Source organism: Oncorhynchus mykiss, chromosome 5, assembly GCF_013265735.2.
Source record: "Oncorhynchus mykiss isolate Arlee chromosome 5, USDA_OmykA_1.1, whole genome shotgun sequence".
Taxonomy (NCBI): domain Eukaryota; kingdom Metazoa; phylum Chordata; class Actinopteri; order Salmoniformes; family Salmonidae; genus Oncorhynchus; species Oncorhynchus mykiss.
In genome coordinates, this window is record NC_048569.1 from 91975546 (window position 1) to 92119724 (window position 144179).

The 144179-nt window shown below is 43.2% G+C and overlaps 5 protein-coding genes and 1 non-coding gene across 12 annotated transcripts; 4 read left to right on the forward strand and 2 right to left on the reverse strand.

Annotated features, from left to right (window-relative positions):
• Window positions 1-2665: 2665 nt before the first annotated feature.
• Window positions 2666-5051, reverse strand: LOC110524808 (phospholipase A and acyltransferase 4). Of its 4 annotated transcripts, none has more exons than XM_036978790.1 (5): window positions 4745-5051; window positions 4362-4410; window positions 4040-4136; window positions 2963-3240; window positions 2666-2861 (listed from the first exon to the last, which is right to left on the reverse strand). In XM_036978790.1, the coding sequence occupies exons 3-5, from the start codon at window positions 4134-4136 to the stop codon at window positions 2754-2756; spliced, it is 483 nt and encodes a 160-aa protein (XP_036834685.1). In that variant the 5' UTR covers window positions 4362-4410; window positions 4745-5051; the 3' UTR covers window positions 2666-2753. The 4 variants fall into 4 exon arrangements, 3 of the variants coding, with proteins under 3 accessions (XP_036834685.1, XP_036834684.1, XP_036834683.1); XM_036978789.1 differs by having other exon boundaries at window positions 2667-2861; window positions 4362-4523; window positions 4745-4991; XR_005051896.1 differs by lacking the exon at window positions 2963-3240 and having other exon boundaries at window positions 2667-2861; window positions 4745-5018.
• Window positions 5052-12321: 7270 nt separating this feature from the next.
• Window positions 12322-25314, forward strand: LOC118964689 (phospholipase A and acyltransferase 4-like). 3 transcript variants are annotated; one of them, XM_036978791.1, is made up of 5 exons: window positions 12323-12465; window positions 22104-22152; window positions 22365-22461; window positions 24737-25014; window positions 25116-25314. In XM_036978791.1, the coding sequence occupies exons 3-5, from the start codon at window positions 22365-22367 to the stop codon at window positions 25218-25220; spliced, it is 480 nt and encodes a 159-aa protein (XP_036834686.1). In that variant the 5' UTR covers window positions 12323-12465; window positions 22104-22152; the 3' UTR covers window positions 25221-25314. The 3 variants fall into 3 exon arrangements, 2 of the variants coding, with proteins under 2 accessions (XP_036834687.1, XP_036834686.1); XM_036978792.1 differs by lacking the exon at window positions 22104-22152 and having other exon boundaries at window positions 12322-12465; XR_005051897.1 differs by lacking the exons at window positions 12323-12465; window positions 22104-22152; window positions 22365-22461; window positions 24737-25014 and adding an exon at window positions 18942-19024 and having other exon boundaries at window positions 25116-25220.
• A 4416-nt stretch (window positions 25315-29730) lies between these two features.
• Window positions 29731-69477, reverse strand: si:ch73-61d6.3 (occludin). Its single transcript, XM_021604721.2, has 8 exons — window positions 69187-69477; window positions 63727-64529; window positions 63275-63445; window positions 49324-49481; window positions 37245-37457; window positions 33335-33506; window positions 32697-32738; window positions 29731-32581 (listed from the first exon to the last, which is right to left on the reverse strand). Exons 2-8 carry the CDS (start codon window positions 64507-64509, stop codon window positions 32480-32482), a joined length of 1641 nt encoding a protein of 546 aa, XP_021460396.2. The 5' UTR covers window positions 64510-64529; window positions 69187-69477; the 3' UTR covers window positions 29731-32479.
• Window positions 69478-80956: 11479 nt separating this feature from the next.
• On the forward strand, window positions 80957-104336 carry pde6d (phosphodiesterase 6D, cGMP-specific, rod, delta). Its single transcript, XM_021604723.2, has 5 exons — window positions 80957-81331; window positions 99811-99899; window positions 101723-101848; window positions 103293-103398; window positions 103718-104336. Exons 1-5 carry the CDS (start codon window positions 81264-81266, stop codon window positions 103797-103799), a joined length of 471 nt encoding a protein of 156 aa, XP_021460398.1. The 5' UTR covers window positions 80957-81263; the 3' UTR covers window positions 103800-104336.
• Window positions 92301-92374, forward strand: trnaa-ugc. The gene has a single exon. It is a non-coding gene; the product is annotated as a tRNA-Ala (tRNA).
• Window positions 104337-104515: 179 nt separating the features above from the next.
• On the forward strand, window positions 104516-113884 carry phb2b (prohibitin 2b). Of its 2 annotated transcripts, none has more exons than XM_036978794.1 (10): window positions 104516-104668; window positions 105605-105737; window positions 105828-105912; window positions 106041-106120; window positions 106463-106647; window positions 108008-108137; window positions 108306-108409; window positions 109762-109839; window positions 110196-110272; window positions 112692-113884. In XM_036978794.1, exons 1-10 carry the CDS (start codon window positions 104648-104650, stop codon window positions 112711-112713), a joined length of 915 nt encoding a protein of 304 aa, XP_036834689.1. In that variant the 5' UTR covers window positions 104516-104647; the 3' UTR covers window positions 112714-113884. The 2 variants fall into 2 exon arrangements, with proteins under 2 accessions (XP_036834689.1, XP_036834688.1); XM_036978793.1 differs by having other exon boundaries at window positions 113049-113884.
• Window positions 113885-144179: the final 30295 nt, after the last annotated feature.

Here is a 144179-nt window from a genome sequence, read left to right on the forward strand (position 1 = left end):
ACATACACCTTAGCCAAATAGATTTAAACTCAGTTTTTCACAATTCCTGACATTTTTAATCCTAGTAATAATTCCCTGTTTTAGCTCAGTTAGGATCACCACTTTATTTTAAGAATATAAAATGTCAGAATAAAAGCAGAGAGAATGATTTATCTCAGCTTTAATTTCTTTCATCACATTCCCAGTGGGTCAGAAGATAACATACACTCAATTAGTATTTGGTAGCATTGCCTTAATTCTTTAACTTGGGTCAAACCCCCATGCTTCACGGTTGGGATGGTGTTCTTTAGCTTGCAATCATCCCTCTTATTCCTCCAAACATAACGATGGTAATTATGGCCAAACAGTTCTAGTTTTGTTTCATCAGACCAGAGGACATTTCTCCAAAAAGTATGATCTTTGCCCCCATGTGTAGTTGCAAACTGTAGTCTGTCTTTTTTATGGTGGTTTTGGAGCAGTGGCTTCTTCCTTGCTGAGCAGCCTTTCAGGTAATGTTGATATAGGACTCGTTTTACTGTGGATATAGATACTTTTGAACATGTTTCCTCCAGCATCTTCACAGGGTCCTTTGCTGTTGCTCTGGGATTGATTTGCACTTTTCGCACCAAAGTACTTTCATCTCTAGGAGACAGAACGTGTCTCCTTCCTTAGCAGTATGACGGCTGCGTGGTCCCATGGTGTTTATACTTGCATACTATTTGTAAGATTAGTGGAATCTGTGAGTAGCTGGACAGGTAGGATGACTGACAGTGAAGGTGAACAGGTGGTCATGTGTCAGGTGACAGGAATGGATGAGACTGAGGCAGGAATTCCTTTAACCATAAAGTGGTATATTTACTGAGTAGTCTGTGGTGCATCACAAAGGAAACAAATAACATGTATCCAATCAGATTCATAATCAAAGATCAAGTCAGATCATTCATTATTAACACAAGTTAGGGAGGTCAACAGTTCAGTTCATTAAGTCAATAGTAATCATCCGCGAGTCATTTAGGCTCGTAACTATTTATCATAAATCATGAAAGAATACAAACAGTGAATGGTTATACAATCTATAATCCTCATCAAAGTCAATCAGTTAGCAAACAATGACGTTTCTCATTTCACTCTTTCAATGGTCTTCATGTGTACATATAATTCATTTCAATACACATGAACCATATCGATTGCATAATTGGCCTATGAGGATCCGTAGGGCCGTGATCATTGACAATTCACATTACACAATATGTTTGAAGCGTGCGCTCCAAGCCGCGCTCCACGGTAAAACCTATAAACAATAACTGAATGGCCCACTCTCCCGATCGCCACAGATAATTCAGATGAAAGGTAACATAGTCGGTGGACTTACGTGGATTCATGGACGCAGTGGCTTCTTCCTTGCTGAGCAGCCTTTCAGGTAATGTTGATATAGGACTCGTTTTACTGTGGATATAGATACTTTTGAACCTGTTTCCTCCAGCATCTTCACAGGGTCCTTTGCTGTTGCTCTGGGATTGATTTGCACTTTTCGCACCAAAGTACTCCTTCCTTAGCAGTATGACGGCTGTGTGGTCCCATGGTGTTTATACTTGCATACTATTGTTTGTACAGATGAACGTGGTACCTTCAGGCGTTTTAAAATTGCTCCCGAGGATGAACCAGACTTGTGGAGGTCTACAATTTTGAGGTCTTGGCGGATTTCTCTTGATTTTCCCACAATGTCAAACAAAGAGGCACTGGGTTTGAAGGTAGGCCTTGGAAAAACATCCACAGGTACACCTCCAATTCACTCAAATTATGTCAATTAGCCTATCAGAAGCTTCTAAAGCCATGACATAATTTTCAGGAATTTCCGAAGCTGTTTAAAGGCACAGTTAACTTAGTGTATGTAAACTTCTGACCCACTAGAATTGTGATACAGTGAATGATAAGTGAAATAATCTGTCTATAAACAATTGTTGGAAAAACTACTTGTGTCATGCACAAAGTATTTGTCCTCACCGACTTGCCAAAACTATAGTTTGTTAACAAGAAACATGTGGAGTGGTTGAAAAACAAGTTTTAATGACTCCAACTCAAGTGTATGTAAACTTCAGACTTCAACTGTATTTTACTGTATCCATTCAAGGAACAAGCTCAGAACATTAAAGTGCAGGTTTCACAGACCCAGATGAAGTCTAGTCCTGGATTAACAATCACTTTCAATAGAGATTATCCATTAACAATGCTTTGAAATCCAGGAGGAGGTTTAATCTGGTTCCTGCAATCTGTCCCTAAATGTAAAAACGGGGCTAATAAATTGTAATAGAAAATATAACATGAACTGTATGGGAGGATTCTCCATAGATCCTGTTCCTGCAGTCAATCGCCCTCTAGTGGCCTCATGGGTGGAATGTTAATGTTTTTCATGATGTAATAACTAATAAACATCTATTTTTTTAAACTGCAGAAAGTCCATTGTTTCCATGTCAACCGGTTTGTTATATTTCAGTTTTCTGTGATGTATATAGAAAGTCTAATATTGGGATGCAACCTCAACATGGAATACATTTCAACTGTATCTGACATTGTACAGGTGTCTTCTTTTGTTAAGCCCATAACCATTTTTTAATAATATAAAGGGTGGTATATTAATTTAATATTCTGTTTGATTTGAATGAAAAATGACCACACAACCACATTGGTCTTTGAGATGGTCCTTTATTCATTAGGCAATACACAACATTTTGCATTACTGACATTCTCCATGGACTCATGAATGACCCAAGAATTTATTTACTAAGTGTGCTTGCTGCAGCAGCTGTAGAAGCAGTAAAAGCAGTCAGTACACCAAGCAGGCCTGCAGTACCAGTTAACACATCCTTCAGGAAGTCATCTGCCTATAAGGAAAAAGACAAAGAAAAATAATAATTCAAATGGAGTGCATCTCCTCAAGCAAAGCATTAATTAGAATATTCTCTCATTATACTATCATGGCTACCTGTTTGGACTTTGATTTGCCATAACGGAGGAAAGTAACAAAATGCTCGCAGTTGTTTCCAAGGAGGTCATATTTTATTGTGCTGCCTCTCAATTTGTCCACATCCCCCATAATGACGTCAGTCGGCCTTGGTTTGTACTCGTCATCCAGGTAGTTGTTGATTTTGTAAGTATTCCCTGCTGCCACATCCTGTAATGTCTCGATTGTAACCGTGCCTTTACAGGCAACACTGCCGCTGAATGAGCTAAAACTGCAGAAAGCTACTTTTGAAGGTCCATCTACAAAATGGGAAGAAATAAAAAGGTGTGAGTGTGTGTGTGTGTGCGTGTGTGCGTGTGTGTGTGCGTGTGTGCGTGTGTGTGTGTGTACACACACATGTAAGTGTAATTGTACATGTGTGTTTTGCTGATGAGAGAACTAAAGAGACATAGACAGCACAGCAGATGCTGTAGCTGATTGAATACGTTCATAAAGAACTGACTACCGACCATGTTGATATCAGTTTTACTGTGGTGTTAGGGGCAGCAGGTAGTCTAGTGGTTAGAGCATTGGGCCAGTACTCTGCTGTTAGGGGCAGCAGGTAGTCTAGTGGTTAGAGCATTGGGCCAGTACTCTGCTGTTAGGGGCAGCAGGTAGTCTAGTGGTTAGAGCATTGGGCCAGTACTCTGCTGTTAGGGGCAGCAGGTAGTCTAGTGGTTAGAGCATTGGGCCAGTACTCTGCTGTTAGGGGCAGCAGGTAGTCTAGTGGTTGGAGCATTGGGCCAGTACTCTGCTGTTAGGGGCAGCAGGTAGCCTAGTGGTTAGAGCATTGGGCCAGTACTCTGCTGTTAGGGGCAGCAGGTAGTCTAGTGGTTAGAGCATTGGGCCAGTACTCTGCTGTTAGGGGTAGCAGGTAGCCTAGTGGTTAGAGCATTGGGCCAGTACTCTGCTGTTAGGGGTAGCAGGTAGCCTAGTGGTTAGAGCGTTGGGCCAGTACTCTGCTGTTAACATTTGACTTCAGATGATGTTTACACCCTGCCCCAATTATGGAATTCGAATATCGGCTACAACAAAAACATTTCCAGAAAAACATCATACCTGGAGTTATCAACTGGATGACCTTTCCATGTCCAATGTACAGAGCCCAGTGTTTGTATTGACCTCTGTTGATCTCAATCATGTCACCAATCTCCATCTAAGAATAAGGTGGGTAAGAAGACATGTAATTATGTAACATCCCCCCCCCCCCACCACCACACACACAGTCCTGTTTTACTAACCTATTTTCTCCAACATTAATCCTAACCCTAAACCTGGTCCCCACAAGTATAGTTAAACATGTTCACACACACAAACTCCTTTTACGGAACTGTTGATTAATAGTAATTAGTATTAGTCAAAGATCAGCAACAGTACTTACTGTGGTCGGACTCCTGGTTTATATGTGAATGTTTCACTGTGGGTTGTGTCTAATGAAAAAAAAGTTTCCCTTAGATCACAAGGTCCACAACCAACATCCTGTTATTCAAATTAATTATTTGAATCCCGAGCATTCTTGCAACTAGCTCTACCTCTGCTGAGTCTGTTGGTAAGGATATTGTGTGAAACAGAAGTATCTTCCCTCCACCATCCCCACCACACACATGAGGTGGGTAAGAAGACATGTAATGATGTCACATTTTCTCTAACCCCTAACCCTAAATCTGGTCCCCACAAGTATAGTTAAACATGTTTACAAACTCTTTTATGGTACTGTTAATTATTATAAATTAGAATTAGTCAAAGATCAGCAACAGTACTTACTGTGGTCGGACTCCTGGTTTGCATGTGAATGTCTCACTGTGGGTTGTGTCTCGCCCTTTGATTACAAGATCCAAACTAACATCCTGTTATTCAACTCAACTCTTTGAGACCCGAGCGTTCTTGCAACTAGCTCTACCTCTGGTTTAGAATGTTTGTTTCTCAATAAAATGTTTTCTACATAATCACTACTTCAGAAAGGAAACACCTCGTACAAATATGTTTAACCATTTATTAAAGAATGAATAAGGCAAGTCTTGACTCTGCTCCTTCAGGGTAGATCACAGCAGAACGGTTTGTCTAGATATGATCAAATAGACCAGCTGAAGTCATCCTACCATTACAGACTGTATACTATAGACCAGCTAAAGTCATCCTACCATTACAAGACTGTATGCTATAGACCAGCTAAAGTCATCCTACCATTACAGTCTGTATACTATAGACCAGCTAAAGTCATCCTACCATTACAGACTGTATACTATAGACCAGCTAAAGTCATCCTACCATTACAAGACTGTATACTATAGACCAGCTAAAGTCCTCCTACCATTACAAGTCTGTATACTATAGACCAGCTAAAGTCATCCTACCATTTACAAGACTGTATACTATAGACCAGCTAAAGTCATCCTACCATTACAAGACTGTATACTATAGACCAGCTAAAGTCATCCTACCATTACAAGACTGTATACTATAGACCAGCTAAAGTCATCCTACCTTTACAAGACTGTATACTCTGTTGTATGAACTTTGTAACGTACTGTATGTCTTATATTTCTCAAATGACGCTCTGCAGGATTCCCTCTCAAGATAAGCTGTTATCTTGGCATATGGGGATATTCTACTGGAGACACACCTCCGGGTTCTCTCGCTGAAATCATCTGGTGGGTCTACATTAAAATATCTCCTTATCTAGCAAGCAACCTTAAGCAATGACACAGCCAACCACCTGTAGCTACAGTGGGGGAAAAAAGTATTTAGTCAGCCTCCAATTGTGCAATTTCTCCCACTTAAAAAAATGATTTCTGATTTCTGATTTCTGGCTCTCACAGACCTGTAACTTCTTCTTTAAGAGGCTCCTCTGTCCTCCACTCGTTACCTGTATTAATGGCACCTGTTTGAACTTGTTATCAGTATAAAAGACACCTGTCCACAACCTCAAACAGTCACACTCCAAACTCCACTATGGCCAAGACCAACGAGCTGTCAAAGGACACCAGAAACAAAATTGTAGACCTGCACCAGGCTGGGAAGACTGAATCTGCAATAGGTAAGCAGCTTGGTTTGAAGAAATCAACTGTGGGAGCAATTATTAGGAAATGGAAGACATACAAGACCACTGATAATCTCCCTCGATCTGGGGCTCCATGCAAGATCTCACCCCGTGGGGTCAAAATGATCACAAGAACGGTGAGCAAAAATCCCAGAAACACACGGGGGGACCTAGTGAATGACTTGCAGAGAGCTGGGACCAAAGTAACAAAGCCTACCATCAGTAACACACTACGCCGCCAGGGACTCAAATCCTGCAGTGCCAGGCGTGTCCCCCTGCGTAAGCCAGTACATGTCCAGGCCCGTCTGAAGTTTGCTAGAGAGCATTTGGATGATCCAGAAGAAGATTGGGAGAATGTCATATGGTCAGATGAAACCAAAATATAACTTTTTGGTAAAAACTCAACTAGTTGTGTTTGGATGACAAAGAATGCTGAGTTGCATCCAAAGAACACCACTGTGAAGCATGGGGGTGGAAACATCATGCTTTGGAGCTGTTTTTCTGCAAAGGGACCAGGACGACTGATCTGTGTAAAGGAAAGAATGAATGGGGCCATGTATCCTGGGATTTTGAGTGAAAACCTCCTTCCATCAGCAAGGGCATTGAAGATGAAACGTGGCTGGGTCTTTCAGCATGACAATGATCCCAAACACACCGCCCGGGCAACGAAGGAGTGGCTGCTTCGTAAGAAGCATTTCAGGGGCCTGGAGTGGCCTAGCCAGTCTCCAGATCTCAACCCCATAGAAAATCCCAGCAACAGCCCCAAAACATCACTGCTCTAGAGGAGATCTGCACGTAGGAATGGGCCAAAATACCAGCAACAGTGTGTGAAAACCTTGTGAAGACTTACAGAAAACATTTGACCTCTGTCATTGCCAACAAAGGGTATATAACAAAGTATTGAGATAATCTTTTGTTATTGACCAAATACTTATTTTCCACCATAATTTGCAAATAAATTCATAAAAAATCCTACAATGTGATTTTCTGGATTTTATTTTCCCTCATTTTGTCCGTCATAGTTGAAGTGTACCTATGATGAAAATTACAGGCCTCTCTCATCTTTTTAAGTGGGAGAACTTGCACAACTGGTGGCTGACTAAATACTTTTTTGCCCCACTGTATATGCAATGTACTTTATATCAAGTAACCAGAAAAGACGACAACATGTAGGCTATTGACCGTGGCTGATGCCATCATAGCAAACTTAATGAGGCATGATACTGACAGGTAACCTCATCGTGTTTTGGAGTTAATAGACCAGCGAATGACATTGTAATATTACATGGTTGTCTCCCATGCCTATGTGTGAATGCTAACTATGTAGGTTCAATGTTACCTAGCTAGTTAACATTAGCTATAACTAGCAATGCAAATGGCTTTCTGTTACTACTCAGATCATACTCGTAATGTTACCCATCGAGCCAGCAAGCTAACTTTCGCTTGCTAGCTACCAGTACGCTTTAACTTGCATTGAAAATGACTTCCTGACAAAATTTGAAACATATAATATCTGAAAACGTAGATAGACTCTTACCTGTATGTATACATGGATGAAAGCTTCACAGCAGACTGTAACCCTTTAACCTGTAACTCCGTTTTGTTTGTAGCTACATCTGGTTTGGCCGAGTTGTGTCAAGTCACTCCGGTTCACACTGACAGTGCGCTAGCGAGTAGACCATCACAACTTTTTTCCCACTGATTTTTGTTGATAGCACCTGCTATATTCAGGATAGCAATGTTGTTGAGAGCAGTAGCAACACTTTTGCAGTTATTCAAGGCTAATGTTATATCTTTCAAAAAAAGCCGAAGTAGCAGAGATTATCAACACATATTGAGCAGCTCACGTTAGAGACAGAAGCATGTTACATGGCAGACCAATCCGAACTCATCTCCGAGCATGTCCAGCCCATCCATTATCTCAGCCAATCAAGTTCCTGTCTTTTTCCGTGGCTAAACCAACTGGGCTCATAATTTAACAATTTTATTCGTACTTACAGATTGGATACAAGTTTGTTATGAAGGCACATGAAAGTTCACATGTTCCAGAAGGCATTTCTGCCTAAAAACTATTTTGACCAACAACAAAAAAAACGTTCAGATGCCTCTGCTGTGAAGTAGTGATATGCGACATACACCTAGCTTCCTGAAACGGGTCACAATTGCTACATTTTTAAAAAATCCATCAGTTGTGAAATTCAGGAACGAAAAAAAGAAGTGTTACTGGTTTTCATTAACTAGTTAATTTATTGGTTGAAAAAAGTGCAAAATAACTTAACAACTTTAGGCTTTGGGGCTTTGCCTTAAGTGGTCTGCGGCCAGACCATATTGTGGGCTTGAGGAGGAAACCAAAGAGGAGCTTGAGGGTAACTGGGTTAAAGGCACACTAAATGAGCACTGGGAGTCTAGCCTGTTATGCTTTTGTCCTCTACCCAGACGAAGTGCTGAACCTCTGCTTTCAATAAAAAGTGAATTTAGATGAAGCCCTATACCCGGGTCTTAGCGAGTGTGACTCACCTGTGAGGGTGCTGTCCAGTCAATTAGAAAGGGAGGACCAGCCGCTAGCAGGAGTGTCTGAGATTATTTTGCATTTATCACAAATAGTGTAACTCCGGATGCTCTGGATCGACGTGTACGACAGCGAGTTCCAGTTCCTGCCAATATCCAGCAACTTCGCACAGCGATTTGAAGAGGAGTGGGACAACAGTCCACAGGACACAATCAACAGCCTGATTAACTCTATGTGAAGGATATGTGTCGAGCTGCATGAGGCAAATGGTGGTCACACTAGATGCTGACTGGTTTTCTGATCCACGCCTCTACCTATAAAAAAACGTTCTGTGACCAAGAGACGAATATCTATATTCCCAGTCATTTGAAATCCATAGATTAGGGTTTAATTAATTTATTTCAATTGACTGATTTCCTTATATTAACTGTAACAGTAAAATCTTTGAAATTGTTGCATGTTGCGTTTATATTTTTTGTTCAGTATATACTACCTTCTTGCATCGACGCTCTCTTCTCCTCTCACATTTTCCCTTTGCTTGTGGACTTCGGTGCACAACACATCAGATGTCTGTGACCAGGCGAAAAAACCTTTCCAAGCCAAACCTTCACACCATAACCGCTACATACAGCCTACCTGGTTTTCACCATATTAATGTCATAGTCAACATACTGTAGCTACTAAAACTAACGCGTTAGTAAGCCTGCTACAATCATGCAGTACAGTGTACAGCAAACAGTTCAGCAGTTACATCGGTGGGCTCCGGTGGCAATAAATTAATAAAATCAAAAGCTTACCTTGACATGGAAGAGTTCGTGTTTTAGATAGCCAGCTAGCTAACATAGCTAACGTCTCTGTTTGAGCCAGGTGTTTGAGTAGGCTAAAGTAGCTAGATGTATTTGTGGCGGCAGGGTAGCCTAGTGGTTAGAGCGTTGTCCTTAACTGACTTGCCTAGTTAAATAAAGGTAAAAAATTGCTAGCTAACAATCTGATGTCAATCTGATGTCATAGTCTCAGCACTGTCTGGTAACAATCTACAATCCAACAATCTGATGTCATAGTCTCAGCACTGTCTGGTAACAATCTACAATCCAACAATCTGATGTCATAGTCTCAGCACTGTCTGGTAACAATCTACAATCCAACAATCTGATGTCATAGTCTCAGCACTGTCTGGTAACAATCTACAATCCAACAATCTGATGTCATAGTCTCAGCACTGTCTGGTAACAATCTACAATCCAACAATCTGATGTCATAGTCTCAGCACTGTCTGGTAACAATCTACAATCCAACAATCTAATGTCATATATATATATATATATATATATATATATATATATATATATATATATATATATACAGTGCCTTGCGAAAGTATTCGGCCCCCTTGAACTTTGCGACCTTTTGCCACATTTCAGGCTTCAAACATAAAGATATAAAACTGTATTTTTTTGTGAAGAATCAACAACAAGTGGGACACAATCATGAAGTGGAACGACATTTATTGGATATTTCAAACCTTGTTAACAAATCAAAAACTGAAAAATTGGGCGTGCAAAATTATTCAGCCCCCTTAAGTTAATACTTTGTAGCGTCACCTTTAGCTGCGATTACAGCTGTAAGTCGCTTGGGGTATGTCTATCAGTTTTGCACATCGAGAGACTGACATTTTTTCCCATTCCTCCTTGCAAAACAGCTCGAGCTCAGTGAGGTTGTATGGAGAGCATTTGTGAACAGCAGTTTTCAGTTCTTTCCACAGATTCTCGATTGGATTCAGGTCTGGACTTTGACTTGGCCATTCTAACACCTGGATATGTTTATTTTTGAACCATTCCATTGTAGATTTTGCTTTATGTTTTGGATCATTGTCTTGTTGGAAGACAAATCTCCGTCCCAGTCTCAGGTCTTTTGCAGACTCCATCAGGTTTTCTTCCAGAATGGTCCTGTATTTGGCTCCATCCATCATGATGCTGCCACCACCATGTTTGACAGTGGGGATGGTGTGTTCAGCTGTGTTGCTTTTACGCCAAACATAACGTTTGCATTGTTGCCAAAAAGTTCAATTTTGGTTTCATCTGACCAGAGCACCTTCTTCCACATGTTTGGTGTGTCTCCCAGGTGGCTTGTGGCAAACTTTAAACAACACTTTTTATGGATATCTTTAAGAAATGGCTTTCTTCTTGCCACTCTTCCATAAAGGCCAGATTTGTGCAATATACGACTGATTGTTGTCCTATGGACAGAGTCTCCCACCTCAGCTGTAGATCTCTGCAGTGCATCCAGAGTGATCATGGGCCTCTTGGCTGCATCTCTGATCAGTCTTCTCCTTGTATGAGCTGAAAGTTTAGAGGGATGGCCAAGTCTTGGTAGATTTGCAGTGGTCTGATACTCCTTCCATTTCAATATTATCGCTTGCACAGTGCTCCTTGGGATGTTTAAAGCTTGGGAAATCTTTTTGTATCCAAATCCGGCTTTAAACTTCGGACCTGCCTGGTGTGTTCCTTGTTCTTCAGGATGCTCTCTGCGCTTTTAACGGACCTCTGAGACTATCACAGTGCAGGTGCATTTATACGGAGACTTGATTACACACAGGTGGATTGTATTTATCATCATTAGTCATTTAGGTCAACATTGGATCATTCAGAGATCCTCACTGAACTTCTGGAGAGAGTTTGCTGCACTGAAAGTAAAGGGGCTGAATAATTTTGCACGCCCAATTTTTCAGTTTTTGATTTGTTAAAAAAGTTTGAAATATCCAATAAATGTCGTTCCACTTCATGATTGTGTCCCACTTGTTGTTGATTCTTCACAAAAAAATACAGTTTTATATCTTTATGTTTGAAGCCTGAAATGTGGCAAAAGGTCGCAAAGTTCAAGGGGGCCGAATACTTTCGCAAGGCACTGTATATTACTGCATATACTGTACAACTGTTGTGGAAATGTCGATCCAAAGATTATGGCAGAAACTATTTAATGATGTTATAGAAAAATCTTTAATCAAGCAGCTGCAGGGGAGATCTACCTCTGATTTCACAGGGAAGAACTCAAAGAATAAATGGTTCCATGTCCCTTATATTGTGTGAGGTTATAGTACAATGATAATGTTTACACAACAGTTCTTTCAGTACAAGCAACAGTTCCGGAACACAGTGGCTTTGTGTTAGGGTGCAGACATACCAGGAGTCTATGAAAGGCATGACATCACAGTCCAACACAGAGCATATCCCTTGAGATGTTACAACAGCTCACCCCAAATTCTGCCTCCACAATTCCCCCGTTGACCCTATAGAAACCATAAGCATCACCATATATGATATCTCTGAGCTGTTGTCAGACAGAATTTAAAGTTGTCATTTTACACAGAATGTGGCTCCTGAAAGGTAACATAATAACAATTTGTGGAAAAGGGAGGTTTAAAGGGATCAGAGTCATTTCAATGAAAGTAGTTACTATCATCTCCAATAAGGCCATAATGATCGCCTATAGAGGGTGACACAGTGACAAATGGCTACCGGGACAATTTGCATTGTCCCCCCACCCCCATTTTTACGCTGCTGCTACTTTGTTTATTACTATCATCTCCAATAAGGCCATTTTGATCCACAATAAAGGGTGACACAGTGACGAGATCTGTCAGGTCATTCAAGTTTACTTCTGTGGTCACATGACCATCTGGTGGAGGGAAGATACTTCTGTTTCACACAATCTCCTTACGAACAGACTCAGCAACCCCATTGGAATTCCCCCCCCCCCCCCCCCCCCCCACACTAACCAAGCCAGAGGTAGAGCTAATTGCAAGAACGCTCGGGATTCAAATAGTTCATTTGAATAGCAGGATGTTGGTTGTGGACCTTGTGATCTAAGGGAAACTTTTTTTTCATTAGACACAACCCACAGTGAAACATTCACATCTAAACCAGGAGTCCGACCACAGTAAGTACTGTTGCTGATCTCTGACTAATACTAATTACTATTAATCAACAGTTCCGTAAAAGGAGTTTGTGTGTGTGAACATGTTTAACTATACTTGTGGGGACCAGATTTAGGGTTAGGGGTTAAATAAAATAGGTTAGTAAAACAGGACTGTGTGTGTGTGTGTGTGTGTGTGTGTGTGTGTGTGTGGTGGGGGGGGGGGGGGGGTGTTACATCATTACATGTCTTCTTACCCACCTTATTCTTAGATGGAGATTGGTGACATGATTGAGATCAACAGAGTTCAATACAAACACTGGGCTCTGTACATTGGACATGGAAAGGTCATCCAGTTGGTAACTCCAGGTATGATGTTTTCTGGAAATGTTTTTGTTGTAGCCGATATTCCAGTTCCATAATTGGGGCAGGGTGTAAACATCATCTGAAGTCAAATGTTAACAGCAGAGTACTGGCCCAACGCTCTAACCACTAGGCTACCTGCTACCCCTAACAGCAGAGTACTGGCCCAATGCTCTAACCACTAGACTACCTGCTACCCCTAACAGCAGAGTACTGGCCCAATGCTCTAACCACTAGGCTACCTGCTGCCCCTAACAGCGGAGTACTGGCCCAATGCTCTAACCACTAGACTACCTGCTGACCCTAACAGCAGAGTACTGGCCCAATGCTCTAACCACTAGGCTACCTGCTGCCCCTAACAGCAGAGTACTGGCCCAATGCTCTAACCACTAGGCTACCTGCTGCCCCTAACAGCAGAGTACTGGCCCAATGCTCTAACCACTAGGCTACCTGCTGCCCCTAACAGCAGAGTACTGGCCCAATGCTCTAACCACTAGACTACCTGCTGCCCCTAACAGCAGAGTACTGGCCCAATGCTCTAACCACTAGGCTACCTGCTGCCCCTAACAGCAGAGTACTGGCCCAATGCTCTAACCACTAGGCTACCTGCTGCCCCTAACAGCAGAGTACTGGCCCAATGCTCTAACCACTAGGCTACCTGCCGCCCCTAACAGCAGAGTACTGGCCCAATGCTCTAACCACTAGGCTACCTGCTGCCCCTAACAGCAGAGTACTGGCCCAATGCTCTAACCACTAGGCTACCTGCTGCCCCTAACAGCAGAGTACTGGCCCAATGCTCTAACCACTAGGCTACGTGCTGCCCCTAACAGCAGAGTACTGGCCCAATGCTCTAACCACTAGGCTACCTGCTGCCCCTAACACCACAGTAAAACTGACAATTACACTTACATGTGTGTGTACACACACACACACACACACACACGCACACACACACACACACGCACACACACACACACACACACACGCACGCACACACACACACACACACACACTCACACCTTTTTATTTCTTCCCATTTTGTAGATGGACCTTCAAAAGTAGCTTTCTGCAGTTTTAGCCCATCCAGCGGCAGTGTTGCCTGTAAAGGCATGATTACAACCGAGACATTACAGGATGTGGCAGCAGGGAATACTTACAAAATCAACAACTACCTGGATGACGAGTACAAACCAAGGCCGACTGGCGTCATTATGGGGGATGTGAACTAATTGAGAGGCAGCACAATAAAATATGACCTCCTTGGAAACAACTGTGAGCATTTTGTTACTTTCCTCCGTTACGGCCAATCAGAGTCCAAACAGGTAGCCATGACAGTATAATGAGAGAATATTCTAATTAATGCTTTGCTTGATGAGATGCACTCCATATTCATTTGTTTTCTGCTTGTCTTTTTCCTTATAGGCAGATGACTTCCTGAAGGATTTGTTAGCTGGTACTGCAGGCCTGCTTGGTGTACTGACTGCTGTTACGACTTCTACAGCTGCTGCAGCAAGCACACTTAGTAAATAAATTCTTGGGTCATTCATGAGTCCATGGAGAATGTCAGTAATGCAAAATGTTGTGTATTGCCTAATGAATAAAGGACCATCTCAAAGACCAATGTGGTTGTGTGGTCATTTTTCATTCAAATCAAACAGAATGTTAAATTAATATACCACCCTTTATATTATTAAAAAATGGTTATGGGCTTAACAAAAGAAGACACCTGTACCATGTCAGATACAGTTGAAATGTATTCCATGTTGAGGTTGCATCCCAATATTAGACTTTCTATATACATCACAGAAAACTGAAATATAACAAACCGGTTGACATGGAAACAATGGATTTTCTGCAGTTTAAAAAAATAGATGTTTATTAGTTATTACATCATGAAAAACATTAACATTCCACCCATGAGGCCACTAGAGGGCGATTGTCTGCAGGATCAGGATCTATGGAGAATCCTCCCATACAATTCATGTTATATTTTCTATTACAATTTATTAGCCCCGTTTTTACATTTAGGGACAGATTGCAGGAACCAGATTTAACCTCCTCCTGGATTTCAAAGCATTGTTAATGGATAATCTCTATTGAAAGTGATTGTTAATCCAGGACTAGACTTAATCTGGGTCTGTGAAACCTGCACTTTAATGTTCTGAGCTTGTTCCTTGAATGGATACAGTAAAATACAGTTGAAGTCTGAAGTTTACATACACTTAGGTTGGAGTCAATAAAACTTGTTTTTCAACCACTCCACATGTTTCTTGTTAACAAACTATAGTTTTGGCAAGTCGGTGAGGACAAATACTTTGTGCATGACACAAGTAGTTTTTCCAACAAAAAAAAAAGACCACACAGCCGTCATACTGCTAAGGAAGGAGACACGTTCTGTCTCCTAGAGATGAAAGTACTTTGGTGCGAAAAGTGCAAATCAATCCCAGAGCAACAGCAAAGGACCCTGTGAAGATGCTGGAGGAAACAGGTTCAAAAGTATCTATATCCACAGTAAAACGAGTCCTATATCAACATTACCTGAAAGGCTGCTCAGCAAGGAAGAAGCCACTGCTCCAAAACCACCATAAAAAAGACAGACTACAGTTTGCAACTACACATGGGGGCAAAGATCATACTTTTTGGAGAAATGTCCTCTGGTCTGATGAAACAAAACTAGAACTGTTTGGCCATAATTACCATTGTTATGTTTGGAGGAATAAGAGGGATGATTGCAAGCTAAAGAACACCATCCCAACCGTGAAGCATGGGGGTTTGACCCAAGTTAAAGAATTAAGGCAATGCTACCAAATACTAATTGAGTGTATGTTATCTTCTGACCCACTGGGAATGTGATGAAAGAAATTAAAGCTGAGATAAATCATTCTCTCTGCTTTTATTCTGACATTTTATATTCTTAAAATAAAGTGGTGATCCTAACTGAGCTAAAACAGGGAATTATTACTCGGATTAAAAATGTCAGGAATTGTGAAAAACTGAGTTTAAATCTATTTGGCTAAGGTGTATGTAAACTTCCGACCTCGACTGTAGGAGAACAGGTTTTTGATGACATCGTCCCACGTGAATGATGCATTGCTACCTTTGGGCCAATTAGTGTAATTTTGTAAATGACTGATCTCTATGGCAAGACACATCATTCATCCAAGTTCCGTCAAAATCAGGCCAGTGGTGTCTGAAATATTGCGTGTGACTAACGTATGTACAGTTGATTACTATGGCAACCCCCTTTGACAGGGTTTGCAACATGTGTGCCAAGTTTTGTTACAATACGAATATCCTTGACTGATTTATATGCATTTGTGGCAGACCACGCCCACGTGAATGTTTATTGGTCAATAGCGGCCAGGTTGTTTTAAGTACACCTCTGAAAAATAGTGTGTTGAGAGAGCTTTGTCCATTGTTGCCACACACCAACTTTCATGCAGATCAGTCATTCGGCGCCAGAGGAGTAGCATTTTAAGTATTTTTCCCAACATTCAAAATGGAGGAAATTCATCACTGCAGACCTTGTAGGTGTAGGTGCCTAAGGCCAAATTGTTCCTTGTGAAGAGAGGGAACTATGTACCGAATTTCATGATTTCAGGTCAAACGGGACTAGGGACGTGACCTTTCAAAATGTGCATTTTCAATCGCTTGTTATAGCGCCACCATCTGGCGAATCCTTTTTGTAAAGGAAGGAATCCTGCGGAGCGTCATATGAGACATAAGACATACTGAATGTTGCAAAGATTATGCTACACATGGTTAATATTCACCCATAGTATACAGTATACATAGTACATACAGTGCCTTGCGAAAGTATTCGGCCCCCTTGAACTTTGCGACCTTTTGCCACATTTCAGGCTTCAAACATAAAGATATAAAACTGTATTTTTTTGTGAAGAATAAACAACAAGTGGGACACAATCATGAAGTGGAATGACATTTATTGGATATTTAAAACTTTTTTAACAAATCAAAAACTGAAAAATTGGGCGTGCAAAATTATTCAGCCTCTTTACTTTCAGTGCAGCAAACTCTTTCCAGAAGTTCAGTGAGGATCTCTGAATGATTCAATGTTGACCTAAATGACTAATGATGATAAATACAATCCACCTGTGTGTAATCAAGTCTCCGTATAAATGCACCTGCACTGTGATAGTCTCAGAGGTCCATTAAAAGCGCAGAGAGCATCATGAAGAACAAGGAACACACCAGGCAGGTCCGAGATACTGTTGTGAAGAAGTTTAAAGCCGGATTTGGATACAAAAAGATTTCCCAAGCTTTAAACATCCCAAGGAGCACTGTGCAAGCGATAATATTGAAATGGAAGGAGTATCAGACCACTGCAAATCTACCAAGACCTGGCCGTCCCTCTAAACTTTCAGCTCATACAAGGAGAAGACTGATCAGAGATGCAGCCAAGAGGCCCATGATCACTCTGGATGAACTGCAGAGATCTACAGCTGAGGTGGGAGACTCTGTCCATAGGACAACAATCAGTCGTATATTGCACAAATCTGGCCTTTATGGAAGAGTGGCAAGAAGAAAGCCATTTCTTAAAGATATCCATAAAAAGTGTTGTTTAAAGTTTGCCACAAGCCACCTGGGAGACACACCAAACATGTGGAAGAAGGTGCTCTGGTCAGATGAAACCAAAATTGAACTTTTTGGCAACAATGCAAAACGTTATGTTTGGCATAAAAGCAACACAGCTCATCATCGTGAACACACCATCCCCACTGTCAAATATGGTGGTGGCAGCATCATGGTTTGGGCCTGCTTTTCTTCAGCAGGGACAGGGAAGATGGTTAAAATTGATGGGAAGATGGATGGAGCCAAATACAGGACCATTCTGGAAGAAAACCTGATGGATTCTGCAAAAGACCTGAGACTGGGACGGAGATGAAGCCTGAAATGTGGCAAAAGGTCGCAAAGTTCAAGGGGGCCGAATACTTTCGCAAGGCACTGTAGTATACAGTATACATAGTATACAGTATACATAGTACATAGTATACAGTATGCATAGTACATAGTATACAGTATACATAGGACATAGTATACAGTCTTGGTAGTCCCTATCACCCGGCGATGCGTCTCCACGGCGGCTGGGTTCGTACTGCTTACTGTTGCCAGTTAGATAAGTAGAATATTCCCATAGGTCAAGATAACAGCTTATCTTGCGAGGGAATCCTGTGGATAGCCATATGAGAAATATACGACGTTATAAAGATCATGCCACACATGGTTTATATTCACATTGAGTACAAAAATACTTATTTTCCACCATAATTTGCAAATCAATTCATAAAAAATCCTACAATGTGATATTCTGGATTTTTTTCCCTCATTTTGTCTGTAATAGTTGAAGTGTATCTATAATGAAATTTACAGGCCTCTCTCATCTTTTTAAGTGGGAGAACTTGCACAATTGGTGGCTGACTAAATACTTTTTTGCCCCACTGTATTCAGGGGGTACCGGTACAGAGTCAATGTGGAGGCTATATACAGGGGGTACCGGTACAGAGTCAATGTGGAGGCTATATACAGGGGGAACCGGGACAGAGTCAATGTGGAGGCTATATACAGGGGGAACCGGTACAGAGTCAATGTGGAGGCTATATACAGGGGGTTCCGGTACGGAGTCAATGTGGAGGCTATATACAGGGGGAACCGGTACGGAGTCAATGTGGAGGTTATATACAGGGGGAACCGGCACAGAGTCAATGTGGAGGCAAAATACAGGGGGTACCGGTACAGAGTCAATGTGAAGGGGTACATTTTAGTTGAGGTAATATGTACATGTAGGTAGAGGTAAAGTGACTATGAAAGGATAATAAACAGAGAATAGCAGTGTGTTCAGGTGGATGTTGACCGCTCCATTATTAAAATTCTTATTGATAAAGTTTGACAACACACAAACCTTGTCCTTTCCTCCTGTTTTGTAGATGGGTCTTCAGGTTTCTGGAGTGCTTTCTCATCCAGCTCACCCAGTGTTTCCTGTAAAGGCATGATTACAATAGATACATTAATGGCTGTGGCAGACGGAAATCATTACAACATAAACAACTACCTGGATAACAAGTACAAACCAAGGAGGACTGACGTCATTATGGGGGATGTGGGCATCCTGAAAGGCCACAGAATATCATATGACCTCCTTGGAAACAACTGCGAGCATTTTGTTACTTTCCTCCGTTACGGCCAATCAGAGTCCAAACAGGTAGCCATGACAGTATAATTGAGAGAATATTCTAATTAACGCTTTGCTTGATGAGATGCACTCCATATTAATTTGTTTTATGCGTGTCTTTTTTTCCTTATAGGCAGTTGATTTCATGAAGAAATTCTTAGTATTTTAGCCATGCTTGGAGTGGCTAGTTTGACTCTTGCACAAAAAACAGATAATAAATAGGTAACTTGGGTCTCATGAGTGCATGAATGCCTGTGATGCAAAATGTAGTTTAAAGCATAATGAATAAAGGACGATCTCAAAGACCAATGTGGTTGTGTGGTCATTTTTCATTCTAATCCAACAGAATATTAAATTAATATACTAGACTTTATAGTATCAAAACATTACCTTGATTAACCTTGTACTGCATGGGCTAAATCAGCGTCACACAGATTGTTTCTGGGTAGTCCTAAACAAATCTACATAGAAACAAGTATACACTTCACACGCATGGTTATTGGCTTAACAAAAGAAGACACCTCTACCATATCAGATACATTGATATGTATTCCATTTTAAGTTTGCATCCCAAAGTTAGACTTTATATACATCACAGAAGACTGAAATATAACAAAACCATTTGACATCGAAACAATGGTAGGATTACTTTAGCTGGTCTATAGTATACAGTCTTGTAATGGTAGGAGGACTTTAGCTGGTCTATGGTATACAGTCTTGTAATGGTAGGATGACTTTAGCTGGTCTATATTATACAGTCTTGTAATGGTAGGATAATTTTAGCTGGTCTATAGTGTACAGTCTGTAATGGTAGGATTACTTTAGCTGGTCTAAAGTATACAGTCTGTAATGGTAGGATGACTTTAGCTAGTCTATAGTATACAGTCTGTAATGGTAGGAGGACTTTAGTTGGTCTATAGTATACAGTCTTGTAATGGAAGGATGACTTTAGCTGGTCTATAGTATACAGTCTGTAATGGTAGTTGGACTTTAGCTGGTCTATAGTATACAGTCTTGTAATGGTAGGATGACTTTAGCTGGTCTATAGTAAACAGTCTTGTAATGGTAGGATGACTTTAGCTGGTCTATAGTATACAGTCTTTTAATGGTAAGATGACTTTAGCTGGTCTATAGTGTACAGTCTGTAATGGTAAAATGACTTTAGCTGGTCTATAGTATACAGTCTTGTAATGGTAGGATGACTTTAGCTGGTCTATAGTATACAGTCTTGTAATGGTAGGATGACTTTAGCTGGTCTATAGTATACAGTCTGTAATGGTAGGATGACTTTAGCTGGTCTATAGTATACAGTCTGTAATGGTAGGAGGACTTTAGCTGGTCTATAGTGTACAGTCTTGTAATGGTAGGATGACTTTAGCAGGTCTATAGAATACAGTCTTGTAATGGTAGGATGACTTTAGCTGGTCTACAGTATACAGTCTTGTAATGGTAGGATGACTTTAGCTGGTCTATAGTATACAGTCTTGTAATGGTAGGAGGACTTTAGCTGGTCTACAGTATACAGTCTTGTAATGGTAGGATGACTTTAGCTGGTCTACAGTGTACAGTCTGTAATGGTAGGATACCTTTAGCTGGTCTACTGTATACAGTCTTGTAATGGTAGGATGACTTTAGCTGGTCTATAGTATACAGTCTTGTAATGGTAGGAGGACTTTAGCTGGTCTACAGTATACAGTCTTGTAATGGTAGGATGACTTTAGCTGGTCTACAGTGTACAGTCTTGTAATGGTAGGATGACTTTAGCTGGTCTATAGTATACAGTCTTGAAATGGTAGGATGACTTTAGCTGGTCTATAGTATACAGTCTGTAAAGTAGGATGACTTTAGCTGGTCTATAGTATACAGTCTGTAATGGTAGGATGACTTTAGCTGGTCTATAGTATACAGTCTTGTAATGGTAGGACTATAGCTGGTCTATAGTATACAGTATGTAATGGTAGGACTATAGCTGGTCTATAGTATACCGTCTGTAATGGTAGGATGACTTTATCTGGTCTATAGTATACAGTCTGTAATGGTAGGACTATAGCTGGTCTATAGTATACAGTCTGTAATGGTAGGATGACTTTAGCTGGTCTATAGTGTACAGTCTGTAATGGTAGGATGACTTTAGCTGGTCTATAGTATACAGTCTGTAATGGTAGGATGACTTTAGCTGGTCTATAGTATACAGTCTGTAATGGTAGGAGGACTTCAGCTGGTCTATAGTATACAGACTGTAATGGTAGGATGACTTTAGCTGGTCTATAGTATACAGTCTTGTAATGGTAGGATGACTTTAGCTGGTCTATAGTATACAGTCTGTAATGGTAGGATGACTTTAGCTGGTCTATAGCATACAGTCTTGTAATGGTAGGATGACTTTTGCTGGTCTATAGTATACAGTCTGTAATGGTAGGATGACTTTAGCTGGTCTATAGTATACAGTCTGTAATGGTAGGATGACTTTAGCTGGTCTATAGTATACAGTCTGTAATGGTAGGATGACTTCAGCTGGTCTATTTGATCATATCTAAACAAACCGTTCTGCTGTGATCTACCCTGAAGGAGCAGAGTCAAGACTTGCCTTATTCATTCTTTAATAAATGGTTAAACATATTTGTACGAGGTGTTTCCTTTCTGAAGTAGTGATTATGTAGAAAACGTTTTATTGAGAAACAAACATTCTAAACCAGAGGTAGAGCTAGTTGCAAGAACGCTCGGGTCTCAAAGAGTTAAGTTGAATAACAGGATGTTAGTTTGGATCTTGTAATCAAAGGGCGATGTTTTTTTAAGTACTGTTGCTGAGCTTTGGGTTAGGGTTTAGGGGGGAGAGGGGTTACATAATTGAATGTCTTCTTACCCACCTTATGTGTGTGCTGGGGATGGTCACATGACCATCTATCTGGTGGAGGGAAGATTCTTCTGTTTCACACAATATCCTTACCAACAGACTCAGCAACCCCATTGGAACCCCCCCCCCCCCTCCCCCCTAACCAAGCCAGAGGTAGAGCTAGTTGCAAGAACGCTCGGGTTTCAAATAGTTCAGTTGAATAGCAGGATGTTGGTTGTGGACCTTGTAATCTAAGGGAAACTTTTTTTTCATTAGACACAACCCACAGTGAAACATTCACATATAAACCAGGAGTCCGATCACAGTAAGTACTGTTGCTGATCTTTGAATAATACTAATTTATAATAATCAACACTACCATAAAAAGAGTTTGTGTGTGTGTGAACATGTTTAACTATACTTGTGGGGACCAGGTTTAGGGTTAGGATTAGTGTTGGAGAAAATAGGTTAGTAAAACAGGACTGTGTGTGTGGGATGTTACATAATTACATGTCTTCTTAACCACCTTATTCTTAGATGGAGATTGGTGACATGATTGAGATCAACAGAGGTCAATACAAACACTGGGCTCTGGACATTGGACATGGAAAGGTCATCCATTTGGTAGTTCCAGGTATGATGTTTTTCTGGAAATGTTTTTGTTGTAGCAGATATTCGAATTCCAGAATTGGGGCAGGGTGTAAACATCATCTGAAGTCAAATGTTAACAGCAGAGTACTGGCCCAATGCTCCAACCACTCGGCTACCTGCTACCCCTAACAGCAGAGTACTGGCCCAATGCTCTAACCACTAGGCTACCTGCTACCCCTAACAGCAGAGTACTGGCCCAATGCTCCAACCACTAGGCTACCTGTTACCGCTAACAGCAGAGTACTGGCCCAATGCTCTAACCACTAGGCTACCTGCTGCCCCTAACAGCAGAGTACTGGCCCAATGCTCTAACCACTAGGCTACCTGCTGCCCCTAACAGCAGAGTACTGGCCAAATGCTCTAACCACTAGACTACCTGCTGCCCCTAACAGCAGAGTACTGGCCCAATAATCTAACCACTAGACTACCTGCTGCCCCTAACAGCAGAGTACTGGCCCAATGCTCTAACCACTAGACTACCTGCTGCCCCTAACAGCAGAGTACTGGCCCAATGCTCTAACCACTAGGCTACCTGCTGCCCCTAACAGCAGAGTACTGGCCCAATGCTCTAACCACTAGACTACCTGCTGCCCCTAACAGCAGAGTACTGGCCCAATGCTCTAACCACTAGACTACCTGCTGCCCCTAACAGCAGAGTACTGGCCCAATGCTCTAACCACTAGGCTACCTGCTGCCCCTAACAGCAGAGTACTGGCCCAATGCTCTAACCACTAGACTACCTGCTGCCCCTAACAGCAGAGTACTGGCCCAATGCTCTAACCACTAGGCTACCTGCTGCCCCTAACAGCAGAGTACTGGCCCAATGCTCTAACCACTAGACTACCTGCTGCCCCTAACAGCAGAGTACTGGCCCAATGCTCTAACCACTAGGCTACCTGCTGCCCCTAACAGCAGAGTACTGGCCCAATGCTCTAACCACTAGACTACCTGCTGCCCCTAACAGCAGAGTACTGGCCCAATGCTCTAACCACTAGGGTACCTGCTGCCCCTAACAGCAGAGTACTGGCCCAATGCTCTAACCACTAGACTACCTGCTGCCCCTAACAGCAGAGTACTGGCCCAATGCTCTAACCACTAGACTACCTGCTGCCCCTAACAGCAGAGTACTGGCCCAATGCTCTAACCACTAGACTACCTGCTGCCCCTAACAGCAGAGTACTGGCCCAATGCTCTAACCACTAGACTACCTGCTGCCCCTAACAGCAGAGTACTGGCCCAATGCTCTAACCACTAGACTACCTGCTGCCCCTAACAGCAGAGTACTGGCCCAATGCTCTAACCACTAGACTACCTGCTGCCCCTAACAGCAGAGTACTGGCCCAATGCTCTAACCACTAGGCTACCTGCTGCCCCTAACAGCAGAGTACTGGCCCAATGCTCCAACCACTAGGCTACCTGCTGCCCCTAACAGCAGAGTACTGGCCCAATGCTCTAACCACTAGGCTACCTGCTGCCCCTAACAGCAGAGTACTGGCCCAATGCTCTAACCACTAGACTACCTGTTGCCCCTAACAGCAGAGTACTGGCCCAATGCTCTAACCACTAGGCTACCTGCTGCCCCTAACAGCAGAGTACTGGCCCAATGCTCTAACCACTAGGCTACCTGCTGCCCCTAACAGCAGAGTACTGGCCCAATGCTCTAACCACTAGGCTACCTGCTGCCCCTAACAGCAGAGTACTGGCCTAATGCTCTAACCACTAGGCTACCTGCGGCCCCTAACAGCAGAGTACTGGCCCAATGCTCTAACCACTAGGCTACCTGCTGCCCCTAACAGCAGAGTACTGGCCCAATGCTCTAACCACTAGGCTACCTGCTGCCCCTAACAGCAGAGTACTGGCCCAATGCTCCAACCACTAGGCTACCTGCTGCCCCTAACAGCAGAGTACTGGCCCAATGCTCTAACCACTAGACTACCTGCTGCCCCTAACAGCAGAGTACTGGCCCAATGCTCTAACCACTAGGCTACCTGCTGCCCCTAACAGCAGAGTACTGGCCCAATGCTCTAACCACTAGGCTACCTGCTGCCCCTAACACCACAGTAAAACTGATATCTGAACATGGTCGATAGTCAGAAGTTTATGAACGTATTCAATCAGCTACAGCATCTGCTGTGCTGTCTATGTCTCTTTAGTTCTCTCATCAGCAAAACACACACACACGCGCACACACACACACACACACACACACGCACACACACACACACACTCACACCTTTTTATTTCTTCCCATTTTGTAGATGGACCTTCAAGAGTATCTTTCTGCAGTGTTAGCTCATTCAGCGGCAGTGTTGCCTGTAAAGGCACGGTTACAATCGAGACATTACAGGATGTGGCAGCAGGGAATACTTACAAAATCAACAACTACCTGGATGACGAGTACAAACCAAGGCCGACTGACGTCATTATGGGGGATGTGGACAAATTGAGAGGCAGCACAATAAAATATGACCTCCTTGGAAACAACTGCGAGCATTTTGTTACTTTCCTCCGTTATGGCAAATCAAAGTCCAAACAGGTAGCCATGATAGTATAATGAGAGAATATTCTAATGAATGCTTTGCTTGAGGAGATGCACTCCATTTGAATTATTATTTTTCTTTGTCTTTTTCCTTATAGGCCGATGACTTCCTGAAGGATTTGTTAACTGGTACTGCAGGCCTGCTTGGTGTACTGGCTGCTTTTACTGCTTCTACAACTGCTGCAGCAAGCACACTTAGTTAATAATTTATTGGGTCATTCATGAGTCCATGGAGAATGTCAGTAATGCCAAATGTTGTGTATTGCCTAATGAATAAAGGACCATCTCAAAGACCAATGTGGTTGTGTGGTCATTTTTCATTCAAATCAAACAGAATATTAAATTAATATACCACCCTTTATATTATTAAAAAATGGTTATGGGCTTAACAAAAGAAGACACCTGTACCATGTCAGATACAGTTGAAATGTATTCCATGTTGAGGTTGCATCCCAATATTAGACTTTCTATATACATCACAGAAAACTGAAATATAACAAACCGGTTGACATGGAAACAATGGACTTTCTGCAATTTTAAAAAATAGATGTTTATTAGTTATTACATCATGAAAAACATTAACATTCCACCCATGAGGCCACTAGAGGCCGATTGACTGGAGGAACAGGATCTATGGAGAATCCTCCCATACAATTCATGTTATATTTTCTATTACAATTCATTAGCCCCGTTTTTACATTTAGGGACAGATTGCAGGAACCAGATTAAACCTCCTCCTGGATTTCAAAGCATTGTTAATGGATAATCTCTATTGAAAGTGATTGTTAATCCAGGACTAGACTTCATCTGGGTCTGTGAAACCTGCACTTTAATGTTCTGAGCTTGTTCCTTGAATGGATACAGTAAAATACAGTTGAAGTCTGAAGTTTACATACACTTGGGTTGGAGTCATTAAAACTTGTTTTTCAACCACTCCACATGTTTCTTGTTAACAAACTATAGTTTTGGCAAGTCGGTGAGGACAAATACTTTGTGCATGACACAAGTAGTTTTTCCAACAAAAAAAAAAGACCACGCAGCCGTCATACTGCTAAGGAAGGAGACACGTTCTGTCTCCTAGAGATGAAAGTACTTTGGTGCGAAAAGTGCAAATCAATCCCAGAGCAACAGCAAAGGACCCTGTGAAGATGCTGGAGGAAACAGGTTCAAAAGTATCTATATCCACAGTAAAACGAGTCCTATATCAACATTACCTGAAAGGCTGCTCAGCAAGGAAGAAGCCACTGCTCCAAAACCACCATAAAAAAGACAGACTACAGTTTGCAACTACACATGGGGGCAAAGATCATACTTTTTGGAGAAATGTCCTCTGGTCTGATGAAACAAAACTAGAACTGTTTGGCCATAATTACCATTGTTATGTTTGGAGGAATAAGAGGGATGATTGCAAGCTAAAGAACACCATCCCAACCGTGAAGCATGGGGGTTTGACCCAAGTTAAAGAATTAAGGCAATGCTACCAAATACTAATTGAGTGTATGTTATCTTCTGACCCACTGGGAATGTGATGAAAGAAATTAAAGCTGAGATAAATCATTCTCTCTGCTTTTATTCTGACATTTTATATTCTTAAAATAAAGTGGTGATCCTAACTGAGCTAAAACAGGGAATTATTACTAGGATTAAAAATGTCAGGAATTGTGAAAAACTGAGTTTAAATCTATTTGGCTAAGGTGTATGTAAACTTCCGACTTTGACTGTAGGAGAACAGGTTTTTGATGACATCGTCCCACGTGAATGATGCATTGCTGCCTTTGGGCCAATTAGTGTAATTTTGTAAATGACTGATCTCTATGGCAAGACACATCATTCATCCAAGTTCCGTCAAAATCAGGCCAGTGGTGTCTGAAATATTGCGTGTGACTAACGTATGTACAGTTGATTACTATGGCAACCCCCTTTGACAGGGTTTGCAACATGTGTGCCAAGTTTTGTTACAATACGAATATCCTTGACTGATTTATATGCATTTGTGGAGGCCACTCCCACGTGAATGTTTATTGGTCAATAGGTTGTTTTAAGTACACCTCTGAAAAATAGTGTGTTGGGAGCGCTTTGTCCATTGTTGCCACACACCAACTTTCATGCAGATCAGTCATTCGGCGCCAGAGGAGTAGCATTTTAAGTGTTTTTCCCAACATTCAAAATGGAGGAAAATTCATCACTGCAGACCTTGTAGGTGTAGGTGCCTAAGGCCAAATTGTTCCTTGTGAAGAGAGGGAACAATGTACCGAATTTCATGATTTTATGTCAAATGGGATTAGAGACGTAACCTTTCAAATTGTGCTTTATCAATCGTTTGTTATAGCGCCACCATCTGGCCAATTAGTATAATTTTGTAAATACGGGATCTCTATGGGGGGAAGAGAAAAAATGAAACATGGTCCTGAGCACCAAATCATGAAATACTTTGTTCAATAGATCCTTTTGACATCACGCACAGATGCGCAAACTGCTGGAGGCAGTAAGAAAGCCATCGCCGTCTGCGCCCATACACATAGCCCATTCTTTTTTATTACTTCTAAATAAAATAACTTTTTGAGGTTATCATACACTTACAATTATGTTTTGTTTCTTGCTTGAACAATCGCTAAGATTATATTTGGTTGTGATCTTGGCAAAATCACTATTTTGGATGCGACAGTTGTTAGCTAGAATGCTAACGCTCATTGACATAGGCTGTAGCAAAAGCTAGCTAAAGAGCCATTTTACTGGTTGAAGTTTTTTTTAAAAGTATAATGCAGTTGATTTGCAATGACACAAATATTATATTAAGCAGGACATTCATACGAGCCTTAAAATCCATTTATAATCCAAAAGTAGTGTGAAATGCACTCATCAACAACATGTAAATTGAGGCTTTATTTGCTGGTATCTACAAGAACTCCCTTTGTTCTGACACCAACTTGTGCGCATCGTCCTCGTGCAGCAATGTTTGCAACACAAAAAGGGGTCTATAACAATATTTCAGACCACCACCAGAGGGCAGTAACAGTTTACCTTCTGATGTATGGGGCATGAGCATGGGACTGTTGCAAACTGTCAGACATGAGCGAGATTTTGGACTAACACTTAAAATGTTTGAACATTCTAGATAAGGCTTTTAAAACATGAAAGCATGTTAAATCTATGGAAATTTAGAAGATTACAAGCCTTAAAGTCCTTAGAATGCTTGAAAACTGGCTTGATTAGACAAGAGCTGATATCAAATCAAAATCAAATTAAAGTTTATTGGTCACGTACACAGATTTGCAGATGTTATCGCAGGTGCAGTGAAATGCTTTTGTTTCTAGCTTCAACAGCGCAGTAATACCGAGCAATACAAATAAACAATACACACATGGAAACGTTCTGAGAAAATAAATTGAAGAGTAATGTAAGAAATAACACATCAAAGTTGTCTAGAAACAGGGTGACCGTGTCTGACGAACACTGATTGTGTTCTCTGCACAGCCCCCTTTATTGGGCAAACATGAGGTAGTCCTACACTGTTGATCTTTATCAAGAACTACATTACTGTAGGGGACTGGTTCCAGACCTTTTTCAGTTACTGTGCTAAGTACCCCCAGGTCCTAGTACACCCTGTGGACAGGCCAGATACCCCCAGGTCATAGTACCCCCTGTGGACAGGCCAGATACCTCCAGGTCCTAGTACCCCCTGTGGATAGGCCAGGTACCTCCAGGTCCTAGTACCCCCTTTGGATAGGCCAGATACCCCCAGGTCCTAGTACCCCCTGTGGATAGGCCAGGTACCTCCAGGTCCTAGTACCCCCTGTGGATAGGCCAGGTACCTCCAGGTCCTAGTACCCCCTGTGGATAGGCCAGATACCTCCAGGTCCTAGTACCCCCTGTAGATAGGCCAGATACCTCCAGGTCCTAGTACCCCCCTCTAGATGGGTCAGGTACCCCCCAGGTCCTAGTACCCCTGGTTGGGAACCACTGCTGTAGGGTACCGTATTCCTACTAAAGAGAGATGTTCAAGTTGTTGGCTCATTTCTGGTTCACTTTCGGATGTTGTTATAGTTGTATAACTATTTGAGCAGGACACATCGCCAGCAAAGTGGATACATTATATCATTTCACCTCACCTGTGAGACTGGAGAAGTAACTCAGCAACTCTTTGAGGAAAGTGGAAGTTGATAACAGTTGATAAAACCAACGCATCGGGGGCCTTTGTCTTCACTCTTCACCAAGGGTTTACAGGTGGGGGAGAAAAAAAAAATCGGAAGACAAGACATGATGTGATTGGTAAATGAGTTGTGAAAATCTGATCGATAATTTAAAAATATGTAAGTCTCTTTCAAGAGGAGGCAAGAAGAGGACAGAAGAGGTTGCAAGGAGTCGAACAAAATCCAATTGAGATTCTCCCCCGCTGTCCTCAAAGAGTTGCTGAATTTCCTCTTCACTGAAGAGTGAGGTAGCGACCGCTTAATTGCACCTCCCCTGTGAGAACCATGAGCATGTCTGATTAGACAGACTTTACCATGCAGAAAACCATTCAAAAGCTATGATATACTGTATTACCGGAGCTAAACTTAAATGTTTCCCCTGGTACTTACAGGCTGCTAGATATTTGTTTAAAAATAAACAGCCTAGTCCAGTCATGTTTAGCTGGTTAACAAGCTGGTAACTTGACCAGCAGTATAGTTTTAGATGGCAGTAGGAGAAAGGAAAGGGATCCTGGATACTGTATTTGTTACATTACCGTTGTTAAAGAGTTACAGAAGTTTATTATTTTTCATGGCAATCAACACGTTTTAGAAATTATGCTTTTTTACAAGAGATTTTACAGTAACATGAAAGGAAATAAATTCATATAAAAATAAGACTCATAAATGAGGGGGGGGAGACAAAAATCTGTACTCCATAAAACTCATCAATTCAAACATAGAAAATACAAATGAATAACAAATAATCCAAATAGCTGTAAATAATTTTCTAACTGACATTGAGAAGCATTACCTTGCAGAAGGTGTGTATTAGCAGAGCAGTGACAACAACACATAATAAATCAACAGGTAATCATTATATCACAGCAGAGAAATCAAATCAAAACCGAGTTGAGCTTATTGATACATTTACCACATTGATGCATGCTTCCCACAGTGTTTAAAGAGCACATGAGACAAATATTGTTCATAAAATACTGCCCCCGTCATTGGTTAATTAATATGTGCATAGCATCAGTGCATTGTGAATGACCACTGAGAAAACACCCTGGACAACAGTTCATTTGTCTCTTCAGTAAGTACAAATTGACCAAAATGTCACTATATTGCCGCGTTCATGTACTAATCGGAACTAGGAAACTGTCCGACTTGCTGACTGGTTGAAGTTACAGACGTGCCGCGGCGCGTTCAACCAGTTAGCAAGTGGGAAATGTCAGCGTTTCCTAGTTCTGACTGGCGCGTGAACGTGGCAGGAATTCAGACAGACGGCTCCTAAAATGAAGAATGCATAGGACAAATACAAAAGCGTTTTGTTCCTCTTGATCCTGTGTTATTAGTAAATACTTCACCATTTAAATCCTGTTTAACTCCAAAATATATACAAAATATACAGTTAATCACAATGGACAACAGATTTAGAAGAAGTCTAGATGGTGATATTGAAAATTATCTGCAGACACAGTACAATAGTAATTTCACTGACAATGTTGCAAACATAGCCCGACTTTTCTCAAACACAACATTGAGGTTGTCATGGCAATACACAGTGTCAGTTCCTAAATTCAATCTGTAATGGCCGAGTATGTTCAGAGTGTGGTGTTGTCAGAGTGTCAGTTCGTAAATTCAATCTGTAATGCCAGAGTACGTTCAGAGTGTGGTGTTGTCAGTGTGTCAGTTCGTAAATTCAATCTGTAATGCCAGAGTACGTTCAGAGTGTGGTGTTGTCAGTGTCAGTTCGTAAATTCAATCTGGAATGCCAGAGTACGTTCAGAGTATGGTGTTGTCAGTGTGTCAGTTCGTAAATTCAATCTGTAATGCCAGAGTACGTTCAGAGTGTGGTGTTGTCAGTGTCAGTTCGTAAATTCAATCTGGAATGCCAGAGTACGTTCAGAGTGTGGTGTTGTCAGTGTGTCAGTTCGTAAATTCAATCTGGAATGCCAGAGTACGTTCAGAGTGTGGTGTTGTCAGTGTGTCAGTTCGTAAATTCAATCTGTAATGCCAGAGTACGTTCAGAGTGTGGTGTTGTCAGTGTGTCAGTTCGTAAATTCAATCTGGAATGCCAGAGTACGTTCAGAGTGTGGTGTTGTCAGTGTGTCAGTTCGTAAATTCAATCTGGAATGCCAGAGTACGTTCAGAGTGCGGTGTTGTCAGTTCGTATATTCAGAGCGTTTCGCTCTCGTCGGAGCGTTCAGAGAAGCGCACTGGACGCTGTGGCCCGAGGACTACGGTTGTTCCGTGCGTTCTGACCTCCCAATGGCAGTCAAGCTCCCAAACTAACGTTGCCTAGCTTGCTAGCTACTTCCAGACACAAACGAGAGAACACCTCCCTCTGACCACTTGACTCGCCCTGACAGAGCTGGTTATGCTGTTTTCATGTTACCCTAGTGCGTTGGTGACTGTAACTGTGCTGCTGGCAACAATTTAATTACGCTTTTTTTTCTTTATTTTTTACCGACGTTAACTGACACCAGTCATGTTCATCTGATGTCAGTTATTTGCGCTCTGGCACAAAGACTAGAGTGCTCTGAAATCCGGGTAGATAACCAGAATTTATTTACGAACGCAGCTCCGAGAGTGTTCACATACTGCCGGTCCTCCAACTGTCATAATATATGGTGGAATTCAGTCCTTTTTTTTAGAGAAAACAGCGGGTATTTTAGCTTTCTTTTGTGGAGTGCTTGAAGCACACAGCACGGGTTTGTTCTAGTAGGTTTGGTGCATACTCAGCAATGTGACTTGCCCTTTTCTACGATACTGCCTTATCTGTGGAGATAAAACAATGCAAACAGGAACCAGCAAAGGCCCAATGCCTCTATCACAGACGACCTCAGGTGAAACGACATTGAAGTAACCTTTTATAACCACACCCAGTCAGTCAAATAGACTGCCGTGTTTCAAGGCAAGCATGTACAACAATGTTACTTACTAGGCACAGTTAGGAATATGGCAGTGCTAGTGGGCTGTGTGTTACGTGTGAAGTATTATAAATATAGTCTTTCAACCCCGCAGTGTACGATAGTGTCTGTGAAGCAATCCACATAGAGAAGAGAACTGGTCTGAAATTAATCGAGGCAGAAGGAATCACATAACCATGTCATTAATGTGTGTGTGTGTGTGTGTGTGTAAATGCCAAGAAGGGAGCTTTGGTTTTCAACATTATACATAATCTTAGTGCTTTGCATATTCTTAGTGTTCTGCATATTCTTAGTCCAGGAGTGTGGTGTTGTCATGACGACAGAGGGGGTGGATAGGGTTGGAGGCAGAGCTTGGCTTTAAGAAAGGCTCTTGTCGTAGGCCTTGACCACACGTTTGATATGGAACAGTTTGTGTCTCAACTTGCGACACTCCAGCTTCTTAGCCTGGTAGTCTGGTGTCTGGGGAGGAGCAGAGAGAAAACAGATCATTTGTTTCATCGTCTATTCTCCATTATGGGGTGATAAAAGTTAATTCTTTATAATGTAGAAAGATTTCATTGAAATGTCTGCTCACCCTCTTAAGGTCTTTCAGTCGATTATATTCCTCTGCCACGACCTAAAGTAAAGAATAAGGAGAATAAGAACTATTTCTCCCTGGTTCTAAGTGTGTATCTCAGTGGAGGCTGGTGAAGGAAGGAGAGCTCATAGTATTGAGCTTGTCCTCCTATTTAAATTGACACCAGCCATCCACCATCCGGACACACATATGGCCCCTGGCGACAGGGGTTGTAGCCCCCACCTCCACCCTCTGTCTATGACCCTACAGTCTGTCTTATGACCCTACAGTCTGTCTTATGACCCTACAGTCTGTCTTATGACCCTACAGTCTGTCTTATGACCCTACAGTCTGTCTTATGACCGTACTGTCTGTCTATGACCCTACTGTCTGTCTATGACCCTACTGTCTGTCTATGACCCTACTGTCTGTCTCCACCCTCTGTCCATGACCCTACTGGCTGTCTCCAACCTCTGTCCATGACTCTACTGTGTCTCTAGCCTCTGTCCATAACCCTACTGTCTGTCTCCACCATCTCTCTATGACCCTACTGGCTGTCTCTCTCTCCACAGTTCCTGCTGTACTCAAAAAATAACAACATAACATTTAAAATTATAATAAAAAAAGCCTCCACTGGTCTCCCTCTGGTTTCTCACCTGGTACTGGGCGGAGGTCTCTTCCAGTGTGTCCAGCTGCCTGCTGAGTTTGTTCATCTGGTCACTGATGTCATCCATCTCAGCACACAGATGTTTGTACTCCCTCAGGTCGGCATCAAACTCCCTCTTGTACTCTTGACGCTGGCCGTCTGACGTTATCTCTGGGTAGACGCTGAAGGGAGAGAGAGAGAAATAGACAGTCAGAGAATATTGTTAGACATTGTTTACACATACACTATACCGTTGAAGTCAGAAGTTTACATACATTTAAAACCAGTTTTTCACAATTCCTGACATGTACTTCCTGTCTAAGGTCTGTTAGGATCACCACTTTATTTTAAGAACGTGAAATGTCAGAATAGTAGTAGAGAGAATTATCTATTTCAGCTTTTATTTCTTTCATCACATTCCAAGTGGGTCAGAAGTTTACATACACAATTAGTATTTGGTAGCAATGCCTTCCAACAAGCTTCCCACAATAAGTTGGGTGAATTGTGGCCCATTCCTCCTGACAGAGTTGGTGTAACTCAGTCAGGTTTGGAGGCTTCCTTGCTCGCACACGCCTTCAGTTCTGCACACACATCTTCTACGGGATTGAGGTCAGGGCTTTGTGATGGCCACTCCAATACCTTGACCTTGTACTTAAGCCATTTTGACACAATTTTGGAAGTGCGCTTGGGGTCATTGTCCATTTGGAAGACCGAAGCTTTAAATTCCTGACTGATGTCTTGAGATGTTGCTTCAATATATCCAAATAATTGGATATAGATACTTTTGTACCTGTTTCCTCCAGCATCTTCACAGGGTCCTTTGCTGTTGTTCTGGGATTGATTTGTACTTTTTGCACCAAAGTACGTTCATCTCCAGGAGACAGAACGCGTCTCCTTCCTGAGCGGTATGACGGCTGCGTGGTCCCATGGTGTTTATACTTGCGTACTATTGTTTGTACAGATGAAGGTGGTACTTCAGGCGTTTGGAAATTGCTCCAAAGGATGAACCAGACTTGTGAATGTCTACAGTTATTTTTCTGAGGTCTTGGCTGAATTCTTTTGATTTTCCCATGATGTCAAGCAAAGAGGCACTGGGTTTGAAGGTAGGCCTTGAAATACATCCACAGGTACACCTCCAATTGACTCAAATTATGTCAATTAGCCTATTAGAAGCTTCTATCATTTTCTGGAATTTTCAAAGCTGTTTAAAGACAGTCAACTTTGTTTATGTAAACTTCTGACCCACTGGAATTGTGATACAGTGAATTGCAAGTGAAATAATCTGTCTGTAAACAATTGTTGGAAAAATTATTTGTGTCAGGCACAAAGTAGATGTCATAACCGACTTGCCAAAACTATAGTTTGTTAACAAGAAATTTGTGGAGTGGTTGAAAAACAAGTTTTAATGACTCCAACCCAAGTGTATGTAAACTTCCGGCTTCAACTGTACATACACAACAGTATGTGGACACCCTTTCAACTTAGTGGATTTGGCTATTTCAGCCACACCCGTTGCTGACAGGTGTATAAAATCAAGCATGCAATCTCCATAGACAAACATTGGCAGTAGAATGGACTTACTGAAGAGCTCAGTGACTTTTAAATGTGACACCGTCATAGGAATGCCACCTTTCCAACAAGTCAGTTCATCACATTTCTGCCCTGCTAGAGGTGCCCCAGTCAATTGTAAGTGCTGTTATTGTGCAATGGAAACATCTAGAACCAACAGCTCAGCCATATAGGCTAATAGAACGGGACCACAGGTTGCTGAAGCGTGTAAAAAACCGTCTGTCCTTGGTTGCAACAGTCACTACCTCTGGAAGCAACGTCAGAACAATAACTGTTTGTCGGGAGCTTCATGAAATGGGTTTCCATGGCTGAGCAGCTGCACACAAGCCTAAGATCACCATGTGCAATGCCGATCGATGGCTGGAGTGGTGTAAAGCTCGACACCATTGGACTCTGGAACAGTGGAAACTCGCTCTCTGGAGTGATGAATCACTCTTCACCATCTGGCAGTCCGATGGACAAATCTGGGTTTGGTGGATGCCAGGAGAACGCTACCTGCCCCAAGTGCCTACTGCTAAGTTTGGTGGAGGAAGAATAACTGTCTGGGGCTGTTTTCATGGTTCGGCCTAAGCCCCTTAGTTCCAGTGAAGGGAAATGTTTACAATACAGCACACAATAACATTCTGGACAATTCTGTGCTTCCAACTTTGTGGCAACAATTTAGGGAAGGCCCTTTCCTGTTTCAGCATGACAATACCCCGTGCACAAAGCGAGGTCCATACAGAAATGGTTTCTCGAGACCAGTGTGGAAGAACTTGACTGGCCTGCACAGAGCCCTGACCTCAACCCCATCAAACACTTTTGGGATGAATTGGAACACCGACTATGAGCCAGACCTAATTGCTCCAAAATCAGTGCCGACCTCACTAATGCTCTTCTGGCTGAATGCAAGTAAGTCCCCTCAGCAATGTTCCAACATCTAGTGGAAAGCCTTCCCAGAAGAGTGGAAGCTGCTATAGCAGCAAAGGAGGGATCAACTCCATATTAATGCCCATGATTTTGGAATGAGATGTTAGACGAGCAGATGTCCACATACTTTTGGTCATATAGTGTATTTGATCAATAGATCTCGAATGTACTATGATCAACAGTATTAGAGTCATATTCTGTCTTGCTGTACACTCAGCATATTTCAACGAGAAGCTCCGCTTTCTTTTTGGCCACTTGTAAAGCAAGCTAGGGCTTCATATCCTCTGTTTTACACCAGTCAAATAATGGTTTTCAGATCCCAATTCTCTCACCAGGGCCCTCTCCGTCTCAAGGAGAGGAAAGGCAGAGGGGAGGTGGATGTAGCTCTCTCACTAACGACCTACCCAAAACTGACCCCCAACACCTTAAACCTTTGGCCCAATTCTCTCATTATTTCCAATTACAACCTCATGTGGAATGGCATGCCAGTAGAGATTAGTTACTGTACTGGACCAAACAACACCAGCCCAGACTGCTATACTGTTAGAAAAAAGAGTTCCAAAGGGGTTCTTCAGCTGTCCCCGTAGGAGAACACTTTTTGGTTCCAGGTAGAACCCTTTCAGTTCCAGGTAGAACACTTTTTGGTTCCAGGTAGAACCCTTTCAGTTCCAGGTAGAACGCTTTTTGGTTCCAGGTAGAACCCTTTCAGTTCCAGGTAGAACCCTTTCAGTTCCAGGTAGAACACTTTTTGGTTCCAGGTAGAACACTTTTTGGTTCCAGGTAGAACACTTTTTGGTTCCAGGTAGAACACTTTTTGGTTTCTGGAAGAACCCTTTTGGGTTCCATCTACATGGAACCCAAAAGGGTTCTTCCAGAAACCAAAAAGTGTTCTACCTGGAACCAAAAAGTGTTCTACCTGGAACCAAAAAGTGTTCTACCTGGAACTGAAAGTGTTCTACCTGGAACCAAAAAGTGTTATTCAAGTTCTCGATAACACCTTACCTTCAAAGCGTGTACTGGGGGTGTGTGTGTGTGTGTGTGTGTGTGTGTGTGTGTGTGTGTGTAAAATCTCTGACTAATATGGCTCTAGTGTTTGTGTGTGTGTGTGTGTAAAATCTCTGACTAATATGGCTCTAGTGTTTGTGTGTGTGCGTGTGTGTGTGTGTGTATGAGTGCTTGTCGTGTGTGTCTAACCTCCCCCACTACCATTGCATTGTTGCAGGTGTGTGTGAGTGTGAACGTGTGTTTGTGTGTGTGTGTGAATATGCCCGCCTGCGCTCGCATGTGTGTGTGTGCGTGTGAATGTGCCTGCCAATTTGTGTGATATAATAATATCTAATATATGCCATTTAGCAGACGTTTTTATCGAAAGTGAGTTAGTCATGCTTGTAATACATGTGTGGGTGTGTATGTGTATGTGTATGCCCCCCTGTGTGTCTCACCTCTCCCACTCCTCTGGGTCCAGTTCGTTGCCAGTCTCTCCTCCAGTGGTGTACTCTGTTTCGTACTGTGATTCATCCAGCTCAGGGTTGCGCCGGCGCCTCTTCCCCCTGTTAGCAGAGGGCTTCCTGACCCCCCCTGCCTCCTCAGAGGGGCTGGAACTGGCCCCCTGGGAGGGCTGGTCCGAGGGAAGGATAGCCAGATGCTCCGAATACCTAAGGCACAACAATAACATTCAATATAAACACAACAATGAATGTAATACCTGAATACCCCTGCTCTATCTACCAAAAACACTCTGTGAATACCTGAATACCTCTGCTCTATGTACCAAAAATGACCTTCGTTTTGACTTTAGTTTCTATGACCTTAGTCATGGCCATAGTTTATTGTCACATACAACCAAGAACAAATCAGCCATGACCTTCCTATTGTTTCTGATCCACTTAAAGGGAAAAACGACAATGAAGTACGTGAATGTAACTGATTACAAGTCACCGAAACCACTGGACAAATGGAAGAGACAGACTCCGGATTTCCTTAATAAAAGGAGGGGAAGAGCAAGTTCACTGAGTTAGCAGGGATTTAAGGTTTCATCTCAAGGCACAGTGGAAGTGGCTATGATATTACAGCAGAGCACCATATAATATAAACTAGCAGGTTATGTCTACAAGGTTGGGGAAGTCTTGAGGCTAGCATTCCTCTGTTTATAAAGCAGGACTTTTTTTAGGAGTTTAATCAACATTACATAAACTCAGCAAAAGGAACGTCCTCTCACTGTCAACTGCGTTTAATTTTCAGCAAACTTAACATGTGTAAATATTTGTATGAACATAACAAGATTCAACAACTGAGACCTAAACTGAACAAGACATGTGACTAACAGAAATTGAATATTGTGTCCCTGAACAAAGGGGGGGTCAAAATCAAAAGTAACAGTCAGTATCTGGTGTGGCCACCAGCTGTATTAAGTACTGCAGTGCATCTTCTCCTCAAGGCACCAGATTTGCCAGTTCTTGCTGTGAGATGTTACCCCACTCTTTCACCAAGGCACCTGCAAGTTCCCAGATATTTCTGGGGGGAATGGCCCTAGCCCTCACCCTCTGATCCAACAGGTCCCAGACGTGCTCAATGGGATTGAGATCCGGGCTCTTTGCTGGCCACGGCAGAACACTGACATTCCTGTCTTGCAGGAAATCACACAGAACGAGCAGAATGGCTGTTGGCATTGTCATGCTGGAGGGTCATGTCAGGTTGAGCCTTCAGGAAGGGAAACACATGAGGGAGGAGGATGTCTTCCCTGTAACGCACAGTGTTGAGATTGCCTGCAATGATAACAAACTCAGTCCGATGATGCTGACACACCGCCCCAGACCATGACAAACCCTCCACCTCCAAATCGATCCCGCTCCAGAGTACAGGCCTCGGTGTAACGCTCATTCCATTCGACGATAAACGAGAATCCGACCATCACCCCTGGTGAGACAAAACCACGCCTCTCTCAGCCTATTGCGGACAGTCTGAGCACTGATGGAGGGATTGTGCGTTCCTGATGTAACTCAGGCAGTTGTTGTTGCCATTCTGTACCTGTCCCGCAGGTGTGATGTTCGGATGTACCAATCTTGTGCAGGTGTTGTTACACGTGGTCTGCCACTGCAGGGACGATCAGTTGTCCATCCTGTCTCACTGTAGCGCTGTCTTAGGCGTCTCACAGTACGGACATTGCAATTTATTGCCCTGGCCACATCTGCAGTCCTCATGCCTCCTTGCAGCATGCCTAAGGCACGTTCACGCAGATGAGCAGGGACCCTGGGCATCTTTCTTTTGGTGTTTTTCAGAGTGTTTTTCAGAGTAAGTAGAAAGGCCTCTTTAGTGTCCTAAGTTTTCATGACTGTGACCTTAATTGCCTACCGTCTGTAAGCTGTTAGTGTCTTAACGACCGTTCCACAGGTGCATGTTCATCAATTGTTTATGGTTCTTTGAACAAGCATGGGAAACAATGTTTAAACCCTTCACGATGAAGATCTGTGAAGTTATTTGGATTTTTATGAATTATCTTTGAAAGACACACTCCTGAAAAAGGGACGTTTCTGTTTTGTTTTTTTGCTAAGTTCATAAAGCATCACTAAGGGTTGATATATGGTGAGAGCTACAATATTTCTTATTCAGTCTAATTGATTTGTTTATAATCATTTATAAGCATGTACCCATTATTATTGTTCCAATAACTGTTCTAAATATGTATGAGCCTCAACTCTTAATGAGCAGTTTACAGATGTGTGTGTTGACTTTCCATGATACTTCCGAGGGCGGTCGATACAGTACCCTCCTGTCCCAGGCACTGGACTTCATGAAGTAAGTTTTGTTTGACATATGGCCTGATAGAGGCATTGTTTACTGCACAGCACCAGGTCTTGTGCACCCATTTGCAAATAAGACCAAATAAGACCACTTGACCAGGCACGTGACCAAGTACTTGACCTGATACGTGTAACTCTGACAGAGAAGTGCGTCTGTCTGTATACTTTCAACATGCGTCGTTCCTTGCGTCGTTCCTTCCGTCCTTCCTGAATGTTATCAATGATCTGACATCACCGGCGGATAGGTGAAAGCTACTTACTGGAAGCCTGTCTCACACCCATCCCTATTATGTCAGATCAGTGATTACGAAGGGAGGAAGGAATGGTGCAGGTTATTGTAAACACACAAACAGACCTAATTTTACTTTAACAGTTACACATAGCCTACAAGCTGAAGTACAATACTTTCTCTTATTTGTATAGAGTTGCGCAAGACGCAGTTCTATATTCTCTAAGAAAGTGTCACGTTCTGACCTTTTATTCCTTTGTTTTGTCTTTTATTTAGTATGATCAGGGCGTGAGTTGGGGTGGGCAGTCTATGTTAGTTTTTCTATATTTTTCAGTCTTTGTGTGTCTGCACCAGATAGAACTGTTTCGGTTGTAACTTTGTTGTTTTGTCTTTATTTAGTATGATCAGGGCGTGAGTTGGGGTGGGCAGTCTATGTTAGTTTTTCTATATTTTTCAGTCTTTGTGTGTCTGCACCAGATAGAACTGTTTCGGTTGTAACTTTGTTGTTTTGTCTTTATTTAGTATGATCAGGGCGTGAGTTGGGGTGGGCAGTCTATGTTAGTTTTTCTATATTTTTCAGTCTTTGTGTGTCTGCACCAGATAGAACTGTTTCGGTTGTCACTTTGTTGTTTAGTATTTTTGAAGTGTTCAGTTTCTTATTAAAAAGATGAACACTAACCACGCTTTGGTCCTCTCCTCCTTCCACCGACGACAACCCTTACAGAAAGATGGTTCCGACGGAGAAGCGCGACATCCTACGAGTTCCAAACAGACTTTAGTGACTTTTTCGTGTTTATCTTTACTTTTTTTTTTGTACAGAAAGTTCATACTATTATCACGTGACCACCAAGCACTTCTGGACATCAGACAGTTACAAACCTCAATTTAACTTCAAATCCCACTTCAACTCTGACTCAGCTGTTCCTTTGTTCATACCGGACCTTTGTTTCATTGGCTATCAAAACGCTGCAGGCGTAGACGTGGCAGACGGGCCGGCACGGGCCGGCATCCTGGCGAGACTGGAACAAAGAGAAAATCGACTGGCATTCCCCTCCGTTCTATTGGCAAATGTTCAGTCACCGGAGAATAAGATGGATGAGCTTCACTCAGTCTAATATCAGAGAGACTTGAAAAGCAGCAATATTATATGTGTTGCAGAAACGTCGCTGGATTACTATAAGCATTTCTACATGCATTTCGCTACACCTGCAATAACATGCTAAACACCCATATGTGGCAAATAAAATTAGATTTGATATGTACGTAGAACTCAGTGGTTTCTCCATGCAGCGGCACGATCGGACGAAGACGGCCTCCGGAAAGTCCAATGGGGGAGGGGTGTGTCTACCAACACGTCTCCCTCACTTTTACCAACACTTCTACCAACACGTCTACCAACACGTCTACCTCATTTCTACCAACACGTCTACCTCACTTCTCCCAACACGTCTACCTCACTTCTCCCGACACGTCTACCTCACTTCTACCGACACGTCTACCTCACTTCTACCGACACGTCTACCTCACTTCTACCGACACGTCTACCTCACTTCTACCGACACGTCTACCTCACTTCTACCGACACGTCTACCTCACTTCTACCGACACGTCTACCTCACTTCTACCGACACGTCTACCTCACTTCTACCGACACGTCTACCTCACTTCTACCGACACGTCTACCTCACTTCTACCGACACGTCTACCTCACTTCTACCGACACGTCTACCTCACTTCTACCGACACGTCTACCTCACTTCTACCGACACGTCTACCTCACTTCTACCGACACGTCTACCTCACGTCTACCGACACGTCTACCGACACGTCTACCTCACTTCGACCAACCAGAGGTGCTAAAACTCTAGACCACTTTTATTCTACCCAGAGAAATGCATAAAAGGTCCTCCCTTGTCCTTCTTTATGCAAAACTGACCATGACTCTATTCTCCTGCTTCCTGTTTACAAACAAAAGCTCCAACAGGAAGTACCAGTGATGCGCTAAATACGGAAGTGGTATAATGATGCGGACGTGAGGCTACAAGACTGTTTTGCTACTAAAGACTGGGATATGTTCCAGGTCTTCTACATCAAGACTCCAGCCACCCACGCCATAGACTGTTTACTCTGCTACCGTCCGGCAAACGGCACCGGAGCATCGGCTCTCGGACAAGCAGGCTCAGTGAGCTTCTACTCCCAAGCCATAAGACTGCTAGATAGCCATAAGACTGCTAAAAAGTTAATTAAACGGCCGAGGAACTTAACTTTCTACCTTCTCCACTACTATCCCGTCGATGTGGATAGGGGGTGCTCCCTCTGCTGTTCACGATCATCTCCTTTCTTTTGTTGACGTTGAGTGTGAGGTTATTTTCCTGACACCACACTCCGAGGACCCTCGTCTCCTCCCTGTAGGCCGTCTCGTCATTGTTGGTAATCAAGCCTACCACTGTAGAGTCGTCTGCAAACTTGATGATTGAGTTGGAGGCGTGCATGGCCACGCAGTTATGGGTGAACAGGGAGTACACGAGAGGGCTGAGAACGCACCCTTGTGGGGCCCCAGTGTTGAGGATCAGCAGGGTGGAGATGTTTCCTACCTTCACCACCTGGGGGCGGCCCATCAAAGTCCAGGACTCAGTTGCACAGGGCGGGGTTGAGACCCAGGGTCTCGAGCTTAATGACGAATTTGGAGGGTACTATGGTGTTAAATGCTGAGCTGTAATTGATGAACAGCATTCTTACATAGGTATTCCTCTTGTCCAGATGGGTTAGGGCAGTGTGCAGTGTGATTGCAATTGTGTTGTCTGTGAACCTATTGTGGCGGTAAGCAAATTGGAGTGGGTTTAGCATGTAAGGCCCTGCATCTCAGTGCTAGAGGCGTCCCTACAGACCCTGGTTCAATCCTGGGCTGTATCACAACCGGCTGTGATCGGGAGTCCCATAGGGCGGTGCACCATTGGCCCAGCGTCGTCCGGGTTAGGGGAGGGTTTAACCGGGGTAGGCCATCATTGTAAATAAGAATGTGTTATTAACTGACTTTCCTAGTTAAATAAAGGTTCAATTAAAAATAAATAATAATAATAATCTTGATACACACAGGAAACTGTTGGGCGTGAAAAACCCAGCAGCGTTGCAGTTCCTGACTTACTCAAACCGGTGTGCCTGGCACCTACTACCATATCCCATTCAAAGGAACTTAAATCTTTTGTCTTGCCCAACATTTAGATCTGCCAGAATCAGAGGTAGTAAGGAGGACCAGGGAAGTTCTCTGCTTAGTGTGTCCGCTAGATCAGAGGCAATAGAGATGACCAGGGATGTTCTCTTGATAAGTGCGTGAATTTGACCATTTTCCTGTCCTGCTAACCAATCAAAAAATGTAATGACTTGCCTAAGTTTGCCTAGTTTTGGGTGTCAGGGAAAATGTATGGAGTAAAGGTACATTATTTTCCTTAGGAATGTAGTGAAGTAAAAGTTGTCAAATATAAATACTAAAGTAAAGTACAGAAACCACAAAACACTATTTAAGTTGAAGTCTCTTTACTGAAGTACTTTACACCACTGATTGTAGGCAGGCCCACATTATTTGAGCCATGCAGCTCCCGTAAAACCCCCTCCATGATGTAGTCTACATGTGTCCATGCCCATCATGAAACAAGAGATGAGAGCCTCAGTGAATACCGGTGAACCTCGTATTTAGAGGTTATTGTCCTGTAACAATTGTTTGTTTTTCCGTTTCATATTTTTTTAAACCCTCCGTAGGCTGCCCTTACTTTCCCTTCCCTTTCCCTAGGAACAGGCTGGTTCAACAACAATGCATCGTGTTTCTTCTTTATCCTGGCAATTTTATGATATTTTATGACATTTGACATGTATTTACTGAAAAAAAAGCTTGTATTTCATTTCATTTTATTAAAACCAAACGTATAGATACCGGTAGAATGATTCACTGTCCTGGTTTTATGGTGAGGACATCTGTGGCCCTTATATCAGTGTGAATGTTATGTACACTACATACTGTATTTACAGCAGGCCTAGCCCCTATATCAGTGTGAATGTTATGTACACTACATACTGTATTTACAGCAGGCCTAGCCCCTATATCAGTGTGAATGTTATGTACACTACATACTGTATTTACAGCAGGCCTAGCCCCTATATCAGTGTGAATGTTATGTACACGACATACTGTATTTACAGCAGGCCTAGCCCCTATATCAGTGTGAATTATGTACACTACATACTGTATTTACAGCAGGCCTAGCCCCTATATCAGTGTGAATGTTATGTACACTACATACTGTATTTACAGCAGGCCTAGCCCCTATATCAGTGTGAATGTTATGTACACTACATACTGTATTTACAGCAGGCCTAGCCCCTATATCAGTGTGAATTATGTACACTACATACTGTATTTACAGCAGGCCTAACCCCTATATCAGTGTGAATGTTATGTACACTACATACTGTATTTACAGCAGGCCTAGCCCCTATATCAGTGTGAATGTTATGTACACTACATACTGTATTTACAGCAGGCCTAACCCCTATATCAGTGTGAATGTTATGTACACTACATACTGTATTTACAGCAGGCCTAGCCCCTATATCAGTGTGAATTATGTACACTACATACTGTATTTACAGCAGGCCTAGCCCCTATATCAGTGTGAATGTTATGTACACTACATACTGTATTTACAGCAGGCCTAGCCCCTATATCAGTGTGAATGTTATGTACACTACATACTGTATTTACAGCAGGCCTAGCCCCTATATCAGTGTGAATTATGTACACTACATACTGTATTTACAGCAGGCCTAACCCCTATATCAGTGTGAATGTTATGTACACTACATACTGTATTTACAGCAGGCCTAACCCCTATGTCAGTGTAAATGTTATGTACACTACATACTGTATTTACAGCAGGCCTAGCCCCTATATCAGTGTGAATGTTATGTACACTACATACTGTATTTACAGCAGGCCTAACCCCTATATCAGTGTGAATTATGTACACTACATACTGTATTTACAGCAGGCCTAGCCCCTATATCAGTGTGAATGTTATGTACACTACATACTGTATTTACAGCAGGCCTAGCCCCTATATCAGTGTGAATGTTATGTACACTACATACTGTATTTACAGCAGGCCTAGCCCCTATATCAGTGTGAATGTTATGTACACTACATACTGTATTTACAGCAGGCCTAGCCCCTATATCAGTGTGAATGTTATGTACACTACATACTGTATTTACAGCAGGCCTAACCCCTATATCAGTGTGAATGTTATGTACACTACATACTGTATTTACAGCAGACCTAGCCCCTATATCAGTGTAAATGTTATGTACACGACATACTGTATTTACAGCAGGCCTAGCCCCTATATCAGTGTGAATGTTATGTACACTACATACTGTATTTACAGCAGGCCTAGCCCCTATATCAGTGTGAATTATGTACACTACATACTGTATTTACAGCAGGCCTAACCCCTATATCAGTGTGAATGTTATGTACACTACATACTGTATTTACAGCAGGCCTAACCCCTATGTCAGTGTGAATGTTATGTACACTACATACTGTATTTACAGCAGGCCTAGCCCCTATATCAGTGTAAATGTTATGTACACTACATACTGTATTTACAGCAGGCCTAGCCCCTATATCAGTGTGAATGTTATGTACACTACATACTGTATTTACAGCAGGCCTAGCCCCTATATCAGTGTGAATGTTATGTACACTACATACTGTATTTACAGCAGGCCTAGCCCCTATATCAGTGTGAATGTTATGTACACTACATACTGTATTTACAGCAGGCCTAACCCCTATATCAGTGTGAATTATGTACACTACATACTGTATTTACAGCAGGCCTAACCCCTATATCAGTGTGAATGTTATGTACACTACATACTGTATTTACAGCAGGCCTAGCCCCTATATCAGTGTGAATGTTATGTACACGACATACTGTATTTACAGCAGGCCTAGCCCCTATATCAGTGTGAATGTTATGTACACTACATACTGTATTTACAGCAGGCCTAACCCCTATATCAGTGTGAATTATGTACACTACATACTGTATTTACAGCAGGCCTAGCCCCTATATCAGTGTGAATGTTATGTACACTACATACTGTATTTACAGCAGGCCTAGCCCCTATATCAGTGTGAATGTTATGTACACGACATACTGTATTTACAGCAGGCCTAGCCCCTATATCAGTGTGAATGTTATGTACACTACATACTGTATTTACAGCAGGCCTAGCCCCTATATCAGTGTGAATGTTATGTACACTGCATACTGTATTTACAGCAGGCCTAGCCCCTATATCAGTGTGAATGTTATGTACACTACATACTGTATTTACAGCAGGCCTAGCCCCTATATCAGTGTGAATGTTATGTACACTACATACTGTATTTACAGCAGGCCTAGCCCCTATATCAGTGTGAATGTTATGTACACTACATACTGTATTTTAACATTGAAGACATGCAATTACATAGAACAATGTGGACTGCAAACAGGTTCAAGTTAACATATATTTAGAATCGATGGGACAAATCTGAATTTTGTTATTCTCTTTCTGTAACAGTTAAACAAATATAATATAATGGACTAACATTGGAATTGGAGTTGATTCCAAGGCGGTCCATAAAAGACTGTAAGTAAATACACGACTTGAAGCAACCACATATTCAGCCATGGAGCACGTCGCCTTGACACACCCACAGCTTGTTAATTCATCAAAAACCCGGCCCTTTCGCGCCAACGCCAGCAACTGCGCCGATAATTGTGCTTGTGAAAACGGAACAAATATTTCTGACATACCCCCGAAACCATAGCGCTACCGCCCAGCGCTTAGATTCACCATGACGTTAGGTTTGTTGAAATAGAGCCCCGTGTCTCAATTGCCGAGACGGCTTAAAGATCCCTCTTTAACAGTTCTCCTGTCCTTCATCTACACTGACTGAGGTGGATTGGTGACATCAAGAAGGGATCGTAGCGTTCACCTGGATTCACCTGGATTCAGCTGGTCAGTCCATATCATGGAAAGAGCAGTCGTTCCTAATGTTTTGGACGTGTTTGCCTTCAGAGAGTATTCACACCCCTTGACTGTACAGGCTGAATTCAGATGTGTTGTTGTCACTGACCTACACACAATAGCCCATAATGTCAAAGTGGACAAAATAATTATACATTTTTACTAATTAATTAATTAATGAAAAGCTGAAATGTCTTGAGTCAATAAGTATTCAACACCTTTGTTATAGCAAGCCTAAATAAGTTCAGGTCTAAAAATGTACTTAAACAAGTCACATAATAAGTTGCATGGATTCACTCTGTGTGCAATAATAGTGTTTAACATGATTTTTGAATGACTACCTCCTCTCTGAACCCCACACATACAATTATCTGTAAGGTCTGTTAGTTCAGCAGTGAATTTCAAACACAGATTCAACCACAAAGACCAGGGAGGTTTTCCAATGCCTCACAAACGACACCTATTAGTAGATGGGTACAACATATTTAAAAAAGCACATATTGAATATACTTTTGAGCATGGTGAAGTTTTTAATTACACTTTGGATGGTGTATCAATACGCCCAGTCACTACACAGATACAGCTGTCCTTCCTAACTCAGTTGGCGGAGAGGAAGGAAGGATGACTTTAAAACAGTCACAGGGTTTAATGGCTGTGATAGTAGAAAACTGAGGATGGATCAACAACATTGTAGTTACTCCACAACACAAAGTGAAAAAAAAGGAAGCCTGTACAGAATAAGAATATATTCCAAAACATGCTTCCTGTTTGCAACAAGGCACTAAAATAATACTGCTAAAAATGTGGCAAAGAAATGTACTTTATGTCCTGAATACAAAGTGTTACTGTATGTTTGGAAAATCCATTCTCCACATTTTCAAACATAGTGGTGTCTGCATCATGTTATGGGTATGCTTTTAATCAATAAGGACCGTGGAGTTTTTCAGGATTAAAAATAATCGGAATGGAGCTAAGCACAGACAAAACCCTAGAGGAAAACCTTCCTCAGTCTGCTTTCCACCAGACACTGGGAGATGAATTTACCTTTCAGCAGAACAATAACCTAAAACACAAGGCCAAATCTACACAGGAGTTACTTTCCAAGAAGACAGTGAATGTTCCTGAGTGGCAGAGTTACAGTTTTGACTTAAATCTACTAGAAAATATATGGCAAGACCTGAAAATGGTTGACTGGCAATGATCACCAACCAATTTGACTGGAAGAATTTAAAATAATAATAATGGGCAAATGTTGCACAAACCAGGTGTGAAAAGCACTTAGAGACTTACCCAGAAACCTTCACAGCTATAATCCTCTGTGAAAGGTGGGAAAACTTATGTAAATTAGATAATATGTATTTCATTTTCAATACATTTTCTAAAATGTCTAAAAACATGTTTTTTTTTTCTCACTTTGTCAGTATGGGGTATTGTGATGTCATTATGGGGTATTGTGATGTCATTATGGGGTATTGTGATGTCATTATGGGGTATTGTGTGTAGATGCGTAAAAATCTATTTTTAATTCAGGCTGTAAAACAACAAAATGTGGAATAAGTCAACGGGTATGAATACTTTCTGAAGGCACTGTAGATACTCACTCACTCACTCACTCACACACAATACACTCACACACATGCATACACACACACACACACACTCACTCACTCACTCACACACAATACACTCACACACATGCATGCACACACACACACACTCACTCACTCACTCACACACAATACACTCACACACACATGCATACACACACACACACACACACACTCACTCACACACAATACACTCACACTAGATACGCACACACATGCATGCACACACACACACACACACACACACTACTGTGTAACCCTGCCTTCATGTACATACAGTATCTACCTCAAATACCGTGTAACCCTGCCTTCATGTACATACAGTATCTACCTCAAATACCGTGTAACCCTGCCTTCATGTACATACAGTATCTACCTCAAATACCGTGTAACCCTGCCTTCATTTACATACAGTATCTACCTCACATACCGTGTAACCCTGCCTTCATGTACATACAGTATCTACCTCAAATACCGTGTAACCCTGCCTTCATGTACATACAGTATCTACCTCAAATACCGTGTAACCCTGCCTTAATTTACATACAGTATCTACCTCAAATACCGTGTAACCCTGCCTTCATGTACATACAGTATCTACCTCAAATACCGTGTAACCCTGCCTTCATGTACATACAGTATCTACCTCAAATACCGTGTAACCCTGCACATTCACAGCATTCGGCGGATGTGACAAATAGAAATGATTTTAGTATGTTCAAGAAAAGGGAGCATATAACCGATGAAGACAGAAAGGAAAAATGCATTGGAACAGGGCTGAGGTGGTGTTGTTTGTCTGTTTACTCACACGTCATCATTGTAGGCGTCTCCAGTGTACACCCTGCTGTCAGCCTTGGTCGGGTAGGAGATGATGCTATTGGCTGAGGCGTTGAGGGGGACGGACTTCTCTGACAGCACCACGGTAGGTGCACCCTGAGTACTTTGTCCGTCCTCTACATTGTTCACCTAAAGCAGCCAGGAAACACACACACAGAGAGGGGCCTCTGTCAGCAGCACACCAACAAACACAAACAGAGGTGGCTATTGTGTCACGAGACTGTTTTCATGCTAACTTCCTAGCATAACCATAACATTACCTAACATCCTCTCTGGTGAAAACCTGGAATAAAAACACTAGTCTTTGACCTTGAAAGTAATATAGACGACAGGCTGAGACTTTGTTTCAAAGTTTGTTTCAGATTTGAAGCTAGAGCAACTTTAGGCCTCCACTCCACAACCTATAGTATCATGATACAAGAGACTGGGCCCCTTCTTACGACAGGGCATTATGTGAGCGCGTATGTCATTAGACAGTGATTCACTTTAATAGGTCTGACTCTATGCCAAGAATGGCATTTAAAAAAATAACTGTTCTCAGCCTGGCTGAGCAGTCGGCCAGGCATATAATTAGCCAGCCCGGGTCTTGAGTGAAATGTGGATTACCTGCTTGGTTCCAGAATCAAGAGGACACCATGCCAAGTTACCAACAATCACCACACACCCATTTCCCTTAATTACTGTCCCCCCAAAAAATGACCATTAGTGTATTTATGTTAGCAGGAAGCTCTCTCTGTCCAGCTCCAGTCTTATCATGGACGTGAAACGGAGGGAAAGTTTATGATATGACAGTTGGCCTTGATTCCATTTGAACATCCACGCTAGCTAAGGAAAGGGCTTGCAAGACAGGGATGTCCTTTGTCTAGCTATTTATTTTCATTAGCCCACAGAACCCCTAGAATCAATAATTAGAACTCATGGCTCAATCCGGGGTTTAGAGATTGGTGGAGATCAAAATGTGACTTCCTTGTATGCAGATTACATTTTACTTTATTTATCTGAACCAAAACATTCCCTGTCATTTCTTTTACTACTCTTGGACACATATAGCGCTGTATCAGGATTCAAAGTGAATTGGGAGAAGACTGAAATAATCATTACTTCTCAAGATTAGAAAGTCAATTTAAGTGGAAATGGACAAAGACACGTACGAAATACCTGGGTGTACTGATATCATGCAGCCTGGAGGAGGCATATAAAATCAATATATCTCCTTTAATAGATCAGTTTGAATCTGATGTTCAGAGATGGAGATCTCTCCCTATTTCTATGTTCGGTAGGGTCACCATAATCCAAATAAATATACAGTGGGGCAAAAAAGTATTTAGTCAGCCACCAATTGTGCAAGTTCTCCCACTTAAAAAGATGAGAGAGGCCTGTAATTTTCATCATTGGTACACTTCAACTATGACAGACAAAAAGAGAAAAAAAAATCCAGAAAATCACATTGTAGGATTTTTAATGAATTTATTTGCAAATGATGGTGGAAAATAAGTATTTGGTCAATAACAAAAGTTTATCTCAATACTTTGTTATATACCCTTTGTTGGCAATGACAGAGGTCAAACGTTTTCTGTAAGTCTTTTCACACACTGTTGCTGGTATTTTGGCCCATTCCTCCATGCAGATCTCCTCTAGAGCAGTGATGTTTTGGGGCTGTTGCTGGGCAACATGGACTTTCAACTCCTTCCAAAGATTTTCTATGGGGTTAAAATCTGGAGACTGGCTAGGCCACTCCAGGACCTTGAAATGCTTCTTACGAAGCCACTCCTTCGTTGCCCGGGCGGTGTGTTTGGGATCATTGTCATGCTGAAAGACCCAGCCACGTTTCATCTTCAATGCCCTTGCTGATGGAAGGAGGTTTTCACTCAAAATCTCACGATACATGGCCCCATTCATTCTTTCCTTTACACGAGTCAGTCGTCCTGGTCCCTTTGCAGAAAAACAGCCCCAAAGCATGATGTTTCCACCCCCATGCTTCACAGTAGGTATGGTGTTCTTTGGATGCAACTCAGCATTCTTTGTCCTCCAAACACAACTAGTTGAGTTTTTACCAAAAAGTTATATTTTGGTTTCATCTGACCATATGACATTCTCCAAATCTTCTTCTGGATCATCCAAATGCTCTCTAGCAAACTTCAGACGGGCCTGGACATGTACTGGCTTAAGCAGGGGGACACGTCTGGCACTGCAGGATTATTAAATCGCTTCAACAGAACCTGGATATACCTAAGGCATCTAGCATAGAAAAAAATACTGAGAGAAGCTGCTATGCCAAAGAAGTCGATTGCCAGGTTATATCAACGGTTGATTGCAACTCTACCTGATGGTTCAGAACCTGTAAGTCAAAAATAGGAAACAGAACTAAAGGAAGAAATTGAGGAGAACCGATATGTGAAAATGTTCAAACCTGCTTCTACAACACTAAGACATAAACTACTGCAATTTAAGATAATACATAGGACTTACTACACTCCTGCCAGAATGCATTTAATGCACCCAGAAATGTCACATCTCTAGATGCAAAAAAGCATAAAGGATCCCTATAGAGCCCCACAGTGGAGGTGTCATAATACCCATGAAACCTAGCGGTCAAACAGGGAAATGGTTCCAATCATTTTTCGAACATTCATTTTTCCCCATAGGGGATTTAAGAAACACTTAAAATATAGGTTGTGTTTCGTGTAGGTTTACCCTGGCGTGAGGTTTTGATAACCATATAAATCTCTCTTGGGCAAGTTGACTTTTCTCAATATATTCGGCTCTATTTACTCTCAGATTTGAAAATGCTAATTAGGATAAAAGTAGACATCATGCAAAACTACAAATACCTGCACATTATCTCTAGCTGATATCTTTGATAACAGTGTCAATTTAAACAAGACAGCTCACAGAATTGTCCATTTAAAGAAATGTAGCCTATTTATTAATTACTACATTTAGCCAACATTAGATAGTTAATCCAGAGACTCTTAGCTTTGCCTGGTTTCGGCAATCTGGTCCAGAACGTCATGGCATTTGTAGTTCCTTATGATAGCCACATTAGCAGCTAATTAGGGTAAATACAGGCAAATATATTGATAAAAGTCACCTTGTCCTAGAGAGATTTGCCACATGGCATTTGTAGTTCCTTATGATAGCCACATGGCATTTGTAGTTCCTTATGATAGTTCCTTATGATAGCCACATTAGCAGCTAATTAGGGTAAATACAGGCAAATATATTGATAAAAGTCACCTTGTCCTAGAGAGATTTACACAGTTATCAAAATGTCACGGCAGGGTAAGCCTACACGAAACACTAAAAGCACCTCCTATGGGAAAAATGAATGGTGGAAAAATGATTGGAACCATTTCAGTGTTTGACCGCTAGGTTTCATGGGTATTATGACTCATACTCTGGTATTCTATTACATTTGCTGTGGTCCTGTGACAAACTGACACCCGTTCTGGGATAACGTATGTGCTATCATTTTATTGTGTCTAGGAATTGATATCCATCCATTTCCGCAAGTATGTCTGTTGAGAAACATTAAATATTGGTGATCAATATCAGAGAAAGTTTTGTCATCTACAGTAGGTCTAATTGCTGAAAATTAGATGCATATTGACACTGTGTGAGATTAAATTTAACTGAGTTCTGTAGAAAAATGATTTTAAAAAGGAATAGTCAACGAAAAGAAGAAAAGGAAAAGGGATTGCGTCTTATGTAACAGACTAACTGCTCTTTCCTTTTCCTCCATACAAAGGGAGAGGTCGCTGGGATATAAACAACCAAGTCTTAATCTACATCAGCAAGTCCTTCCTGTGTGAGTGGAAAGGTCGTGTCGTCTCTACAATAAAGGTCTCAGGATGGGGTCACACTGCAAGCCTAGGCAATCTGTCACTTTATTTAATCTCTGTCACTAACAATGCAATGTAGTGTGTGTGTGTGTGTGTGTGTGTTAGAGGTCGACCGATTAATCGGAATGGCCGATTTCAAGTTTTCATAACAATCGGAAATCGGTATTTTTGGGCGCCGATTTGCCAATTTTTTGTTGTTGTTTTGTTTTTTTGTATACCTTTTATTTAACCAGGCAAGTCAGTTAAGAACACATTCTTATTTTCAATGACGGCCTAGGAATGGTGGGTTAACTGCCTTGTTCAGGGGCAGAATGACAGATTTTCACCTTGTCAGCTCGGGGGATCCAATCTTGCAGTTAACAGTTAACTAGTCCAACGCAATAACGACCTGCCTCTCTCTCGTTGCACTCCACAATGAGACTGCCTGTTACGCGAATGCAGTAAGCCAAGGTAAGTTGCTAGCTAGCTTTAAACTTATCTTATAAAAAACAATCAATCATAATCACTAGTTAACTACACATGGTTGATGATATTACGAGATATTATCAAGCGTGTCCTGCGTTGCATATAATCTGACTGAGCATACAAGCATACAAGTATCTGACTGAGCGGTGGTAGGGAGAAGCAGGAGCGTAAACATTAATTCAAACAGCCCTTTCGTGCGTTTTGCCAACAGCTCTTCGTTGTGAGTCAAGCATTGCGCTGTTTATGACTTCAAGCCTATCAAAGATGAGGCTGGTGTAACCGAAGTGAAATGGCTAGCTAGTTAACTAGAGGGACGGAATCTATACTGTTACACTGGCAATACTAAAGTGCCTATAAGAACATCCAATAGTCAAAGGTTAATGAAATACAAATGGTATAGAGGGAAATAGTCCTATAATTCCTATAATAACTACAACCTAAAACTTCTTACCTGGGAATATTGAAGACTCATGTTAAAAGGAACCACCAGCTTTCATATGTTCTCATGTTCTGAGTAAGGAACTGAAACGTTAGCTTTCTTACATAGCACATAGCACTTTTACTTTCTTCTCCAACACTTTGTTTTTGCATTATTTAAACCAAATTGAACATGTGTCATTATTTACTTGAGGCTAAATTGATGTTATTGATGTATTATATTAAGTTAAAATAAGTGTTCATTCAGTATTGTTGGAATTGTCATTATTACAAAAAAATTAAATAATAATTGGCCGATTAATCGGTATCAGCTTTCTTGGTCCTCCAATGAGAGAGAGAGAGAGAGAGAGAGAGAGAGAGAGAGAGAGAGAGAGAGAGAGAGAGAGAGAGAGAGAGAGAGAGAGAGAGAGAGAGAGAGAGAGAGAGAGAGAGAGAGAGAGAGAGAGAGAGAGAGAGAGAGAGAGAGAGAGAGAGAGAGAGAGAGAGAGAGAGAGAGAGAGAGAGAGAGAGAGAGAGAGAGAGAGAGAGAGAGAGAGAGAGAGAGAGAGAGAGAGAGAGAGACAGAGAGAGACAGAGAGAGAGAGAGAGAGAGAGAGAGAGAGAGAGAGAGAGAGAGAGAGAGAGAGACAGAGAGAGACAGAGAGAGAGAGAGAGAGAGAGAGAGAGAGAGAGAGAGAGAGAGACTGCATTACTACCTTCACAGGGCAGGTTCTCTGTAACAGCAGCAAACCTGCTGCTAGAAAGAAACAATCATTGGGTGGGGTACAGGCAGCACTTCCCTGCAGCTGCATGAACCAGGAAGAAGGACACCTTTTGAAGAGCACAAGTCATCTAGGAATTCCAACAATGCCCCTCTCTGCATGAAGTAGAGTGGTGCTGGGCCGTGAACAGCCAAAATAAGCAGGGAAGGAATGTCTGAGCCCCTAGGACCTGGGGTAGGGTGGGAGGGAAGGTGGGAGGGAGGGAGGGTGTAAGGGCCAGGGAGGGTGAGCAGAAGGGAGAGGGGGGGGTAAGTGTAGGGATGGAAACGTGGGAGGATGAAAGAGGTAGGTCAGAGGGTATGTGGCAAGAAAGGAAGGTGGGAGGCTGAGGGGCAGGGAGAGGGGGATAGACAGAGGGGGATCCTTGTCCCCAACCAAGGAGGGCCTACAGCAGTACCTAGATCTTATGCACAGATTCTGTCAGACCTGGGCCCTGACAGTAAATCTCAGTAAGACAAAAATAATGGTCTTCCAAAAAAAGTCCAGTTGCCAGGACAACAAATACAAATTCCATCTAGACACCGTTGCCCGAGAGAACACAAAAAACTATACATACCTCGGCCTAAACATCAGCGCCACAGGTAATTTCCACAAAGCTGTGAACAAGCTGAGCGACAAGGCAAGAAGTGCCTTCTTTGCCATCAAAAGGAACATAAAATTCAACATACCAATTAGGATCTGGCTAAAAAAATACTTTAATCAGTTATACAACCTATTCCCCTTTATGGTTGTGAGTTCTGGGGTCTGCTCACCAACCAAGAATTCACAAAATGGGACAAACACCAAATCGAGACTCTGCATGCAGAATTCGGCAAAAATATCCTCTGTGTACAACGTAAAACACCAAATAATGCATGCAGAGCAGAATTAGGCCGATACCCACTAAATATCAAAATCCAACAACAAAAAAAGAGCCGGAAGCGAGACTCAAACCTTCCATAACAAAGCCATCAACTACAGAGAGATGAACCTGGAGATGAGTCCCCTAAGCAAGCTGGTCCTGGGGCTCTGTTCACAAACACAAACAGACCCCACAGAGCCCCAGGACAGCAACACAATTAGACCCAAACAAATCATGAGAAAACAAAAAGATAATTACTTTACACATTGGAAAGAATTAACAAAAAAAAACTGAGCAAACTAGAATGCTATTTAGCCATAAACAGAAAGTACACAGTGGCAGAATACCTGACCACTGTGACTGACCCAAATTTAAGGAAAGCCTTGACTATGTACAGACTCAGTGAGCATTGCTATTGAGAAAGGCCACCGTAGGCAGACCTGGCTCTCAAGAGAAGACAGGCTATGTGCACACTGCCCACAAAATGAGGTGGAAACTGAGCTGCATTTTCTAACATCCTGACAAATGTATGACCATATCAGAGAGACATATTTTCCTCAGATTACACAGATACACAAAGAATTCGAAAACAAACCAAATTTTGATAAACTCCCATATCTATTGGGTGAAATACCACAGTGTGCCATCACAGCAGCTTGTGACCTGTTGCCACAAGAAAAGGGCAACCAGTGAAGAACAAACACCATTGTAAATACAACACATATTTATTTTCACTTCTGTACTTTAACTATTTGCACATAATATGACATCTGTCATTTCTTTATTATTTTGGAACTTGTGTGAGTGTAATGTTTACTGTTTGTTTATTATCTAGTTCACTTTCTTTGGCAATGTTAACATATATTTCCCATGTATTTCCCATATTATTCCCATATATTTCCCATATTTCCCAATAAAGCCCTTAAATTTAATTGATAGGGGCAGGAAGGCTGATGGGTAAGGACAGCGGGGTAGGGACAAGAAGGATGATGGGTAAGGAGAGAGGGGGTAGGGACAAGGATGATGGGTAAGGAGAGAGGGGGTAGGGGCAGGAAGGATGATGGGTAAGGAGAGAGGGGGTAGGGGCAGGAAGGATAATGGGTAAGGAGAGAGGGGTAGGGACAGGGAGGATGATGGGTAAGGAGAGAGGGGGTAGGGACAAGGATGATGGGTAAGGAGAGAGGGGGTAGGGGCAGGAAGGATGATGGGTAAGGAGAGAGGGGGTAGAGACAAGGATGATGGATAAGGAGAGAGGGGTAGGGGCAGGAAGGATGATGGGTAAGGAGAGAGGGGGTAGGGGCAGGAAGGATGATGGGTAAGGAGAGAGGGGTAGGGGCAGGAAGGATGATGGGTAAGGAAAGAGGGGGTAGAGGCAGGAAGGATAATGGGTAAGGAGAGAGGGGGTAGGGGCAGGAAGGATGATGGGTAAGGAGAGAGGGGGAAGGGACAAGGATGATGGATAAGGAGAGAGGGGGTAGGGGCAGGAAGGATGATGGGTAAGGAGAGAGGGGGTAGGGGCAGGAAGGATAATGGGTAAGGAGAGAGGGGGTAGGGACAGGGAGGATTATGGGTAAGGAGAGAGGGGGTAGGGGCAGGAAGGATGATGGGTAAGGAGAGAGGGGGTAGGGGCAGGAAGGATGATGGGTAAGGAGAGAGGGGTAGGGACAGGGAGGATGATGGGTAAGGAGAGAGGGGGTAGGGACAAGGATGATGGATAAGGAGAGAGGGGGTAGGGACAGGGAGGATTATGGGTAAGGAGAGAGGGGGTAGGGGCAGGAAGGATGATGGGTAAGGAGAGAGGGGGTAGGGGCAGGAAGGATAATGGGTAAGGAGAGAGGGGGTACTGGCAGGAAGGATGATGGGTAAGGAGAGAGGGGGTAGGGGCAGGAAGGATGATGGATAAGGAGAGAGGGGGTAGGGGCAGGAAGGATAATGGGTAAGGAGAGAGGGGGTAGGGACAGGGAGGATTATGGGTAAGAAGAGAGGGGGTAGGGACAAGGATGATGGATAAGGAGAGAGGGGGTAGGGGCAGGAAGGATGATGGGTAAGGAGAGAGGGGGTAGGGGCAGGAAGGATGATGGGTAAGGAGAGAGGGGGTAGGGGCAGGAAGGATGATGGGAAAGGAGAGAGGGGTAGGGGCAGGAAGGATAATGGGTAAGGAGAGAGGGGGTAGGGGCAGGAAGGATGATGGGTAAGGAGAGAGGGGCTAGGGACAGGGAGGATTATGGGTAAGGAGAGAGGGGGTAGGGACAGGAAGGCAAAGACAGGGGTTGGGAGGGAGGGGTGAGGGGAAGAAAGGCAGGCATGGGGCAGAGATGGAGGGAGGGTCAGCTGCTATGTTCCCACAGCTGAGCAAGGTAGAGGGTAAATAAGCGGCAACCAACCACACCCCCTCTTTTTATCTAACAGTTGATAATACTTGTACGTACAGCGCCCCTGCTCCGATAATACGTGTGTGTTATTTCTATGCTTCCCGTTCTTAAAGTTCGTTTTTGTGTTTTTTTACTCTGGGTTTTGAACACCAGCTTCAAACACCTGAAAATACTATATTTTTGGTTCTGGAAAATATATTTCACAGCAGTTTAGGTGGTACAATGATTCTATACACTATACTTGTTTGCTTTGTCCCATAAACTGTAATTAGGCAAACTATTAGAATTTGAGCAACCAGGAAATGGCGGAGTCGATTTCTGCATATCCGCACCTTTAAGGCTGCACTATTCCTTGCCTTAAAGAAGTAGGCGGCACCAGAAGGAGTTATGCTGAGTATCACTAAATTAAATATTAATTGCAGGGTTTACAGAGAATACTAAAGAGAAGCAAATGCAATTAGCCATATTACTGAAAGCCAGTTTCAACAGCCACGTCTTCATCCAAATCAATGTATTTGCAGAGCAGGGAACAGCCAAGCACTTCGAAACACAAGTATGCACTCAAACAGCAAGGCTTTAGTTTGGACAACTGCGGTAATGCATTGTGCATTGAACAGTGTAATAAACTGTCAACCAATGCATGTCATCATGTTGTCTACCAGAGTTAAGGTTGGTCTAATATTCTACCACATCATTCAGCCTTACATCTGCAGAACATGTGACATCATCTGTCGGAGGACAAAGGAGCCTGGTCAGGCTGAATGAGGCCAGTGTGGGTGAGGTCATCAGACAGAGACAGGGCCCTGGGCACAGTGGGCAGAGGGAGTCAAAGTAACTGTCATTGAACCAGTGTGGGGTGACTCACAGCATGGGCTGAAAGATACTTTAGTACATACTACACGTCCTGACCTGTCCTGTCCTCTCCAGTCCTCTCCTCTCCCGTCCTCTCCTCTCCTGACCTCTTCTGTCCTGTCCTCTCCTCTCATGTCCTCTCCTCTCATGTCCTCTCCTCTCCTGTCCTCTCCCATCCTCTCTTGACCTATTCTGTCCTCTCCTGTCCTCTCCTGACCTCTTCTGTCCTCTTCTGTCCTCTCCTGTCTTCTCCTGTCCTCTCCCGTCCTCTCCTCTCCTGACCTCTTCTGTCCTTTCCTGTCCTGTCCTCTACTGCCCTCTCCTCTCCTGACCTCTTCTGTCCTTTCCTGTCCTGTCCTCTACTGCCCTCTCCTCTCCTGACCTCTTCTGTCCTCTGCTGTCCTCTCCTGTCCTTTCCTGTCCTCTGACGAGGGCCATCTGTGGGTATGCTCTGTGACAACCACTCTCACCATAAACAACTAGATAACACCCCTTGTAAAAAGCCTTACTGAAGTACAGGGTTGGGGTAGATTACAGTCAATTCAGGAAGTATATTGAAATGTTTTTTCCAATTCCAATACTCTGCAATGCATCTTATTGAGGAACATTTGGTTTACTTTCTGAATGGACTAGAATTTAAATGGAATTGATCCCAACCCTGCCTGACGAACACAACATAACAAGGAGGAATGGGACCCATTCCCTTTGCCGTCAGTCAATGACAGGAAGTACATTTCAATTCCATTCATATGCCTTTAAGGATTATTTTATGAATTTCAATCACTTGCTCATTTAACTGAGGATTAAGTGAAATTGACTTGTGACTGCTTTACATTGACTACTTTCACATGCCACACATCTGTCAACAGGAACAACACATGCCCAGTGTAGATCAGTACTAGTTCACCAATAACCATGGTAACAATGCCTTTCCCCTGGCAACAATTAACCCTGGTAACAATGCCTTCCCCATGGCAACAATAACCCTGGTAAGAATGCCATCCCCCTGGCACCAAAAACCCTGGTAACAATGCCTTCCCCATGGCAACAATAACCCTGGTAACAATGCCTTCCCCATGGCAACAATAACCCTGGTAAGAATGCCATCCCCCTGGCACCAAAAACCCTGGAAACAATGCCTTCCCCCTGGCAACAATAACCACGGTAACAATGCCTTTTGTTGACATGCAAACCTGACAAGTTGTTGACGTTTAAAACCCCAGCCAGCCAGCCAGCCAGCGAGGCAGTCAGCCTTAGATAAGAGCTCTAGAAACCACCTGTTTAAACTAGTTAATGATCAGCCAGAGTGAAACTAGGTAGACTGAACAAACAGCAACTATGAGCTCCACACACTACACACAGCCATGCTACCCGCCTGTTAGCAACAGCCCCTCAGTAGAGTGGCAACACTGTAGCAATAGCTAGCAGCTAAAAAACTAACCTGAGGAGTCAAAAGGCTGCTCTTAAAATGTGAAACTAGAGTAGGGCACGGGTTAAAGGTTACTAGTTTGATTTTCCTAAGCATGGCCAACATTTTATGATCAGACAATTCTCGATTGTCTGGTAATTGAGAGAAGGTTGAGGCGAGAGTCATGAATTGAAAGAAAGTGTACAAGAGGACAATGTTGGGTTGAGATTGATCAATGACCAGTCAATGTGTCACAGCTAATACAATACTCACTGTATTGACTGATAACCTTTGACCTACAGGGGCACAGTCAGATACGTGAAAACATACATACACACACCTAAACCAAGCCCCCACTATGGTATTATACTGTATCTGTAAGTGTGTCATTTAAAAAAAAACTCTTTATTGACATTTTCTGTCATAAAAAGCATGAAATGACGATACTCCTTGTGGACTTTCAACTCATAAAGTGAAACCAGGGAACCGCAACCTCGCATTCCAAAGTCCGTTTTGATCTAGAATTTACCTCAGGTAAAGAAAACATTGTAACTGACTGAGGTATTGTGCAATTCTAACTGTCAAATATGTAACATTTCTTAATGTGTTACAACTGATTAGGGAGAGAGGATAGATTAGTCACAGTAACTTATCATGTTCAACCTGACAATGACTCGTAGTAAATGAAATATTCCTGCATTAAACCTGGGAGCATCTAAAAACACATACTTACACTGTATTAATGCCAGTATCAGTTTTTTACTCTTAAGAGGAACTACAATGGAAATACAGTACATTCGGAAAGTATTCAGACCCCTTCTCCACATTTTGTTATTTATTTTATTATTTTACTTAAGACAGTTAAGAACAAATTCTTATTTACAATGACGGCCTACCCCGGACAACGCTGGGCCAATTGTGCACCGCCCTATGGGACTCCCAATCGCGTCCGAATGCGCGACTCGGGAGCCCAAGGACATTGTTACATTACAGCCTTACTCTAAATTGGATTTTAAAGATGCTCATCAATCTACACACAATACCCCATAATGACATCACAATACCCCATAATGACATCACAATACCCCATAATGACATCACAATACCCCATAATGACATCACAATACCCCATAATGACATCACAATACCCCATAATGACAGAGCAAAAACAGGTTGTAGAATTTTTTTGCAAATGTATTAAAGATTTTAAAAAACAGAAATACCTTTTTTACATAAGTATTCAGACCCTTTGCTATGAGACTCGAAATATAGCTCAGGTGCATCCTGCTTCTATTGATCATCCTTGAGATGTTACCTGTGGTAAATTAATTTGACTAGACATGATTTGGAAAGACGCACACCTGTCTATATAAGGTCCCACAGTTGACAGTGCATGTCAGAGTGAAAAACAAGCCATGAGGTCAAAGGAATCGTTCGTAGAGCTCTGAGACAGGATTGTGTCGAGGCACAGATCTGGGGAACGGTATCAAAACAATTCTGCAGCATTGAAGGTCCCCAAGAACATAGTGGCCTCCATCATTCTTAAGTGGAAGAAGTTTGGAACCAACAAGACTCTTCTTAGTGGTGGTTACCCACTCAAACTGAGTAAACAGGGGAGAAGGGCCTTGGTCAGGGAGGTGACCAAGAACCCGTTGGTCACTCTGACAGAGCTCCTAAGATCCTCTGTGGAGATGAGCGAATCTTCCAGAAGGACAACCATCTCTGCAGCATTCCACCAATCAGGCCTTTATGGTAGAGCGGCCAGATGGAAGCCACTCCTCAGTGAAAGGCACATGACAGGCGGCGTGGAGTTTTCCAAAAGGCACCTAAAGGAAACAAGATTCTCTGGACTGATGAAACCAAGATTTAACTCTTTGGCCAAGTGTCACGTCTGGAGGAAACCTGGCACTATCCCTACGGTGAAGCATAGTAGTTGCAGCATCATGCTGTGGGGATGTTTTTCAGCGGCAGGGACTGGGAGACTAGTCAGAATTGAGTGGAAAAATGAACAGAGCAACGTACAGAGAGATCCTTGATGAAAACCTGCTCCAGAGCACTCAGGACCTCCGACTGGGGCAAAGGTTCACCTTCCAACAGGACAAAGACCCTAAGCACACCGCCAAGACAATGCAGCAGTGGCTTCAAGACAAGTCTCTGAATGTCCTTGAGTGGCCCAGCCAGAGCCCGGACTTGAACCCGATCGAACATCTCTGGAAAAACCTGAAAATAGCTTGTAGCGTAATACCTTAGGAGACTCAAGGCTGTAATCACTGCCAAAGGTGCTTCATCAAAGTACTGAGTAAAGGGTCTGATATTTCATTTTTAATACATTTGCAAACATTTGCTTTGTCATTATGGGGTATTGTGTGTAGTCTCTGAATTTGTGATTATCCCCGTCACATTTATTGTGATTATCCCCGTCACATTTATTGTGATATCCCCATCACATTTATTGTGATTATCCCGTCACATTTATTGTGATATCCCCATCACATTTATTGTGATTATCCCCGTCACATTTATTGTGATATCCCCATCACATGTATTGTGATATCCCATCACATTTATTGTGATAGCCCCGTCACATTTATTGTGATTATCCCTGTCACATTTATTGTGATTATCCCCGTCACATTAATTGTGATATCCCCGTCACATTAATTGTGATATCCCGTCACATTAATTATGATATCCCGTCACATTTATTGTGATTATCTCCGTCACATTAATTGTGATTATCCCCGTCACATTTATTGTGATATCTCCGTCACATTTATTGTGATATCCCATCACATTTATTGTGATATCCCATCACATTTATTGTTTTTTATTATTATATTTTTTCAATATATGTACTGTGTATATGTTGTTGTTTTTTTACTGGCAAATAAAATCCATCAATCAAGAGAACATGATATTCATACCAGTATGAGTTTTCCTTACCCAGTCCTTCACATCTCTGCCTTCAGAAACTAGTCCTCCAGTCTCAGGGGGCTGTTCCCAGTAGATGTTTGGCTTGCCGTAGCGCCAGATCTTGCCTCTGGTTTTGTGGGAGAAGAAAGCAGCCACGACCAAGGCAGCGGTAACCAGGAAGCCACACACCATGGCTACACCCTGAAGGAGACACATCAACATCAAGGAGATTATGGAAGACAATTATTGCATTATTATGGAAGACAATTATTACATTATTATTGAAGACAATTATTAAACTATCTGAAACACTAAATTGTTATTTAAGGCTTAAAGGGCTACAATAAAATATACACAGTATAAGGGTTCAATAAAGGGGTTAAGGAACCGCCTGTAATCATAGACCAATTCTACATCTTCAGAGCACCAGCAACACCACAATCAAATGATACATTACACAGGTAATATAACTGTTGCTCTACCTCTTGTGGGTCCACGTAGCAGTAGTGATAGAGGTACTGGTTATACATGCCGAAACCCCCCACTCCACCCATATTAGAATAGCTGCTTCCGTACAGGTTCTGGCACATCATCAGCATAGGGTTGTACATCATGTTCTGAGAGCTCTGTGCCATAGGGTTCACCCCTACGACGTACACAATGGTGATGATACCCTGGATGACAGCCATGATGACACTGACCACCAGAACCACCAGGAAGAACTTCCTGCTCCTGAACGTGGTCGATTTAGAGAAACTGGCCACGAAGAATCCCAGCGCCACAAAGAAGTTGATGGCCGCCATAGCTATCATGGTTGTTTTGGCCGAGTAAGGTGTCGGGTAGGAGCTACCATAGTTACCATAGCCTCCTCCATAGCCTCCTCCATAGCCAGAGCCGTAGCTGGAGCCATAGCCGCCTCCCATTCCCCCATAACCGCCACCGTAGCCCATCCCTCCGCCGTAGGAGCCCATCCCCCCCATCCCGTACTGCATGTCCCAGACAAGGGTGGAGGCCACACAGGCAAAGATCCCCACACAGAGCACTATGATTGTGCCAAACATGGCCTTGACGATGCCAGGAGGAGAGATCCACTTGTAGAAGTGTTGGGGCTTCTCTTCCATGTAGTAGGAGCCCGGTGGGGGTGGGTATGGGTCAAACTCACTCCTGGGCGGGTGGTAGCTTTGTGGGGGGCCGTAGCCATTGGATTCCGGGCTGTATGGAGGACTGTAGACGGGAGGGCTGTCGTAACGCTGCTTCTCAAACATCTCTCAAAGATGGCAGGGACCTACAGAGACAAAATAGATGCTAGTGGACACTAAGCACAACAGCACTGAGACATAGCTTTGATGAGGTGTGAGGTGTGGCAATGTGTAGGATTACACTTGACCTTTGCTCATCTCAAGATTTACACGAATTAATCTACATGAATACAGTTGGCAAGCTTTACAGTAATAGTAATATAATTAAATACATATGTTTGTGCATTGCTATTATATTCCTCATAAACATTATTTACTTGACTGGTCCCAACATGTATGCCTTATTAAACAGATGTGTTTGATGATTGATTGTACATTTACAGACAGCAGTCCAATGTCTGTTCTCCTTTATGAATACTACTAATGTTAAGTTATTTAGAGGGGGTGCATCAGGCCATCATTTATTTAGAGGGGGTGCACCAGGCCATAATTTATTTAGAGGGGGTGCACCAGGCCATCATTTATTTAGAGGGGGTGCACCAGGCCATCATTTATTTAGAGGGGGTGCATCAGGCCATCATTTATTTAGAGGGGGTGCATCAGGCCATCATTTATTTAGAGGGGGTGTACCAGGCCATCATTTATTTAGAGGGGGTGCACCAGGCCATCATTTATTTAGAAGGGGTGCACCAGGCCATCATTTATTTAGAGGGGGTGCATCAGGCCATCGTTTATTTAGAGGGGGTGCACCAGGCCATCATTTATTTAAAGGGGGTGCATCAGGCCATCATTTATTTAGAAGGGGTGCACAAGGCCATCATTTATTTAGAGGGGGTGCATCAGGCCATCATTTATTTAGAAGGGGTGCATCAGGCCATCATTTATTTAGAAGGGGTGCACAAGGCCATCATTTATTTAGAGGGGGTGCATCAGGCCATCATTTATTTAGAAGGGGTGCATCAGGCCATCATTTATTTAGAGGGGGTGCATCAGGCCATCATTTATTTAGAGGGGGTGCATCAGGCCATCATTTATTTAGAAGGGGGTGCATCAGGCCATCATTTATTTAGAGGGGGTGCATCAGGCCATCATTTATTTAGAGGGGGTGCACCAGGCCATCATTTATTTAGAGGGGGTGCACCAGGCCATCATTTATTTAGAGGGGGTGCATCAGGCCATCATTTATTTAGAGGGGTTGCATCAGGCCATCATTTATTTAGAGGGGGTGCATCAGGCCATCATTTATTTAGAAGGGGTGCACAAGGCCATCATTTATTTAGATGGGGTGCACCAGGCCATCATTTATTTAGAGGGGGTGCATCAGGCCATCATTTATTTAGAGGGGGTGCATCAGGCCATCATTTATTTAGAGGGGGTGCATCAGGCCATCATTTATTTAGAGGGGGTGCATCAGGCTATCATTTACAACATAGACACTTTACAGATGACCTTAGCTTTCAGTTCTATGAACCAACAAAGTCAGAACCAGCATGGAGATGTTGGTACCAGGAACCAGAGATCAGACAGCAGCCCAACCCAGCACAATGCTGCTTTTCACCCGGGCCCCGTGGGCAGTGGGAGTCTCCTTCAATCCCTCAAATTGTTCTGCTGCCTTTGAACACTTCATATCCCATCCTTGGCCAAATGTGGTTTTGTTTTGAATTTAGGCCACACGTAACTGCTAGCACACAGTATAAACAGACTTAACAATGGCCATTATTTTATAAAAGTCAACAGGCAAAAGTTTGGCATTCACAACAAGCTGATTTAATTAAAGAAGAAAAAATATTTAAAGATTTTTACATTTGTGAAGTGCAGATGTGAAGTATTTATTTTAGTGCTGATGCTGAGGAGGCCATGTCAGTCTTTGACATCAAAAGACTGCATTGTTCCATCTATTTATCATGACACATTGTAGCACAGGGCAAGAACAGTGTGTGGCTAAATTCATTAGATAACAGTAGTACAAGACATTTAGACTTCCTCCCTGTCTTTCTGCCTGCCTGTCTTCCTGCCTGCCTGTCTTCCTCCCTGGCTGTCTTCCTGCCTGCCTGCTTGCCTGCCAACCTGTCTGTCTTCCTGTCTGTCTGCCAACCTGTCTGTCTTCCTGTCTGTCTGCCTGCCTGTCTTCCTGCTTGTCTGCCTGTCTGTCTTCCTGTCTGTCTGCCTGCCTATCTTCCTGCCTGCCTGCCTGTTTTCCTGCTTGTCTGTCTGCCTGCCTGTCTGTCTGCCTGCCTGCCTGACTGCCTGCCTGTTTTCCTGCCTGTCTGTCTGCCTGCCTGACTGCCTGCCTGTTTTCCTGCCTGTCTGTCTGCCTGCCTGTCTTCCTGCTTGTCTGTCTGCCTGTCTGCCTGTTTTCCTGCCTGTCTGTCTGCCTGCCTGTCTGCCTGTCTTCCTGCTTGTCTGCCTGTCTGTCTTCTTGCCTGAAAGGGGGTGAAGAACTCACTGTTTCCTTACAGTCACAGACACACTGTGAATGGCCCAAAGCTTTACATCATGGAGGACAAACAAAACAGACAGGCCGGGCTCAACCCAGTACAGCCATTACTTCTCTCTCTTTATGACTCAGTTCAGTAGGGGTCTCTCCTGACTGAGAGCCTCCTTCTCATACACCTTCCCCTCATCCTCTCCCCCTTCCTCCCACAACCTGCCCCCACTCCATATCTTTCATTCCGTCTTCCCTCTCCCCCTCTTACCCCTCCTCGCTCCCGAACTTCTTGTCTTTGTTTTTGGAGGGTGAAGGGAAAAGTCAAGACTGCTAGGTGTGGGAAATGTGGTTGCCATGGTATTTAGGGGAGAAAAAAAATTGGCCACGGTAAAAAAAAAAAAAAAAGGATCCAACAAGAGCTCTCCTGTGTGGATACTGTGGGAGAGAGGGAGGGGTACATTTGGGCAGGAGGATCAGGTGTCTTCTGAAGCGGGTTGCACCTCTGTTTATCAATAGCCTGCCTAGTAGCTTCCATCATCACAGCATATTGGAAATAACTCCCTCTGCAGTGTGTAAAGTCTAGACACCGGTGTCCATTACACCTTTCCAGGACTCTGCTCTACATGTACGTGGTGATGATACTGCCTCACCAAAAGAAACACCTCCGACTGGACATTTTGTTAGGGAATCTTAAGGCAAACCTTAAGAAATGGTTAATGGGCTAAATGCTTTAAAGCTAAAGTCCTTAACTGAAACAATAACAAAGCGCCCACCCCTACTCTGTTTTGATTTTTTAAAAGCTTGAGGAATGGGCCTGGAGAGATGTCACCACTCTCAAATTCATGGACAGAGCTATGGATGGAAGGACTGACCATCCATGACATCAACATTATAGTTTTAACCATGTTTTGAGGCTATACAGTGTATATATACTGCTTACTTTCCATCCCTGGTTGTATCCACATGTGATTGTATTGTGTTTTTTAAATCATCAAATAAATAAAATACAATAATACAATACAGTTTAACAGCAGCCTACAATTCAGAGCTCCATGTAAATGTTGCCTCTATGAAACAGACAACAGTGATAGAGGCTGTTAAGCTGGAGTCAAAGGTCAGCCACCCACTCACTACTCACTGAGCTGCTGTCATCCAGTACAGACAGCCACACACTCAATCATCTCTTGTTGATAACAGAATTCTAACCCTGAATCACATGCCTCACATCTGTCAAAAACTATTATCCCCCATGCCTAATGTAGGCTAAGGCTGGGGGCACAGCTAGTAGTAGACGACTCTAGTTACATGGCTATTAAAAACACTCTATAGAGAGGAGCACTCTAATAAATCAAAATGAAGAATAAAGGAGTACAAGAAAATAATGAACAAATAATGTCTCACAATCTCCCAATACAGGGCTAGACAGACTAGAGCAAAAATAACTGAATGTTTCTCCCTTAGAGAACACAAATGGGCATCGTGCAAATGTATTTGCACTTTTTAGCCTGAGATGTTCCCATTAAAGGCTATCTGATTTTATGTACGCAGTAAGATCAGGTTTACTGAAGAGTCGACCAGGTCAACCACTAGGCATATTTTCCTAATACGGGATGTAAAATTAGAAATAACATAAATAACAGAGAAAAGCTACTAACAATGCAAACGGAAAGCCCCACAGGCCACACCTGTGAGAGCCCCCCCTCAAGCCCCGTGAGCGCACTTCACGTCTCTCAGAGCAGGCACAATTGCGAGCTTGTGTGAGAGAACGGGAACACTTGACAATATATAGACCAAAAGAAAACCTGGAGTTTAGAGCAACTAATATTAATTATAAAATACTCAAAACGTAGCCTAAAACATTTACAAACGAAATAATAACCTATTTAAATTGGTCGACGTTATTTTAAAATTTAGTTTGAGGCCTATCCCCACTTACAGTATACTCTAAACTAGGTCCTGCACCCGCCAGGTGTACCTTCAGGTTTTTTTGCTATAGCACTACACAACTGATTCAAATAACCAATAACTCATCATCAAGCTTTGATTATTTTAATCAGCTGTGTAGCAGTGCTAGGGCAAAAACCAAAACGTGGGGGCCCCAGGACCCAGTTTGGGAAACCTTGGTCTAGAAGACATGGTTTCAATATGTAGCCAATCGAGCAACATGTCTTGTAGACTGTTGACTTTTTTGAACCGCCGTAGAGTGCGTGGGAAAAGTCCTCAAACTAAATGTTAAAATGAAGCCTACCCATTTAAATAGCTTATTATTTCGCTTTCTAACGGTTTAAATTCGATTTAACGCCCATTTCACTTACCTGAAAGTAAAATAAAAAAACTGACGGTTGTTGGCGCTTAACGCAGTACCGAAAACGCCGTCGTTTTGCGAGTTTACTTTGTATCCGTCAAGATGTAGACCAGAGAGGTTGAAATAAACTCAGCAACGAAATGAACCTGTTTATTAGTGACCTGCTTTAGTTGTGGTGGCTCCCTCTTTCGTCCCGTCCCACGCGCAGAGACGGTTCTGTGTCTGTGAACAAGTGCTTTGTTGTGCTTTCCAAGGACCTCGGTTGACTGCCCAACCCTACGCTGTCTGGAAGTAGGTGTGATTTGTAGACTAGCCGACTACCCAGTGTGTTATACTTGAGAGAAAAAGTCCATTGGTTGATTGAATTCTGAAAACACTGGTTCTGTGCATTTTCTCATACATTTTTTACAGGTATTAGCATTTGATCTTAGCATTTAATTACCATGTAACAACCAATAGATCAAATTCAATTACTTTGCCCAGGCTTTTTCAGAACTTTCCCCCCTTCAAGATAAGTATAAATAAAAATAAAAAAGTATAAATTAATCATTATATATAAACTTGACTTCTATAAAAGGTTTGGGGTTTGGTCGATGTTTATTTCCACCAGAAAATAACATGTGCAAACTTTGCACTGGTAAAGTACCAGTCAAAAGTTTAGACACACCTTCTCATTCAAGGGTTTCTCTTTATTTTTTTACCATTTTCTACATTATAGAATAATAGTGAAGACATCAAAACGAGGGAATAACACATATGGAATCATGTAGTAACCAAAAAAGTGTTAAACAAATCAAAATATATTTTAGATTTAAGATTCTTCCAAGTAGCCACCCTTTGCCTTGATGACAGCTTTGCACACTCTTGGCATTCTCTCAACCAGCTTCATGAGATAGTCACCTGGAATGCATTTCAATTAACAGGTGTGCCTTGTTAAAAGTTCATTTGTGGAATTTCTTTCCTTCTTAATGCGTTTGAAGCAATCAGTTGTTTTATGACAAGGTAGGGGTTGTATTCAGAAGATAGCCCTATTTGGTAAAAGACCAAGTCCATATTATGGCAAGAACAGCTCAAATAAGCCAAGAGAAATGACAGTCCATCATTAATTTAAGACATAAAGGTCAGTCAATCTGGAAAATGTCAAGAACTTTGAAAGTTTCTTCAAGTGCAGTCGCAAAAACAATCAAGCGCTATGATGAAACTGGCTCTCATGAGGACCGCCACAGGAAAGGAAGACCCAGAGTTACCTCTGCTGCAGAGGATATTCATTAGAGTTACCAGCCTTAGAAATTGCAGCCCAAATAAATGCCTAAAAGTTCAAGTAACAGCGACATCTCAGCATCAACTGTTCAGAGGAGACTGTGTGAATCAAGCCTTCATTGTTGAATTGCTGCAAAGAAACCACAGCTAAAGGACACCAATAAGAAGAAGATAATTGCTTGGGCCAAGAAAGACGAGCAATGGACATTAGACTGGTGGAAGTCTGTGCTTTGGTCTGATGAGTCCAAATATAAGATTTTTGGTTCCAACTGCTGTGTCTTTGTGAGACGCAAAGTAGGTGAACAGATTATCTTTGCATGTGTGGTTCCCACCGTGAAGCATGGAGGAGGAGGAGGTGTGATGGTGTGGGGGTGCTTTGCTGGTGACACTGTCTGTAATGTATTTAGAATTCAAGGCACACTTAACCAGCATGGCTACCACAGAATTCTGCAGCGATATGCCATCCCTTCTGGTTTGAGGGACTATTATTTGTTTTTCAACAGGACAATGACCCAACACACCTCTAGGCTGTGTAAGAGCTATTTGACCAAGAAGGAGAGTGATGGAGTGCTGCATCAGATGACCTGGCCTTTACAATCACCCGACCTCAACCCAATTGAGATTGTTTGGGATGAGTTGGACCGCAGAGTGAAGGAAAAGCAGCCAACAAGTGCTCAGCATATGTGGGAACTCCTTCAAGACTGTTCAAAAAGCATTCTAGGTGAAGCTGGTTGAGATAATTCCAAGAGTGTGCAAAGCTGTCATCAAGGCAAAGGGTGGCTACTTTGAAGAATCAAAAATATAAAATATATTTTGATTTGTTTAACACTTTTCTGGTTACTACATGATTCCATATGTGTTATTTCATTGTTTTGATATCTTCACCATTATTCTACAATGTAGAAAATAGTACAAATAATGAAAAACCCTTGAATGAGTAGGTGTGTCCAAACGTTTGACTTTTACTGTAGGCCTATCCATCCCAAATCGAAATAATAGTATTGTAATTGCAACCCGTATACTTACATACAAGATGAGGCAAGTCAGTATAGCTGCTTTGATCAGCCATTTCACTACCTTTTTGAACCAATTCTTATTGCATGAATTGCCTTTCATCAACTGCAGTGCAGGCAACGACAGTGAGATCCTATGGGATGTACTGTATATGTGGTCCAGAGGCTACACAGAGGGACTGGGATTGTACACTGAGTGTACAAAACATTAGGAACACCTATTCTTTTTCATGACATAGACTGACCAAGTGAATCCAGGTGAAAGCTATGATCCCTTATTGATGTCACCTGTTAAATCCACTTCAATCAGTGTAGATGAAAGGTGAGGAGCCAGGTTAAAGATGGATTTTTATGCCTTGAGACTTGAGACGATTGAGACATGGACTGTGTATGTGTGCCATTCAGAGGGTGAATGGGGCAAGAAAGACAAAACATTTAAGTGCCATTGAACGGGGTATGGCAGTAGGTGCCAGGCGCACCGGCTTTCATTGTGTCAAAAACTGCAGCACTGCTGCGTTTTCTTCATGCTCAACGGTTTCCTGTGTGTATCAAGAATGATCCAGCCACCTGGACATAACTGTGGGAATCATTTGAGTCAACATGGACCAGCATCCCTGTGGAATGCTTTTGACACCTTGTAGACCTGATGAATTAAGGCTGTTCTGAAGGCCAAAGTGGGTGGAACTCAATATTATGAAGGCGTTCCTAATGTTTTGTACACTCAGTGTAGCTCCTTATCTAGTGGCCGTGTGCTGCCAGGACAACAACATCTCCCTCAACGTGATCAAGACAAAGGAGATGATTGTGGAGTACAGGAAAAGGAGGATCGAGCACGCCCCCATTCTCATCGACGAGGCTGTAAAGGAGCAGGTTGAGAGTTCAAGTTCCTTGGTGTCCACATCACCAACAAACTAACACGGTCCAAGCACACCAAGACAGTCGTGAAGCGGGTACGACAAAACCTATTCCCCCTCAGGGTACTGAAAAGATTTGGCATGGGTCCTCAGATCCTCAAAAAGGTTCTACAGCTGCACCATCGAGAGCATCCTGACTGACTGGTTGCATCACTGTATGGTATGGCAACTGCACGGCCTCCAACCGTGCAAGGCACTACAGAGGGTAGTGCGTACGGCCCAGTACATCACTGGGGCCAAGTTTCCCTCCATCCAGCACCTCTGTACCAGGCGGTGTCAGAGGAAGGCCCTAAAAATACTCCAGCCACCCCAGTCATAGACTGTTCTCTCTGCTCCCGCACGGCAAGCAGTACCGGAGTGCCAAGTCTAGTTTCAATTACCTCGACTAACCGGTGCCCCCGCACATTGACTCTGTACTGGTGCCCACTGTATATAGCCTCACTATTGTTATTTTACTGCTGTTCTTTAATTATTTGTTACTTTTATATCTTATTTACGTATTTTTATTAACTGCATTGTTGGTTAAGGGCTTGTAAGTAAGCATTTCACTGTTGTATTCGGTGCATGTGACATAACATTTGATTTGATTTGACATGCTTTGCCAAATGTATGACATGATCTACATTTCTCTTTTTTACTCTCTTTATTTATTCTCTTTTTGTTCTCAGTGGTTGCCTAGTTCTTTGGATATCTGAGGTTGGCCTAGTTATTCATTAATTCCCAGGAGTACTGTATGTGTTTTGTTTATGGTGGACGGCTCCCCCTTTCTATAGCTTTTGGGTACTGTAAGAATCTTGACGTCACAGTATCACTTGCCTGTTAACGCAGTATAATGACACACCAGCATTAAGTAAACAAGAAAATGTACACATTTTTACTGAAATACAATATTAACATCTCATAGACAGTACATTAGAACCAAATATCTTTCTTATGAGGTAAACAGTCACAGACAGTCCCACTAACAGGCTTATTTTTATTTAAAATAATCTGTATCATTATCTGTGCTGCATTAAATTCGGTTTTATTGAAAGAATGTTTGACAGAGTACACAAAAAAATGTTTCAATAGGACCTTTCCCCTCTTTTAATCTGATGCTCATCAGAAGGTGTGAGTCCATCCTGTAATCACTAGATGGCCATCTGTGGCCCCGCAAGCTGGTGTTGTCCCATTACAGCATTCTTACCGGTGTTCTTCCTGGTTCCTTTCTATGTTCTGTGTACCGGTGAGTCTCTGTAATGTGCTGTATATCTATGTATGTGGCTGTTGGCAAGCCTACAATTGTCCTCTCTGAGGATAAATGACATTCATTAATTAGCTGATGAGGAGTTCAGCTGGAGCACACTGAGAGACTTATGTGAATACTGAAGGACATTTTACTGACTACCTGTATGGCAGAAGTCAAAGGTCATTCTCTTGAAGATGGAGTTCATTAGCTATTCTCAGTCCCTTTGTCTGTTGTAGTCACCTTTGATTGTGTTGGCAATTGCACCTTGCTAACAAGCCAATATTCAGCACTGTGATGACTGACAGGTTGCTGCATATATCCTTAAAGAGATAGTTTACCCCAAAAGGTTAGTCAGATGTTTTACAATGTATACAGAGTACTGTAAGTGGTCTTAAGTTGACTCGTGTCCATATTCTCCATACCATGTTGGGTCACCATGTAGTAAGCCTGTCATGTGTATATTAGGATAAAGGGCCTCAATCCCTAATCAATGGGAAAGATTGGCACCATCTAATTAGATGGAATTACACTACGCTAATATTTTCATAGACAGTGTGAAGCAGCTGTATAATATATCATACTAGTCCAGAGGTGATCAGAGAGACTGCAGGAAATCTGGGCAATTACAGTTGTTCACTGTTTGCAGACATGCAGGCCTGTGTGAGTGCCCTTGAGTGATGATTTAGGCCAACTGTATAAGATCATCCCTCTATCCATTTTAAATTGCTAGACATTCTCATCTCTACAAACATCCATTTATCTTTATTTCTTTCTTTATTTTATTTAAACAGGGGGTCACTTTGAGATTCAAATGTATTATAGAATTCAGCACAAAAAAAAACGGAAAAAAAAATATATATATATATATATATATAAATATATATATAACATTTAAGAAAAGCAAATTTATTCAACACATAGAGGTCCTCAATCAATAATTATAACTGCCTCAGTGGCACCAGCACATCTAACTGCAGTGAACTCTGCAGATTGTTCCACATATTTGTAGCATAAAAGCAAAACGCAGATTTTCCCAAATCTGTGGAGACTGGAGGGATCTCTAGTGTTATCCACTCCTGTGAACGGGTTTGATAACTTATGATTCTTAACTTTATTAATGATGTTACATATAGAGGGAGTTTCTGTCAGATTGCTTTGTAAATAAATAAAAGAGAAAATGCAGAAACAAAGAGCACCACATATTGGTGTTACGGTGCGTGAATGAGGACCCAAAAGCGAATCAACTTAAACAGAGCTTCTTTAATTACCAAACATAGGTAGGCTCAGATGGACCGGCAGATTCCGACAGGACAGGACAAGGTTACAGCAAACATGACGGCAGTCTGGTTCAGGCATGAATGACACAAACAAACAAGAATCCGACAAGGACAGGAGCAGAAACAGAGAGAGATATAGGGACCTAATCAGAGGGAAAAAGGGAACAGGTGGGGAACGGGGTGAATGGGTAGTTAGAGGAGACAAGGGACAGCTGGGGGAAAGCGGGGGAGAAAAGGTAACCTAACACGACCAGCAGAGGGAGACAGGGTGAAGGGAAAGGACAGAGACAAGACAACATGACAGTACCCCCCCACTCACCGAGCGCCTCCTGGCGCACTCGAGGAAGAAACCTGGCGGCAACGGAGGAAATCATCAATCAGCGCACGGTCCAGCACGTCCCGAGAGGGAACCCAACTCCTCTCCTCAGGACCGTACCCCTCCCAGTCAACTAGGTACTGATGACCACGGCCCCGAGGACGCATGTCCAAGATTTTACGGACCCTGTAGATAGGTGCGCCCTCGACAAGGATGGGGGGGGGGGGGGGGGAGACGAGCGGGGGCGCGAAGAACGGGCTTTACACAGGAGACATGGAAGACCGGGTGGACGCGACGAAGATATCGCGGAAGAAGAAGTCGCACTGCGACAGGATTAATGACCTGAGAGATACGGAATGGACCAATGAACCGCGGGGTCAACTTGCGAGAAGCCGTCTTAAGGGGAAGGTTCTGAGTGGAGAGCCAAACTCTCTGACCGCGACAATATCTAGGGCTCTTCGTTCTACGCTTATTAGCAGCTCTCACAGTCTGCGCCCTATAACGGCAAAGTGCAGACCTGACCCTCTTCCAGGTGCGCTCGCAACGTTGGACAAAAGCCTGAGCGGAGGGGACGCTGGACTCGGCGAACTGAGATGAGAACAACGGAGGCTGGTACCCGAGGCTACTCTGAAAAGGAGATAGCCCGGTCGCAGACGAAGGAAGCGAGTTGTGGGCGTATTCTGCCCAGGGGAGCTGTTCTGACCAAGACGCAGGGTTGCGAAAAGAAAGACTGCGTAAGATGCGACCAATAGTCTGATTGGCCCGTTCTGCTTGACCGTTAGACTGGGGGTGAAAGCCGGAAGAGAGACTGACGGAAGCCCCAATCAAACGGCAAAACTCCCTCCAAAATTGAGACGTGAATTGCGGACCTCTGTCCGAAACGACGTCTGACGGAAGGCCATGAATTCTGAAAACACTCTCGATGATGATTTGTGCCGTCTCTTTAGCAGAAGGAAGCTTAGCAAGGGGAATGAAATGAGCCGCCTTAGAGAACCTATCGACAACCGTAAGAATAACAGTCTTCCCCGCTGACGAAGGCAGTCCGGTGACAAAATCTAAGGCGATGTGAGACCACGGTCGAGAGGGAATAGGAAGCGGCCTGAGACGGCCGGCAGGAGGAGAGTTACCGGACTTAGTCTGCGCGCAGACCGAACAAGCAGCCACGAAACGACGCGTGTCATGCTCCCGGGTGGGCCACCAGAAACGCTGGCGAATGGAAGCAAGCGTACCCCGAACGCCAGGGTGGCCGGCTAACTTGGCAGAGTGAGCCCACTGAAGAACGGCCAGACGAGTAGGAACGGGAACGAAAAGAAGGTTCCTAGGACAAGCGCGCGGCGACGGAGTTTGAGTGAGTGCTTGCTTTACCTGCCTCTCAATTCCCCAGACAGTCAACCCGACAACACGCCCCTCAGGGAGAATCCCCTCGGGGTCAGTGGAGGCTACTGAAGAACTGAAGAGACGAGACAAAGCATCAGGCTTGGTGTTCTTAGAGCCCGGACGATAAGAAATCACGAACTCGAAACGAGCGAAAAACAGCGCCCAACGCGCCTGACGCGCATTAAGTCGTTTGGCAGAACGGATGTACTCAAGGTTCCTATGGTCAGTCCAAACGACAAAAGGAACGGTCGCCCCCTCCAACCACTGTCGCCATTCGCCTAGGGCTAACCGGATGGCGAGCAGTTCGCGGTTACCCACATCATAGTTACGTTCCGACGGCGACAGGCGATGAGAAAAATACGCGCATGGGTGGACCTTGTCGTCAGAGAGGGAGCGCTGAGAAAGGATGGCTCCCACTCCCACCTCTGACGCGTCAACCTCGACAACGAACTGTCTAGAGACGTCAGGTGTAACAAGGATAGGAGCGGATGTAAAACGATTCTTGAGGAGATCAAAAGCTCCCTGGGCGGAAACGGACCACTTAAAGCACGTCTTGACAGAAGTAAGGGCTGTGAGAGGAGCTGCCACCTGACCGAAATTACGGATGAAACGACGATAGAAGTTCGCGAAGCCGAGAAAGCGCTGCAGCTCGACGCGTGACTTAGGGACGGGCCAATCAATGACAGCTTGGACCTTAGCGGGATCCATCTTAATGCCTTCAGCGGAAATAACAGAACCGAGAAATGTGACGGAGGAGGCATGAAAAGTGCACTTCTCAGCCTTCACAAAAAGACAATTCTCTAAAAGGCGCTGGAGGACACGTCGAACGTGCTGAACATGAATCTGGAGTGACGGTGAAAAAATCAGGATATCGTCAAGGTAAACGAAAACAAAGATGTTCAGCATGTCTCTCAGGACATCATTGACTAATGCCTGAAAGACAGCTGGAGCGTTAGCGAGGCCGAAAGGAAGAACCCGGTATTCAAAGTGCCCTAACGGAGTGTTAAACGCCGTCTTCCACTCGTCCCCCTCCCTGATGCGCACGAGATGGTAAGCGTTACGAAGGTCCAACTTAGTGAAAAACCTGGCTCCCTGCAGGATCTCGAAGGCTGAAGACATAAGAGGAAGCGGATAACGATTCTTCACTGTTATGTCATTCAGCCCTCGATAATCTATGCAGGGGCGCAGAGACCCGTCCTTCTTCTTGACAAAAAAAAACCCCGCTCCGGCGGGAGAGGAGGAGGGGACTATGGTACCGGCGTCAAGAGCTACAGACAAATAATCTTCGAGAGCCTTACGTTCGGGAGCCGACAGAGAGTATAGTCTACCCCGGGGGGGGGTGGTTCCCGGAAGGAGATCAATACTACAATCATACGACCGGTGTGGAGGAAGAGAGGTGGCCCTGGACCGACTGAACACCGTGCGCAGATCGTGATATTCCTCCGGCACCCCTGTCAAATCACCAGGCTCCTCCTGTGAAGAAGAGACAGAGGAAACAGGAGGGATAGCAGACATTAAACATTTCACATGACAAGAGACGTTCCAGGAGAGGATAGAATTACTAGACCAATTAATGGAAGGATTATGACAAACTAGCCAGGGATGGCCCAAAACAACAGGTGTAAAAGGTGAACGAAAAATTAAAAAAGAAATGGTTTCACTATGATTACCAGAAACAGTGAGGGTTAAAGGTAGCGTCTCACGCTGAATCCTGGGGAGAGGACTACCATCCAGGGCGAACAAGGCCGTGGGCTCCTTTAACTGTCTGAGAGGAATGTCATGTTCCCGAGCCCAGGTCTCGTCCATAAAACAGCCCTCCGCCCCAGAGTCTATTAAGGCACTGCAGGAAGCTGACGAACCGGTCCAGCGTAGATGGACCGACAAGGTAGTGCAGGATCTTGAAGGAGAGACAGGAGTAGTAGCGCTCACCAGTAGCCCTCCGCTTACTGACGAGCTCTGGCCTTTTACTGGACATGAAGTGACAAAATGACCAGCGGAACCGCAATAGAGACAGAGGCGGTTGGTGATTCTCCGTTCCCTCTCCTTAGTCGAGATGCGGATACCTCCCAGCTGCATGGGCTCAGCACCCGAGCCGGCAGAGGAAGATGGTAGTGGTGCGGAGAGGGAGGCGACGGAGAGCGCGAGCTCCTTTCCACGAGCTCGGTGACGAAGATCAACCCGTCGCTCAATGCGAATAGCGAGTTCAATCAAGGAATCCACGCTGGAAGGAACCTCCCGGGAGAGAATCTCATCCTTTACCTCTGCGCGGAAACCCTCCAGAAGACGAGCGAGCAAGGCCGGCTCGTTCCAGCCACTGGAGACAGCAAGAGTGCGAAACTCAATAGAGTAGTCTGTTATGGATCTATTGCCTTGACATAGGGAAGACAGGGCCCTGGAAGCCTCCTCCCCAAAAACAGATCGATCAAAAACCCGTATCATCTCCTCCTTAAAGTCTTGATACTGGTTAGTACACTCAGCCCTTGCCTCCCAGATTGCCGTGCCCCACTCACGAGCCCGTCCAATAAGGAGAGATATGACGTAGGCGACACGAGCAGTGCTCCTGGAGTAAGTGTTGGGCTGGAGAGAAAACACAATATCACACTGGGTGAGGAACGAGCGGCATTCAGTGGGCTCCCCAGAGTAACACGGCGGGTTATTGATTCTGGGCTCCGGAGATTCGAAAGCCCTGGAAGTGGCCGGTGGATCGAGGCGGAGATGGTGAACCTGTTCTGTGAGGTTGGAGACTTGGGTGGCCAGGGTCTCAACGGCATGTCGAGCAGCAGACAATTCCTGCTTGTGTCTGCCTAGCATCGCTCCCTGGATCTCGACGGCTGAGTGGAGAGGATCCGAAGTCGCTGGGTCCATTCTTGGTCGGATTCTTCTGTTACGGTGCGTGAATGAGGACCCAAAAGCGAATCAACTTAAACAGAGCTTCTTTAATTACCAAACATAGGTAGGCTCAGATGGACCGGCAGATTCCGACAGGACAGGACAAGGTTACAGCAAACATGACGGCAGTCTGGTTCAGGCATGAATGACACAAACAAACAAGAATCCGACAAGGACAGGAGCAGAAACAGAGAGAGATATAGGGACCTAATCAGAGGGAAAAAGGGAACAGGTGGGGAACGGGGTGAATGGGTAGTTAGAGGAGACAAGGGACAGCTGGGGGAAAGCGGGGGAGAAAAGGTAACCTAACACGACCAGCAGAGGGAGACAGGGTGAAGGGAAAGGACAGAGACAAGACAACATGACAATTGGTCATTTCTTCTTACAGACAGAGAGGTCCATCCCACATGTTTATACAGACTACAAGGATGAGTCCTAAAATTGTCCCCTGTGATAAAACCTAATGCTGAATGGTAGACTGCAGCCAGGGGTTTAAAAACAGAGGTTGTGCCGCGTGCATGTAAACAATATCACCAACATCCAATACAGGGAGAGGCGTTGTTTGAACAATCTTTCTCTTATTTTTAATACTAAGGCATGATTTATTTTGATATATAAAAAAATAAAAAATCTTGGCTGCAGTCTACCATTCAGCAATATGTTTTATCACAGGGGACAATTTTAGGACTCATCATTGTAGTCTGTACAAACATGTGGGATGAACCTCTCTGTCTGTAAGAAGAAAGGTGAATTCTGTTTTATTTATTGGATCAAAGTCATGCTGAAGTTCACGAATGGCCTGCTGCACTGAGGTGGCACAGGAATACAAAACGTAGTAGTACAAGTATCAACAGTGTTTCCTATGTCATTAATATACAAAGTGAACAATAATGAACCCAGCATCAAACCCTGAGGAACACCTTTTTGAATCTCAAGAAATTCAGATTTAACCCTATCTATCAGATGGCCTGAGTTCTGTCGCTAAGATAATTCTGAAACAATTAACAGGCTGTATGTCCCAGGCCTACTCTTGATAATTTCTTCAGCAAAACAAAATGATCAACAGTGTTGAACGCCTTTGACAGGTCAATGAACAAGGCAGCACAGCTCTTTTTAGCATCCAAGGCATTGACAAGATCATTAACAACTAGCGTGGTTGCTGTGATAGTATTATGCCCAGGCCTAAAACCTGATTGGTTTATATTAAGAATACAATTATCAGATTAAAAAAAGGACACTCAGGATTGTGCAATCATACTATTTGTTCATGGTTCTATCTAGACAATTTGATTTAAAGCACAGGTGCAACAGCCCCTACACTAGATTCATAGCTTTTGTGTCTGCAAATTGAGCGGTACTCCTCAAATATCTCTGTATGATTTATCTTGTATAGATTCTGCCTGTGGCACTCGTGCAAGAAAAAAAGGGGGCGGAAATGGGGCGTTGCCTCCGCCTTTTGGCGTTGCCCCTGGTGACGCGTCTCCCCCAGCCTGATCCCTCCCTAGACGCCCGGTTTCATTTGTTGTTTTGTGTGTTGCTTTGCTACCGCGCAAGGTGTTCGGACGAATTAGCTGTCAATCTCCGACCAAAAATATATTTAGGGTAGGTTGATTAAGGGATCAGTACTGTAGCAGTTCCCAGTGAGATTAATTCTGGGTCTGTTAGAGGTTAATGTGATAGAGTCCTTGGACTTTATGCCAGTTTCAGGTGCATTTACATTAGCTTGGTAAAGCTAACTAACTGTACAGTAACATCACAAGCAACCTAGAGTTTTTTTTTAGCAGTTTTTTTTTCTACGCTCACGAAATTGAAGATGTCCGACTCCGACATAATGTCTTCAGCCGAAGACAGAGCCAAGGAGATTCTGAAGGGGTTTAAGCTGTATCCTTTTCAATTAATTGAGTTTTGCTTGGTTGTTTAGCTAGCTATTTGGCTACAGTCTTCAGTTAGCCAGTTACGTTACCTGTCCTTGTTGTACCACGCTGGCTACCGTTAAGTCGTTAGCTAGTTCGTGGATGGCTAGTCTAGGCAACGTTAGCGAAGTTAGATAATATTTTCAGTCTGTTGATGGTTTATTAACTAACTAGTTGGTAACGTTAGTGTTGCTAGTGTCTTTCTTGGCCATATGCTCTGAATCTAACGTTCGTTTGCTGTCGAGTTAGCTTAACGTTAGCTAACAGTAACAGGCCTCGCTATGTTATCTAGTTATATACTCAACTCAGATGTGGTGGTTAACTTTAGCCAATTACTTCGGATAAGTTGATAAGGAGCAGTTACATTGGACAATGAGATGCTATTTAGATATGCATTTAAGGTTAGCTGAATTGTTGCCGTCGCTAGTTTGCTGACTGGTTCTGATTGGCACTAAACTTGGAGTCGTTTGCTGATGCTCAGTCTCTGTAGCGTTACCTGTTCGAACATACAGAACAGTATTGGCCAATTGTCATGCATTGCCTATTATTTGTGCAAAAGCATCCTTTCTTACAACATTAGTTTCTAGTTTTCGGGGTCTTTCATACCAGGTTGGTTTGGTGCGGTTTTTCCCGAACTCTTGTTAAATCCACATCAATGTAGATGAAGGGGAGGAAGGATTTTTGAGACATGAGATGTGTTTATGTGCCATTCAGAGGGTGAATGAGCGAGACCAAAATATTTACGTGTCTTTGAATGGGGCATGGTACGGCAGTAGGTGCCAGGTGCACGGGTTTGTGTCAAGAACTGCAACGCTGCTGGGTTTTTTCTTCAAACGTGTCTTCTTCTAAATGGCATTATTTATTGTATTATTTAAACGCTCCACTGTTTCCCATGTGTATCAAGAATGGTCCACCACCCAAAGGACAACCAGACAACTTGATACAACTGGGGGAAGCATTGGCGTCAACGTGGTCCAGCATCCCTGTGGAATGCTTTCAACACCTTGTAGAGTCCATGCCCCGATGAATTGATGCTGTTCTGAAGGCCAAAGGAGGTGTGCAACTCAATATTAGGTTTGTACACTCAGTGTTTTGTACACTGAGTGTGTAATTTAGTGAGTGTGCCTCAGTGCAAAATAGATTTTGGTGCAGATAGTTTGTATCATTAATTCACTATTTAGCAGTCTTATCGGTGTCTCAGGGCCTTTTGGTCCAAGAGCCGATGTTCCAGTACTCTTTGCCTGGCGGTAGCAGCGTGAACAGTCTATGGCTTGGGTGGCTGGAGTCTTTGGCAATTTTTCAGGCCTTCCTCTGACATCGCATAATATAGAGGTACTGGATGGCAGGGAACTCGGCTCCAGTGATGTGCTGGGCTGTCTGCACCACCCTCTGTAGCGCTTTGCAGTCAAGGGTGGTGCATTTGCCGTACCAAGCGGCGATGCTGCCATTCAAGATGCCCCCGATGGTGCAGCTGTAGAACTTTTGAGGATCCAGAGGGCCCGTGCCAAATCTTATCAGCCTCCTGAGGGAGAAGAGGTGCTGCCGTGCCCTCGTCGTGGGTATGTCTGGACCGTGTTAAGTCTTTAGTGATGTGGACGACAAGGAACTTGGAAGTTCTCAACCCACTCCACAACAGCCTGCTCCTGCTGAATACTGTGCTTGTGACAAGAGTTTTCACAAAGATTTCAGCTATAGTTCGAATCGGAATTCCACTATGATTGATTATCATAATATTGTGTATTAGCAGAAAGCAGGATCCCCACCATTATAGTGAATGGAGAAGAAGAAAAAAATCGGTGTTCATGTAATAAAGTTTAGAAGACAATCATAATTGCTTTCTAATACACTACTAGATGTATGTCCTTGAACCAATTTACTTTTAAATCTCACACAGAAAAAGTTGCATTAACCTGGTCAGCCTTCAACTTGAGTTACTCAGAGGGGGCAGTACTGAGCCTGCAACATCAGCCTATTGAGTCTTCACATGGGAGTGAATGGTGTCATGTGATCGATGGCGTTGTCCTTTCATATATACAGTACCAGTCAAAAGTTTGGACACCAACTCATTCAAAGGTTTTCCTTTATTTTTATTTTCTACATTGTAGAATAATAGTGAAGACATCAACTATGAAATAACACACATGGAATCATGTAGTAACTGAATAAGTGTTAATCAAATCAAAATATATTTGAGATTCTTCAAAGTAGCCACCCTTTGCCTTGACAGCTTTGCACACTCATTAGCACTCCCATCACTCTCCTTCTTAGTCAAACAGCCCTTACACAGCCTGGCGCCTTTAGTAGTTTTTTTTTTTTTCAGCAATTTGACCATGAAGCCTGATTCACGTAGTCACCTCTGAACAGTTGATGTCTGTTACTTGAACTCTGTGAAGCATTTAGTTGGGCTGCAATTTAAGGCTGGTAACTCTAATGAACGTATCCTCTGCGGTAGAGGTAACTCTGTCTTCCTTTCCTCTGGCGGTTCTCATGAGAGCCAGTTTGCCATGAAGAAACATTCAAAGTTCTTGACATTTTCCCGGAGCGGACCTCTGTTGTAGAGGATGAGTTCATTAGTTACCAGCCTCAGAAATTGCAGTCCAAATAAATGCTTCACAGAGTTCAAGTAACAGACATCTCAACATCAACTGTTCAGAGGAGACTGCGTGAATCAGGCCTTCATGGTTGAATTGCTGCAAAGAAACCACTACTAAAGGACACCAATAAGAAGAGTCTTGCTTGGGCCAAGAAACACGAGCAATAGACATTAGACCAGTGGAAATCTGTTTGTTCTGATGAGTCCAAATTTGCGATTTTTGGCTCCAACTGCTGTGTCTTTGTGAGACGAAGAGTAGGTGAACGGATAATCTCAGCATGTGTGGTTCCCACTGTGAAGCATGGAGGAGGAGGTGTGGTGGTGTAGGGGTGCTTTGCTGTTGACACTAAGTGATGTATTTAGAATGAAAGACACATTTAACCAGCATGGCTACCACAGCATTCTGCAGCGATACGCCATCCCATCTGGTTTGGGCTTAGTGGGACTATCCTTTTGTATTTCAACAGGACAATGACCCAAAACATACCTCCAGGCTGTGTAAGGGCTATTTGACCAAGAAGGAGAGTGATGGAGTGCTGCATCAGATGTCCTGGCCTCCACAATCACCCAACCTCAACCCAATTGAGATGGTTTGGAATGAGTTGGACCGCAGAGTGAAGGAAAAGCAGCCAACAAGTGCTCAGCATATGTGGGAACACCTTCAAGACTGTTGGAAAAGCATTCTAGGTGAAGCTGGTTGAGAGAATTCCAAGAGTGTGCAAAGCTGTCATCAAGGAAGAGGGTGGCAACTTTGAAGAATCCAAACCACAAAATATATTGTTTTAACACTTTTAAATTTATTTTTTGGTTACTTCAGGAATCCATATGTGTTATGGTGTGTGTGTGGTAGAGACCTGAAGATAGTGGAGGAGGTCATTTGAGGAGCTTTCTATGTACCTTCCATGGGTAATGTTCAGTGCATCTCCCCTACTGTAGCTCAGATAGAAGCCCTTATTCTGGTTTACATAGGCTAACACAAGCCAACGGTCCCAAAATAGGCACGGTAATGCGGACGAGATTAATCGCACCTGCTCTACTGCCATCAGCTTCAAGACTGAAGATCCATCGTTCTTTAATTACTCCCTGTACATTAAACATGACTTGGTAGCACTGAGGGTAGGCCTATTCAGTGTTGAATAGGTAAGGGATCGTGACTCGTGTGGCAGACTGCGTATTCATGACATTCAAGGCAAGCTAGGCTTCATTTTCTAGGCTTCTCATTCTTAAATCCTTGATTTGCAAGGACAGGGATTTACTGCCTTATGGTCCTCCTAACAGGCCTGGTGACTGAGTTAACATGCTACCAAGCACTGCATGGAGCCATGGCCCGCTGCATCCTCCTAGAGTACCACAGTCGAGGTCATAATACCCATAAAACCTAGCAGTCAAACAATGAAATGGTTCCAATGGTTTTTCCACTGTTCATTTTCCCCCGTAGGGGACTATAGAAACACTTAAATGAAGGTCTGTTTTGTGTAGTCTTACCCTGGTGTGATGTTTTGATTACCATGCAAATCTCTCTCGGACAAGGTCCCACTTTTTTTTAAATAAATTTTGTTTGCCCCCTTTTTTCTCCACGATTTCGATCTTGTCTCATCGGAAGAGGCGAAGGTCGAGTCATGCGTCCTCCGAAACATGACCCGCCAAACCGCTCTTCTTAACACCAGCCTACTTAACCCGGAAGCCAGCCGCACCATTGTGTCGGACAAAACGCTGTTTACCTGACAACCGAGGTCAGCCTGCAGGCACCTGGCCCGCCGCTAGAGCATGATAAGCCAAGTAAAGCCCCCCGGCCTAACACGGACAACACTCGGCCTATTGTGCGCCACCCTATGGGACTCCCGCTCATGGCTGGTTGTGATACAGTACCGGAATCGAACCCGGCTCTGTAGTGACACCCTTAGCACTGCGATGCAGTGCCTTAGACCGCTGTGCCATTCAGGAGGCCCCGGACAAGGTGACTTTTATCAATATATTTGCCTGTATTTACACTAGTAGGCAAAGTTATGTAACCTTATTTAGTCAGACCTGCTATGGTGGGTTTTAATGTAATTGGTGTTCACACGTTTCTTTTTGAGGTAGAATAAATGTCATGTTATGGATGCCTAATTGCAGACCTTATTTGCATTTTCTCTGTTCCAGAACCAATGGGTGTGCCAGAGTCTCATCACCTCTCAACTAGGGAAGCTGTTTCAACCTGGAACACTTTTCTCCTGCTTTGGTCTGTTTTTCGTTGCAGGAAGTCCTGAAGAGCTGGAGTGTATGAAGGGTTTTGTCCCAGCCCAGCTCTAACACCTGGCTTAAATAATCAACATAATGAATCACGGTTGTAAGCTAAGATTTGTATTCCGATATGAGCTGGGCAGGAACAAAAGCTTATACATACTCCTGCCATTCAGATCTCTAATTATTCTGAACTATGGGTACACATTTTTCGTGAGGAGGGGAATTAATTTAGATGGTATTGCTAGATACACTGCTCAAAAAAAATAAAGGGAACACTAAAATAACACATCCTAGATCTGAATGAATGAAATATTCTTATTAAATACTTTTTTCTTTACATAGTTGAATGTGCTGACAACAAAATCACACAAATGATCAATGGAAATAAAATGTATCAACCCATGGAGGTCTGGATTTGGAGTCACACTCAAAATTAAAGTGGAAAACCACACTACAGGCTGATCCAACTTTGATGTAATGTCCTTATAACAAGTCAAAATGAGGCTCAGTAGTGTGTGTGGCCTCCACGTGCCTGTATGACCTCCCTACAATGCCTGGGCATGCTCCTGATGAGGTGGCGGATGGTCTCCTGAGGGATCTCCTCCCAAACCTGTACTAAAGCATCCGCCAACTCCTGGACAGTCTGTGGTGCAATGTGGCGTTGGTGGATGGAGCGAGACATGATGTCCCAGATGTGCTCAATTAGATTCAGGTCTGGGGAACGGGCGGGCCAGTCCATAGCATCAATGCCTTCCTCTTGCAGGAACTGTTGACACACTCCAGCCACATGAGGTCTAGCATTGTCTTGCATTAGGAGGAACCCAGGGCCAATCGCACCAGCATATGGTCTCACAAGGGGTCTGAGGATCTCATCTCGGTACCTAATGGCAGTCGGGCTACCTCTGGCGAGCACATGGAGGGCTGTGCGGTCCCCCAAAGAAATGCCACCCCACACCATGACTGACCCACCGCCAAATCGGTCATGCTGGAGGATGTTGCAGGCAGCAGAACGTTCTCCACGGCGTCTCCTGTCACATGTGCTCAGTGTGAACCTGCTTTCATCTGTGAAGAGCACAGGGCGCCAGTGGCGAATTTGCCAATCTTGGTGTTCTCTGGCAAATGAAAAACGTCCTGCACTGTGTTGGGCTGTAAGCACAACCCCCACCTGTGGACGTCGGGCCCTCATACCACCCTCATGGAATCTGTTTCTGACCGTTTGAGCAGACACATGCACATTTGTGGCCTGCTGGAGGTCATTTTGCATGGCTCTGGCAGTGCTCCTCCTTGCACAAAGGCGGAGGTAGTGGTCCTGCTGCTGGGTTGTTGCCCTCCTCCGACCTCCTCCACGTCTCCTGATGTACTGGCCTGTCTCCTGGTAGCGCCTCCATGCTCTGGACACTACGCTGACAGACACAGCAAACCTTCTTTCCACAGCTCGCATTGATGTACCATCCTGGATGAGCTGCACTACCTGAGCCACTTGTGTGGGTTGTAGACTCAGTCTCATGCTACCACTGGAGTGAAAGCACCACCAGCATTCAAAAAGTGACCAAAACATCAGCCAGGAAGCATAGGAACTGAGAAGTGGTCTGTGGTCGCCACCTGCAGAACCACTTCTTTATTGGGGGTGTCTTGCTAATTGCCTATAATTTCCACCTGTTGTCTATTCCATTTGCACAACAGCATGTGAAATGTATTGTCAATCAGTGTTGCTTCCCAAGTGGACAGTTTGATTTCACAGAAGTGTGATTGACTTGGAGTTACATTGTGTTGTTTAAGTGTTCCCTTTTATTTTTGTTGAGCAGTGTGTATATATAATGCATGTCACACTCAAGTTGAACTTGTTGACTGATGCTAACAAGGGAGCGGTTGCAACTAGAAGGCATTACTGGTCCACACCTGCCCTGTCTGTCGGATGAGTAGTATTGGTTGGTACTGGCATGTGCCTTTCGGTTCCTCTCCATGTGTAGGCTAGTGTAGTCTTTCATACAGTGCCTTCTGAAACTTTTTCCACATTTTGATAAGTTACAGCCTTATTCTAAAATTGATTAGTTGTTTTCCCCCTCATCAACCCAGTACTCCATAATGACAAAGCAAAAATAGGTTTAGAAATTTGTGCAATTTCATTAACTGAAATATCACATTTACATAAGTATTCAAACCTTTTACTCAGTACTTTGTTGAAGCAACTTTGGCAGCAATTACATTCTCGGGTCTTCTTGGGTATGACGCTACAAGCTTGGCACACCTGTATTTGGGGAGTTTCTCCCATTCCTCTCTGCAGATCCTCTTAAGCTCTGTCAGGTTGTATGGGAGCGTCGCTGCACAGCTATTTTCAGGTCTCTCGAGAGGTTAGGTCGGGTTCAAGCCCGGGCTCTGGCTGGGCCACTCGAGGACGCTCCGAGACATGGCCCAATGCCACTCCTACATTGTCTTGGCTGTGTGCTTAGGGTTGTTATGCTGTTGGAAGGTTAACCTTCACCCCAGTTTGAGGTCCTGAGCTCTCTGGAGCAGGTTTTTAATCAAGGATATCTGTACTTTGCTCCGTTCATCTTTCCCTGGATCCTGACTAGTGTCCCTGTCGCTGAAAAACATCAACACAGAATGAAGCTGCCACCACCATGCTTCACCGTAAGAATGGTGCCATGTTTCCTCCAGATGTCATGCTTTGCATTCAGGCCAAATAGTTCAATCTTGGTTTCAACGGACCAGAGTATTTTGTTTCTCATGTTCTGAGTCCTTTAGGTGTCTTTTGGCAAATTCCAAGCGGGCTGTCATGTTCATTTTAGTGGCTTCCGTCTGGCCACTACCATAAAGGTCTGATTGGTGGAGTGCTGCAGAAATGGTTGTCCTTCTGGAAGGTTCTCCCATCTCCACGGGATCTTTGTCTTGGCTGTGTGCTTAGGGTTGTTATGAACTCGATGGTCACTTCTTGGTCACCTCCCTGACCAAGGCCATTCTCCCCCGATTGCTCTAGGAAGAGTCTTGTTGGTTCCAAACTTCTTCCATTTAAGAATGATTGAGGCCACTATGTTCTTGGGGACCTTCAATGCTGCAGAAATGTTTTGGTACCCTTCCCCATATCTGTGCCCGACACAATCCTGTCTCTGCTCGAGCTCTACAGACAATTCCTTCGACCTCATGGCTTGGTTTTTGCTCTGATATGCACTGTCAACTGTGGGACCTTATATAGACAGGCATGTGCCTTTCCAAATCATGTAAAATTAATTTCATTTACCACAGGTGAACCCCAATCAAGTTGTAGAAATCTCAAGGATGATAAATGGAAACAGGATGCAACTGAGCTCAATGTCGAGTCTCATAGCAAAGGGTCTGAATACTTATTTACATAAGGTATTTCTTTGCAAATTTGCAAACATTTCTAAAAACCTGTTATTGTTTTGTCCATTATGGGATATTGTGTGTACAGTCGTGGCCAAACATTTTGGGAATGACACAAATATGAATTTCCACAAAGTTTGCTGCTTCAGGATCTTCAGATATTTTTGTCAGATGTTACGATGGAATACTGAAGTATAATTACAAGCATTTCATAAGTGTCAAAGGCTTTTTATTGACAATTACATGAAGTTGATGCAAAGAGTCAATATTTGCAGTGTTGACCCTTTTTTTCAAGACCACTGCAATCCACCCTGGCATGCTGTCAATTAACTTCTGGGCCACATCCTGACTGATGGCAGTCCATTCTTGCATAATCAATGCTTGGAGTTTCAGAATTTGTGGGTGTTTGTTTGTCCACCAGCCTCTTGAGGATTGCCTACAAATTCTCAATTGGATTAAAGGTGGGGGAGTTTCCTGGCCATGGACCCAAAATATGGATGATTTGTTCCCCGAGCCACTTAGTTATCACTTTTGCCTTATGGCAAGGTGCTCCATTATGCTGGAAAAGGCACTGTTCATCACCAAACTGTTCCTGGATGGTTGGGAGAAGTTGCTCTCAGAGGATGTGTTGCTACCATTCTTTATTCATGGCTGTGTTCTTAGGCAAAATTGTGAGTGAGCCCACTCCCTTGGTTGAGAAGCAACCCCACACATGAATGGTCTCAGGATGCTTTACTGTTGGCATGACACAAGACTGATGGTAGCGCTCACCTTGTCTTCTCCGGACAAGCTTTTTTCCGGATGCCCCAAACAATCGGAAAAGGGATTCATCAGAGGAAGCAACTTCACCCCACTCCTCAGCAGACCAATCCCTGTACCTTTTGCAGAATATCAGTCTGTCCTTGATGTTTTTCCTGGGGAGAAGTGGCTTCTTTGCTGCCCTTCTTGACACCAGGCCAATTCCCGCAGCTGAATCAACTTTAGGAGACGGTCCTGGCGCATGCTGGACTTTCTTGGGCGACCTGAAGCCTTCTTCACAACAATTGAACCGCTCTCTTTGAAGTTCTTGATGATCTGATAAATGGTTGATTTAGGTGCAATCTTACTGGCAGCAATATCCTTCCCTGTAAAGCCCTTTTTGTGCAAAGCAATGATGACAGCACATGTTTCCTTGCAGGTAACCATGGTTGACAGAGGAAGAACAATGATTCCAAGCACCACCCTCCTTTTGAAGTTTCCAGTCTGTTATTCGAACTCAATCAGCATGACAGAGTGATCTCCAGGCTTGTCCTCGTCACCAATCACACCTGTGTTAACGAGAGAATCACTGACATGTCAGCTGGTCCTTTTGTGGCAGGGCTGAAATGCAGTGGAAATTGTTTTTTTTGGGGGGGATTCAGTTCATTTGCATAGTGAAGAATTGCAATTCATCTGATCACTCTTCATAACATTCTGGAGTATATGCAAATTACCATCATACAAACTGAGACAGCAGACTTTATGAAAATTAATATTTGTCATTCTCAACTTTTGGCCACGACTGACAATATTTAATACATTTTAGAACAAGGCTGTAACATAACAAGGCAAGGAGTCTGAATACTTTCTGAATGCACTGTATGTGTAGTAGTTTATCATTTGTGTCAACTTTGGGAACTTCTCTAATCAAAAATGTGTTATTTTCCATTTAATTATTCTTCCACACTTTTGTAGATTTTTGCCAAAAAAAATGACATCCATTTTAATCCCACTTTGTAACAACAACATGTGGAAGAAGTCAAAGGGTATGAATAGTTCCTGAAGAAGCTGTATTTAGGCATGACTTCATTTTTTTGTTGTCTTAAGTATTTCTCATTCTGCCTGAGTTTATCTAGTATTTTTATACTGAACAAAAATATGAACACAACATGCAATCACTTCAAATATTTTCCGAGTTACAGTTCATGTGTTGCTACCATGTTGTCTTTTTTTTGGGTGGGGGGGGGCTACCATGCTGTGTTGTGTGTTGCTGCCATGTTGTTGTCTTAGGTATCTTTGGTGTTTCTCTTGCCTTTGTGTTATATATAAAATAAAATAAATTGCAGCCCTTGTCCCCGCTGGAGGCCTTTTGGTAGGCCGTCGTTATAAATAAGAATTTGTTCGTAACTGACTAGCCTAATTAAATAACATTTGAGGAGATAAATTTAATTAGGCCCTACTCTATGGATTTTACGTGACTGTAAATACAGATTTGCAACTGTTGTTCACAGATACCTTGGGCCTCAGGATCTCGTCATAGTATTTCTGTGCATTCAAATTTCCATCTGTGAAATGCAATTGTGTGCATTGTCCGTCTCTTATGCCTGCCCATACTGTAACCCCACTGGCACCATGGGGCACTCTGTTCACAACGTTGACATCAGCAATCCACTCACCCACACAGCGCCATACATTGGAGGCGACTCACGGGAGAGAAATTAACATAAAATGATCTGGCTCTGTTGGGCATGCCTGCAGTCAACATGCCAAATGCATGCTCCCTCAACTTGAGACATCTGTGGCGTTGTGTTATTGTCCCCAGCACAAAGTACACCTGTGTAATGATCATGCTGTTTTAATCAGCTTTTTGATTTGCCACACCTGTCGGGTGGATGGATTATCTTGGCAAAGGAGAAACACTCACTAATAGGGATGTAAACCAATTTGTGCACAAAATTTGAGAGAAATAAGCTTTTTGTGCATATGGAACATTTTTGGGGGTCGATTATTTCAGTTCATATAACATGGGATCGACGCAGTCCTGTTTGGCTCAGTTGGTAGAGCATGGTGCTTGCAATGCCAAGGTTGTGGGTTCTATTCCCACAAGGGACCAGTGCAAAAAGAATGGAAATGTATTCACTCATACTCTTATCCAAAGCAATTTACAGTATCTGCTAAATGTTGAGAATAAAAAAAGAAGAAATTGTTCAGTGTGTTTTAAGCCTACCTTCAACATCCAGGTATTTCTACATTTGTAACTCACCCACCAAAAATCACAATATGGCGTTTAACATTTTGCTTTATTTATGCTGGTCTAATTCCTATCATGGAAAAGCAGAAGAATCTGTGCGCTCTCAGACTAATAAATAGTTTAAGCTTTACTTCAAGTCAGATGTTTATTTTATGAATGCATTGTTTACTATTTAGATTTCTGTAAAACAATGTAATTGTTGGAGTTAAGGTGTTTTGACTTGATTGATGGGTGACTAGGTGCGTTCTTGTCAAATAAATATGCTTATTCATTCATGACCTGTTTAAATTCTACTATGAATTAGTCTGGCTTTGAATCTGCAACCGAATGTGGCAAGTTTAGTTCTGAATCGCTTTAATACAGTGGTGCATTCTGACACCATTTTAATTGAAATAGGTATCACCTCGTTCATATAGTTGGCAGAACTGATAAGGGATTAAATGTATACCACCAGCTAAAGGAGAAGAGGATCTGGTAAAATAAGGGGATGTTGCTATTTTCACCTAGGTAGGTTAGCTAGCTAGCGTCTTTGCAACAAAAAAAAAAAATATATATATATACAGTGCCTTGCGAAAGTATTCGGCCCCCTTGAACTTTGCGACCTTTTGCCACATTTCAGGCTTCAAACATAAAGATATAAAACTGTATTTTTTTGTGAAGAATCAACAAAAAGTGGGACACAATCATGAAGTGGAACGACATTTATTGGATATTTCAAACTTTTTTAACAAATCAAAAACTGAAAAATTGGGCGTGCAAAATTATTTAGCCCCTTTACTTTCAGTGCAGCAAACTCTCTCCAGAAGTTCAGTGAGGATCTCTGAATGATCCAATGTTGACCTAAATGACTAATGATGATAAATACAATCCACCTGTGTGTAATCAAGTCTCCGTATAAATGCACCTGCACTGTGATAGTCTCAGAGGTCCGTCAAAAGCGCAGAGAGCATCATGAAGAACAAGGAACACACCAGGCAGGTCCGAGATACTGTTGTGAAGAAGTGTAAAGCCGGATTTGGATACAAAAAGATTTCCCAAGCTTTAAACATCCCAAGGAGCACTGTGCAAGCGATAATATTGAAATGGAAGGAGTATCAGACCACTGCAAATCTACCAAGACCTGGCCGTCCCTCTAAACTTTCAGCTCATACAAGGAGAAGACTGATCAGAGATGCAGCCAAGAGGCCCATGATCACTCTGGATGAACTGCAGAGATCTACAGCTGAGGTGGGAGACTGTCCATAGGACAACAATCAGTCGTATATTGCACAAATCTGGCCTTTATGGAAGAGTGGCAAGAAGAAAGCCATTTCTTAAAGATATCCATAAAAAGTGTTGTTTAAAGTTTGCCACAAGCCACCTGGGAGACACACCAAACATGTGGAAGAAGGTGCTCTGGTCAGATGAAACCAAAATTGAACTTTTTGGCAACAATGCAAAACGTTATGTTTGGCGTAAAAGCAACACAGCTCATCACCCTGAACACACCATCCCCACTGTCAAACATGGTGGTGGCAGCATAATGGTTTGGGCCTGCTTTTCTTCAGCAGGGACAGGGAAGATGGTTAAAATTGAATGGATGGAGCCAAATACAGGACCATTCTGGAAGAAAACCTGATGGAGTCTGCAAAAGACCTGAGACTGGGACGGAGATTTGTCTTCCAACAAGACAATGATCCAAAACATAAAGCAAAATCTACAATGGAATGGTTCAAAAATAAACATATCCAGGTGTTAGAATGGCCAAGTCAAAGTCCAGACCTGAATCCAATCGAGAATCTGTGGAAAGAACTGAAAACTGCTGTTCACAAATGCTCTCCATCCAACCTCACTGAGCTCAAGCTGTTTTGCAAGGAGGAATGGGAAAAAATGTCAGTCTCTCGATGTGCAAAACTGATAGAGACATACCCCAAGCGACTTACAGCTGTAATCGCAGCAAAAGGTGGCGCTACAAAGTATTAACTTAAGGGGCTGAATAATTTTGCACGCCCAATTTTTCAGTTTTTGATTTGTTAAAAAAGTTTGAAATATCCAATAAATGTCGTTCCACTTCATGATTGTGTCCCGCTTGTTGTTGATTCTTCACAAAAAAATACAGTTTTATATCTTTATGTTTGAAGCCTGGAATGTGGCAAAAGGTCGCAAAGTTCAAGGGGGCCGAATACTTTCGCAAGGCACTGTATAGCCTAGTATTCATGGCATAATGTAAATGTCTGACTGACAGTATTGTGTACAAGACCAAATGCATAAATAAGCCAACAAATATTATTTAAATAAAATATAGATCAGTAAATCGCAATATTTTGTTTTGTTACAAGGTAGCTAGCTAGCTGACAGCAAAGGTGTCCGCTAGAGATGGCTTGCAGGAATTTATATGATGTGTACTTTGATGGTAATTAGCATTCTTCAAATTTCAAAGTAAATGGAGCTGACTATATTGATAAAAGTAAGCTTGTCCTAGAGCGATTTACATGATTATCAAAACGTAATGCCAGGGAAAGCCTACATGAAACGCAGACCTTGTTTGAAAGGGTTCTAAAATGGGTGGTTTATAAATGTAGGAACCATTTCCGTTTTTGACCGCTAGGTTTTATGGGGCTCTATTGTGTAACTGATTTTACAACCTTTGCAAAAGAGGTTAGCCTTTGCATTTTGTTTTGTTGTGGATTGCGAGAGAATCGCGAGTGGCGCAGCGGTCTAAGGCACTGCATCTCATCACTACAGTCCCTGGTTCGAAATCCAGGCTCTGATTGGGAGTCCCATAAGGTGGCGCACAATTGGTCTAGCGTTGTCTGGGTTAGGCCGTCATTGTAAATAAGAATTTGTTCTTAACTGACTTGCCTAGTTTTTTTAAATAAAAAAATAAAAATGATACAGAGGATAGTCGAGCTGTTTCAAGTGTCAGCGGATTCTTCTGAGACCAAGCAATCAATCTGTACTCTGAGGAATTGTCCATCTTTGAACTAAAACCAAAAACTCATCAGATTAATCGTGATTACATCAGCATCAAGAAACAGGCTACATTCACACAGATTTCTCAAGGTTTTTCCATCAAATGAATCTAGAAGTGGTGTATTTATTTGATGTGTGCTGATCAGAGTTTTCTGTGTGTGCTGTGTGGTGACTATCGGGTTAAGGAGGTTAGGAAGTCTTCCCCAGCATGACCGGGTTTTTGACCTGTAGGTCATTGTCTTATGCAATGAGGATATTTATAGAAAGCACTAGAAGTTGTATCACAGCAGGGAGAATTCAAAGAAGGCACAAGATGTGCTACAAATCAGCTTCATCACCAATTTGCTTGTTTTTGCAGACTTTGACGACGAGAATATCGTAATTGCTTTCAGTTATTACAGTTTCTAAGTCTAGCATAATATTCACATTCTGTAGGTATAACCTGAAATTATGAAAGTGTGATTTGTGTGCTTATCCCTTGTGCTGCGTAATCAGATTATTTGATACTTTGATTCCTGGGAACTGCCTTGCACCCATGAATAACCCAGTAACCCGTGTGCCTTAGGCCTAGGCTATAGCCGATTACCCAAGTCGTGCTGAGAATCCTGCTTTTCCATAGAACACCACAGTATTTTATTAAGCCGCCCTACAGTAGTTCATTGTATTGAAAAACCTCTCTGCAGTTTGGTTAATTAGACAAATGTACATCTCAGACTAAAAATCTACAGGCTACATGACTGATTTATGTATGATGCTGTTGCTGCATTGGGCTTCCTGGCTTGTACAACATTGCCTCTGTTATGCCTCTGTGTTATGTCCCTAAGGAAAGGCAAAGGCTGGCCTCGGAGGAGAATGCAGTGTGCACTGTAGCCAGCTTCGGCTTCCCCTGAGTAGACCTGACTTGCATTTTAATCTGTCCCTGTAACAAACTGATTCACAGAACTGTGTGAACACCAATGACTGGCTAACCTCACAGGGAAAGTCTTGAGTGGGTCTAGTAGTGGTAGGATATTTGAGCTTTAAGACTTCAGAAAAGTAAAACGGTCTCAATTGCATTTCTGAAGATGTTTGTTACAAAAAAAAATGTTTTTTTTGAAATGTATTAATTTGCAATGCTTTCATTTGACAGTGTATGCAATATTCCATGCGTCATGACTTTTATGTCTCGTGTTTATTGCATGTGCAGTCAAATGTGATTTTCCTGTGTTTTATATTCCCACTATGAGAGAGGAATAATACTCAGTGATAGTCTAAGATCTGTTTTGGAGAGGGAAAATGTCAGCTTGTTTGCATGGGTGGGTTCTTTATGCCACTTGGCTACATCGCCAGGTGATACAAGTTAACCCGATCAGTCCCGAGACGCCAGCGACAATCGTCTTTTCATCTAATCTGCATGTCCAGCCTTTATATTTAGTCTCACAGTGAAGTGTTTTACCATGTTCTTTTCAGGACAAACACGGCTCCGAGTAGAACGCAAAACAATTTGACATAAACAGTTGCATTCATGAGTTTTATTGACAAATCTCAACAACAACTAAAATGTCTGCCAAAGCTACAAACAAAAAAAATGATAAAAATGCATTTCTGAATGCTGTAAATACAGAAATGGTTTGCTCTGTGGGAAATCAATATCCAACTAGTGTAGAGTTTGACAGCAACTATGTGAGCTTGTTACAATATTATAGACGGTATGACCTTGGATTCATTTGGTTAATAGACCATAACAAAGAGAGTTTGCCCTCCATTAATAGCTAGTTTTCAGGTTACATATCCCTCACACTAGGCTCCTCCAATTATGCCTCTCACTCAGGCTATTCCCGGACAGTCTTGGCAAAATTGTTCTTTAAGAAATTGCTTTTTTGCTAAGAAGTGACTTTAAAAAAAAATGTTTTAACCATTTTAATTGAAAAACAATCACAGTAAGGTACTTAATTGTTACCCAGAACATATTTGATATTGAGTAGAAGAGGGGGGAAAAAAGTCTACATGGACCATTTTTAAAGCTACTCTTTAAAAATGGATGGGGCTTAAGTGAGGCTAGCATGACCCTAGGGGCTAATTAAAAGCCTGTTTGAGTGTGTTCGGGAACAAGGGTCTATCCCCCTTGCGGATATTCTCCGCTTAGCGCCAGGGATCTCAGTAGGTATGATCCTGGAGACATCTGTCACCTGTTTCCCCACCGGGCCTAATAGAACTGCGTTGAGCTTGACATCTTTATCCGGGCCTATTATGAAGAACTTTGTGTTGTCTAGGCTTTGACCTTAGAATGTACTGGAAACATTTTCCTTGAATTGTTCTCTGCAGCCAGTTAATGAGCTTATATTATAAATATATATTTTAAAATTATCCAAATATAATGTATATATATTTATAATATAAATAATATTTTTTTATTTTTTTATTATCTAAATATAATTCATATTTTTTTTTTTATTATCTAAATATATATATATATAATTCACATTGAAGCAGCAGGACAGATCGTACTGTAATCCATTCATAAAACGTCAGATGGGTCGACGCTGCTAAATTGCTTCGTCCCCCAGTCATGGTCCAGCAGGACTGACAACTGTTCAAATCAATTTAAATGATGTAGTAAGTAGGAGACAGACAGCACAAAGTCCACAGCCAAAATATTACCTAACAAACCCGCTTCACACAAAGCATCCCCAGTCATGTACAGAGTTTTTGAATGAAGGGGTAAAACTGTAGCCTCGTGTATACCAGACTGATTACCGCTGCGCAGCAAAACATTCATGTAAGCTTGCAAGATCAGGGTGGCTTGCGAGGCTAGTAAAACATTTTGGTAGTAGGCCTGTGTTTTCTGAGGAAGTTTCTATTGAGGTGACAGAGCCACGCACTGTAGACTTGAGTTTCAGTCTAGGAGGTTGTGGGAAGCTGCTGGGAGGTTAGTGACTGAGCTGGTGACTGAGCTGACCCAATGTTGCTGGGCTGCAGGCTGTCAGATTTTGAAAGGATTAAATGATTCAAAGCACCACACGTTTCATCTCGCTAAGACAGTCCTCGCTCCACAGCAGCTAGCTAAGACAGTCCTCGCTCCACAGCAGCTAGCTAAGACAGTCCTCGCTCCACAGCAGCTAGCTAAGACAGTCCTCGCTCCACAGCAGCTAGCTAAGACAGTCCTCGCTCCACAGCAGCTAGCTAAGACAGTCCTCGCTCCACAGCAGCTAGCTAAGACAGTCCTCGCTCCACAGCAGCTAGCTAAGACAGTCCTCGCTCCCCAGCAGCTAGCTAAGACAGTCCTCGCTCCACAGCAGCTAGCTAAGACAGCTCAGCGTTGGAGTTGGTTGCCCCATGTTTCTGTTTTCACTTGACATCAACTGTTATTTTCCTACCTGCTGTTTTGAAATTTGGTCATTCTATATTTAAACTCTTATTGTTAGTTTGAAAGAATTGATCCCGTGTGCGGAATGGATCGACAGACACTTTGCTCCTCCGATTTAATTCCGTTTTTCTGTTTGAAGCACTTAGTCATGAAATAGTCATGTCAACTGAATGGCATTGTGTCCTGAGGAGGGCTGTGCAGGCTGGTGCTGACACCCTGTTGGGGGGGGCACAGATGGTCTTGACACAGGAGTTCAGGTGCTTCTGACATGGAGTACCCTCTAGTTGACACACGAGCCACATCTTCAGGTCGGCTTCCAGAGCCGAGTCAGAAACTATTCGTTCTGTTAGCACCAGCTGGAGAACTGTTACGTGACACACTTGCCTCGGCTTGCACCACTTGACCTATTAGAAGACGTTAGCTAGTAGTAGCTACATAATCATGGGCAGCTTTATTGGCCACTCCAATAAAAAAACATTGTGTGAGAGCTGGTGTAAATAACTAGAGCCACAAACGTCAGCTGTCTTAATTAAGAGTTTCGGAAGTATAAAAATAGACCTAGACAGTTTCTTTTTTGGCTTTAACTCGTGCCCACTAGTTGAATTATCAACAAAACCTGTGTCCGTTGGTTAGCTTTTTTGTTGTTGTCCGAGACTGAGTTGAACATCTGTTGCATACTTCTGGATTACCTGTTGGTTCCGAGAGATCAAAGGTTGTATATCGTTGTGTATTTACCTCCTTTTGATTGGGCTTGGCTACTCTTTGAATTGTCTGACAGTTGGCTTCCACTAAACTATCGTAACTTGATGGGTTTCCTGTTATCCTGCAACCTTGAGGAATATTGGCGTTACTTAATTGATCCCTGGCTCTGAGGGAAAATTCAAATTTTTGCCACGAGCTGCAGACACAAACAGTACAGACCAGAACCTAGACAAGGCTACTGTTGCCTGATGGAAGTACATGGCTGTGTCCGTAGTGTTCCTCGACTCCCTCTGCCAGAAACTGGATGAACTTGCGTGATGCTGAGACTGGGAAGGTGCTGTGGCAGGGAACGGAGGATCTGTCCCTTCCTGGGGTCGAACATGAAGGTACTGGCTGGTTTACTGTCATCTTGCTTCCCTCCTGGAGGAAACCTGGATTTTTAGGCCGAATATTCCAACCACTACCAAGATGACCACTCGGTTCTAACCATCCCAACAGTCAGTTTTTCCTTAAGAGCTTGAACCCCTGAACCAATGTCAAAATACCCAAAATGATAATTAGCAATTTACCTCTAAACATAGTTATATCATGTTGTGCCATGTTAAATATTGTGTATATTATAATCAATAGAAAGGGGAACATGTATTTTATGTGAGAAAGTAGCCTAGCTCTAGGTAAACATTAGGGGCCTAATTCATAAATCTATAATTTCTTAATTCGCCATTTCTGAAAAGTTCGCATGTACAAAAATAGAGAGATTTATAAACTTGGCGCACGCCATACATAAGCATGTTTCTCGTTATAAATCAAACCTGTCGTAAAACTGCGTGAACGTGCATTGGGCGGCAGTGGTTAGAGCGTTGGACTAGTAACCGAACGGTTGCAAGATCGAACCCCACGAACTGACAAGGTAAAAATCTGTCATTCTGCCCCTGAACAAGGCAGTTAAACCCACTGTTCCTAGGCCGTCATTGAAAATAAGTATTTGTTCTTAACTGGCTTGCCTAGTTAAATAAAATAAAAAGTGCTCCACCTGAAACGCTCTCCATGTGGTGACAATATCACCCTTTTTATTTGAGGTATAATTTGGAACTATTGGCATTAGGCCACAGCATGCAAAAGACATTCAATATTTAGTTCATCCAGATATTATTGGGTTTATATGTTCTACCGTGGTATAGACTATGAGCTTAAATGGGCATTGATGTCGCCACCTATCACACAGCAATACTGTAGCCCAAGTTTACCCAAACTGTCAAATATTTTACATAAAGCTACCGGTTTATTTACTGTGTGTGCAGCATGTTTTAATCTTCTGCAGTAATTTATGCAGGACTGTCAGTTTCTGAAAGAAAAAAAAAAGGCAAATTGTTGTGGACATGTCTACAGAACATTTGAATTCAACAATGTTTTGCATTGATCCCCCGCCCCCCCCCCCCAACCTAAATATGGACTGCCTTTGAATTGTGAAACATTGTCTAAGGCAGGCTACAAATTAAAATGGAATTCCATTAACTTACTTCCAGTGGCTTACTAAGGCCTAAATCAATGTAAAAGATCAATGGTTCACCTGTTAAATTCGACCCATATAACGGTATTATAAACCGCACTACCTATGATATTGCGAAACTTGAAATACATATAACCTATCTATTTACTAGGCTACTAGGTCCAATTAAATGAGAGATGTGCATGGTAATTTGTTGTATGGCTCCTTCAGGAATATAAACCCAATCAAGACCAGAAAAGGTAATGAATATATTCTGCAATGGTTATATAATATATATAGGAAAAATATTCCTATTTCAAATTATTTTATATTCTAAAAGAAAAATGGATCCTCTCAGTAATGATAAATGGCTGCATTCTTTTTAATTTTTTACTGTTTTTTTTGTTTTTTTATGAATATACATATCTGCGATTTTCACAAATGACTTACTTGCCAGCTTGCAATACAATATTTCAATCACAAGCAGATGTGCTTACGCATGGTCTAAAGTTGGCAGGGATGTGAACACATTCTCACATCAAGTACATTTTTTTTATAAATTCCAACTTTAGCGTGAACTGGCACACGCACATTTTGGGGTATATTTTGTATGTACGCACAGTTTGTAAATGAGGCCCCAGGATGTTGTTTGTGTTTGTGACTGCATTTCTTCTCTCCTAATTGGTAGTTTGACCGTCCGTTTTTTTTATTGCCTTGCAGCTCGAGTCCCCAAGAAAATTCTCAAGTGCAAAGCTGTGTCCAGAGAGCTAAATTTCTCTTCATCAGAAAAACTGGAAAAGTTCCGCCTTGAGCAGAAGGTCTTCTTCAAAGGCCAGTGTTTAGAAGGTACTAGTCTCTCTGATCTGTTTCAATAAGTGTTTTATATACAGGTAACTGCCACAATAAAGGAAACACCAACATAGTGTCTTAATAGGGCGTTGGGACCACCACGAGCTGCCAGAACATATTCAAATGCGCCTTGGCATAGATTCTAGAAGTGTCTGGATCTCTGTTGGAGGGATACAACGCCATTCGTCCACTATAAATTAAATTAAATGTGGTGTTTTGTTGATGGTGGTGGAAAACGTTGTCTCAGGCGCCGCTCTAGAATCTCCCATAAGTGTTTAATTGGTTTGAGATCTGGTGACAGAGACACACACACCCATTACAGACAGAAATGCTCCTCAGCATCCCCACCACCCCCAGACAATCCCGTAGGTAAAGAAGCCGTGGAGGTCCTGGGCTGGCGTGGTTACACCTGCGGTTCAGACCGGTTGGCCGTACTGCCAAATTCTCTAAAATGATGTTGGAGGCGGCTTATGGTAGAGAAATGAACATTAATTTTTCTGATTTAACAGCTCTTTTGGACATTCCTGCAGTCAGCATGACAATTGCACGCTCCCTCAACTTGGGACATGGATTATCCTTGCCAAGGAGACATGCTCAGCAACAAGGATGTAAAGCTTTTTGTGCTTATGGAACATTTCTGGGATCTTTTATTTCAGCTCTTCAAACACGAGAACAACAAATTACATGTTGCGTTTTACATTTTTGTTCAATATACTTTGTATGCCTCATTTACTCAAGTTTTCCTTTATTTTGGCAGTTACCTATATCACAGATTAGCCATTTTATTGACATGATACTGTAGTGGCCGCTCTAACAAGGTAAAAGAAATGTCTTAAAAAATGGAAGGCAGTCTGGAGGAGGCAAGAGCCGGTTGGACCATTCTAGCCAATGAGAGGGCAGATACGCATGTGAACAACAGGCACAACGGTTACCACAGATACAAAGTCAAAATTGGCTATATCGTGAAATATTATTTAAGATTACTGTAAGGTATAAGGTTAGCAGTGTGAGTAATGTTAGGTTTAAAATCACATCTTAGAAATAGGCAGGGTTTACGACTTTGTGGCTGTGGTAACTAGTGTCAACCATGCATACCTCCAATGTTTTTTTTTTTAAGTTGCCGGGATTTCATGTGTCCTACACTCGTAACAACCTAATCATTACGAAACTTATATTTAAAAAGTTAAACTTAAAAAGCCATTACATTTTTTGTTAACCAAATTCAACACTAACTGACCTCCAATCAAAAACTCTGCTTGGTGAGCAAAAAAACATTTTTAAAACGCCACCCACCTGCTGAAGAAGACAGATTTTGGGCTCCGTTATCCCTCTCGCTTCGCCTCTTCCTTTCTGCCTGTATGTACTAAAGAATACAACATCTGTGCATAGTGAATAAACACTCATTGAATGTATTTTGGATGGCTCTCTCCTCTACCTGCAGAATGGTTCTTTGAGTTTGGCTTTGTGATTCCCAACTCCACAAACACATGGCAGTCTTTGATAGAGGCGGCTCCAGAGTCGCAGATGATGCCTGCAAATGTTTTAACGTAAGAGTTCATATATATTTTTGAGAAACTATTTCAGCCTTTTCCATTTATCTGCATGGGTTGTTGGGTCTTTTGTTCATTGTCCTACATTTGGGTTGTGCAATTGTTTGTAGGTAATACAGAACTGTCATTCACTAGGCTGCATCTTGAATAAGTAATGAGGCTACAGCCAAATATTCCTTCACACTTTATCTATTCTACACCAAACTTCCTGTAAACTGCAATGTCCACTGTTATGGAGGCGTCTTTGTCTCATATTTTGCAGCTAGAGATTAGTGTTTGCTGAATTGTCATGTTTCTTTGTTTCTCTCCCTTGCAGTGGAAATGTTGTTATAGAGACCAAGTTCTTTGATGACGATCTTCACGTCAGCACCTCCCGAGTACGACTTTTCTACGTCTGAAGAAGAACGAACAACTTTACTTTACTTTTTTCTTTCTTCTATTAATCCTTGAAGTGAGGGTGGGGGGAAGAAAGAAAAACAGGACCGTGCATACACAACTGATGGTTATTATCCAATGGTCACTGGAAGCCGAGTTCGACGGAGTGCGTTTCTCTGACGGCAGCACTAAAGGGAACAATACAGGAAGAAACTGGCATCCAACCAAGTCATCAAGATCACACTGGCTTCTTGGCAGACGAGACTTTTTGTATGTAAATATATATATATATATGGGCAAAGATGATGCTCGTGGAAAGAAACCATGTAAATTATTTTATTTGTACATTCATTATTTTCCCTTGTCATTCCAGAAATGTCACCCTCTGATGTACACTGCTCCATTGTCACCTTGTGTTTTTGATGTTTGCTTTCAGTTGATGTTGTGGTTGCTGATATTGGCATTGTTTGGATTTTTTTTTTTTTATAGCTGTTACTAATCTTGTAAAATAGGCTGTGTTTATTACTACACGAATTATGGATTAAAATATGTTCACTACATTTTTTTTTTTTTTTGTAGTTGATGAAGTTTAACTGCAACAGAATGAGTGGTTCATGCAAGATATTTGTTCTCCTAGGATCCCAAACGTGGCTAGTGTATGAGGCACCTGTATGCAAATTAGAACTAAACATTCATGCATATTTTTGACTAAGCCACTCAACACTTGAATAAACCCGTGGGCAGACTAGCCTAGCCCACCACATGTCAGTTATATCATTTTAGCTGCTGTGAACTTCAAGTCCCAGAAAGCCTTTCGCCCGAATGAGTAAAGTTGTCTGTGACGACCTTGGATATCGACTGCACTGCAAGCATGGCGAATAAAGAGCCCAACGTGAGTATTTAAAATAGCTACCAACCATACTTACTATAGACAGGGAATAAATACTTGTTATAGTGTCAGCTTGTAGACGCTGTTTGTATTTCAGACACGTGTGTTATATATTATAACTTACATGCTATGCTTGAGAGGAGATGGAGATAACTAGCACAGTTTAGCTAATAACTAACGTTAGCTAGTTATGGTTAACTGGCTAACTACGCTGGTAGTTAAGACTCATATCCTCTCTGCAATGCTTGACAACTAGCTATCAAATATAGCAAGTATGTATTTCTTTAGATTCCTTTTGGAAGCTAAGGTTTGCCGATGCCAATTTAGCTAAACAGTTCTCTAACCAGCTAGAAAAAGGCCAGGTCTCACGTTGCATCAGATGCTAATAAGCTAGCTAACTTAAATGTATTTTGTTAATATTTTCTAGCTAGTTAAACATAGCTAGCTTCTTTCTGATGTATGGGAAAATATTGGTATTTGGAATAACAGACGAGCCTAGCAGGCAGTTAGCAAAATATAACTAGTTAGCAGAACCAACACATTCCAAGTCATTCATTCAATGTCAACACACATGCAGGTAATTTGCCTACCCGTTTCTACGTGGAATACAGGGATTTAAGTTCTGCTTGAACGTTAACGTGACTAGTTTACATGCACAGCCATTACTTATTGACCTGCACAATCCAGTTCTGTTATAAATGGTCAAGAATATTCGAGGTGAATATGAATGGCAGGCATTGTCCTGGACACAAGTACCCCTCAAGGCCACCAGATGGGGGAGGGGTGTTAAATTGCTGGACCATCACAAGAAGCCCTCCAAATCGCTCAATGTATTACTGGCCTAATAAATGAACAACTGTAGAGGAAGCCATGTAGTCATTTGTGGAGAAAGGGTCTCTGTCAGATGCTTAACATGACGTCCTTGTTCTGTCTTCCCAGCGCTTCCTGACACATCTGCGGGACCTGGCCGGTCGAATGTCTGGTGCGGGGGGCAAGGGAGCAGGGATAGGTCTCAAGCTGCTCATTGGTGCTGGAGCTCTGGCCTATGGCGTCAAAGAGGCTACATTCACGGGTATGCTTAACCTCTGGTAGTGGAATGGGTAACACTTATCACAATCATGAGTGCACCCCTCTAATGTTGTGTGAAATGGTTTGTTCCCAGTGGATGGAGGTCAGAGAGCGATCATCTTCAACAGAATTGGGGGGATGCAGATGGACACAGTGCTGGCTGAGGGACTGCACTTCAGGTACACTGTCGGACTCGGTCTCGGGGGGTTTATCATAAAGCCAGGGTCGTCATGTTCGGTAGGCTCCAACTTGCAACAAAACTGAATTCACATGACCATATTGTAACTGAACAGTTTTTGTTCTTCAGGTTACCATGGATCCAGTACCCAATCATCTATGACATCAGAGCCAGGCCCAGGAAGATCGCTTCACTAACTGGAAGTAAAGGTACATGATGGCAGAAATGGAGGGGTGGACACATGTAGACCAATGCATTATGTCCAGCAGATCAGTAAAGATGTGATGTTTTAACCTTTTGTTTAAATAGGCAAGTCCGTTAAGAACATATTCTTATTTACAATGACGGCCGAACCCGGATGACGCTGGGCCAATTGTGCGCCCTCTTATGGGACTCCTAATCACAGCCAGTTGGGATACTGCCGTGTGACTCCTCTCTCTCTCCCCGTCTCTCTCTCTCTCCCCGTCTCTCTCTCTCTCTCCCCGTCTCTCTCTCTCCCCCTCCCTGTCTCTCTCTCTCTCCCTGTCTCTCTCTCTGTTTCCCTTGTGTAGATCTGCAGATGATAAACATTGGGCTGCGTGTGCTGTCTCGTCCCGTGGCCGCCAACCTGCCTGCCATGTACCAGCAGCTGGGGAAAGACTATGACGAGAGAGTACTACCCTCCATTGTCAACGAGGTGCTAAAGAGTGTGGTGGCCAAGTTCAATGCCTCACAGCTCATTACTCAGAGAGCACAGGTACGGCACAGGGACTCGTACACAGGTAGACTACAGTTCATCTGAGAGAGCACAGGTAGACTACAGTTCATCTGAGAGAGCACAGGTAGACTACAGTTCATCTGAGAGAGCACAGGTAGACTACAGTTCATCTGAGAGAGCACAGGTAGACTACAGTTCATCTGAGAGAGCACAGGTAGACTACAGTTCATCTGAGAGAGCACAGGTAGACTACAGTTCATCTGAGAGAGCACAGGTAGACTACAGTTCATCTGAGAGAGCACAGGTAGACTACAGTTCATCTGAGAGAGCACAGGTAGACTACAGTTCATCTGAGAGAGCACAGGTAGACTACAGTTCATCTGAGAGAGCACAGGTAGACTACAGTTCATCTGAGAGAGCACAGGTAGACTACAGTTCATCTGAGAGAGCACAGGTAGACTACAGTTCATCTGAGAGAGCACAGGTAGACTACAGTTCATCTGAGAGAGCACAGGTAGACTACAGTTCATCTGAGAGAGCACAGGTAGACTACAGTTCATCTGAGAGAGCACAGGTAGACTACAGTTCATCTGAGAGAGCACAGGTAGACTACAGTTCATCTGATAGAGCACAGGTAGACTACAGTTCATCTGAGAGAGCACAGGTAGACTACAGTTCATCTGAGAGAGCACAGGTAGACTACAGTTCATCTGAGAGAGCACAGGTAGACTACAGTTCATCTGAGAGAGCACAGGTAGACTACAGTTCATCTGAGAGAGCACAGGTAGACTACAGTTAATCTGAGAGAGCACAGGTAGACTACAGTTCATCTGAGAGAGCACAGGTAGACTACAGTTCATCTGAGAGAGCACAGGTAGACTACAGTTCATCTGAGAGAGCACAGGTAGACTACAGTTCATCTGAGAGAGCACAGGTAGACTACAGTTCATCTGAGAGAGCACAGGTAGACTACAGTTCATCTGAGAGAGCACAGGTAGACTACAGTTCATCTGAGAGAGCACAGGTAGACAGTTCATCTCAGAGAGCACAGGTAGACTACAGTTCATCTCAGAGAGCACAGGTAGACTACAGTTCATCTCAGAGAGCACAGGTACTGCCACACAGGTAGACTACAGTTCATCTGAGAGAGCACAGGTACTGCCACACAGGTAGACTACAGTTCATCTGAGAGAGCACAGGTACTGCCACACAGGTAGACTACAGCTCATCTCAGAGAGCACAGGAGTGATGGATTATACGGGACCAAGGTTGTGTACTTTGCCGGTCTCTGCTTAAAAAAAATGTACATGCATTAGATTGACACGTGAACTCCTGCATATGTTTAGCCTTTTCCCTGACGGTGTTTTATGAGTCTGCCGTGTTCCTGGGTCTACTGTAGGTGTCCTTGTTGATTCGCCGGGAGCTGTTTGAGAGAGCCAAAGACTTCAACATCATCCTGGACGATGTGGCCATCACAGAGCTGAGCTTCAGCAGGGAGTACACTGCTGCCGTAGAGGCCAAACAAGTTGGTACGTACCCATTGTGGGGTGGGGTGGGGGGGTATATATGGCTGTCTGTGGATGTGTACTTGCATGTGTTAGGTTGTCTGCATATGTGTGGGGGCGTTCTCAGTACGCTAATGTGTGTGTGTGAGAACATGCATTGGGTTTTAAAACACAGCCTATGTGTCTTTACAGCCCAACAGGAGGCCCAGAGAGCCCAGTTCTACGTGGAGAAAGCCAAACAGGACCAGAGACAAAAGATTATTCAGGCAGAGGGAGAGGCAGAGGCTGCCAAGATGGTAACACATTAACTTCACCACAACCTGCCAAGATGGTAACACATTAACTTTACCACAACCTGCCAAGATGGTAACACATTAACTTCACCACAACCTGCCAAGATGGTAACACATTAACTTCACCACAACCTGCCAAGATGGTAACACATTAACTTCACCACAACCTGCCAAGATGGTAACACATTAACTTCACCACAACCTGCCAAGATGGTAACACATTAACTTCACTACAATCTGCCAAGATGGTAACACATTAACTTCACCACAATCTGCCAAGATGGTAACACATTAACTTTACCACAACCTGCCAAGATGGTGACACATTAACTTTACCACAACCTCTAGACAATCTGCTCCCTCTTCCTCACATGACTTCAAAACCAGATTATTCTGGTCTACAATTGTTTTTTTATTGACTTAACGTGGTATATTAATTCCTTTTTTTCTTGTAAACTACGTCACCCAAACTACGTCACACCCCCCCTCATCAACTACATCACCCTGCCTAGACCCACCTGCTCACACACACCCCCCCCCCCTCCTTCAACTACATCACCCCTGCCCGGACCCACCTGCTCACACCCCCCCTCATCAACTACATCACCCCTGCCCAGACCCACCTGCTCACCCCCCCATCTTCAGACCCACCTGCTCGCCCCCCCATCTCCAGACCCACCTGCTCGCCCCCCCATCTCCAGACCCACCTGCTCGCCCCCCCATCTCCAGACCCACCTGCTCGCCCCCCCATCTCCAGACCCACCTGCTCGCCCCCCCATCTCCAGACCCACCTGCTCGCCCCCCCATCTCCAGACCCACCTGCTCGCCCCCCCCATCTCCAGACCCACCTGCTCGCCCCCCCCATCTCCAGACCCACCTGCTCGCCCCCCCCATCTCCAGACCCACCTGCTCGCCCCCCCCATCTCCAGACCCACCTGCTCGCCCCCCCCATCTCCAGACCCACCTGCTCGCCCCCCCATCTCCAGACCCACCTGCTCGCCCCCCCATCTCCAGACCCACCTGCTCGCCCCCCCATCTCCAGACCCACCTGCTCGCCCCCCCATCTCCAGACCCACCTGCCCCCCCCCCCCCATCTCCAGACCCACCTGCCCCCCCCCCCCAATCCAACGATGGAGGACTGGTTAATTTCCACTTAAGTATACGTGTTTTCCCAAGATGATTGACGAGAAAAGTATGGTCCAATCCAACGGGTCTCTCACTGCACCTTCATAAGCCATGTCTTGAAAAATATGCAGACAGACGGATTTAAAAGTACATTTACATTGTAATACTTGACACTTGTGAATTTCATGAAGTTTTCCTTCATTATGGCTCTTGTGTGTTTGGTGTTGTAGTTGGGACAAGCAGTGACGAAGAATCCTGGATACCTGAAGCTTCGACGAATCAGAGCTGCCCAGGCCATTGCTAAGACGGTGAGTTGTAATCATGTCCTTGTTCCTGTGTATAAAGGAATTTGGAGATCAATGGAGTTATTGTCCTCATAACTACTTCATTATTTAGGAGGAAATCGTTACTCAACTTTTGATCTTATTGTTCCAGTCAGAATGGGGGCATTCATTTTAGCAGCCTGTTCTTGTTGTGGCTGTTTGGTTCTCGTTGCTATGGTAACCCACAGTGCAGTTAGCTGGTTATATCGCTATCTTCCATTATTTTCTGAGGCAATAGGACTGAAGGAGGGTTGTTTACCCTCGTACTATGAGCCGCTACAAAGACTAGCTCTGTGACGCTGTGTTTTCAACGGGGTGTTTTGTCTGTTATGTTGTCTCAGGTGGCAACGTCCCAGAACAAGGTGTACCTGTCCGCCGACAACCTGGTCCTCAACCTTCAAGACGACTCTTTTAACAAGTATGTTTCTCTTAGCTTCACTCTCGCAGCATCATGTCCTCGTCTGGCTTTTGTCCTTCCTTGCATGGCTCACCACCACCCAGATGGTTTGTTGTAGTTGCCTCAAACAGGGTTAGCTCTGACATGAGTGTTCACATCCAGTTTGGCACACTGTGTCGTGCATTACAGGTGCTGGGGGAAATCAATGGCAATATTGGGGGGGAAAAATACATTCTTTCTCTATCACATTACCTGTGGGGAAAAGTAGACATTCCTTCTCTATCACATTACCTGTGGGGAAAAGTAGACATTCCTTCTCTATCACATTACCTGTGGGAAAAGTAGACAGTCCTTCTCTATCACATTACCTGTGGGAAAAGTAGACAGTCCTTCTATCACATTACCTGTGGGAAAAGTAGACAGTCCTTCTCTATCACATTACCTGTGGGAAAAGTAGACAGTCCTTCTCTATCACATTACCTGTGGGAAAAGTAGACAGTCCTTCTCTATCACATTACCTGTGGGAAAAGTAGACATTCCTTCTCTATCACATTACCTGTGGGGAAAAGTAGACATTCCTTCTCTATCACATTACCTGTGGGAAAAGTAGACAGTCCTTCTCTATCACATTACCTGTGGGAAAAGTAGACAGTCCTTCTCTATCACATTACCTGTGGGAAAAGTATACAGTCCTTCTCTATCACATTACCTGTGGGAAAAGTAGACAGTCCTTCTCTATCACATTACCTGTGGGAAAAGTATACAGTCCTTCTCTATCACATTACCTGTGGGAAAAGTAGACAGTCCTTCTCTATCACATTACCTGTGGGAAAAGTAGACAGTCCTTCTCTATCACATTACCTGTGGGAAAAGTATACAGTCCTTCTCTATCACATTACCTGTGGGAAAAGTAGACAGTCCTTCTCTATCACATTACCTGTGGGAAAAGTAGACAGTCCTTCTATCACATTACCTGTGGGAAAAGTAGACAGTCCTTCTCTATCACATTACCTGTGGGAAAAGTAGACAGTCCTTCTCTATCACATTACCTGTGGGAAAAGTAGACAGTCCTTCTATCACATTACCTGTGGGAAAAGTAGACAGTCCTTCTCTATCACATTACCTGTGGGAAAAGTAGACAGTCCTTCTCTATCACATTACCTGTGGGAAAAGTAGACAGTCCTTCTCTATCACATTACCTGTGGGAAAAGTAGACAGTCCTTCTCTATCACATTACCTGTGGGAAAAGTAGACAGTCCTTCTCTATCACATTACCTGTGGGAAAAGTAGACAGTCCTTCTCTATCACATTACCTGTGGGAAAAGTAGACAGTCCTTCTCTATCACATTACCTGTGGGAAAAGTAGACAGTCCTTCTCTATCACATTACCTGTGGGAAAAGTAGACAGTCCTTCTCTATCACATTACCTGTGGGAAAAGTAGACAGTCCTTCTCTATCACATTACCTGTGGGAAAAGTAGACAGTCCTTCTCTATCACATTACCTGTGGGAAAAGTAGACAGTCCTTCTATCACATTACCTGTGGGAAAAGTATACATTCCTTCTCTATCACATTACCTGTGGGAAAAGTATACAGTCCTTCTCTATCACATTACCTGTGGGAAAAGTATACAGTCCTTCTCTATCACATTACCTGTGGGAAAAGTATACAGTCCTTCTCTATCACATTACCTGTGGGAAAAGTAGACAGTCCTTCTCTATCACATTACCTGTGGGAAAAGTAGACAGTCCTTCTCTATCACATTACCTGTGGGAAAAGTAGACAGTCCTTCTCTATCACATTACCTGTGGGAAAAGTAGACAGTCCTTCTCTATCACATTACCTGTGGGAAAAGTAGACAGTCCTTCTCTATCACATTACCTGTGGGAAAAGTAGACAGTCCTTCTATCACATTACCTGTGGGAAAAGTAGACAGTCCTTCTCTATCACATTACCTGTGGGAAAAGTAGACAGTCCTTCTATCACATTACCTGTGGGAAAAGTAGACAGTCCTTCTCTATCACATTACCTGTGGGAAAAGTATACATTCCCTAAAGTTGCTCTGGAGTGGCTCTATACTAGCTCAAAGAGAACATGATTTTTAGCAAAACCATTACCGTTATGACTGCTCTTCTCACATTCCCTCCAGTGTGCATGTCGTGTCATTTTCACAGCTTTGACCTATGACCACCAGAGGGTGTTCACTAGGTACTAAAATGGAAGACGACAGGATGAAAACAGGGAAGGACTATCCAACAAGAAACGCTAGTTTTCCTTATAAAACATGAGCATGTTTTGTTACGGTGTGCGCTAAATGAACACAACCCTGGCCTTTGCTCTCCATCTCACTGCTTTGCCTGGTCACTGGAATGAGAATGGCTCTGGTCAGACTGTCTGTGCCACACTGAAGTAATTCTCCTCTTCTCTTAATGCTGCCAAGGATCTTTAGTGTCCGTGTGTAGCGGTTCACAGAAACGGAGACACAGGCCTGGTGCAAAAAACGCCTGTCATTCAAAACTCATATATATCTTAAATTATTATGCAGTTGACAATAATGGCAAGACAAACCATAATGAGATATATTCAGAAACACGTCTGCAACCCTGTCCATCATGTGTGTTGACATGTTTACTGGAGTTAGTGTCTTGTCAAAGCCTTGAAGAAATGCTGAAATTGCTGTTATGTTTTCCCCTTATGATTGCCTTATTGTGAATCCTCTTTTTGGTTTTTAGGAAAGGACTATAAAGAATACTATGTATCATTAACACGGGCAACCCCCTCTCTGCTTCCGTTTCAGTCTATCACTGGGAAAGAAGTAGGCTTTTGAGAGGCCTTCTAGCATTCCACCGGTCTGAGGCTACATCTACTGCTGTCTGTCCACCTGCCTGTTAATCTGATTGTAACCAAGTGGTTTACCATCTCTCTGAAGAAGACTCTGTACAGTAAACCTCTGGGACTAGTGGTCTGACATGGCTAGGTGCAGATGGAACCTGCGGGGATGATGTCATAATGGGATTTGGAATCAATAGTGTTTTGTGGAATCAAACCAAATGGCACTGGCCTATAACAACATAATCAGGTGCTTCGTTAACAATAAGCTGTGTATATGATGCTGTAGGAATCCTACTTGTTCTGTCTAATCCCTAGATGTGTTTGTGTACATGTGTTGAGAACAGCAGGACAAGGCTCTTGGGCTGCGTTTAGACAGGCAGACCAATTCTGATCTTTTTTTACTTTTTACTGATTGGTCTTTTTGATTAATCAGATCAGCTCTGAAAAGGATCTGGTGTGATTGGTCAAAAGACCAATTGGTAGAGCAAATATCTGAATTGGGCTGTTGTTCTAAACTCAGCCTTGGTGCATCAGGTGTGTAATAATGACTTAAGTCCTCTATGGGACTAGCTGCCCTCGTTGTGTTAAATGACGGCCATGTTATTTGATACATGACCATATTATCTGATGCAGCTCTGCTGGGGAAAGGTACTACTCCTCATGGCGATCAAGGGTCTGCCAAAATGATTCCATCCACTAGTTTGGAGCTGACAAAAAGGCTTTGCCCTTCTAAGTGTTAATACATTGTTCACTGTTGACGTGACTGAAAATAAACAGAGACAGTACGTTTTATTCCAAAATCTTTTTACGTGCTTGTTTTTGGAGGGAAAAAAACACATTATGTAAGAACTATTGCAAAATTGCTTGCTATTGTCCACATTCAGGTTTTCTGTGAAATGAAATGATCGCATGACGGAAACAGACGTATTGGATAACAGTACCGCCTGTTATTGTACTAGGGAGATCTTTAGCTGTACTTCTGCAGTGGCATTAAAGCCACTACATGACTTTCCTTTTACTGGAGTGAATGTGTTGCTGCCGTATCCTCCCCTTGGGAATCAAACATATAAATGCTTGTTGACTTAACACATGCACGGATGTTTAATCCTGGGCTGTGTTCGTTAGGCATAAACAAGGAGGAACATTTTCAAAATGGAAACATGAACGTTCCAAATGCACGGATGTTTAATCCTGGGCTGTGTTCATTAGGCATAAACAAGGAGGAACATTTTCGAAATGGAAACATGAACGTTCCAAATGCACTGATGTTTAATCCTGGGCTGTGTTCATTAGGCATAAACAAGGAGGAACATTTTCGAAATGGAAACATGAACGTTCCAAATGCACTGATGTTTAACCCTGGGCTGTGTTCGTTAGGCATAAACAAGGAGGAACATTTTCAAAATGGAAACATGAACGTTCCAAATGCACAAGTAGCCTACACATGGACTCGTTTTTGTCCCGTTTAAATGGTTTTTGCTTTGTGCCTCTGGCCTGTATGACATCAGCCTGTGAATGTGGGTCATATAGTAGGGGTGGGAATTGCCAGGGACCCTCACGATAAGATATGTATTGTTATTCAATACTGTGATTTAAAATATAAACATTTTATTGCCATTCGATGTTCCCAACCTATTGCTTCCTGTATGTCTGCAGAGGGACAAGGGAGCCATGAGAAAATTAGTCAAGTCATGGAAATAAGTGATGAAACCGAATTGGCTTCCTGTTTTAAAGAGATGGAGAGCAAACTGAGGGAAAAATACTGGAGTTCTGGTCCATGTTCAGCCAACTGGTGCAAACAAACAAAAAAAAGAGATGGGATCTACAGGGTATTAGGAAAATATCCACACTCTACTTTAGCCACATTACAACCTTACTCTAAAATGTATTAAATCGTTTTTTTCCCCCTTCAGTTGACACAACACCCCATAATGAAAAAAGAAACATTTAGACAAACTCAATCAAATTTATGAAGCCCTTACATCCGCTGATGTGCTGTAAGAAAGCCAGCCTAAAATCCCAAACAGCAAGCAATGCAGGTGTAGAAGCACGGCGGCTAGGAAAAACTCCCTAGAAAGGCCAGAACCTAGAGAGGAAACAGGCTATGATGGGGTGGGCAGTCCTCTTCTGGCTGTGCCGGGAGGAGATAGCAGAACATGGCCAAGATGCTCAAATGTTCATAGATGGCCAGAAGGGTGAGATAATAATAATCACAGTGGTTGTCGAGGGTGCAACAGGTCAGCACCTCAGGAGTAAAATGTCAGTTGGCTTTTCATAGCCAATCATTAAGAGTCTGTCTATAGAGTTGAAAACAGCAGGTCTGGGACAGGTAGCACATCCGGTGAACAGGTCAGGGTCCCATAGCCGCAGGCAGAACAGTTCAAACTGGAGCAGCAGCACGGCCAGGTGGACTGGAGACAGCGAGGAGTCATCAGGCCAGGTAGTCCTGAGGCATGGTCCTCAGAGAGAAAGAAAATTAGAGAGGGTATACTTAAATTCACACAGGACAGCAGATAAAACAGGAGAAATACTCCAGATATAACAGACTAGCCCCCCAACACAAACTATTGCAGCATAACTACTGGAGGCTGAGACGGGAGGGGTCGGGAGACATTCTGCCCCCGTCCGACGATGTCCCCGGACAGGGCCAAACAGGCAAGATATAGCCCCACCCACCTTGCCAAAGCACAGCCCCCACACCACTAGAGGGATATCTTCAACCACCAACCTACCATCCTGAGACGAGGCCGAGTATATTTTCATCAAGGATCTCTCTGTACTTTACTCCGTACTTCTTTCCCTCGATCCTGACTAGTCTCCCAGTCCCTGCCGCTAAAAAACATACCCATAGCATGATGCTGCCACCACCATGCTTCACTGTAGGGATGGTATTGGCCAGATGATGACCCGTGCCTTCTTTCTTCCAGACTTGACGCTTGGCATGCAGGCCAAAAAGTTCAATCTTGGTTTCATCAGACCAGAGAACTTTGTTTCTCATGTTCTGAGAGTCCTTTAGGTGCCTTTTGGCAAACTCCAAGCGGGCTGTCATGTGCTTTTACGGAGGAGTGTCTTCCGTCTGGACGGTTCTCCCATCTACACAGAGGACCTCTGGAGTTCTGTCAGAGTGACCATCGGGTTCTTGGTCACCTCCCTGACCAAGGCCTTTCTCCCGATTGCTCAGTTTGAGTGGGCAGCCACCTCTAGGAAGAGTCTTGGTGGTTCCAAACTTCTTTCATTTAAGAAAGATTGAGGCCACTGTGTTCTTGTGGACCTTCAACGCTGCAGAAATGTTTTGGTACCCTTCCCCAGATCTGTGCCTCGACACAATCCTGTCTCTGAGCTCTACGGACAATTCCTTCGACCTCATGGCTTGGTTTTTGCTCTGGCATCCACTGTCAACTGTGGGACCTTTTTATAAGGACAGGTGTGTGCCTTTCCCAAAACATGTCCAATCAATTGAATGTACTACAGGTGGACTCCAATCAAGTTGTAAATACAATTTAAGGATGATCAATGGAAACAGGATGCACCTGAGCTCAGTTTCAAGTTTATTTTTATTTTTTCTACCCTATAACATCAGCTTCTGAACCTGGGCCCACTGCTCTTCCCCTGTGGCCTAAATAACATCACTCTATTCATCTATTCATATGGTTGTGGTTATGTGCCCTCACAGGGAGAGAAGTAATCTATAGTATATTTACTTTATGTTGGATATAAGAAGTTTCCCTTAGGCGCAGAATGCAAAACAAACCTTATATCAGTGGTGGTGGGGGGGTCCTTTTTGATAAATTACTCCGTTAGGACACAATTCATTCTACTGTCCCTCTAGCAAGATGTAATCACGTACAGATCTCCCATTAGTTTCTTTGTATTTGCATTCTTCAAAAGGCACCAATGAGCTGCTTAAGTCGTAAGGAAAAACATGGGAAGTGGTATTTTTGGAAGGGTGTCTGCTTTCGCTCAACATGCTAAAAACTAACTGAACATTGTAGAGTAGGGGTGGGTAATAATTATATCTTTTTTTTACCCCTTTTTTTCTCCTCCAATTTCGTGGTATCCAATTGGTAGTTACAGTCTTGTGTCATCGGACTCAGGACAGACGAAGGCCGAGAGTCGTGCATCCTCCGAAACACAACTATTTATAAAATTGCACCCCCCCCCCCCCCCCAAAAAAATCTAAATCAAATCGGAATTTATTTTGTTCTCAAACGACAAGTCCTTGTTCTTGGACGTGGTGCAGTTATAATGTGTCCAGTAGTTCCACCTTTTCCCCACCCGATGGCGCCCTTTGCAAAGCTATGGAACTCCTTAAGCCTTGATATAATCTAGGGACACTGCAGAGAAGCCATGGCCGTTATTTGATCAAATCTTATAATGTAATAATTTTCGGGCTTCTATGACATAATTGAACAACGCAGGTTTTTAAGTCCTAACACAGACATGCTGCTGCTGCAGGTATTGTGGATGTGCCGTGAATGATTATGTGGCGTGCAGTCTGTGTGCAATGAAGGTTATGTTTCTACATGTGTGTTTGCCAAGATGCTTGTAGTTTAGAGGTAATGCTCTGTTTAATGTGTTCGTTTTGACCACAGGCAGCACCTGTTCCTGTGTGCTGGCTGCCTGTTCATGTGTGCTGGCTGCCTGTTCCTGTGCGCTGGCTGCCTGTGTGTTGGCTGCCTGTGTGCTGGCTGCCTGTTCCTGTGCACTGGCTGCCTGTTCCTGTTTGCTGGCTGCCTGTTCCTGTGTGCTGGCTGCCTGTTTGCTGGCTGCCTGTTCCTGTGTGCTGGCTGCCTGTTCCTGTTTGCTGGCTGCTTGTTCCTGTGTGCTGGCTGCCTGTTCCTGTGTGCTGGCTGCCTGTTCCTGTTTCCTGGCTGCCTGTTCCTGTGTGCTGGCTGCCTGTGTGCTGGCTGGCTGCCTGTTCCTGTGTCCTGGCTGCCTGTTCCTGTGTGCTGGCTGCCTGTTTGCTGGCTGCCTGTTCCTGTGTGCTGGCTGCCTGTGTGCTGGCTGCCTGTTCCTGTTTGCTGACTGCCTGTTCCAGTTTGCTGGCTGCCTGTTTGCTGGCTGGCTGCCTGTTCCTGTGTCCTGGCTGCCTGTTCCTGTGTGCTGGCTGCCTGTTCCTGTTTGCTGGCTGCCTGTTCCTGTGTGCTGGCTGCCTGTGTGCTGGCTGGCTGCCTGTTTCTGTGTCCTGGCTGCCTGTTCCTGTGTGCTGGCTGCCTGTTTGCTGGCTGCCTGTTCCTGTGTGCTGGCTGCCTGTGTGCTGGCTGCCTGTTCCTGTTTGCTGACTGCCTGTTCCAGTTTGCTGGCTGCCTGTTTGCTGGCTGGCTGCCTGTTCCTGTGTCCTGGCTGCCTGTTCCTGTGTGCTGGCTGCCTGTTCCTGTGTGCTGGCTGCTTGTTCCTGTATCCTGGCTGCCTGTTCCTGTTTGCTGGCTGCCTGTTTGCTGGCTGCCTGTTCCTGTGTGCTGGCTGCTTGTTCCTGTGTCCTGGCTGCCTGTTCCTGTTTGCTGGCTGCCTGTTTGCTAGCTGGCTGCCTGTTCCTGTGTCCTGGCTGTCTGTTCCTGTGTGCTGGCTGCCTGTTTGCTGGCTGCCTGTTTGCTGGCTGCCTGTTCCTGTGTGCTGGCTGCCTGTTTGCTGGCTGCCTGTTCCTGTTTGCTGGCTGCCTGTTCCTGTGTGCTGGCTGGCTGCCTGTTCCTGTGTGCTGGCTGCCTGTGTGCTGGCTGGCTGGCTGCCTGTTCCTGTGTCCTGGCTGCCTGTTCCTGTTTGCTGGCTGCCTGTTCCTGTGAGTAGACTACTATTACAGACAGTTCTGAATATGCATCTTTCTCTTACTCTCTCTCCCTCCCCTTCTTGACTCCCTATCCCCTCCCCCTCTCTCTCCCTCCCCTTCTTGACTCCCTATCCCCTCCACCTCTCTCTCCCTCCCCTTCTTGACTCCCTATCCCCTCCCCCTCTATCTCCCTCCCCTTCTTCACTCCCATTCCCTCTCCTGCTCTCTCCCTCCCCCTTTCTCTATCTCCCTCCCCCTCCCCCCTCTTTCACTCTCTTCCTGTCCCCGTTCCTGTTCATTCGCTCACTCAGAGCAGGGGGGGAGGGGGGGGGGGGCAGCAGCTTACTGCTCAGCTGGTGTGTTTCCATAGAAACACTGACCTCACGCTGTGACAGGCGATCTGGGCCGGTTGCCATGGTGATCTGCTGTGACATCAAACCTGAGCCTCTAGTTGCCATGATACCACACCTACCGGCTCAGCAGCAGCTATTTCAGTCCTAGTCTTTGAGCCTTATTACAATGTTCCAGTTTTTACACAGCGCCATATTGTGTTCTGTGTTCTCATTCTGTCCTTGTCTGCGTGTGCAGTAGCCTACATGCAGGAAAAGATCTGTGTTCTCATTCTGTCCTTGTCTGCGTGTGCAGTAGCCTACATGCAGGAAAAGATCTGTGTTCTGACAGTGGTTGCCCGTCTCTCATTTATAGGTGTACGTACTATGTACGACCACAGTCACGCAGATGTAATGGGAATATACAATCACTGTCTGGACTGTATCCCCATTACATCAGCTACTGACTGATGGAGCGTCTGTGTGTCTGGTAGAGCGAATGAGGGTAAGTGTGTGTGTGTGTGTGTGTGTGTGTGTGTATGGTTGTCTGGTTGTCTATGGCTGAGGGTAAATGTGCTGTGTGTGTGTGTGTGTGTGTGTGTGTGTGTGTGTGTGTGTGTGTGTGTGTGTGTGTGTGTGTGTATGGCATAGCATCTGGTTGTCTATGGCTGAGGGTAAATGTGCTGTGTGTGTGTGTGTGTGCGTGTGCACGCTTACACTGCATCTGTGCTCAGTGTCATTGAGAGGGCTGCACAGGGCTCCAAGGACACACAGGATTATCAGCTCTGAGGGTAATCCGGAGATGCTGCTAGCTTTACATTAGCATCTCTATGTACTCTCTTTAGCCTCTGTGTGTGTGTGTGTGTGTGTGTGTGTGTGTGTGCAGACACATGCTTCCGTCCGTCTCTCTACTATATACTCGACACTGTCATTAAGCTCTACTGTTCTCTGGTCAGTTTTACCATTCAGAGTGTTTCTCCATATGAACACATGTATTTTCTGTTTTATTTACTAGGCCACACAGCAGGTAGGAACCTTAAAGACTGATCTGCTCTATCATGTGTCCCATTTTGATCCTGTGTTTTCATAGAATTACAAGACGTTTAGTAATTGCTCATTATAAAGATTTGGGTATCCAGGGACCTGTATTAAGGGCATTATGACATTAGTACCAAAATGTGTGTACTCACACTGGGGTAAGTCGCTCTGGATAAGAGTGTCTGCTAAATGATTCAAATGTAATGTGTGTGTTTTTGTGTTGAGTGCCTATGTTTTCCTGAGTGTTGTGTGTGTGTGTTCCCAAAAAAACACTGTGTTTTTGTAAAATTGTGTGGTGCGTTTGTGACAGTTTTTATTTTTGCGGTCTCCACGGAGTACAGTAATCACCTCCGGTGCAGCCAGCCTCTCTGTCTGTCATCACTGCCTGTCTGTCTGTCATCACTGCCTCTCTGTCTGTCATCACTGCCTGTCTGTCATCACTGCCTCTCTGTCTGTCATCACTGCCTGTCTGTCTGTCATCACTGCCTGTCTGTCATCACTGCCTGTCTGTCTGTCATCACTGCCTCTCTGTCTGTCATCACTGCCTGTCTGTCTGTCATCACTGCCTCTCTGTCTGTCATCACTGCCTGTCTGTCTGTCATCACTGCCTGTCTGTCTGTCATCACTGCCTCTGTCTGTCATCACTGCCTCTGTCTGTCATCACTGCCTGTCTGTCTGTCATCACTCATGCACTGCAGCACATCTCTGTTTTTCAACCAGGTGGTCAGGCAGAGGCAGGCGGTCGTACATGGGTCTTGTTCCTTTGTGTGTGAGTGAGCTAGAGGCTAGAGATTAACCTGCTTTCTGAGCGTGCAGGTCATTATGGTAAATTAGGTTTCATTACGGATGGTGCTGGCCTGGCTGCTGACTGGCGAGTTTGTTCAGTTCCTTACTCCCTCACGTGGTCCGTCCCAGCATCCCAGGGTCACCTCGCAGCATCTGGTTTCAACCTGGTTCTCCCCCCTAGTGTATCTGATAACTGAGAAAGACAATTAGGGTCGTTCTGGGAATAGGGTGCCTAACCTAGTATGTGACAGATTTGAGTAGGTTTAGTTAGATCAATCCACAATAAAGGATCTGGCAACATTCTCCCAAGTTGTGTGTTCAGAGCTCTGTGTGTGAGCAGCCCAACCTCTCTGTCTGCTCTGCTGTTTTGATAAACCACTGCATCCTGTTCTACCTAGGAGGAAGTGTGCCCCAGGTACATATCTAGCCACAACCATGCCTGTCAGAACAGCCTTCATTTCCATAAATACGATTGTGCTGCATATGTCGGTTCAGTAGGGAACTGACTTTTTAAAACCACAATGCCTATAAGCAGAGATCAAATTGAACCACCTCTTTCCTGTGTGTTCTCCTAAACTACAGGACCTCACTGTGAATTCTACTGTGTCTGACTCAAACAGACACCGTGCAGGAAACATTAAGGGACTGTCCTCACAATAGAGGTATTTTTGTACAGAGCTGAAGGAAGCAGGCTAAATTAGGACTTGTGTACCACAGGACAACTGGTGTAACAAGAGCAGGGTAGTATTTTAACGGTCTAAGGCACTGCATCTCAGTGCTAGAGGCCTCACTACAGACCCGGGTTAGATTCTAGGCTATATCACAACCGGGCCTGTGATTGAGAGTCCCATAGGGCAGCGCACAATTGGTCCAGCGTCGTTAGGATTTCGCCGGTGTAGGCCGTCATTGTAAATAATAATTTGGTTCTTAAAACCTCTTTAGGCTAGGTGGCAGTATTTTGATGTTTGGATAAAAACGTGCCCAAAGTAAACTGCCTATTTCTCAGGCCCAGAAGCTAGAATATGCAAATAATTGGCAAATTAGGATAGAAAACACTCTAAAGTTTCCAAAACTGTCAAAATATTGTCTGTGAGTATAACAGAACTAATATGTAAGGCGAAAACCTGAGGAAAATCCATCCAGGAAGTGCTGTTTTTCTGAAACTACTCTTTTCCATTGCAATCCTCCATTTAAAGGGATATCAACCAGATTCCTTTCCCTATGGCTTCCACAAGGTGTGAACAGTCTTTAGACATAGTTTCAGGCTTTTATTCTGAAAAATGAGCGAGAATGATCGAATAACTGGGAGTCTCCTGAGTGCAAACATACGAAGATCATCAAAGGTAAGTGATTCATTTTATTGCTTTTGTGACTTTTCGTGACCCATCTACTTTGCTGCTAGCTGTATGTAATGTTTTGTCTGCTGAGAGTTGTTCTCAGATAATCGCATGGTTTGCTTTCACCGTAAAACCTTTTTGAAATCTGGCTGGATTAACAACAAATTAAGCTGTGTTTTGGTGTATTGCACTTGTGATTTCAGGAAAATTAAATATTTTTAGTAATTTAATTTGAATTTGGCGCTCTGCAATTCACTGGATGTAGACGAAAATGATCCGCTAAAGGGATCTGAGCGGCAAGAGGTTTTTAACTGACTTGCCTAGTTAAATTTAATAATATTAAATAAATAAATCTGTGAGTGTAAAGTTAACCTTAAGTCTGCTTTCAAATGTGATTATTCTGTTTGAAAAAATCTGCCATATTTACTTTAACAGTTCCAAGGGTTTCTTAGATCACTGCTTGAGTTCTCTGTATTCAATGGGCACGAAGTCTACCTCCATTAAACCAACTGCCAAGAGACTCTGTTGATACAGACTTCAATTATGAGCTGCATTCAAGATACTTTGTTGTCGTCGATATTGTTATTCTTTCATTATAGTAATGAAAGAAATGTGCCCTGGGAATATTTATTTGGGGGGGGGGGGGGAGTTTACTCTTCGTGGTCTATGCGATTCTGAAATGCATCCTGAAGAAAGAATGACGCAAAAGGCTGAAGGAGATGAGTGGCTGTGTGATATCCTTTCCAATTACCTTTGTTTGAAATGAGTGTCACCATTAAAACTTATGTTCCTTGCTGAGAATGCTAAGAGGCCGCGTGGTGACGTTGCCCCTACACTCTGATCTAATGTCAGTTTTTATTTTGTCTCCCTTGTGGTTAAGGTTAGGGAATGGACAGGATAAGCTGATCCTAGATCTGTGCTTAAGGGCAGGAGTGAACAGCTTGGTCGTGAGGTTGCAGTATATAATTTGAACTGAAGAGGGCTGCAGGGTACATTTGTTCCTGTCTATCGTTTAGATAGGAACAAGAAGAGGGATAAAAGACTCAGTGCTTAAATGGTTACCTTCTACGGTCACATCAAAGGTTACCTTCTACGGTCACATCAAAGGTTACCTTCTACGGTCACATCAAAGGTTACCTTCTACGGTCACATCAAAGGTTACCTTCTACAGTCACATCAAAGGTTACCTTCTACGGTCACATCAAAGGTTACCTTCTACGGTCACATCAAAGGTCACATCAAAGGTTACCTTCTACGGTCACATCAAAGGTCACATCAAAGGTTACCTTCTACGGTCACATCAAAGGTCACATCAAAGGTTACCTTCTACGGTCACATCAAAGGTCACCTTCTACAGTCACATCAAAGGTCACATCAAAGGTCACCTTCTACAGTCACATCAAAGGTCACATCAAAGGTCACCTTCTACAGTCACATCAAAGGTCACATCAAAGGTCACCTTCTACAGTCACATCAAAGGTTACCTTCTACAGTCACATCAAAGGTCACATCAAAGGTCACCTTCTACAGTCACATCAAAGGTCACATCAAAGGTCACCTTCTACAGTCACATCAAAGGTCACATCAAAGGTCACCTTCTACAGTCACATCAAAGGTCACCTTCTACAGTCACCCCTCAGAGCCTGGTTCCTCTCTAGGTTTCTTCCTAGGTCCCTGCCTTTCTCTGGAGTTTTTCCCAGCCACCGTGCTTCTACATCTGCATTGCTTGCTGTTTGGTGTTTTAGGCTGGGTTTCTGTACAGCCCTTTGTGACATCAGCTGATGTAAAAAAGGGCTTTATAAATAAATTTGATTAATTTGATTGATATCATAAAGCAGAGAAGGAACAGACAGTTTATGTAGTCTATTCTATGGTATTATTCTCAAGTGTGTCTCAGGCCGTTTGGAAAATAAAATTGCAGGATGAAAAATGTACAGCACAATAGCTGTTCTGATTTTATCTGATGCTATTTGATCCAAGGTGGCCCTTTTTCTGTCCGTTCTTCAGTGCTTATAAGCTATTTCATCCTATATAGACATGGCCTCAGGAAGTATCATATCTGTCTGGCTCCAATTCAGAGCGAACTGTGAATGATAGAATGTGAATTCCTGTTCAGAGTGAAATGAATAATCTGCAGCCTCATGTTTCTTCTCAAAAGATCCTTCAACGCTGAGTCCCTGGTACGCCACAGAAGAGCTTCAGTATACCTGCCACAGAGAACAGTCAGCCTGAATGAGATGTTGTCTGCCGGCAGGGTGAGAGAGAGCTGACCTAATGCCATAACAGTGATCACGAGGGGAATGAAGGAATGTCTGTTTGGAGGTATTTAGTAATAAGGTGCTGAGGTTGCTTATATCATTGGCAGCTGCCTAGAATTCTTGCATTATGAGTGACCCACCTACAGCTGAACAGGCTTAAATGACCATATAGATACACTAAGCCATGTTCCTTTAGTCGTGACCCAAGAGGGACTGGCCCTGACCAACCAGTGGTTCCTTGATGCACCAGTACAGAACCATTATGTCAGGGCTATTTAACTCTGACCCTACGAGGTCTGGAGCACTGCTGGTTTTCTATTGCACCCACCTGGTGTCCCAGGTCTAAATCAGTCCCTGATTAGAGGGAAAACACCCACCTGGTGTCCCAGGTCTAAATCAGTCCCTGATTAGAGGGGAAAGACCCACCTGGTGTCCCAGGTCTAAATCAGTCCCTGATTAGAGGGAAAACACCCACCTGGTGTCCCAGGTCTAAATCAGTCCCTGATTAGAGGGAAAACACCCACCTGGTGTCCCAGGTCTAAATCAGTCCCTGATTAGAGGGAAAACACCCACCTGGTGTCCCAGGTCTAAATCAGTCCCTGATTAGAGGGAAAACACCCACCTGGTGTCCCAGGTCTAAATCAGTCCCTGATTAGAGGGGAATCACCCACCTGGTGTCCCAGGTCTAAATCAGTCCCTGATTAGAGGGAAAACACCCACCTGGTGTCCCAGGTCTAAATCAGTCCCTGATTAGAGGGAAAACACCCACCTGGTGTCCCAGGTCTAAATCAGTCCCTGATTAGAGGGGAATCACCCACCTGGTGTCCCAGGTCTAAATCAGTCCCTGATTAGAGGGAAAACACCCACCTGGTGTCCCAGGTCTAAATCAGTCCCTGATTAGAGGGAAAACACCCACCTGGTGTCCCAGGTCTAAATCAGTCCCTGATTAGAGGGGAATCACCCACCTGGTGTCCCAGGTCTAAATCAGTCCCTGATTAGAGGGAAAACACCCACCTGGTGTCCCAGGTCTAAATCAGTCCCTGATTAGAGGGGAATCACCCACCTGGTGTCCCAGGTCTAAATCAGTCCCTGATTAGAGGGAAAACACCCACCTGGTGTCCCAGGTCTAAATCAGTCCCTGATTAGAGGGAAAACACCCACCTGGTATCCCTGGTCTAAATCAGTCCCTGATTAGAGGGGAAACACCCACCTGGTGTCCCAGGTCTAAATCAGTCCCTGATTAGAGGGGAATCACCCACCTGGTTCCCAGGTCTAAATCAGTCCTTGATTAGAGGGAAAACACCCACCTGGTGTCCCAGGTCTAAATCAGTCCCTGATTAGAGGGAAAACACCCACCTGGTGTCCCAGGTCTAAATCAGTCCCTGATTAGAGGGGAATCACCCACCTGGTGTCCCAGGTCTAAATCAGTCCCTGATTAGAGGGGAAAGAAGCGTATGTTATTTTCTAACCTTTATTTAACTAGGCAAGTCAGTTAAGAACAAATTATTATTTACAATGATGGCCTACACCAGCCAAACCCTAACAAGGACAACACTGGGCCAATTGTGCACCGCCCTATGGGACTCACAATCACGGCCAGTTGTGATACAGCCGAGGATCAAACCAGGGTCTGTAGTGACGCCTATAGCACTGTGATGCAATGCCTTTAGACTGCTGCGCCACTCGGGAACCATTATTCTGCTATACTGAACGCCTTCGAAGGTCACCACTGGCCGATGGGTGCACATTCCTAAGCCTTCTTGCACCCCTCTATTCCTCCCATAATGGTTTCTCCCGTGTGCATTGGTTCAAGCTGAATATGTAAATACAGCACACAGAGGTACTGTGAGCGAACATAAATATTTATTGTTTGTTGACGCCTCTCCTTTATTCGCTATCTCCCTCTTTTCTGTGACTCATCTTCTCTCCATTTACATTTCACTGATTTCATTCAGGTCCGGTCCGCCCCCCCCTTCCTTCTTCCTCTCAGTATTTATTAACTGTAGACCCCATTCTCTCATGTTGTGTCTGCTTTGTCAGGTGGCATACAAGGTAAGGCTATCTCCCCGATTCAACACAGACCCTGAACGCCACACACACAGACATAAGAAGCGTGATGAAATGGCATCAAATGCGGTCTAGCTTTTTGTGGTTTTGACGTTCTTGACTAATAAAGGAAGTCTTTTTTTTTTTTGGAGTGTTGGCCTTTGCCAAAAGAACATGTGGGCAATGCATTTCAAAAGGTCTTTGTCAATAATAATATATCTTAGACATTGAAAGCAAGTTAATTAAAACAACTATGTATTATACGCATTTAACAGACACACAGATCTAGAGCAACTTACAGTTTAGCGAGTGCATACGTTTTCGTACTGGTCCCCCATGGGAATCGAACCCACAACCCTGACATTGCAAGTGCCTACTAACTGAACTACACAGGACTATATAGATTGATGTCACTGTTTCTTGGACAGTGTTGTGTGAATGAAAGCATCCCTCCATCATGTTTACTTGAGGCATTTGGCCAATAAGGAACTAATAACATATTAAACTATAGAAATGTATTTATGTCTATGTTTGCAACATTGATTTATGTTTTATGGAGCTACATCGTCACAAACTCTGGGTGAACCCTCGCTGCATTCTTTAACTTAATTTGGGAATATTTGCATACATGATTTAAGGATACAGCTGTAGCTATCTCTCACCACACGTGTTGAATGTGAAACATCTGTTGGACAGCCCCGTGTCTCCTGTGTCTCTCGTTCTTGATCTCCAAGCATGTGCAAACATGGTTCTGGATAGAAGTTTTCCCCGCAGGCACAGGTCTGAGATCAGCGTGAAGGGGGCACACTGCAATGTTGTGTCAAAGGGTGCACGCTGAAATGCTGGTTTTACAGCTCTTCTGTAAAATATATAAATAGTCAATACCATATATTTCTGCTCATTATGGAAAATGCCTACAGATTCTTCAGAGAAAAAATGTTCAACTTTCAAGGCATCCAGCTAGACTAGAGAATGCCCTCTGGCTGTTCTGCTGGTGTATCATGGGTGGGAACTGGTGCACCAAATCTGTTGACACCCCCCCCCCCCCCCCCCCCACTTGGGGAACAAGTTACATGACCCTCCTTGCCTTCAGCATGTATTCAGCATGTATTCCATAATGATTGAGATGTAGTGTATATATATACACTGCAGTTCAAAACTTTGGGGTCACTTAGAAATGTCCTTGTTTTTGAAAGTAAAGCACATTTTTTTATCCATTAAAATAACATCAAATTGATCAGAAATACAGTGTAGACATTGTTAATATTGTAAATGACTATTGTAGCTGGAAACGGCTGATTTTTAATGGAATATCTACATAGGCGTACAGAGGCCCATTATCAGAAACCATCACTCCTGTGTTCCAATGGCACGTTCTGTTAGCTAATCGAAGTTTATAATTTTAAAAGGCCAATTGATCATTAGAAAAACATTTTGCGATTATGTTAACACAGCTGAAGACTGTTGTTCTGATTAAAGAAGCGATAAAACGGGCCTCCTTTAGACTAGTTGAGTATCTGGAATGTCAGCATTTGTGGGTTCGGTTACAGGCGCAAAATGGCCAGAAACAAATGACTTTCTTCTGGCCATTTTGAGCCTGTAACCGAACCCACAAATGCTGACGTTCCAGATACTCAACTAGTCTAAAGGAGGCCCGTTTTATCTCAGACTGGCCAATAAAACAAAAGATTAAGATGGGCAAAAGAACACAGACACTGGACAGAGGAATATTGGAAAAAAAGTTATGGTCGGTCAAATCTAAGGAAGGCTATCACTCCATTTTGCAATGCCATGCCATACCCTGTGGACGGTGCTTAATTGGAACCAGTTTCCCCCTACAACAGTACAATAACCCAAAGCACATCTCCAAACTATGCAAGAACTATTTAGGGAAGAAGCAGTCAGCTGGTATTCTGTTTATAATGGAGTGGCCAGCACAGTCACCGGATCTCAACCCAATTGAGTTGTCATGGGAGCAGCTTGACCGTAAGAAGTGCCCATCAAGCCAATCCAACTTGTGGGAGGTGCTTCAGGAAACATGGGGTGAAATCTCTTCAGATTACCTCAACAAATTGACAAATAGAATGACAAAGATATGCAAGGCTGTAATTGCTGCACGTGGAGGATTCTTTGACGAAAGTTTGAAGGACACAATTATTATTTCAATTAAAAATCATTAACGTCTTGACTATATTTCCTATTCATTTTCTAACTCATTTCATGTATGTTTTCATGGAAAACAAGGACATTTCTAAGTGACCCCAAACTTTTGAACGGTAGTGTGTGTATGTATGTATGTATGTATGTATATATATATATATATATATATATATATATATATATATATATATATATGTATATATATATATATGTATGTATGTATGTATGTGTATATATATATATATGTATGTGTGTGTATATATATATATATATATATATATATATATATATATATATATATATATATATATATATATATATACAAAGTTTGGACACACCTACTCATTCAAGGGTTTTCTTTATTTTTACTATTGTAACGTAATACTGGAGACATCGAAACTATGAAAAACACATGAAAATCATGTAGTAACCAAAAAAGTGTTTAAACAAATCAAAATATATTTTATATTTGAGATTCTTCAAAGTAGCCACAGTTTGCCTTGATGACAGCTTTGCACACTCTTGGAATTCTTTCAACCAGCTTCATGAGGTAGTCACTTGGAATGCAATTCAATTAACAGGTGTGCCTTGTTAAAAGTTAATTTGTGGTTTTCTTTCGTTCTTAATGCGTTTGAGCCATTCAGTTGTGTTGTGACAAGGTAGGGGTGGTATACAGAAGATAGCCCTATTTGGTAAAAGACCATTCAATCAATAAAATGTATTTATAAAGCCCTTTTTATATCAGCCGATGTCACAAAGTGCTGTACTTTGAAAGTGCTGTACCCAGCCTAAAACCCCAAACAGCAAGCCATGCAGGTGTCGAAGCAGGGTGGCTAGGAAAAACTCCCTAGAAAGGCCAGAACCTAGGAAGAAACCTAGAGAGGAACCAGGCTCTGAGGGGTGGCCAGTCCTCTTCTGGCTGTGCCAGGTGGAGATTATAACAGAACATGGCCAAGATGTTCAAACATTCATAGATGACCAGCAGGGTCAGATAATAATAATCACAGGTCAGCACCTCAGGAGTAAATGTCAGTTGGCTTTTCATGGCCGATCATTCACAGTTATAGACAGCAGGTGCGGTAGAGAGAGAGTCCAAAACAGCAGGTCTGGTAGTCCTGAGGCATGGTAATCCTGAGGCATGGTCTTAGGGCTCAGGTCATATGAGAGAGAGAGAGAAAAAATACTCCAGATATAACAGACTGACCCTAGCCCCCCAACACACAAACTATTGCAGCATAAATACTGGAGGCTGAGACTGGAGGGGTTGGGAGATACTGTGGTCCTGTCTGACAATAACCCCGGACAGGGCCAAACAGGCATGATATAACCCCACCCACTTTGCCAAGGCACAGCCCCCACACCACTAGAGGGATATCTTCAACCACCAACCTACTACCCGGAGACAAGGCCGAGTATAGCCCACGAAGACCTCCCACATGGCACAAACCCTAGGGGGGCGCCAACACGGACAGGAAGATCACATCAGTGACTCAACCCACTCAAGTGGCGTACCCCTCCTAGGGACGGCATGGAAGAGCACCAGTAAGCCAGTGACTCAGCCCCTGTAATAGGGTTTCGTTGCTCCAGTACCTTCCCGTTCACTTTGACACTCCTGGGCCAGACATCACTCAATAATAGGACCTACTGAAGAGATGAGTCTTCAATAAAGACTTAAAAGTCGAGACAGAGTCTGCGTCTCTCACATGGATAGGCAGGCCATTCCATAAAAATTGAGCTCTATAGGAGAAATCCCTGCCTCCAGCTGTTTGCTTAGAAATTCTAGGTACAATTAGGAGGCCTGCGTCTTGTGACCGTAGTGTACGTGTAGGTATGTACGGCAGGACGAAATCAGAAAGATAGGTAGGAGCAAGCCCATGTAATACTTTGTAGGTTAGCAGTCAAACCTTGAAATCAGAGGGAGGCTAGCACTGGAGTAATATGATCACATTTTTGGGTTCTAGTCAAGATTCTAGCAGCCATGTTTAGCACTAACTGAAGTTTATTTAGTGCTTTATCCGGGTAGCCGGAAAGTAGAGCATTGCAGTAGTCTAATCCAGAAGTGACAAAAGCATGGATTCATTTTTAGACAGGAAGTTTCAGATTTTTGCAATGTTACGAAGATGGAGAAAAAAAGCTGTCCTTGAAATATTCTTGATATGTTTGTCAAAAGAGAGATCAGTGTCCAGAGTAACTCCTAGATCCTTTACAGTTTTATTTGAGATGACTGTACAACTATCAAGATTAATTGTCAGATCCAACAGAAGATCTCTTTGTTTCTTGGGACCTAGAACTAGCATCTCTCCTTTGTCTCTGCTTTCGCCTCCATCCACTTCCTTATGTCTGAAACACCGGCTTCCAGGGAGGGAAATTTTGGGGCTCCACCATGTTTCATTGAAATGTACAGCTGCGTGTCGTCTGCATAGCAGTGTGTTTCCGAATGACATCCCCAAGCGGTAAAATATATAGTGAAAACAATAGTGGTCCTAAAACGGAACCTTGAGGAACACCGAAATGTACAGCTGCGTGTTGTCTGCATAGCAGTGAAAGTTAACATTATGTTTCCGAATGACATCCCCAAGAGGTCAAATATATAGTGAAAACAATAGTGGTCCTAATACGGAACCTTGAGGAACACCGAAATTTACAGTTGATTTGTCAGAAGACAAACCATCCACAGAGAGAAACTGATATCTTTCCGACAGATAAGATCTAAACCAGGCCAGAACTTATCCGTGTAGATCAGTTTGGGTTTCCAATCTCTCCAAAATAATGTGGTGATCGATGGTATCAAAAGCAGCACTAAGGTCTAGGAGCACGAGGACAGATGCAGAGCCTTGGTCTGACGCCATTAAAAAGTAATTTACCACCTTCACGGGTGCAGTCTCAGTGCTAAGATACAGCGCTTCATATACGTTGTTTGTCTTCAGGAAGGCAGTCAATATTATGACAGGAGCAGCTTAAATAAGCAAAGAGAAATGACAGTCCATCATTACTTTAAGACATGAAGGTCAGTCAATACTGAATATTTCAAAAAGTTTCAAGTGTAAAAACCATCAAGCGCTATGATGAAACTGGCTCCAGAGTTACCTCTGCTGCAGAGGATAAGTTCATTAGAGTTAACAGCCTCAGAAATTGCAGCCCAAATAAAAACTTCACCGAGTTCAAGTAACAGACACATCTCAATATCAACTGTTCAGAGGAGACTGCGTGAATCAGGCATTCATTGTCGAAATGCTGCAAGTAGGTGTTTGGGGGTGCTTTGCTGGTGATTTATTTAGATTTCAAGGCCCACTTAACCAGCATGGCTACCACAGCATTCTGCAGCGATACGCCATCCCATCTGGTTTGCGCTTATTGGGTCTATCATTTGTTTTTCAACAGGACATTGACCAGACACACTTCCAGGCTGTGTAAGGACAATTTGACCAAGAAGGAGAGTGATGGAGTGCTGCATCAGATGACCTGGCCTCCACAATCACCCGACCTCAAGCCAATTGAGATGGTTTGGGATGAGTTGGACCACAGGCTGAAGAAAAAGCAGCCAACAAGTGCTCAGCATATGTGGGAACTCCTTCAAGACTTTTGGAAAATAATTGCAGGTGAAGCTGGTTGAGGGAATGCCAAACTGTGGGTGGCTACTTTGAAGAATCTCAAATATAAAATGTATTTTCATTTGTTTAACACTTTTTTGCTTACCCCTCCATCAGTCCCTTCCTCCCTCCCTCCCGCCCTGCCCCGGGGCTGTCTGAGGGGTAAGCACTAGGGCTTTATGGATGAGGACAGGAGGGCGGGAGGAGAAGGGAGAGGAAGGGACTGATGGACGGGGGTAGGAGGGAGGAGAGAAAATAGACCAGGAGGGACAAAGCGAGGGGGGGTGTAGGAGAAGGAGGAAGGAGGATGAGAGACATCACTCTTCTATTTAATGTGGACTGATATTGCTTTTCATGTAATCAATTTGATAATGGATTGTACTTTTCACTCCATGTCAAAGCCCTTTACATGCATTGGGCTAGCTAGTCCACCTCATTCACCCACCACGGCAGCCATTTTTGTGCCGGAAAAACCTTCACCACATCACAGAGCTATGACAATAGAGATTCCTTTTTACTTCTATGAAAATGTAAATACAAATTCAACCTTCCACTACCTCCCTTTGTTTGACTTGCCGGTGTGGTTGTTACATAGAGGGGACCCTAGGATGTGGAATTTCAGATGGTTCCATCATAACTCACTGGTTATGACTCTGTTTCCATGTCATTTCAATTCAATGACATCTGTGTCCAGTGGGAAAAGCCCCTTTCAGAGATGAGCTGAGAGGGACAGGTCATCTGCTGGAGATCAATGAGGAGAGGGGGAGGGGGGGAGGTGGAGGATGAAGGGGGAGGGTGGAGGAGGAATGGGGAAGAGGGGAGGGTGGAGGAGGAAGGGTGAAGGGGGAGGGTGGAGGAGGAAGGGGGGAGGGTGGAGGAGGAATGGGGAGGGGAAAGGTGGAGGCCAGAGGGGGAAGGGTGGAGGGGGAGGGGTGGATGATGAAGGGTGGAGGGGGAAGGGGGAGGATGGAGGAGGAAGGGTGGAATGGTGGAGGCCAGAGGGGGAAGGGTGGAGAGGAGCTCTGTTTACATAGGGGGAGCTACAGTATATGTAGGACACATTCAATGCAGTGAAAAAGTATTTGCTCCCTTTCTAATTTTCTCTACTTGTGCATTTATTGTCTTTGATATTGAATGTTGAAACAGATCTTAACCAAAATCTAATATTAGATCAACGGAACCTGAGTAAACAAATAACACAACAATTACATATTTAATGTATTTCATAAACAAGGTTATGCAACACCCAATTCCCCTGTGTGAAAAAGTAATTCCCCCTTACACTTAATAACTGGTTGTGCTCCAACCAGACACTTCCTGTAGTTGTTGATCAGTCTCTCACATCGCTGTGGAGCAATTCTGGGCCACTCTTCCATACAGAACTGCTTTATCTCAGAGACATTTGTGGGTTTTCATGCATGAACTGCTCGTTTCAAGTCCTGCCACAACATCTCAACTGGGATTAGGTCTGGACTTTGACTAAGCCATTCCAAAACTTCATCATTTTTGCTTTTTAGCCATTTTCATGTAGACTTGATTGTGTGTTTTGGATTATTGTCTTGCTGCATGACCCAGCTACTCTTCAGCTCCAGCTCACAGACGGATGGCCTGACATTCTCCTGTAGAATTCTCTGATACAGAGCAGAATTCATGGTTCCTTCTATTGAGGCATGTTGTCCAGGTCCTGAGGCAGCAAAACATCCCCAAACCATCACACCGCCACCACCATGCTTGACCATTGGTATGAGGTTCTTACTGCGAAATGCAGTGTTGTGTTTTCGCCAGGCATTATGGGACCCATGTCATCCAAAAGGCATTGCCTTGCCTTTTCTCTATAATGCTCAATAAACATTTTCTACTAATGCTAATTGAGTCTGTTTCCTTCATGTGTAATAAAAAATGAAAGATCCTTTTTGTGAGATATTGTTACAACACTGTACATGATATGACTGTTGAAACGTGTAATGTTTACTGTTAATTTCTGATCACTTTTGTTTATGATCTATTTCACTTGCTTTGGCAATGTAAACATACGTTTCCCATGCCAATAAAGCCCTAAAATGGAATTGAATTGAATTGAAATTGTTATGTCTTCCCTTTTGAAGACTCTAATATTACTGTCAACTACTCTCTTTCTCTCTCCATCTTCCATCTCGCTTTCTCTCTCTGTCTACCCTCTCGCTCTGTCTACCCTCTCTCTCTGTCTACCCTCTTTCTCTGTCTACCCTCTATCTTCGCTCTGTCTACCCTCCATCTCTGTCTACCCTCTCTCTCTGTCTACCCTCTCTCTCTGTCTACCATCCATCTGTCTACTCTCTCTTCTCTCTGTCTACCCTCTCTTTGTCTACCCTCTCTCTCTGTCTATCCTCTCTCTTTGACTACCCTCTCTCTCTGTCTACCCTCTCTCTCTGTCTACCATCCATCTCTGTCTACTCTCTCTTCTCTCTGTCTACCCTCTCTTTGTCTACCCTCTCTCTCTGTCTATCCTCTCTCTTTGACTACCCTCTCTCTCGTTTTCTACCCTCTCTATCTACCCTCTCGCTTTGTATCTTTGTCTAAACTCTCTGTCTTCCCTTCTCTCTGTCTACCCTCTTTCTTTGTCTAACCTCTGTCTCTGTCTACCCTCTTTCTTTGTCTAACCTCTGTCTCTGTCTACCCTCTCTGTCTACCCTTCTCTGTCTACCCTCTCTTTGACTACCCTCTCCCTTTGTCTACCCTCTCTGTCTACCCTCTCTGTCTACCCTCTCTGTCTACCCTCTCTCTCTGTCTCCCCTTCTCTTTCTACCCTCTCTCTCTGTCTACCCTCTGTCTACCCTTCTCTCTGTCTACCCTCTCTTTGTCTAACCTCTGTCTCTGTCTACCCTCTCTGTCTACCCTTCTCTCTGTCTAAACTCTCTCTCTGTCTACCCTTCTCTCTGTCTACCCTTCTCTCTGTCTAAACTCTCTCTGTCTACCATCTCTTTGTCCCCCTCTCTCCTCCTCTATCATCCTATCTCTTTCCTCTCTCTTCTCCTCTGTCATCCTATCTCTCCTCTCTTCGTCTCTTCTCTTGTCTCTTCTTCTTCTCATCTCTCCCCTCTTCCCCACTCGTTTCTCTCCTCTCGTTTCTCTCCTCTCTTCCTCTCCTCTCTGTTCCAGCTGTCAGTGTGCTTGTCACAGTGATGTGAAGATGGCCTCTGAAAGCCCACTGAAGCATGTTTACTAGGTTCCACTAGGCTGAATCACTAGGCTGCGTCTGTGAGATGCTGCGTCCCTGAGACGCACCCAGCAGGCTACAGATGAACACTCTTCCTGTGTCACACACCTGTTCTCTTCCTGCAGCAGCTGATGTGACATAAATATCATACATATCACAAAATATATCTGCTCTCTGTAAACGACATGCTGTTTAAAGCATGCCCTGTCTGGGTACAAAACATGGGTTTAGACTAGATAGACAATACATCCTTTCATCCACAAATTTACTTCAAAGTAATGCAAGTATTTCTTTATATATTTTTTTACTTTCTGAGGGGAAGTGAGTGGAAGTCAAGGTGATTATCAGTAGAAATTCCCTGATACAGAAGTGTCACAGTTTAGCCGTTAGTCTCATAGACACTTCCTATTAACACATAAAAAAAGCTCTTTAGAAGTCCTCTGCTGTCATACTGAAAATGGAAGTGAGAGTGATAGAATTGTATGTAGTTGTATGCATGCTCAAGGCTCAGCTTACTAATGCATCACAGTATAGTCAGAGACAATGTACTTTCTATGAACTGAGGTGGAAAGAACTTGAAACCTGAACATTCTACCCTCTAGACCCTCAAACTCAACGGTGGACCCCAAGCCAGTTCCACTGCATTTTTCTTCATCGTCCCCCTTTAATCAGGGACTGATTTAGACCTGGGATACCTGGTGGGTGATTCCCCTCTAATCAGGGACTGATTTAGACCTGGGATACCAGGTGGGTGATTCCCCTCTAATCAGGGACTGATTTAGACCTGGGATACCAGGTGGGTGATTCCCCTCTAATCAGGGACTGATTTAGACCTGGGATACCAGGTGGGTGATTCCCCTCTAATCAGGGACTGATTTAGACCTGGGATACCAGGTGGGTGATTCCCCTCTAATCAGGGACTGATTTAGACCTGGGATACCAGGTGGGTGATTCCCCTCTAATCAGGGACTGATTTAGACCTGGGATACCAGGTGGGTGAAATTAATTATCAGGTAGAAGAGAAAAACCAGCAGGCTCCGTTCCTCGTAGGGTCAGAGTTGAATATCCCTGTTTTGGGGCTTTCTTTAGGGTAGATTCTGCCTCTTTAAATTCCCTTTGGCCTATTGATTACTTCCTCTTCATAGGCCTACAGCATGAATGGCAGTTAGACAGCTGCATAACTCTCACTATATGCCTTAAACGGGAGGTCCGTAGTTATCTATACCATTAGACATACTGCAAGCAGAGAGAGAGGCTGCATTGTTTAGAATATGTACAATTGGGAAAGAAAATGGACAGAACGCATGTTTCAAATACGAAGCCAGAAAGTGCCGTTAGACTGTGGATGGATGAGGTTAATGGCAGGATACAGTTCCCCAGGTCTTTATTCACTCTTCTCTAAATGAACAGGAAGTACCATTCTCTGTGTTGTACTCTGCCATGTGAATGACAAGAGTTAAGGACTCCGAGAGAGAAACGATCGTGTACGAATCACAAGGCCAACATGGCCTGTTTATTGGATGATGTATTTAAATAAAAAATAAAACATTTAAATGTTAATTGCAAAAGTCTGTAATTAACATAAAATTGTGGGACGTCAAGTAATTGTTTCACTTCCTCATGCCACGGTTTGTTCATTACACTGGAAGAAAATGCTTTATAGACTCTACTGCAATACTATCACAGACTTTTGTATCAGTTTGTGTATTAGTATATATCTATCTCTCTATCTATCCCTTTGTATATCTATCTATCTATCTATCTATCTATCTATCTATCTATCTATCTATCTATCTATCTCTCTCTCTCTCTCTCTCTCTCTCTATATATATATATATATATATATATATATATATATATATATATCTCACACACACACACACATTTACAGCCTGTGTGACACATATAAATGAGAGTGGATGTGGGTCATCGTACTAATACATAGAAAGGATTTACTGAGAAAAACCATGACGATAGGCCTAGATTTACTGAGAGAAACTATGACGATAAGCTTGGATTTACTGAAAGAAACCATGATGATAGGCCTAGATTTACTGAGAGAAACTATGACGATAGGCCTAGATTTACTAAGAGAAACTATGACGATAGGCCTAGATTTACTGAGAGAAACCATAACGATAGGCCTGGATTTCCTGAGAGAAACCATGACGATAGGCCTGGATTTACTGAGAGAAACCATGATGATAGGCCTGGATTTACTGAGAAAAACCATGACGATAGGCCTAGATTTACTGAGAGAAACTATGACGATAGGCCTGGATTTACTGAGAGAAACCATGACGATAGGCCTAGATTTACTGAGAGAAACCATGACGATAGGCCTGGATTTACTGAGAGAAACCATGACGATAGGCCTAGATTTACTGAGAGAAACCATAACGATAGGTCTGGATTTACTGAGAGAAACCATGACGATAGGCCTAGATTTACTGAGAGAAACCATAACGATAGGCCTGGATTTCCTGAGAGAAACCATGACGATAGGCCTGGATTTACTGAGAGAAACCATGGCGATAGGCCTGGATTTACTGAGAGAAACCATGACGATAGGCCTGGATTTTCATTTGATTTACTTATCCGGGATAATTGCTGGTACTGTACAGTAAGTTATACACACCAAAATCAATGTATCTTAAAATGTTTTTTTACACATTCCATTTACTCTACAAACGTACTATAATGCATGAAGAGAAAGAGAAAAACAGAAGAGAGGGGTTGATAAAGAGACAAGGAGAGAGAGAGGGGTTGATAAAGAGACAAGGAGAGAGAGAGGGGTTGATAAAGAGACAAGGAGAGAGAGAGGGGTTGATAAAGAGACAAGGGGGAGAGAGAGGGGTTGATAAAGAGACAAGGAGAGAGAGGGGTTGATAAAGAGACAAGGAGAGAGAGAGGGGTTGATAAAGAGACAAGGAGAGAGAGAGGGGTTGATAAAGAGACAAGGAGAGAGAGGGGTTGATAAAGAGACAAGGAGAGAGAGAGGGGTTGATAAAGAGACAAGGAGAGAGAGAGGGGTTGATAAAGAGACAAGGAGAGAGAGAGGGGTTGATAAAGAGACAAGGAGAGAGAGAGGGGTTGATAAAGAGACAAGGAGAGAGAGAGGGGTTGTTAAAGAGACAAGGAGAGAGAGAGGGGTTGATAAAGAGACAAGGAGAGAGAGAGGGGTTGATAAAGAGACAAGGAGAGAGAGGGGTTGTTAAAGAGACAAGGAGAGAGAGAGGGGTTGTTAAAGAGACAAGGAGAGAGAGAGGGGTTGATAAAGAGACAAGGAGAGAGAGGGGTTGATAAAGAGACAAGGGGAAGGCGTCTCTGAGAGGCTGGTCATGTGATCCCTCACATCAGGACTAAATCGATTTATAACAGAGCCGGCTATCACACCAGCCTCCGATGAAGTTTACCGTGGTTCCCCCGGCTGCTGCAGTATGGTAACACAGCTACTATAGCTACAGTACTGTGTTCTTCTCAGGGGACAAAAATCTAAGGGCAACAAAGGTCAATTAGACAGGCTAAAAAGAGCATTAGCTGAGCTGAGTAAACCTCTCAGCTGCATTTCCTGCTCCTGCACTCCTCCTCCTCCTCCTGCTCACTGCATCATGGTTTCACAAGCCTTTGTTTTGAGCCTAGACAGAGAACAGGCCTGTAGCCAGAGTAGTGATAGTTTTTTTTAGGTTTGGGGCCTTGGAAAACCTTGAAATTCCTCTTCAGCTGTACTGTACTATTTCTGTGAAACCCTCTGTGTGTAGCCCTCCTGTTGTCATGTTGTGTTGCTACCACGCTGTGTTGTCATGTTGAGTTGCTACCACGCTGTGTTGTCATGTGTTGCTACCACGCTGTGTTGTCATGTGTTGCTACCACGCTGTGTTGTCATGTTGTGTTGCTGCCACGCTGTGTTGTCATGTGTTGCTACCACGCTGTGTTGTCATGTGTTGCTACCACGCTGTGTTGTCATGTTGTGTTGCTACCACGCTGTGTTGTCATGTTGTGTTGCTACCACGCTGTGTTGTCATGTTGTGTTGCTACCACGCTGTGTTGTCATGTGTTGCTGCCACGCTGTGTTGTCATGTGTTGCTACCACGCTGTGTTGTCGTGTTGTGTTGCTACCACGCTGTGTTGTCATGTGTTGCTACCACGCTGTGTTGTCATGTTGTGTTGCTACCACGCTGTGTTGTCATGTGTTGCTACCACGCTGTGTTGTCATGTGTTGCTACCACGCTGTGTTGTCATGTTGTGTTGCTACCACGCTGTGTTGTCATGTGTTGCTGCCACGCTGTGTTGTCATGTGTTGCTACCACGCTGTGTTGTCATGTGTTGCTACCACGCTATGCTGTCACGTGTTGCTACCACGCTGTGTTGTCATGTTGTGTTGCTATCATGCTGTGTTGTCATGTGTTGCTACCACGCTGTGTTGTCATGTGTTGCTACCACGCTGTGTTGTCATGTTGTGTTGCTACCACGCTGTGTTGTCATGTGTTGCTACCACTCTGTGTTGTCATGTGTTGCTACCACGCTGTGTTGTCATGTTGTGTTGCTACCACGCTGTGTTGTCATGTGTTGCTACCACGCTGTGTTGTCATGTGTTGCTACAACGCTGTGTTGTCATGTGTTGCTACCACGCTGTGTTGTCATGTGTTGCTGCCATGCTGTGTTGTTGTCTTAGGTCTCTCTTTATGTAGTTGTGTTGCTACCACGCTGTGTTGTCATGTGTTGCTGCCACGCTGTGTTGTCATGTGTTGCTACCACGCTGTGTTGTCATGTGTTGCTACCACGCTGTGTTGTCATGTGTTGCTGCCACGCTGTGTTGTCATGTTGTGTTGTTGTCTTAGGTCTCTCTTTATGTAGTGTTGTGTTGTCTCTCTTTATGTAGCGTTGTGTTGTCTCTCTTTATGTAGTGTTGTCTCTCTTTATGTAGTGTTGTCTCTCTTTATGTAGTGTTGTCTCTCTTTATGTAGTGTTGTGTTGTCTCTCTTTATGTAGTGTTGTGTTGTCTCTCTTTATGTAGTGTTGTCTCTCTTTATGTAGTGTTGTCTCTCTTTATGTAGTGTAGTGTTGTCTCTCTTTATGTAGCGTTGTCTCTCTTTATGTAGTGTTGTCTCTCTTTATGTAGCGTTGTGTTGTCTCTCTTTGTGTAGCATTGTCTCTCTTTATGTAGTGTTGTCTCTCTTTATGTAGCGTTGTGTTGTCTCTCTTTATGTAGCGTTGTGTTGTCTCTCTTTATGTAGCGTTGTCTCTCTTTATGTAGTGTAGTGTTGTCTCTCTTTATTTAGTGTTGTCTCTCTTTATGTAGTGTAGTGTTGTGTCTCTTTATGTAGTGTTGTCTCTCTTTATGTAGTGTAGTGTTGTCTCTCTTTATGTAGTGTTGTCTCTCTTTATGTAGTGTTGTGTTGTCTCTCTTTATGTAGCGTTGTGTTGTCTCTCTTTATGTAGTGTTGTGTTGTCTATCTTTATGTAGCGTTGTGTTGTCTCTCTTTATGTAGCGTTGTGTTGTCTCTCTTTATGTAGTGTTGTGTTGTCTATCTTTATGTAGAGTTGTGTTGTCTCTCTTTATGTAGTGTAGTGTTGTCTCTCTTTATGTAGTGTTGTCTCTCTTTATGTAGTGTAGTGTTGTCTCTCTTTATTTAGTGTTGTCTCTCTTTATGTAGTGTAGTGTTGTCTCTCTTTATGTAGTGTTGTCTCTCTTTATGTAGTGTTGTGTTGTCTCTCTTTATGTAGCGTTGTGTTGTCTCTCTTTATGTAGCGTTGTGTTGTCTCTCTTTATGTAGTGTTGTGTTGTCTCTCTTTATGTAGCGTTGTGTTGTCTCTCTTTATGTAGTGTTGTGTTGTCTCTCTTTATGTAGTGTTGTCTCTCTTTATGTAGTGTAGTGTTGTCTCTCTTTATTTAGTGTTGTCTCTCTTTATGTAGTGTAGTGTTGTGTCTCTTTATGTAGTGTTGTCTCTCTTTATGTAGTGTAGTGTTGTCTCTCTTTATGTAGTGTTGTCTCTCTTTATGTAGTGTAGTGTTGTCTCTCTTTATGTAGCGTTGTCTCTCTTTATGTAGTGTTGTCTCTCTTTATGTAGTGTAGTGTTGTCTCTCTTTATGTAGTGTTGTCTCTCTTTATGTAGTGTTGTCTCTCTTTATGTAGTGTTGTCTCTCTTTATGTAGTGTTGTCTCTCTTTATTTAGTGTTGTCTCTCTTTATGTAGTGTAGTGTTGTCTCTCTTTATGTAGTGTTGTCTCTCTTTATGTAGTGTTGTGTTGTCTCTCTTTATGTAGCGTTGTGTTGTCTCTCTTTATGTAGCGTTGTGTTGTCTCTCTTTATGTAGTGTTGTGTTGTCTCTCTTTATGTAGCGTTGTGTTGTCTCTCTTTATGTAGTGTAGTGTTGTCTCTCTTTATGTAGTGTTGTCTCTCTTTATGTAGTGTAGTGTTGTCTCTCTTTATTTAGTGTTGTCTCTCTTTATGTAGTGTAGTGTTGTGTCTCTTTATGTAGTGTTGTCTCTCTTTATGTAGTGTAGTGTTGTCTCTCTTTATGTAGTGTTGTCTCTCTTTATGTAGTGTAGTGTTGTCTCTCTTTATGTAGCGTTGTCTCTCTTTATGTAGTGTTGTCTCTCTTTATGTAGTGTAGTGTTGTCTCTCTTTATGTAGTGTTGTCTCTCTTTATGTAGTGTTGTCTCTCTTTATGTAGTGTTGTCTCTCTTTATGTAGTGTTGTCTCTCTTTATGTAGTGTTGTCTCTCTTTATGTAGTGTAGTGTTGTCTCTCTTTATGTAGCGTTGTCTCTCTTTATGTAGTGTTGTCTCTCTTTATGTAGTGTAGTGTTGTCTCTCTTTATGTAGTGTTGTCTCTCTTTATGTAGTGTTGTCTCTCTTTATGTAGTGTTGTCTCTCTTTATGTAGTGTTGTCTCTCTTTATGTAGTGTTGTCTCTCTTTATGTAGTGTAGTGTTGTCTCTCTTTATGTAGTGTTGTATCTCTTTATGTAGTGTTGTCTCTCTTTATGTAGTGTTGCCTCTCTTTATGTAGTGTTGTCTCTCTTTATGTAGTGTTGTCTCTCTTGTCATGATGTGCGTTTTGTCTTATATTTACAGTTGAAGTCAGAAGTTTACATACACTTGGGTTGGAGTCATTAAAACTAGTTTACATACACTTGGGTTGGAGTCATTAAAACTAGTTTACATACACTTGGGTTGGAGTCATTAAAACTAGTTTACATACACTTGGGTTGGAGTCATTAAAACTTGTTTACATACACTTGGGTTGGAGTCATTAAAACTAGTTTACATACACTTGGGTTGGAGTCATTAAAACTCGTTTACATACACTTGGGTTGGAGTCATTAAAACTCGTTTACATACACTTGGGTTGGAGTCATTAAAACTCGTTTACATACACTTGGGTTGGAGTCATTAAAACTAGTTTACATACACTTGGGTTGGAGTCATTAAAACTCGTTTTTCAACCACTCCTCAAATTTCTTGTTAAACAAACTATAGTTTGGGCAAGTCGGTTAGGACATCTACTTTGTGCATGACACAAGTCATTTTTCCAACAATTGTTTATAGACAGATTATTTCACTTATAATTTACTGTATCACAATTCCAGTGGGTCAGAAGTTTTCATACACTAAGTTAACTGTGCCTTTAAACAGCTTGGACAATTCCAGAAAATGATGTCATGGCTTTAGAAGCTTCTAATAGGCTAATTGACATCATTTGAGTGAATTGGAGGTGTACCTGTGGATGTATTTCAAGGCCTCACCTTCAAACTCAGTGCCTCTCTGCTTGACATCATTGAAAAATCAAAATAAATCAGCCAAGATCTCAGAAAAAAACCTCCACAAGTCTGGTTCATCCTTGGGAGAAATTTCCAAACACCTGAAGGTACCACGTTCATCTGTACAAACAATAGTACGCAAGTATAAACACCATAGGACCACGCAGCCGTCATACCGCTCAGGAAGGAGACGCGTTCTGTCTCCTAGAGATGAACGTACTTTGGTGCGAAAAGTATATATGTAAACTTCCGACTTCAACTGTATACTGTATGTTATTCATTTTTTTATTTCATTTTTTTAATCCCAGGCCCCCGTCCCAGCAAGAGGCCTTTTGCCTTTTGGTAGGCCGTCATTGTAAATAAGAATTTGTTCTTAACTGACTTGCCTAGTTAAATAAAGAATAAAAAAAGGTTTTAATCCCTCTATCCTTTGAGAAACAGTAAATCGGGGTAAAATGGAGTTTATTACATCAATTAATGTAATGTACTTATTCAATTGTTACTTTTGTTTACTTGATAGTGTTTTTTGTAAATTTGAATCCTACTCGTGAATGTCAGTTGTGTTTCACTCTTGATGTTTTATCTTCTGTCTTCACAGGGTGGAGAAAACACACATGCTTCATCTATGAATCAGCGGCCTGAGAAAACCTAGTTGAAAGGATCTTACCTTTACCCAGCTGTGTTGCTCTGCTTAAGAAACAGTCCAACTGGGTCAACTTCCAGTGCGTAACATTTAAAAAAATATATATATATATATTTAACCTTTTTATTTAACTAGGCAAGTCAGTTATTGAGAACAAATTCTTATTTACAATGACGGCCTGCCCCA

Bases quoted from the DNA above. Each gene is read 5' to 3' on its own strand.
- LOC110524808 (XM_036978788.1), bottom strand. From the start codon at position 4,768: ATGCAAACCAGGAGTCCGACCACA. The intron at 4,137-4,744 runs GTAAGTACTGTT...CCTTATTCTTAG, and splicing joins AAACCAGGAGTCCGACCACA to ATGGAGATTGGTGACATGAT. The intron at 3,241-4,039 runs GTATGATGTTTT...CCCATTTTGTAG, and splicing joins CATCCAGTTGATAACTCCAG to ATGGACCTTCAAAAGTAGCT.
- LOC118964689 (XM_036978792.1), top strand. From the start codon at position 22,365: ATGGAGATTGGTGACATGATTGAGATCAACAGAGGTCAATACAAACAC. The intron at 22,462-24,736 runs GTATGATGTTTT...CCCATTTTGTAG, and splicing joins CATCCATTTGGTAGTTCCAG to ATGGACCTTCAAGAGTATCT. The intron at 25,015-25,115 runs GTAGCCATGATA...TTTTCCTTATAG, and splicing joins GCAAATCAAAGTCCAAACAG to GCCGATGACTTCCTGAAGGA.
- si:ch73-61d6.3 (XM_021604721.2), bottom strand. From the start codon at position 64,509: ATGTTTGAGAAGCAGCGTTACGACAGCCCTCCCGTCTACAGTCCTCCA. The intron at 33,507-37,244 runs GTGAGACACACA...CTCTCCCTTCAG, and splicing joins GACCCAGAGGAGTGGGAGAG to CGTCTACCCAGAGATAACGT. The intron at 32,582-32,696 runs GTGAGCAGACAT...GCTCCTCCCCAG, and splicing joins GACTGAAAGACCTTAAGAGG to ACACCAGACTACCAGGCTAA.
- pde6d (XM_021604723.2), top strand. From the start codon at position 81,264: ATGTCCGACTCCGACATAATGTCTTCAGCCGAAGACAGAGCCAAGGAG. The intron at 101,849-103,292 runs GTACTAGTCTCT...CTCTACCTGCAG, and splicing joins CAAAGGCCAGTGTTTAGAAG to AATGGTTCTTTGAGTTTGGC. The intron at 103,399-103,717 runs GTAAGAGTTCAT...TCTCCCTTGCAG, and splicing joins ATGCCTGCAAATGTTTTAAC to TGGAAATGTTGTTATAGAGA.
- phb2b (XM_036978794.1), top strand. From the start codon at position 104,648: ATGGCGAATAAAGAGCCCAAC. The intron at 106,121-106,462 runs GTACATGATGGC...TCCCTTGTGTAG, and splicing joins TTCACTAACTGGAAGTAAAG to ATCTGCAGATGATAAACATT. The intron at 106,648-108,007 runs GTACGGCACAGG...GGTCTACTGTAG, and splicing joins TCATTACTCAGAGAGCACAG to GTGTCCTTGTTGATTCGCCG.